General features: G+C 35.8%; 3 protein-coding genes across 4 annotated transcripts; 2 read left to right on the top strand and 1 right to left on the bottom strand.

The window, feature by feature from the left end:
* Window positions 1-1317: 1317 nt before the first annotated feature.
* LOC116164883 lies at window positions 1318-2178 on the top strand. Its single transcript, XM_031479131.1, has 3 exons — window positions 1318-1458; window positions 1510-1709; window positions 1766-2178. Exons 1-3 carry the CDS (start codon window positions 1362-1364, stop codon window positions 2084-2086), a joined length of 618 nt encoding a protein of 205 aa, XP_031334991.1. The 5' UTR covers window positions 1318-1361; the 3' UTR covers window positions 2087-2178.
* A 1489-nt stretch (window positions 2179-3667) lies between these two features.
* LOC116164882 (GILT-like protein 1) lies at window positions 3668-12763 on the top strand. Of its 2 annotated transcripts, none has more exons than XM_031479129.1 (4): window positions 3668-3845; window positions 11926-12072; window positions 12138-12314; window positions 12368-12763. In XM_031479129.1, exons 1-4 carry the CDS (start codon window positions 3801-3803, stop codon window positions 12677-12679), a joined length of 681 nt encoding a protein of 226 aa, XP_031334989.1. In that variant the 5' UTR covers window positions 3668-3800; the 3' UTR covers window positions 12680-12763. The 2 variants fall into 2 exon arrangements, with proteins under 2 accessions (XP_031334989.1, XP_031334988.1); XM_031479128.1 differs by lacking the exon at window positions 3668-3845 and adding an exon at window positions 11115-11275.
* A 6560-nt stretch (window positions 12764-19323) lies between these two features.
* LOC116164881 (spermatogenesis-associated protein 13-like) lies at window positions 19324-116154 on the bottom strand. Its single transcript, XM_031479127.1, has 13 exons — window positions 115865-116154; window positions 81301-81403; window positions 67601-67707; window positions 61631-61707; window positions 58096-58312; window positions 53872-53974; window positions 51870-52040; window positions 22354-22645; window positions 21114-22165; window positions 20932-21060; window positions 20789-20873; window positions 20504-20743; window positions 19324-19832 (listed from the first exon to the last, which is right to left on the bottom strand). The coding sequence occupies exons 1-13, from the start codon at window positions 116008-116010 to the stop codon at window positions 19681-19683; spliced, it is 2874 nt and encodes a 957-aa protein (XP_031334987.1). The 5' UTR covers window positions 116011-116154; the 3' UTR covers window positions 19324-19680.
* Window positions 116155-122924: the final 6770 nt, after the last annotated feature.

Here is a 122924-nt window from a genome sequence, read left to right as displayed (position 1 = left end):
GTTGTGTACATACTAAACGAGTTAAGGAACAAAACTGTCGAACAGTTTTTTAAAATAACTTTTCAAACAAAAGTTATACTCACTTGAATGTTGGTCCTTCGGGTCGCGAAGTGTCCCAAGCCTACTAGTAAGCCATAATTTCGCATGTGTTGGTTGACAATGTCGCAAAAACAAAAGATTAACGGTTTGAGTTGATATTTTGTTATTTGGAATTAATTCGGTCATTAAATGATTAAAAAATTCGATGTATCGATTAAAACACCTACCAAGGTATCTTAAAGCGCTGATCGATTATTTATTATCTAAATAAGGTAGGGGAAAAAGTCAAATCACTTTCCGTATGATACTTTTTCACTATGATCAAAAATTTTCATAATCTTAGGTTGAAAAATAACTTCCAAAAGAACACGCTCCTTTCACATGCGAAATTATGGCTTACTAGTAGGCTTGGGACACTTCGCGACCCGAAGGACCAACATTCAAATGAGTATAACTTTTGTTTGAAAAGTTATTTTAAAAAAACTGTTCGACAGTTTTGTTCCTTAACTCGTTTAGTATGTACACAACAAATTTCGTGGAATTATCTCTATTTTCGTTGTCCCGCCAAGAATTGCAGTGGAACTTTTTTTTTTGAATTTTCAAAAACTAATTTCAGATTCGTTATTTTCATGTTAAAAAACCCCCAGATACCAAATTTCGTCGAAATCAGAATTTTTTTTTGCACCCTAGTTTAGGGGTGCGCCCTTTAGGGGTAGGAATTAAAATTGCAAAATCGGAAAGAGCATACCCAAAAACCTATTCAAAGACATGTCACCCGACTTTGTAACTCTTATGGTTGCTGAGAAAAAAATTTAAGAAGAAATGCAGATTTCAACACTCTTTGGGGGGTGGCTCCCAAACGAAACACGTTGGACCCTCGGTTTATTTGGAAAAAGTGCTTGTTTTGATGCCCTCTACAACCCGATTTTTTTTTTTCGAACGGTCGTGTAACACCCTGTATAGGTCGTATCGACCTGATGGGACCTTTGCTATGCTATTATCTTTGTATACTCTAGATACCTATGTATCTACGAGTATTAAAAAATGATTTTGCGTCCGTCTCCGTCATTGTTCACGTCCAAAAAAATTGCGAGTTAAATTAGTAATAGAATTAGTTTTATAAAATATTACATTGTTCGCCTTGATTCCAATTTTATTAACAGAATTCTTCTATGTAGGACATATTTTGAATGATCTAATCTGTAATGATGGGGAATTCCTTAAAAGGTCAGTAATAATTGATAACACTATCCAATGATCATTTATAAATACCTAATACGTAGGTTTGTTGTTATAATCAATCTGTATAACCAGTAGTAAATATGAGATTGTTTTTAGTCTTTTTTGTCACTCTTCTTATAGAGGAAAAAGCAGCATTTAAAAACTGTAGCGACATTGATCGTGACAATGCCATTCCTGGTAAGCACATAATTATTATTAAAATAATGTGAATCAAGAATATTCCATTAGACTATTATTGGCGCGAGTACCTTGGTGTCATACCTTCTGATGCTATACCCGGAGGATTTGATAAAGCCAATCAACGTACATACATCGGACAAATGTATCACTCAAGATTTGGGCTGCTCCCATCAACAATATATAAAGGATCGAAGCACTTTTTGGCATCAGGTGGTGGCTCCTCATTTGTCACCGATACATTTGTGAAAGTAAAAAATTTAAGTATGAGATGCCTTTCTAATTGTTAAAATAAAAACTGTTTTAGGTTTTATGCAGCCCTCACCATAACAGATATAAATGGATTCCCACTGAAAACTCTAAAAGTCATCTATTAAGCGATTACCATTTAGTAATTGGAGGTAATGAAGCCGGGTATGTTTTAAATATTGGTAGAGTGAACCATGAATCGGAAATAATTCTGGGCAAGGTCTTCAATCATAACACTCCTCACCGAGGTCTGAGTATACCATACAAGTCTAAGGAAACTATATACCAAAGTTATGAGATTTTAATATATGACTACTGTGCTAATAGTACTGAGCGTGGACGAATCGACGTGAGGTTTCTTGAACCCAATGCTGTATAAAGCGAGGATGAAATTAAATTTCAACTATTTATGTTTCGTTTACGCAGTACGTAAAATACTCCTATATGAAAATAAAGAGAACATTTTCAATATTTCATCTATTTACCTTTTTTGTAGATCCCATAAATTCGCGACCAGCGATGATAATAAAGGTGGCGGTAACCTCCGATGCCCTCTCCCATGCACTGTCCTTGCCTGTTCTTTTTTAATCTCAGCTGCATCCATTATAATCTTGAGAAGAAGAGAAAGAAGTTAAAATGTAAGTTGTAAAAAATTGGGTAGTTTACTAAATTAGGGATTTTTGGAAATATACAGTGGCGATGTTTCCCGTGCCGGGAAAGGAGAGTAGTTTATCTGCAGAACTTTCCCTTCCTCTTCTCACACCGGATGGAAACGGTACAAGCCTGTGGAAGAATATTTCTGTTGTCTTGGCGGTCCTATTAGGGAATTATTTCGGACAGCAACTTTAGCGGTTAAAAAAATCTATCTACACCTGATCGACCGAGGCGATCGAAAGCGATTTTTTAACCGAAGCCATGGGAAAATACTTCCTATCTCTTTTAGCGCAGTAATTACGTTTTATTTGTTGAGAAGTGCGGTTAAGAAGAAATCGAAATGGGCTTGAGGGGAACACGGTAATAATTAGAGGAGAACTTTAGAAAAACTTAAAAATGATAAGAAGCCTTGACAAACTTGACAACACATTTCAGAACTTTGAGGTAGATTCTGGGAACAAGACTACATTATTGCCTATATGAGCTTTCTAAAAACTTTTAAACATAAATTTACAAAATACTAAAGTTAGATTTCCCTCATACACAGACGGAATCATCACCAATATGGAGTAACCGAAGTAAAACTAGGTAGGTATATTAATAAAATTAAACCCAACTCCCAATATGATTGTGGCTTGTGATTTTTCACCAACAGGCATCCTTTTTCACATTTAGATTTTGTGGAAAAGCCTGCATTCACATATGAACATAGTATTATTATATTATTGTATGATTGTAGACAATCGTGAATTAACTCACAATTTCAATGAAAATTCAAAACTTCCAGCTATGACTTCGTCCTAATTTTTTATATCAATCCATATTATTTAAGTAATTGACGAAAAAAAGTCCCTAGGAATCATTTCATCAATCGCACCATTTTCGATCTCTGACGCCTGGACTATAGACGAAGGTAAGAAAGATAGTAATTTGATGTTACTTATTCCATGCGAAATAGCAGGGGTATAACACGGCATTTAGAAAACACAAAGTGCCTTAATAGCATGTCTTAGCTTGTTTGGAACACGCACTTACATCGGTCCTTGTGGACCCAACATGCCGGACACTTTGGGGGTGTACAGAATTCCACTCTGCCACTCACACGCAATATTGGAGGGCCAGCCTGAGCTTGCTATTTTGAGATAGGGGGTGTATAAAATATTCGCAAATGGAACTGTTTCCCCATCTTTATGTAAAGAACATGAATCAACTAACAGTCAGAAAGCAAGATTTATGATGCCCGCGTGACATTTGCTTAATAAAGTATATCACAAAGACTTCCACAAAAAACATGGAGATGGAAAAAGTGAGATAAGATCCAATGTAGATACACCGACATGAAGTATTTAGTCTAGTAGAGTCTTCCAAAGCTGCACTATACCAAAGAGTATACAACGAAACTATACTAAGCATTCCATATTCAGATCAGCATTATAGCAATGAGGCTACTGCTGTTGTTAGTTACGTTACTGCAAGCAATACAAGTAAGTAATTATATCAATTATTCATAAATCTAAGTGATGCATGACGTAAAACTGATGATAACAGAGAGCGATCACATTATTTACATGACACAACACATGCGTGATAAGTTAATTTTAGACAGGATGCTTTTTTTGAATTAAATTGGAAGTAAAAGGTAGTCTTTAGATATCTACTTATTCGCTAAATTATAGTAGCAACCGTAGTTTACTGCGAATTGATCCAGACGGACCGGAATTGAGGTGGTTTTCTCAGATTGGCACAACTGTTCTGTACCTACTACTACTACGAAATAATTTCATGATAGGCCCAACATAGACAACGTCTGTCGGTGTACCTTCTCATGTGTGATTTAATGTTAAGTGTTTATTCCCATATCTACCTACAACACATCAAACATGTTAAAGCTTAGCAAAGCACTGGAAAGCTGTTGGAAAAGGATAGACGCTACAAGTAAAATGCCAATCAATAACAAAACCAAAACGTCTGAAATTGACCTTCCTCAACTGCAGTCCTCCGTGCTTATTTTTGCGCCCTAGTAGGTACCTATTTGTATTTCGTTCTTTGCTTTGTCTACAGCTTTGAATATACTGTGATTCGTTACCACAATTTTAATTCTAATCACTTTTGTCCTAAAAGTGGCCAATTTTACTTTGATTCGTGATTTAATTCTATATTTGGTACTTAAAATAAATCCAAAATTTGCAAAAGGAATTGTAATTCTGAATTGTAAACCACAAGAAAGGCTTAGTGTACATCTCACGACGGAATTTTGAAGGTTTATTAATTCCTTGCAGAGATGCTACAAGAGAAAACACTACCACTGCAAATTGCAGTCCATAATTAATTTTAGCACTTGCTGAATGCTATGATGGTTACTCTTTGCTATGAAGAAACAGTGGGTATATAAATTTGGATAGGATTCTAACTTTTCTGCTCCTATTAGGGATCTAACGTTCCATGTTTCTATTCTTAGTTTCCTTTTTGCACTTTTTGTAGGGTTCCTCAAATACTGTCTCCTCCGGAGATCCGAATGGGTTTTTACAACCCGTTGTTATGTAAGTACCTATATATTGTAACGGAAATGCTCCAGACATGACGTCGCCTTTGGCGCTCTGGAATTTTCTACGCGCGCGAATATTCGACAATGTACTGGACTTACATTGCTTGCGTGTATAAATGGTTGCGGACCGAACATCGCGGCAGTCTACTACCGAACGAGTACGTAAACATCGAGCGCGGAAATATAAATTGCGAAGTGTGAGTGATATAAATAATCGATATAAATTGTACGGATTTTATAGTGTTTTAGTTCTGTTTAATAAATATTGATATAAATCGAACCCGAATTTATAAATAACGTTACATTGGTGTCAGAAGTGGGATTAATTAAATTAATTAAAAGTAAGATTAAATTAAGTGCTTGTGCTTGTGTATGCCTGTAACAAGATCTGCTGCCGCTAAAATGGAAGAAACGATGCTCAATTTGCTCCAGCAAATCCAAAATGGCCAACAGGTGTTGCAACAAGAAATGAAAAGCAACCAAGAGAAGTTCGAGAAGATGGAAGAAAATTCTAGAAAGATTAATGAAGAAAATTCTAGAAATATTCAAGAGAAGTTCGAGAAGATTGAGGAAAATTCTAGAAAAATGGACGAGAAGTTCGAAAAGATGGAGGAAAATTCTAGAAAGATTATCGAAGAAGTCTCTAAATCAATTGAAGAAAAAGTTGAAGATAGAATTACGGAAGTTTCCAAAACATTTAAAGCAACATTCGTTGAGATTGAGCACAAGTATGAAGAGCTGCGCGAGCAATTCTTGCGACTGACTACGGAAGAGCGTACTAGTAGTGCCCCAGATGAAGTACTGATGGACCGTCTTCTTGAGGTGCCACAGTCTACTCATTACAAGAAGGTCGACCCAGAAACAAATACAAGAGTAGAAGGCGACGTTCAGCAAGCCCGAGTAAAGCCACCTACTTTTGATGGTAAGATTCCTTGGACCACGTACGTTCGACAGTTTGAGGCAGCGGCTGCGGCAAATAAATGGACTCTTCAAGACAAAACTACCGCCCTGATTCTTGCTCTGAGAGGAGATGCTCTGGATGTGTTGCGGACCATCCCCGAGGATCAACAGAACTTCCAACAAATAGTAGCGCGACTCGAAATGCTATATGGCGATAAACACCTTCAGCAAGTTTACTATGCCCAAGTCAAGAACCGAATGCAGAAACCTGGAGAAAGTTTGCAGGAACTTGAAGCGGACATCGCTAGACTGATTCGATTGGCATACCCTACGGCACCGGAGAGCTTTCTTGATCAACTGGCTGTACAAACATTTATCGATGCCGTTCGTGATGGAGATGCCCAGCAGGCTTTGAGACTGGCTAGGCACGACAAAATTGAGAAAGCTTTGGCCCATGCGTTAGAATTCGAAGCCGCCAAGAAAGCTAGTCATGGAAGTGCGCGAGTACGTATGGTGGAACCTCGCAGTGACAGCCGGGTAAGGACAATCGAAGAGGAAGGTGGCTCTGGAAGTTTTGAAGAAAAGGTCAGTAAAGTAGTGGAAGAAAAGATCAATAAAGCAATACAGTCACTGGCAAAGAAACGTGAACCACGGCGAGATTGGACACGTTCGCCGCAACTGCCAAAAACCATTGCAGCAGTCGGAAAACTAGGAAAGGTCGACAGGAAGGGGCTATCGTCGACCTGCAGAAACAAAGCCCCGATCTTCACTGAAAACATTTCGTCGTCTGGAAAAGTTCACAATAATGCAGACGCTTTGTCAAGAAGACCGTGCAAGGACAACTGCACACATTGTTCTAAAATAGAAGACAAGATTGGCCATCTGCGACGAACAACTGTAGAGAGTGAGGAGTGGAAGCCAAGCGAAATCAAAACGGCCCAAGAAAACGACACAAGTATAAAAACTGTTCTGAATTGGATGCGCCACGGACAAAGACCAGACTGGCAAGACATTAGTGCCACAAGTCCTGAAGTAAAGAGTTATTGGGCCAATGGAATAGCCTGACTCTGAAAGACAACCTGTTGTATAGGACCCTTGAAAGTGAAGATGGCACCGAATCGACGCTGCAATTAGTAGTACCTAGAAGCAAAGTGTCGGAAGTATTGCGAAAATTGCATGACGGCGCTTCCGGAGGACACTTTGGTATTACGAAAACGTTGCAAAGGGTACGTGAGCGATTCTATTGGGTCAACCGTAAAGAAGATGTCCGGCGATGGTGTCAAAAATGTGAGTTATGTGCTACTGGAAACGGACCAGTTTCCAAGAAGAAGGCACCCATGAGGCAGTATAACGTTGGTAGTCCGATGGAACGAGTTGCTATCGATATCGCAGGACCGTTTCCCGAGACAGATGGCGGAAATAAATATATCCTAGTCGCTATGGATTATTTCACAAAGTGGACTGAAGCTTACGCTATTCCAAACCAAGAGGCAGCAACAGTTGCAGAAGTGTTGGTAAAGGAGTTCTTTACACGTTTTGGTGTTCCTATAGAAATCCATTCAGACCAAGGAAGGAACTTTGAATCGGCTTTGTTCCAAGATGTTTGTCGATTGGTAGGAGCCAATAAAACAAGAACAACACCTTTGCATCCTCAGTCAGATGGAATGGTGGAGAGAATGAATCGAACGATGGGTAAATATCTTTCAAAAGTCGTGGCAGAACATCAGAAAAATTGGGACCAGTACCTCCACCTGTTCCTTATGGCATATCGATCAGCCGTCAACGAGACCACGGGTCAGACTCCTGCCTGCCTTATGTTGGGTCGTGAACTACGCCTTCCATGTGATCTCGAGTTTGGGCGTAAACCCCATGAAGAATATGTCGCAGGTGAAAATTATGTTGACCAACTAAAGGCGAAGATGAACGATATTCACGACTTGGCTAGAAGTCATATTCAGATTGTCAGCGATCGCATGAAAAATCAATACAACCTCCGCTCGGCCAATGAAACTTTTGAAGCTGGAGATCTGGTATGGCTGCACAATCCACAGAGACGAAGAGGTCTTTCTCCCAAGCTACAAAGACAATGGGAAGGTCCGTATGAGGTGATCAAGAAAATAAATGACGTGATATATCGTATCAGAATGAACCACCGGAAACCGAAAGTTGTCCACATTAATCGACTCGCACGATATGCCGGATCCAACAACAACGAAGAAGTTAGAGGTATTCGAGAAGAGGAACGCAGCTTTGGGATCGAGCCAAACTTTAACGATTTTATGTCAAATTACGCCCAGCGGAAGAAAGCTCGATTTGGCGTTACTCAGGAAATTTGTCAAAATATTTTTGAGCTTCCGGTTAACGTTTCCATCGCCCATTGTGTCGCCGAAGACCTTCGCATGGGTAGAGGTATAGCTTCCGTATTCCGGAAAAGATTTGGAAGAATGGACGAGTTGTTAAAGCAAAGACCACGAGTGGGTAAAGTACTGCGCTTGGAAGATAGTCAACGCTCTTTGTTCTACTTGGTTTCAAAGAAAACGTCAGAAGGCAAACCCACCTATGAAAACCTCTGGTCTGCTTTAAAAAGCTTAAAGAAACTCATGGCATACTATGACATAAATAGCTTGGCGATCCCGAAGATTGGATGTGGTTTAGATGGGTTGGACTGGAAAATAGTGCGAACCATGATCGAAGTGATTTTTAGAAACACTAGCGTTCGAATTACAGTATGCTGCTTCAACCCACAGGGGACGACCCTCCGCAAAACTGTGGACTGTTACTTTTTCAAGAAAGGTGTTTGTCGAGCAGGCTCTGACTGCAGATTCCGACACGAGGCATTAAAAAGTAATACTAACGCAGTTTCTGAACGAGACGTCCAGAATTAAGAAGGGGGCAGTGTAACGGAAATGCTCCAGACATGACGTCGCCTTTGGCGCTCTGGAATTTTCTACGCGCGCGATAGTAGGAATATTCGAGAATGTTCGGGACTTACATTGCTTGCGTGTATAAATGGTTGCGGACCGAACATCGCGGCAGTCTACTACCGAACGAGTACGTAAACATCGAGCGCGGAAATATAAATTGCGAAGTGTGAGTGATATAAATAATCGATATAAATTGTACGGATTTTATAGTGTTTTAGTTCTGTTTAATAAATATTGATATAAATCGAACCCGAATTTATAAATCACGTTACAATATTATATGTAGGTATGTAATACCTGTAAAATAAAAGTCGCATCAATCGGTAAAATTTGTCGCCTCCCCCCACCCCTTATCTACCTTTTTGTCACACCCTAACCATCTACCTGCTCTAAGACCCTCTGACCCTCTGTTGTTTAGTCCCCTTTTACGACACGCTGCAATGTCCCTGCTGTAGGGTTATGCTTTCCCGGCCCTTATCATTTTGACGCAACCAATTAAACTAAACGAATAAAGAGTACTTCAAAACAATCGAAATATACACAAATTCAAAACACTTCGAATTTGCAGCGCGCTTCCGTTGCGAAACGATTTTGAGTTTGTTTTTAGAATATTCAAGGCAGTCCGGAAATAGTTATTTACATAGTGTGTCAATCACTTTCTTCTCAAGTTTTACACATAATTTTTTCTGAAACTACAATCAAAATTAAAAAAATTATGGTATGGAATAATGTAGTTTGACACACAGCAATCTAGATACGCGCATGTTTCAATTTTAAATTCTTAAGATTAACACAGCAATTGTTTTTTACTTTCCTCACTAGAGAGGAAAATCACATTTTCCTCGCCGTTTTTAGAGACTAAAGTTGTTGTTTCTAAAGTAGGTACCTAGTTTCAGAAAAACAATATTTTCCAACCATTCAACCAGATTTATCTGATATTTTGTTATATTATTACCAATAGCTAAGTAGCTGTTCATCTGAGACATTGCAAAAGTAGGTGCAGGCCCGTAGCCAGAATGAAGTAGCAGGGATGGCCTGTATTTTTCTAGCGGGATTTAAGAAGATTTTGATATAAACTTCCCCTGTAATTTTTGTAAAGGAACCATCAACCATAATTTCCAGTGGGGGCAAGACCAGTTTCTATGGGAAACGGGCCTGAGTAGGTGAGCATAATTGGGATACTGCCGCCGAAGCCACGAACTACGAGTATATGGCACACAGTTTGACAAAACTTTTTTTACAATAATAGTATACATATATAGTAGGTAGATATATATAATAGTCCGGTCACACTTTAAAACCCAAAAATTGTTAATGTATTATACAGCTACTAAAGCTGATAAAGATATTTAGTTTTTTTGCATTCGGTAGTTAATAGCTTCAACCAAAAAAATCTTTACGATTAATGTGCGCATGCTCAGTCTGCTCGCAATGCCAACTTTCTATTTATGGAGATATTACTTTGAAATTTTACCCACAGATGGTTCTAGTAAAGGCAAGCATATTGCATATTCTAAAAATCAAATGTCCGCATACGCAAACTGCGCAATGTCAACTTTCTTATTTATTGAGACATTTTCTGGAAATTTTAACCAAAGATTCTTATAGTAAATTCAAACATATTCCATATTTTAAACATCAGGTGTGTACATGCGCGAACTTCGTTATTTTCTTATTTATAAGAATATTTACACCATATTTTGTAGACATAAATAATTCGTTAAATGACCTTTTGGGAAATACTACTGATCAATTCATGGATAATGCGCTAAAGTTACTAGGCGAAAACCTTTTTTTCATTTTTCATAATTTCGGCGTGAGTAAAACGCCTTCTCTAAATTGTGTCACCAGCTCTCGGACTGTTATATCAATAGTCAGTATCAATTCATGGAAACAATTGCTTAATTTTCAACTACGAGATGCAAATTCGACTTTGTCTCGCCAGCTCTGTCAGATGAGTATGAGTTAGGTAGTTCATATGAATTAAATATTCCATCTCAATTCATTTTTCGCCAAAGGGTGTCAAATTATAAATTCTTTATAGGTAGTGGTACCTCGTTATGCAATTGTATAATTAAATTAGCTTATTCATATTCAAATTAAATTAAATTAAATCCCTTTGAATTGAGATTCTGGCTCAAAGATAAAGGGAAAATTACCAATTCTCCATTGTATTTGAAAACAGAACAACGTGATTATATTGTATTTTGGGTGCATCTCCATAAAAACAATTTATTAGTACCTACCTATATAACCTCGTGAGAATTCGTACCTACTACTGGCAAAACAGAACTTTTAGCAGCATATCTACATAGTAAGTTATAAACAAAATAAAATGTAATTAATTTAATTATTCAACCTTGAGTGTAATTACAAAAATACATATAGAGATGGAGATGATGAATAGATAAGTTGAAACTTTATAATACGAGACGAAAAAAAATTAATTTATTGTAACAAAAGTTTTAACCGGAACACTATCCACTCACTTACGGTCATGAGACTAGTGTTATTAACGTCAATTACTGTGTTGCAAACAATACAAGTATGTACATATGTGTATTTTGTACTATATTTATATCATTGGGGTGTGACTATGAATGAAACATGCAAATCGCACAGTCATACAATTGCAATTACTGTTTAATTTACTTCAAATGTTTAAAATTGTTAATGATTATTGCAGAATAGATTACGAAATTTCATCGGCTGCTTACTGTTCTCCTATAATCAATACTGAAGTAGATATGACAGCAAAATCCAAACCGCAAATCAGAACAAAATAACATGTATATTTGTTTAGTACACGCATAATAATTATGGATATCCAGGCAGATGAAGCAAAAAATGTCTATTGCTTTTAACATATTAGAATGGCAGAGCGTCCATATTACTCGATGTCCGAAATTTGATAATAAACTAGTTATTCTTGACCTAGGTAAAAATTAACTAAAACAAAAGGTAAGTATTGCTATAGTGCTGGAAAATTAATGGCCACAGTGGCGCAATTTAAAAATTGGTTTTCTAACAATGCGCACATTGTTTAATGTAATTTTATATACGCATGAGAGCATAGGTAAAATGATTTTGCTTTTTTGTTAGTAAATAGCAAACGGTATAAGCAACTTATTTAAAAGAGTTGGAAAGTTCCTACTTACCTATATAACAACTATACCTACCTACCTTTCATTTTAGGTTTACTCAGAAGTGGTGAAAGTTTCAATTTACTATGAGGCCCTTTGTCCAGACAGCGTCAACTTTATAAATAATCAATTTTATCCAGCCTACCAAAAAATTAACTCGTTACTAACAGTGGATTTTGTACCTTATGGGCGTGCATCGGTAAGTTAATATTAATCGCCACTTGATATAGGTAGGTACCTACTTACTTAATCGTGAATTTACAGCACACTTGGAAAAATGGAGATTGGCAGTTTGAGTGCCAACATGGACCGGAGGAATGTCTCGGAAACAAACTTCATGCTTGCGGTATACATGAAAGTCAGGAACAAGCAAAAACCGTGGACTATGTGAATTGCCTGATGATGGCTTATCGTTCATCAGCAACTCACGCATTGGATATGGTTAGTTTATTAATTACCCTGCATTGAACTAAGCTCAACTTAATTGTTTTCAGTGTGTTACTTATCTAAATCTGACCAGTAAACAAATTCTCGATTGCGTTGAGAGTTCCAAAGGGTCAAACCTGTTGGCAAAGTATGGAAATGAAACCCGAGCGCTATATCCCCTAGACTTTATCCCTACAATTATTTTTGACGGCAAGTTTGACACGTTTGTTCAGAGTTCATCTTTGCATAATTTCCATGATGCGGTAATACAATATTTGTCGCATAGGAAATCGACAGATCAAGGTAGTACTGCTAATAGACAAAGTTCATATTTGCTAAGCTGTGTCATTTTCACGATGGCATTATGTCTTTACTTCTAAATTGAAATGTACATACATATGTGTAAGAACAAAACCGCTTTACTTTATTATAATAATTCTTGAGTAATAGAAATAAAATGGAAAACCATATAGAAGCGTGCATATTGTGAATAGGGGTTCTACTGGGCCTGTTTTTAATCGCCATAGCAGGTTTTCCAGTAGGTAGGTATAATAAGGCAATCGCCAACCCTCATTCAATACAAAGGTCGGTTTTCCTACCAGATCACCATAATTAAAAAAAGCTACTGAGATGCGGGATGCAATCTATTCTGTAGGTATCGTATTATTGATTTTAGGTACAAACTCTAAATCTTCGCCATCGCCAATGTTCTAATTCAATGGAATTGCTTTACTACAATCAACCTCGTATATCGGTCGATGCTTGTTAGTAAATATCAATTATTATATCTGATGGTGGACGTGGAAGTGGTCCCACTAAATCTAAGTGAATATTTCGAAAACTGATCATAGGTTTTGGAATATCAAACCTTTGAATGTTTCTATTAATTTATAATTGTGTCTGTTAATTTTACATTTTTCGTTTTAGATAATATTCTTGGTCCAGGTAATCTCTGACACCTTTCAGTTTGCTTGGCTATACCAAAGAATACTTAATAATTACTCTTTGGCTATAGGTACATATTTCACTGTTACCAGTTGGGTAGTTGCCCGAATCTTAGGATGGCAAATACACTGTAACTTTTTAAACATTTCTGGACTATCAGTTCAGCGGATTTTTGTGTGGAAGATCAACATTCTATTAGCCAAACCAGTAGGTACCCAGTTTCCCACTTACGTCCTGTGCACCCGCAATTCGCGTTTGATGTTTTAACTCCAGATCAATAAAATCATGTATGGGGCTACTACATTTCCTTTGTCGGTATATACCCCCTTCTGACCCATTTTGTGCATTTCGCTAAAACTCTCCACAAGATAGTAAGTAGGTATTCAATTTTTTCAGCACTTCTCATGGCTGGAGCTTCTATTGGCGACATGAAAAAGAAAGGCCGCGATTCGAATTTTATGAAACCTTAAACCGCGTGCCAAAATACGCAGCAGAAAGTATCTTTTGGGCACCCTAAGTTGACTATCTCTCGAAGACGCGCGACTTATAAAAAGTGGTTAATTTCGCCCCTAGGACAAAAAACAAAATTTTTTTGAGGCCCGAAAAAAAAAAATTGTCTCAGATCGATCCGGGAAAAAAATTTTCTTATAGATAATGTGGCCTGTAGAATTCATAATTTCAAACAGTTCCAAGATTGGGCTACTAGTTCAAAAGTTACAGCCCTTTGAATTTTCTTTCGAAATTGGTTTCTAGTCCTTAACTTTTGATTGAGCAGTCTGATCGAAAAAGTACGAATTGTTTTGGATTCTACGCACCAAAATTAAGAAGAAAAAGTGTTTTCCCGAGAAATTTTGGTGTAGTCGATTTTTGGTAAAAAAGGAAAGGTTATACACTGCCTTTTTTTGAGCCCCGAAAAAAAAATTGTCTCAGATCGACCCGGGAAAAAAATTTTCTTATAGAATGTGGCCTGTAGAATCCATAATTTCAAACAGTTCCAAGATTGGGCTACTAGTTCAAAAGTTACAGCCCTTTGAATTTTCTTTCGAAATTGGTTTCTAGTCTATAACTTTTGATTGAGAAGTCTGATCGAAAAAGTACGAATTGTTTTGGATTCTACGCACCAAAATTAATAAGAAAAAGTGTTTTCCCGAGAAATTTTGGTGTAGTCGATTTTTGGTAAAAAAGGAAGGTTATACACTGCCTTTTTTTGAGACCCGAAAAAAAAATTGTCTCAGATCGACCCGGAAAAAAATTTTCTTATAGAATGTGGCCTGTAGAATCCATAATTTCAAACAGTTCCAAGATTGGGCTACTAGTTCAAAAGTTACAGCCCTTTCAATTTTCTTTCGAAATTGACTTTTGATTGAGAAGTTTAATCGAAAAAGTACGAATTGTTTTGGATTCTACGCACCAAAATTAATAAGAAAAAGTGTTTTCCCGAGAAATTTTGGTGTAGTCGATTTTTGGTAAAAAAGGAAGGTTATACACTGCCTTTTTTTTGGCCCGAAAAAAAAATTGTCTCAGATCGACCCGGAAAAAAAATTTTCTTATAGAATGTGGCCTGTAGAATCCATAATTTTAAACAGTTCCAAGATTGGGCTACTAGTTCAAAAGTTACAGCCCTTTCAATTTTCTTTCGAAATTGATTTCTAGTAGGTACTTAACTTTTGATTGAGAAGTCTGATCGAAAAAGTACGAATTGTTTTGGATTCTACGCACCAAAATTAATAAGGAAAAGTGTTTTCCCGAGAAATTTTGGTGTAGTCGATTTTTGGTAAAAAAGGAAGGTTATACACTGCCTTTTTTTGAGTCTCGAAAAATATTCTCTCAGATCGACCCGGGAAAAAATTTCCTAATAGAATGTGGCCTGTAGAATCTATAATTTCAAACAGTTCCAAGATTGGGCTACTAGTTCAAAAGTTACAGCCCTTTGAATTTTCTTTCGAAATTGGTTTCTAGTCCATAACTTTTTATTGAGAAGTCTGATCGAAAAAGTACGAATTGTTTTGGATTCTACGCACCAAAATTAATAAGAAAAAGTGTTTTCCCGAGAAATTTTGGTGCAGTCGATTTTTGGTAAAAAAGGAAGGTTATACACTGCCTTTTTTTGAGACCCGAAAAAAAAATTGTCTCAGATGGACCCGGGAAAAAAATTTCCTAATAGAATGTGGCCTGTAGAATCCATAATTTCAAACAGTTCCAAGATTGGGCTACTAGTTCAAAAGTTACAGCTCTTTGAATTTTCTTTCGAAATTGGTTTCTAGTCCATAACTTTTGATTGAGAAGTCTGATCGAAAAAGTACGAATTGTTTTGGATTCAACGCACCAAAATTAATAAGAAAAAGATAGATTTTTTATAGAATGTGGCCTGTAGAATCTATAATTTCAAACAGTTTGAAGATCGGGCTACTAGATCAAAAGTTAAAGCCCTTTGAATTTTTTTTCGAAATTTGTTTTTTGTCAATAACTTTTTATTGAGAAGTCTAATCGAAAAAGTACGAATCGTTTTGGATTCTACGCACCAAAATTAATAAGAAAAAGTGTTTTGCCGAAAAATTTTGGAGTAGTCGATTTTTGGTAAAAAAGGAAGGTTAAGTACTATGCGAAGTATTCGAATACTTTACGAAGTATCCAAATACTTTGCGAAGTATTCGAATACTAAATATATCTGAAAGTATTTGAGTTACAAATACAAATACTGCTTCCATAAAAGTATTTAATTATAAAGTATTTGAATACTTTAAAGGAATTGAATACTAAAAAGTATTTACAAAATCGAATACTGCCCAGCTCTGTAAGAGAATGTTTCGTTCTGCCAAACTTATTACAAAAATACCACCCCTTTTATCCATACCAAACGCTTCTGGTGAATCCACGACAAATGAACGCATAGGTACATTAATTTGGACGCTGCGACAATCGGACATTTTAGAATTTTGTTTAATATTATTAATAGTTTTCGTATAGCAAAATTTAGCCAATAATCCAAGTGCATTCCACATTAATTAGCTATATGAACTGATGAATTGAAATGTGACATCCTGTAATTTGACGGTCATTAAATCTAACGTACCTACTTAGGTAGTTAAAGAGAAACTTACCTATCTATATGGACATAATTAATTAAAAACAATGAGATAAGATAAGCAGTATAAGAGAAAAAGCGGTGAAAAGGGTAAGCTTGTTCATTATGGCGGAATCCTTTTGGCTAGAGGACTCTACTCTAACCATGATCCCAAAAATTAGTGCGTGATGGGTTGTAGAATATGACAAAGTGGAGATGAAACTTTATGATTCACCTGCGCGATAAACTTAGGTATGGGGTTCGCGCACCAATGAAAATTAATGTGAAAGTAGCTGTTAGTAGTCGGCGGCGACCTGGATGTGATATCGACGGAACGGACGGACTCGAGCGTCACCAGAAGAAAAAAACCCTGTTCCTGACCAAAGTCGGTGGTTTCGGAACGATCACGAAGGTTTGTCACAATCGGTAACCACAGGCAGTCGGTTGAAGAAATAACGAGTTAATCCAGAATTTGGCGAGTGGTTAGGTCCAGGGAAGCAACTAAAACAGAATTACGACACACGGACGCGATTATCCTAACGGGAACGCAAGCAACAGAGCATGAATTAATTAGCGGTAGTTATAAGAAATCAATCGCAAGAAATGTAAAACAATACCCCCCTTATGATTAGCGGAAGTGGCAAAATGTAGGGAAAATTGTTAAAATGTGATCTTACTATACGCAGTTAAACACCGAAAGGCTAAAAGATTCCCTCTAAACAGCGGTCTTACCTTTATAAAATTCGGTCATTTCATGAAGGGATCGACGGTTTCCCAGCCGATACAGCGATTGTTTACATCCAAAAATTAAAATTTCCTTAATTATGTGACCTGCGATAAACATAAAATCTGTAATTGGACTTCAAATTTAGGGCTGTCGGATGCTACAAAAATAATTTAGATATCTCCACGCACTTGGGTATTTTATCTGTGCTCCACGGGAACAATTACAAGATTGTTCAATTATACAACGTAACAGGTTTCCTTACCAGCTGCTAAGACGACACTAGAAGTTAAAGCAGGTAGCAGGCACTTCTATCTTCTGGATCAAACTCCTAAAAGAAATAAAGTTCCGGAACGCCACTTCTTGTAACAAAGCGCCTATAAAATGTCATTATACCAACGAGATAACTTTGATAATTTCACGTGTGGTATTTCAGCGACAATTNATTTGGCACATTTCAACCAGTGAAATGTCTCGATTTCAAATTGCTGCGCCAATGGGAACGAATTATAGTGATAATTGCACGTGTGGTATTTCAGCGATAATTTCACGTGTGGTATTTCAGCGACAATTCAACTCATGTATAAAAAATCGCATAAGCCGCAGTGAAATTGTCACTTTGACAGCGGCAAAAGTTACCTGCAACTTTTCCAGCGACAAATGCACTAGTGGTTTTTTCACTTATTCATTTTCGAACCAATTATCGCATTATCCTTTCCCATATGACTAGTTTGACGTCTGTCAATAATTGATTAATATGGTGAATTTCTTGTTCGTTAAATTGTCCTGCCGAATTACACTCGAGGTTTGTATTTAAACCGAGTAAATTTGGGTTGTTGCAATTCAAATCTGTTTCCTTTTAGCAATTGAACTCGAAAAACTGTCAACCTAAAAATGCTCCACCTGCGGTGTCGCATTTTTATTAGTTGACAGTTTTTCTCGTCTAATTGCTAGGCAACAGATTTTCATTACCTAAACAACCCAAATTTACTCGGTAAAATACAAACCTCTTGTGCAATTATAAGTGATAATTTCACGTGTGGTATTTCAGCGACAATTCAATGCGATTATTCAATGACATTTGTCAAACTTCCACCAGTGAAATGACGCGAAATTTTGTCGTATTAACCGGAACATTCTTCTTAGTTTGTTAATCAATTTCGACAACCGCCTTATCACCACATCTTTTAATTTAATCACTCATAACGAATTAGCTTGGAGCACAAAAGTTCGAATAGAATCAATAGCAAAATGAAAAGCAACTTCCATAATTTATTTTGACGTTTATTGTTGTCATGGAAATACATTCGCGTGGGTAATTATGCTTAATTTTTCTTTTGATTCGTTGAATAGTCCTCCATAATACCATTCGTAGTCGCAGTATTTGTAGATTATTTTTGAGCTGCTGCTCCACTCATGCTAGTTACGCTTTTTAATACCACGAGCGCGCGTAACTAGCATTCGTGACAGCACCTCAAAAATATTCGACAATACTTCCGACTACTTATGGTATTATATATGAAAATTTCTATCAGATAACGCTAAACTTACTGCACCATGGCTGGTTCGTATTTGCAGCAATCGTTACGTTTCTTTCTTAATTCTGAAGTTGTTGTACATATTAGGGGATTAATTATTGCTCCTGTTGTATTTCAAATAACCCTAATAATGTACAGGAGAGCAGGATATTGCATTTAAATTCCTATGTTCCTACTTACCGTGCATCACCCAGTACCTAGGTGAAGTAATTGGAAACATAAATAAAAGAACAGTTAATATTGTAAAATGTATTTATACATCAACTATTACTTACTACTTTTACTGTTGTATCGAAAAAACAATAACAATAACATTCAATCGGGAATCAACATAGTATCAACAAATGCACTGAACGAGTGCAATGATCAGGGAATAATTTTATAAATGTGTGTAGGAAAAGCTTACAAAAATATGATTTAACTGAAAAAGACACTATAAAAATAACAGCAATACTCTACCATAACAATTATTTTTACTTAAGCCTTTATTGACAACATGAGTATTACTAGTACTACTATTATTAGGTAGATATAATTTAAAAAATATTGAGTACAGGTGAACTGTATTAAAGAAATTCTAAATGGCCAATATTGTGCAGTTTGTCATTATTCAATAGTGATAATTTGGTCCGTTAAAGTTAAAGGGTCATAACTGGATATTTTACTACAGGGATTTGTCCGTTTCGCTTTTTCTTAACAGTTTTTTTAATACCCTGTTCACATTCCAGATATTAGCTTAATCGTTTTGTGCGTAAATATACAAAGTGTAGAAATATACATAATAAAATAATAATTAACTATATAGTTCGGATCAGTCGAAATTTGACTTTCAATGAGAAAATGTAGGAAGAGTTAGGCCGTCTATGCCTCGTAATACTTAGATTAAGTGTTATGCACAGCACATTTGGCAGTAGCCTATTATCACGAGCAAGTCAATATCTACATACATTTTTATTGCGGTATTAAAAAATTAACTAAATACTTATTGGTTGACTACTGTAACAATATGTCATCGGATATTTTACACTTTTGGCACATAATATCACTAACAACCGTGCGCTCAACTTCAGGTAAGTAACTGACGTATTGTTACAGTAAAGTTGTTTTATCTCAGGAAACATCACGATGTTGATGTCTTGTTTTTCGATTGACACCAAATGTAAACCATGTACCTACTTTACGACCGAGTGAATTCGAGTTTTGAGAGTTCAGTTGTAGGGACGATCCCATGTAGGATGAATCTAGCTTGTAACTTTTATTTCCTGAAATGAATTCAAATATGGACAGGATTAGATCTGAAAGATAGGTAGGTAACTCAGGAGCAAAAGAATTTTGTGGATTGATAATGATTGAAATACTTCAATTAAATGCATGTTTAACGATAGCTATAAATTAATCAGCGTAAATATTCAGGCTTTTTATAAGTTTATTAATTATATGATTTATTAAATCGTGAAAAATGATTTTCCTAAGAAAAACTATAAGACTCCACTAGCGGAATTGTAATACACCATGAACTGGATTGACTTTGTGCGTGTCCTCAAGACAGGGAGTATTACGCCAACAGTTACTTGATATCTGATGGTTTGTGATCCTTGTACAAATCTCAGCAAACCACATAGGTATTATCCATTTCAACGAAATTAAAATCGATTTTCCATGGTGCAAATTAAACCTTCTTGTGGTTTGGTCCAAAAAATGCCAATGTCCATATGCTCAAAACTTCACAAACGGTTTCAGGATTTAAATGTCTCTCAAATAATAATTAAAAACCAGAGCAATTTCAAAGGCCTACGCGAGTTTGTACTATAGAGTTAATGTAGGAATCTGACATCCATCAGAGGGTGTGATACTTTAGTAACAGTAATTGAAACAGTGGTTCACAATTTTCAAATAAGGAAGATTGTGGATAACAACAATTGACGATACCTACCTCTTGGTTTGCGCGGAGGTCTCCTTTGCGATCGAGCCGCAATTCGTGCTAACTGTTTGGCAGCAGGTGGGAAGTCTAACCGATCAGATTTATCTTGAGCAACTAGTCGACGTTCATCAGAAAATGCTTGAAGCCAAGTTTGTTTCTCGAGCGATGACCGAAGACAAAACAAAATCCATTTGTCTCTTACACAGCTGTAAACCCTCAACGCATGTCTTACACTCACACCCGTTTGAACATCTATAAAATGAAGTTTTTACTTGTTATTTAGAACAAACGGTATACCTTTTCCATCTGAAACATCAATGACTTCACTTGTGTTCATGTCTATCCGTCCTTTGTATACATAAGTATTTCTTTTTAAAATGTCCTACAATAAAAATTTGCCATTTAATAATTAACGTGATGGACCAACAGAAAGTAGGTACCTTTTTACAATAAATAAGTTGATGATCAAACAGAAACAAAGTAATATTACTTGTCCACATTCCACTAGTAATTCTAACAGCTTCTCCTTGATGAATCAACTGAGAACTAAATTCAATCAAGTCTTCTCCCTAAAGAATAGCATTTTAAAAAGAATTTCACAACATAAAGAACTGTCCCTTACTTCCCACCCTTCGACCCTTTGCTGCCAAGCCGCCAACTTTTCTAAACTCTCCATTCTCCTTTTCCGTTCATTAATTAATACTGCAACACCTCTCATTGCCTTTAGAGCTTCCTTAATATTGTGATAGTCTGGATGATCAGCCTTAGTATACTTCAGCAATTCGGCTAATTGTAAAGGGTACTTGCAAATCCTCTGCACTGGGGTTAATAAGTAACCATCTAGGGGAATTTCAATGAGACCCCTCATCAATCTACAGGCTTCGAAAAACTTGCAATAATTATTAAATTGATACAATTCCTGCAATAAAGCTGTGGCTACTGGATGACTGTTGCAATAATCTGAGTACATCTCAAAACCTCCCTTACGTTTAATGAAACAGTTCCCGACGCAACTTTTGTAAGGTGCGTCCCAGTCTATACACGATTCTAAGTCTTTTAAAAATGCAGATTGAAATTCTAATATGTCCTCTAAATTGATAAATATAATGTCTATTTGCTCCGCGGTAAACATGTCCTTTCTCTTACGACATTCAGATATGTAACCCTCCGCAATGTCTTGGAGTACTTTAACAAATTCGCGTTCGGTGTGCACTAACTCACGCACTACACTAGTTCTAACTTGGTCGTTAGATAACAATGATATACTAGTCCTTCTACGTAATTGAGTAGGCATTGATTGTCCCGAAGCCATCGCAGCTAAACAGTCTTCTACAGTATCCTCTTGACTCACACGTAAACGTACAAAAGCCGCTGGAAACCAACCCTCCTTGCCCCCGGACGAACCCCACCACCAATCCCTATTAACAGTCTCTAACACTTCGATCACATCTCCAGCTCTGAATGCCAACTCTTCTGCCTCAATCGCAACATGATCAAACACCGCTTCAGCTAAGATAATCACGTCTTCGTCCATAGCCAATTCTAACGACTTTTTTCGTTCGGTCAATGAAGCAATTGAGGATTCAGAATCGGACATCATTTCATCTTCTGACGTTCCGATTCGTCCGTCGTGCTCATCTTCGCTTAAGATGTTGGCTCCACCCAGCCTTAAACCTAGCAATACACAAAAATAGTAAGTGCGATGTGGGTACGTGGAGTGGTTAGTATTAGAGTTGAAGACTAGTACATCACAACTGGGAAATAAAAGAATGAGTTACTAGGGATTACCTATTGCTCATTGAGTTTCAGAAAAAATACTACGATGGGGTGGAAACGAATGCCTTAATTAACATAAGACTTACCTGCTGTTTTTGTACGCATCAATGGCGACAATTTGTCTATATCCACAGGTTGACTAAGAGATCTTCTAAGTTGCCCACGACGTTGAGTTGCACGTAACTGAACGCCGCCCGGAGCATCAGGGGGTTTTTTCCGAGGACTCATTCTGTGAGGTCGCCCCTGTAAGGGTGCGGGAGAAGACATCATACGGCGATAAGAAGAACGCGAATCCCACTGAAATAACCGTTGTCCACCCAAGTCCGAATGCGTTCTTCTGATGTAGTGATGCCGGTGCGCTCGATTTTGTAATTCAGCCTGTAAACAAATACAAAAATAAATAAAAATGTCAAGGGTTAATAATACTTTCGTAGTTCCCTTACATGCGTCGTCCGCCTACCTACGATTTTCATTACTTTCAGCGCCGGCGTTCCGTGTCAGCGTCAATAAATAGTATATTAAGTATTAAGGTCAGTAGGTGTAGGTACTTTACTGGTTGAGGATAATAATTGCAAACCGAGAGCGCAGCTCGAGGTTTGCAATATTATCCGAAATCGGTTAAGCACCTACTGACCGTGGTGCTTACGCTATTTTTTGCACGATCAATTTATAATTGATATAAACTAAATTCGAATGTATCAATGTGGTAGCATCACAATGGGTTCAGTAATTTTTTGTGGGTTGCTACAGTTACGTTTCTGTTTTTGAAAACAAAACAACACGTGCGCGAAACGTGGTTTGGTTGAGACTAAGTGAACATACCTAAATGATTCAGAAGATTTCGAAATAGAAGATGCATGGAGTATTGGCTGCGCATCGATCATTCCCGAAAAATTTAAAAGTAGTTATGAAGCCGCATATGATTCTTTCCTTAAATGGTGTGAAAGTAAATGTCAAACTGACATAAGTGAAAAAATTGTGTTAGCATATTTTGTTCAACGTAGTGAAGGATTGAAATGGCTTATGGTGTGATTATTCCATGTTGAAAATATGATTTTTCTAAGAAGGTGTGTTGATATTTCTAAATACAGTACGCTGATAGCATTTTTGAAAAGAAAGAACGTTGGGTATCAGCCAAAAAAATCTAGCGTTTTTTCTAAAGCAGATTTCCATAAATTTCTTACGGAAGCACCCGATGACACGTACTTGGTGAGTCATTAACTAACAAGATTGAAACCGCTCAGAAGATTTTATGTGGAACTCCAGGGAACCCTTCATCATCTTCGTTGCCATCAACAGAACCTGCTATTTCATACCGTACTAATTCAAATCCTCTATCGACTGCTGAGTGTGAAGAATCTGTAAACACAGTGTTTTCCAATTGCCTGTCTAATTCCCGAACTAATTTTTGTAACTTGCAAATTGTACATTTAACTTCCACATTAATAAACAATAATTTGATTTTTGACACATATCCTACTTGTCGCATGTTACTGTAACTGTCACTTGGTTGCTAAGCACGTTGCTATGATACACTTACCGCCCTAGGTTGGTAAGTGCACCTTACCGCCTTGAAAATGAATTAGTAAGTAGCCGACTATAACCGATCGTGCAAAAATGATTCATACTCCTAGCAACAATGATTGTCTTTACACGCTAGATATATACGCAGGTAAGAACATACAAACAACGGAATGGATTATTTTGGCAAAAAAATAATTAGTTCCGTATAAGTAAACAATCCTATCACGAAAATAATACCAAAACAGAACGAATGTGCGCAACAGATCCGTCAATTTTGTTTTGTTCAATTCAATAAGTTTAGGTACCAAATAAGATTTATATATGACTTGTCCCGCTAATTACCACTGTATTTTAATTTACCTTTCAATATTAAACACACGCAATTATGTAATTTACCATTTCAGTTCAACTAGCAAGACTATAATACATTCCCTTAATGCATATTGTAGCAATTAATTGCTTTGCAATTATTTGAAATAGTTCGAGTAGAAATTATATTAATTTTCTCGAAAGGGTTAATATTCAATTATGTGTCTATTACATATTAATTAATTCTGGAGCACTGTGAAAGATTTCAAAAAATTCCAATTAACATAAGCTGTGTATTATAATGCACCCAAAGATGATTTAATCTGATTCTACCTAAAGTATAGTGTATATTCCCTCAAAAAATTATCCTCATAAATTTTTTATTGCTTAAAATTGATGGTTTTTTGGGTTGTTTCTAAAGCCAATGTTAATTTTGATTACTTCTACCGAAACTGAAAAATCGCGTATTGGCATACCATAGCAATTCGCAAACAATATCCTTCAATATTAAGGAATCTGAAATCATCATGGACAAAAAGATTTTGATAACGAAAGGGGCCAAGAGAAATCGCTGTTTTCAAGTTTCTAGGTTTTCCGCTAGAGGGCGTATGGTTAAGAAGGATCTCGCAAAATAAAACGCGGGATTGTTGGCGAGTCTCACAAAGTTCTAAGTAAGATAAACTTATACACCTGGAATAAGCGTACGTATAGAAAAAATTAAATTAACGTGTACGAACTCTTATGAGAATTGTCTTTATGTTTATGGTGATGTATCAGAATGTGATCAGATACGATAGGACGGGTGCTCTTTTCTGTAGGTACATGATACGACTGATACGAGGGCTTTCAAGCTTAGATCTGAACGGAACATTCCAAGTTGAGCTACACTGTTAGCGAAATAAATGTTTTAATCACCTCATATTTACAAAAATGACATCACAAATAGTAATCGATCCATTCGTTTACGAGATATCGTGCTAACGGACGCACAAACGGACAGACAGACGGACATGCACCGCAAAATAATAATAATAAAATAATTTGATTAATTTACATTTGGTAATGTCTCTAATAAAGTGAATGTGATGCTCAGAATTCAGAAAATTTTCAACTTAGTAGAAGGGGAATGCTAAGGAAAAGAGATAAAAATTGGATGGTTTTTTGGAATGGACTTTATAATGTACACCGGGCTGTAGCCTGTAGCCCCCCAAAAGTTGAAGTCTAGTTGCGCCTATGAGTGCAGCTGTGCAGCCAAACAAAACGAGAGCAATTTGTGTGCAATTTTGCACTAATTTTAATCTAGTATTCATTATTAGAGTTTGTTATTTTGAATACAAATAGAAATGTCACAACGTACCATTAAAAATTTCAATACAGTTCATTTAATTCAACAAATTTGATATTATTCTCCTTAATTGGAGTGGTCCTTCGAGACACAACAAACAATACATAATTTTGGCCATATTCGAGCCGGATATAGTGCGACACCAGCAAGATCATCAATCAGTACCTATCATCATTCGCAAGTGGATACAGTTTGGAATTCGTAAGAAATATTGCAGCAGTAACGCATGGAAAATCAATTTGCATGCCGTGGATAGAAGGTGACATTAACAATCTAAGAATCGACAGTGAGTTTCCAGTTGTGATCTGCTTCAATTGGATTCCGGTAAACGAGACATATCTCGATTTATTGTATGTTTATGTTCTCATATTATCATATTCTTTTTGCACATTTTAATTCATTCCAAATACGTAACATTTGATTTTTTTTAGATAGATTTATTATTTACGCAGAACAATTTCATTTGAATATATTCATGATGGAGCCAGGAAAAGAAATAACATCATTACGACATTCACGGGCTATTATAAAGGCATCATTAACACGATTTGTTACCTTTCTCAATAAACCAGAGAACAGGAAAGATATCACGCAGTTACAGTTACGATTGAATAAAATTCAATCCGATTTTCAGGAATATAATATCATTCAAAATCAGTTAGAATTGCTTGATCAAAACGAATCAGCTGATCGCGATCAGATTGAAAATTCGTTTTTCGAAAACATGTCGCTTGCGAAACGATTTAATAAGTAATGTTAAAATAGGCACGACTTCCTCACCAGAGGGTAGTAATCAATTTCTTCAAACAGGTGTACACGAAAACTGTCAAGTGGATTCAGTCACAAATCTCAAATTGCCTCGCTTGAGTTTGCCAGAATTCCATGGTTCGTATGATACATTTGTAAACTTTGAAAACACATTTTCATCATTGATTCACGAAAACAAAAATTTAAATAAAATACAGAAAATGTTCTATTTAAAAAGTTGTTTAAAGGGTGATGCACATCGTCTAGTACAATCATTAGAAATTACTTCAGATAACTATGACGTAGCTTGGGATATGCTCAAGAAACGATACGAAAACAAACGTGTTATTGTCAACAGTCACATAAAATCATTATTCGAATTGCCCACAGTCACAAAGGATTCTTATATTTTATTACGCAAGTTACTAGACAGTGTTTTCCAACACATGAGCTCATTAGAAAAACTAAATGTTAACACGAAGGAATGGGATCAATTAATCATTTATTTTATTTCAACCAAAATCGATCAAGCAATGAAGAAAGAATGGGAAAATTCGTTACCAACAAATTCTCTTCCCACATTGCAGGAATTCATAGAATTTTTAACAAAAAGATGTTTTACCCTCGAAACTTTGTATAATCATTCACAAACAAATATTCACAACACAAAATCAATCCCAAACAAACAATTACCCCAATTTTCAAAGCCTTTTAAGGATAGGGAACATTCATTTGCTATAACGAATACCATTTTATGCCCATATTGCAAAAATAATCATTATATTTACAATTGTTATGCATTTCTAAATTTGCCCACAGAGGAAAAATTCTCACAGATCAGAAAAATGAAATTATGTAGCAATTGCCTACGCTCAGGACATCTCAAAAACTCTTGTCACTCTAGTAAATGTAGAAAATGCAACAAATCTCACAATACGTTATTACATGATGACAATTTTAATGCCCATAAGTTCAACACATCTCACAATGCTCGCAACGATACAGCTGCAAACATCCATCAAGCACAATCATCAGTTATGCAGGTTATAAATAGTGAAACATCACAGCAACAACCAAGCGAATCACAAAATATTACTCGTACATATCATTCATTTACAGGCATTTGCCAAACCGAAGTTTTACTATCAACAGCAGAAGTCTTCATAGACGACCGTTTTGGACGGTCACACAAATGTCGCGCTTTATTAGACTCTGGAAGTCAAAGTCATTTAATCACGCAAAAACTATGCAATAAATTGCAATTAAATCTCGAAGAATTCAGTTTACATCTCAAAGGTATTAATCAAGCATCTACTAATATTACGCAAAAAGCAACCACAAATATCAAATCAAAATTTTATTCATTTCAAGCTAGAGTATCATTTTTAGTCGTACCAAACATAACTAAAAACTTGCCTCTAGTAAGTTTTGATTCTAGAAATGTTGTACTTCCACGCAATCTGAATTTAGCAGATCCAGAATTTAACATCTCCAAAAGTGTAGATATTTTATTAGGTGCTAATTTGTTCTATGATTTATTATGTCACGATCAAATAAAGTTAGGTAAGGATAAACCTACATTGCAAAAGACACAACTCGGGTGGATTTTGTCAGGGACGGTTAATCTCAACCACGCGATAGTACGTAGATCAATTTGTAATCTTAACACAGAAATTTCAAACGAAACACTTAATAAAAATTTGTTAAAGTTTTGGGAAGTGGAGGAATTGCCACAAAAACAAATACTAACATCAGAAGCGCAGTATTGTGAAACATATTTTAAAGAAACGACAACACGTAATGCAGAAGGTAGATTTATTGTAAGATTGCCATTTTCAGATAAGATAGATGAACTTGGTAATTCAATGTCAATAGCCTTAAAACGATTTCACGCAACCGAATCGCGATTAGAAAGGAATAAAAATCTCAAAAATGAGTACCACAAATTTATGCTGGAATATGAACAATTAGGTCATATGTCTCCTAACACAAATAACTCAAAAAGTATCGAAGAAATATCGCATTTTTTACCGCATCATGCAGTAATAAAAGAATCCAGTACTACGACTAAATGTAGGGTAGTATTTGATGCTTCAGTAAAAACTAGCAATAATATTTCACTCAACGACCGGTTGCTCATGGGACCGATCAGTCCGATTTATTCCATATTATCATTAGGTTAAGACTCAGAAAAATTGTGTTAAACGCCGATTGTAAAATGATGTTTAGGCAGATTTTAGTGCATCCACATGATCGAAAGTATCAGCAAATTTTATGGCGATATGAACGACAACAGCCTATCATGACATACACTCTTAACACATTAACTTTCGGAACAAAATGTGCGCCATACCTTAGTACACGTTGTTTACTGCAATTGGCAATTGATAATGAAGAAAGTTATCCAAAAACAGCTCAAATAATTAAAAATTCATTTTACATTGACGATTTGTTAGTTAGTGTAGATACCATCGAAGAAGCTTTGCAATTATATAAAGAGCTTACAGTCATTTTTAGTACTGCAGGTTTTCAATTAAGGAAATGGTCATCAAATATAATCAACGCATTCTTTATGATATTTTAGGAAATGGAAATAATGATGAAAAATTGGTTCAATTTTGCGAAGGCAAGGAGTTAAAAACCTTGGGTGTGGTCTGGAATTCGATTTCAGATACACTGCATTATTCGGTAAACATAAAATCTATTCCTACACTAATTAACAAACGACACGTACTTTCAATAATTAGTCAAATATTTGATCCGATGGGACTTATTGTTCCAGCCATTATAAAACAAAAAATATTAATACAAACATTATGGACATTAAAACTCGGTTGGGATGAACCATTGCCAGAAGAACTACGTTTTTCTTGGATCACATTTGTAGAACAACTAAAATCATTACACGATATAAAAATACGCAGACATGTAGTATGTGAAGAGGCAACACGCGTTGAAATTCACGGTTTTAGCGATGCTTCTGAAAAGGCATACGGTGCGTGCTTGTATTTAGTATCAATAGACAAATACGGTAATTATTACTCACATCTTTTATGTGCTAAATCCAGGGTTGCACCTATAAAAAAAGTTACATTACCAAGACTAGAATTATTAGCTGCAGTTTTATTAGCAAAACTTGCAAATAATGTAATCTCATCTCTGGGAATTAAAATTTCAAAAATAGTTTATTATTGCGATTCAACCATAGTACTCTCATGGATAAAAATAGATCCTAGCCAACTTAAACCATTTGTTAGTAGCACACAGGGTAATAAAAATTAACGAATTAACAGATAAGGATAATTGGAGACATGTAAAATCGGAGCATAACTCGGCCGATATTATTTCACGTGGTATCAATCCAGCACAACTCTCACAGTTGGAGATTTGGTGGCAGGGACCTTCTTTTATATTCAGCGGGGAATCTGAATCAGATATTTTTATTGAACAACCTATCTCATCATTACCAGACATCAAACTAACTCTATTAAATGTTCGGGATGATCAATTTAATCTCTTTACTAGATATTCAAAGTTAAGTAAATTGCAACGGGTAGTAGCATATTGCTTCAAATTCAAAAACATTACTTTGGGAAAAAACAAGACATTGACAAATACTTTATCAGTTTCAGAACTCGAAATATCACTTACAGCTTTAATTAAGATTGCTCAACACGAACAGTTTTCACAGGAAATCAGACTTCTCCAGAAATCACAGCCATTAAATAATAATAGTAAATTAATTTCTTTACATCCATTTTTAGATGAACATGGTGTTATTAGAGTAGGAGGGAGATTGACAAATTCTCTACTGAACTACGAAAACCAGTTTCCCATAATTTTATGCGGTAAACATAATTTTACAAAACTCATCATTAAACACGAACATCTGAAACATTTACATGCTGGGACACAAAATTTATTATCAATAATTCGTTTAAAATATTGGCCCATTCATGGAAAAAATGCAGTGAAGGGTGTAATCAGGTCCTGCGTACGATGTTTCAGGGCAAATCCAAAACCCACAAGTTTTCTAATGGGGAATTTACCAACTGCTAGAGTAATACCCAGTAGAACATTTTCCAAGTGTGGCATAGATTATGCCGGACCAATTTTTGTGAAAGATGGAATTTTACGCAAATTCAAATTGGTAAAAACATACATATGTATTTTTGTATGTTTCGCAACTCGCGCAGTTCATATTGAACTAGTAAACGATCTTTCCACTGATAGTTTTATAAATGCACTAAAGCGTTTTATATCGCGGAGAGGCAAGCCAAGTGATGTGTTCTCGGACAATGGATCCAATTTTGTAGGTGCTCATAATCATTTTCGTGAACTCTACGAATCAACTCAAAATTCGGATCATAATGAGAAGGTTTCAATTTTTTTATCACACGAAAAAATTACTTGGCATTTTATTCCTCCTAGATCGCCTCATATGGGAGGTCTATGGGAGTCTGCAGTTCGTTTGACTAAATTTCATTTAGTTCGAATATTAGGAAATGCAAATGTAACGTATGAGGAGATGATAACAGTTTTAACACAAATCGAGGCATGTCTTAATTCACGTCCATTGACTCCTCTTTCCGATGACCCTGACGATTATTTACCACTCACACCGGCTCACTTCATAATCGGTGAAACATTAGCTGCGATTTCACAAGCAGATCTTAAAGAAATCAAGATTACACGATTGTCACGATACCAACGGTTACAGCAGCTATTCCAGCATTATTGGAGTAGATGGTCGCATGAATATTTGACACAAAAGCAACAACGACGTAAATGGAAACACGACCAGCAGAGTCCAATTAAAATAGGAGCTCTCGTTATTCTAATGGAAGAAAATACTTCACCACTTCGATGGCCAATGGCACGTATAGTACAGCTTCATCCAGGAGCAGATAAGGTGGTGCGGGTAGTATCGGTAAAGGTACCAAGTGGCAGTGTATTCAAACGTACGTTAGCGAAAATTTGTGTGTTACCAGTAGAAGATACTTAACAACTTATTGTTTTTATAAAGCTTCCATTGGAAGAATTTGTATTACTTACCATAACATATTGTTTTTATATTGCTTTGAAAGCAGATCTTTCAAGGGGTTCGGCGTATGTGCAATTTTGCACTAATTTTAATCTAGTATTCATTATTAGAGTTTGTTATTTTAAATACAAATAGAAATGTCACAACGTACCATTAAAAATTTCAATACAGTTCATTTAATTCAACAAATTTGATATTATTCTCCTTAATTGGAGTGGTCCTTCGAGACACAACAAACAATACAATTTGGTTAATACAATCAAGAAATGCGGTCTATGTATTTCAGGATATTATGCCCTGTAGGTAGGGTTGCCATCTCAAAACTCTGCCAACTAGGACAGGAAGCGTGAAAATCCCGGATTTAGGTATCATAAACCCGGACATATCAACTGAATTTGATACAAAATATTGTCTAAAGAAATTGTCTTTGAAATTGTACTTTATTAAGGAGCTCCTAGCGAGTTTATAATTTTGCGGTGTCTGTCCGTCTGTCCGTCCGTTAGCACCATAACTCATAAAGGAATGGACCGATTACGATTAAATTTTGCAGGTGGATTCTTTATCAAATTTGTAGATCAGAGTTCGTGAATTGGCAATGTAGACCAAAAAATAAAGTAGGCCCTTTTGACATCTTCGTTAGTTATGAACCGAATTGCTTGAAATTCAATATGCGCATAGCATTAGCAATATAAAACACAATTCCAAAAGTTGTGCCTAATCGATCAGTATTCACAGTGCCCTTTGCGTATCTCGACCATTTACAGACCGAATTGCAACCTTTCTTATTTATGGAAGCAATTAAATGAAATTTCATACATATACACTTTAAATAAGAGCAAAACTGGCATCTGGTTTAAAATTTGGTATTGCACATGCTATAGCCACACCCAGGAGCTCGTTTGCTATATTTGTTTAATTTATTTTTATCACTGACTATACTGTATTCATTTTAAGAAGGTAGCGGTAAAAAACATAGAGAAGATTTGACCTTCAGTGTGATTGGTTAAAACACAAGTCAGTATTACGCTGAAACATAAAACGAGTGGCGAATTTTGCAAGCTGGTAGTTTCTGTTGGCATCTAAACTATTGAAGTGTCATTAACTGTTAATGTCAAAGATTGATTTCTGTTTGCAGTGCAAGATATTTCTACTTTACAATAATTTGGTGCCGTTTTATATTTTTCCTGTGTGTGCTTATCTTCAAACCCAGCGCCATCTACTACCTTCTTATAATGAATGAAGTATAGACTGTTTCAATATTCAATAAATTCCTTTTTTAGGCTATCATCACAAAAATGTTGATTTTGTGGTCGCTTTTGCGGCCATAAAGTTTCACTTTATTGTACGCTTCTGTCAAACTTTATTTTATTGTACACATCTGTCAAACTATACTTATTTGAAACTGATGTGTGAGAACCAGTAATCTGTTTGATAGAAAGCGTCTATCTGGTCTGTCCTCATCAAGGATTGGGTCCATCCACGTGCGTTTTTTTCACTTTCAGACTTGTAGGAATGTTTCACACTATTTTGCGTAATCACAATGTTCACATTTAAAATTATAGTTTGACGTTTCAATCTTTGCTACTTGCAGAGACCTTTTTGAAGTGTAGAACCAAAACATGAGGAAGATGTTATTGCTTACATTATTATACGAAGAATCACCAGCAATTAACCGAGAACACAAGTAGCTACCTATACCTACCATCAAAGTAGGTAATCAGGTTTCTAATAATTGTACCACGATACACTTACAACGGTATGCTCTTGCGCATCTAGCGTGACGTCACGTGCGAACAAAACCACAGAATATAGAGCAAAATTACGATGCTTAGATCGACAAATCACAAGGTTAGTTGACAAATCATACTGATTTGTGTAGAGATCCTCGCGTAAGTTATTTCTGGGATTTCGTGATCGTGTGAAATAAACTCTAACCAAAATTGATCCTAAACATGAAATGCGGCTGTTTCAGTAAAAATTATATAATTAATGCGTTATCAAAAGATCTAATCTCTCCTCCGTGTCCCTTTTATTTTGATTTTCATTATTACGCCGTAGTTTTAAAGTAGGTAAAGCATCAGGTTTCAAACATCCGCTGTTTTTAAAAGTAGGTCTAAGAAGTCGTTCCCTTAGCGGTGCTTCAAAACGGCTGGCTTCAAAATGTTCATAACAAATACAGGATATAGGATTAAACAGCAATGGAAAGACTTAAACACACCACTTAATAATATAATGTAACACCATTTTTCAAGGTAATTTTGTCCTTACGACGACTTGCAACAATCCATTTTAGAGAAAAGTCTTCAATTTTCGGAAATCGAAAGTACCTATTTTATTTCCACACACAACCTGGCATTTTGGAATTTTCACTAATGATTACTTAGCTATCAACAAATTAATGCTTAGCTATCAACAAATTAACGCTATAAAACTCGTAAATACAACTGAAAAGGTGCAAACTGTCACGCGCGACATCTGTACTGGATTTTTCCGTGCGTAAACATTTGAATTTTGGCGCCACACGTTCGCAGGTGACGTAATGCGCAGTAGAAAACGCGTTTGAGAAAAATAATGAGCATACCGTGTGTAAGTGTATCGTGTATTGTACGTTAACTATAAGGTCTTGGAAGCCACAGTTACGAAGGACCTATTGCATTTGACATTATTAAAATCTTGTGCAACCGAAGAAGTTGCGATTGTACTTTTACTCTCAAACGCCTGCTTTTATATCATATATGACTTAGGGTCGCAAGCGCAACGCTTGCAGCTTCCAAAATTTCATTTGGGGTATCTGAACTGTCGCTATCACCCATTTTGATACGCACAAAACACACGCAAAGATGCTAATTATAATTTATTACATATGACAGGAAATGCTTTGTTTTTAATTGTCTAAGATAACTATGATTTTCAGAAAAAATATGTTTATGAGCAAATTTTTGAATTCTTTTTTTATGATCGCCTAAAAAATGTTGTGTGCACCTTGGCCAAAAGTGGTTTGTTAGGCCTCATCTGAATTGCGGCCTCGGCTACCGCCTCGGCCACAAACAGCAGCTTCGGCCAAAAAAGATCACTTTTACGGCCTTGGTACACAAATAACTATTTTTGGTCCTCTGTTATGCCACTAGTGAAAATATTCTTTCAACGTTGGCATTATAAGCAGGAATGAAAAAAAATCACTAGGCAATTTTCAATAACTCCAAGTATAAATGAGGATTCGCTGTTTTAAAATATTGTAACCAAAGCTGACTGGCGCTTAAAAGTTTATCTTGTTGCCTTAAATTTTGACAGAAACTAGATGTTTCAGTAGCCTAAAACCCGGACTACCAATGAAACCCGGCCCGGACGCTCCCCGGGCGCCCCCTAAACTAGGACAAATCGGGGGAAACCCGGACGGATGGCAACCCTACCTGTAGGTATACTTATATAGATTAGTTTAATGTTAAACGTAACAAATAACTATACGCAAAGCAGTAAATCGCCGTAGTATGTAAATTTTTAGTAGGTAGGTAGGAGATTTCGCAAAAAAGGGCGTATGAAACCAGATGTGAGAAGCGTTGTGATGTGAGTGAATTTCATAATATTTATTGATAAAGCGTTAACTTGTCATAGCCCTAGTGTGGTTACGAAACATAAAAAGATTCGAAAAAAAATGTTAAAATCCGAAGCGGTGACTTTATTCCAGAAAGTCAAAAAACAAACAAAACCTTTACAACTTGACGAAAGATTATGGTCCATTGCCTACTGAAATAACAAACCCCGAAAACAACGACATGGATCCAGAGATATATATATATATCAATCCCAAAAAGCCTTATTCGTTCAAAAACAAAAGACAAATGCGGAAATAAGCGATATGGAATTCCGTAGTCGTGAGAAAAGTTCCAATATTGTGTGGAAACAAGAAAGATCAATAAGATTGACAACCTCAAACTTTGGAAAAATAGGTATGTAAAATGCGCTCTACTACATCATGTGTGATGTGTTACTGTGTTAGTAGTGTAAAAATGATACTATACTGCTTATAGACCGGGAGATGATGACACTTTTTGTGGTGTGATTTGCTACAAGTATGGCGACCATTCAAAGGTTTAATTAAGTACTCCTTGAAACGAAAATGGTGCTAACTCTCTGGGAGTGGGGCCGTTATTGCGTGACGATTGTTTAAACATGTAGGAAAATTGAATGATTTTGAACAATTTGCTACACAAAATTCTTTGGATTTTCTGGTAGTCGGTGACAAAACAAATGACGGAAACGAAATGCCATACTTTTCCGGTGGGCCTTATAGCCCGCCATACTCATTTGAAAGTGTCGATTGTTTGTATTTTTTTTTGGTGATTTGCTACAAGCTCATTTTTTTATGAGCATCAAGTCCTCAATCAGTCATTCACGAAAATCAACCTGCCATACCGCAGCGACGGGCCCGCATAGCCGCCATACCGGCACAAAGATGTCATTTTTGTTAATAATTTTGGGCGATACAATAACATTGAAATAACAAAACTATGTATAGTTTCTGAAAACTTAAAAAAATAGTAATCTTGGACAGGTTCGTAGCATAGGTACTCTAGTATACAATAGATGTAAGTAATGGTGGGTTTATACAATCATTATCATTAGTCGACAATAATTAGATCATTCAGAAATAGCCAATAGATGCCAGGGACGGACCTAGACAAAAAAATCGGGGGGGCAGACATGACATTTTGCCAACTCAACTGTAAAAATTTCCAACTCAAACGGGTAGTATCTATTAAGTATTAAGTGGTATTTCCAAGTCTAATAAATCATGTAGAAAATGTAAGATATCAGTATACGGTCTCTAATACTAATTAAAAGCATTACCAAAATACCAACCTTGTGTAGAAGAAGAAGGAAGTGACTTTCCTATTAAAGAGTCCTTTTTTATAGATTTTGCCGAAATTTCTTATTCCTTCAATAGTCGACTTATCACATTTACGATTTACCTACTTTCGCGGAATTCGCCAACTGGTAATGAAAATTACCAACTCTTGTCAAAATTACCAACTAGTTAAGTATTGGAGGGGCAGCCTGCCCCCCCTTGCCCCCCCCATAGGTCCGTCGCTGATAGATACAAGGGTATGGTTCCGTTGGTTAGCAACATACAATAAACCTTTGTTTCTATTGCCTATTTCTTAATGATCTGATGATAGTCAAGCAATGCTAATGATTGTATAAACCCAAGATTACCTTGGTCGATTCGGAATTTAACGTTACGAAATTATCGTTCTTCTAGAAAGTATAGATTCGCAGCTAAAAAAAACCCTTGGCAAAGAAAGAAACCTAGAGTTTTCTGTACAGATTCACGGGAAATGCAAATTTCCAATGCACCTGTGTAAAGCGTAGGTATATACAAATTATAACCATTGAAAGGTACAGTGATCGTCAACATGGAAATGCACATGCACACTCTATTAATGCTTATTATTTATAAACCAACATCTCAACACTCCACTCGTGAACGTGTTGTAAAGTCGTTAAGCCGCTTGTGAGCCAGAGGCAGAGTGCACTTTCAAATTTGTTTTTTGTCCCTTATGGACATTAATTCATGCCTTAACGGGAATACAAACATGAAATAATTTCTGATCGAATGACACCAATACCAAGTGTGTAAGTGCTGTAGTTCCGGAGCCGTTGTGACACAGACAGACAGACAGACAGGCATCAATAGCACAATTTTTTTATTTTTTTAAAGTGAAAGTGCAAAAATGTTGACCAATAAATGTCCAAATAAAATAATAAAATTCAAACCTCCCTCGTTTGTTCAACATGGCGATAACGTCCTATACGACACTTATATGAATATGGGTATGATAGACACTCTAAGAACATTTTTAATAAAATACGTCAGACAGATAGGACTAGGGGGTGTGTTGGTGTCGCATTGTTCTATGGTTCCAACGTATACCTTCACTTATTTGGACACCTATTCAGAAGGAATGCGTTTTACGAGTGTTAATTTCAATAAGAATCGATACATTTTGAGATGCATTTGTACACTATATACATGCATAGTGTTATTATATTCTAAACAAAAACTCTATGATAAATTTATTATGATACATGTTACAGTTGGACTGTTGAGGAAGTGAAATCATAAAATACATATTCGAAGACAACATGTGAAAATGTTTACAATAATTTCCACACTTACCTGGCTTGTAAACTAAATATGTTAGACACATATTGTGTTGTAAGGATTCCGCATTAGTGCAGATGTCTATGTAGCACTTTAAAGTGGAATATGCATAAAAAATACTGATCTTTCTGTTTCAAAATTGCACTGATATACACAGAAATCCGAAACATAAGGCAATAACCCAATGTAAGATAAACTCCTTATAACTGTAACTAAGTGTTCCTTAGGAAGATGTTTCCGTTCTTACTAATCTTGCGCCTTTCCGATTTTCCCAAAGATTGTTTATTTCCCCTCAACTCGATTTACCGGCCAACTAATCTACCAAATCACGATGGACCTCTCTCACAAACTTCCCTTCCTTTTACGAATCTTTTTTGTTTGCTCCTTATACGCTAAGTTTCCAAATTACGAAAGTGCTCTGTTCTCTTACGAAAAAACTTTACTAATTAATTTTTGTAACACTTCGGTCCCTATACATATAGGTAGGTGGTACAAAAACATTGCTTGTTTTCTTTACTTTCTTTTACGACTTCGGTACCGGTTTTCTATATTTTTAGATTACAATTTTAGTACGTCGTTAAAGGCTTAATTAGGTTAACTTTTTTTCGTGTATGTAGGAAAATATGTAGTTGAAGTTTTATAATTCTTGTTTCCAGTAATTAACAGAATATCTATAGCCTCCATTACAATATAACGAGATTTTAATTAGGTTCTTTTGTTTTATGTTAACACATTTTGCGAATGTAATCAACCCAGTCTTATGTTACAAATGAATTAATTATATTATTATTAATGAATTAAATTACTGCAACTTATATAGCAGTATAATCGTTTTCGTGTATCATCTCAAATGGTGGTAATCGGGCATCTCTATACACCGTATTTTGATACTTAGAAACTGCATAAAACCTGTCACCGTGGTTCTACCAACAAAAAAAATCAGTTTTCGTTTGTCACACAGGGGCTTTTTTACAGAGTAATCAGCACTCTCCCGAAGTTGCTTCAAACTAGCCACCACATAGTTACAACTTTCGCGTAAAGACTCCTCAATCAATGTTTTTTACAGGATAAATGAGAGGCAGAAAGATCATACCTTTGATAGAAACCAGCAAGAAATTTTGAAAAAATGTTGAAGCAACAGAGGATTCTTACAAAAATGAAGTCCGCAATTGATTACTTACGTTTACCTATACGCCCGAGAGCTTAAATTCGATTTACACAAAGACCAGCTACCTTTCTTCTAAATGGTCAAGTAGCTTAGTTCATTTTTTCCACAATAATGAGCAACTGTGAACGATGAAGTGAACAATGTCTCCAACAAAAATTTGCAATTTTTAATTCTTCCACTCTTCAAAAACTGTTTGGTTGTTGTTTATGGAGGTCTAAAACTGCCATTAAATTTGCAAAGGCGATAGGTAAATAATTGTAGTGTATTGTAGCATGAAGCCTTCATTGGCTGTTTTGTAAATAACCACACTGAACTATCAACTATCATACAAAATCGGTAAAGGCGGACAATAACGTGAAACTGTTAGTAATGCAGATTGTTATTAACCGGTTTTTGACAGACAACAAAACTGTTTGATAGTGATGAGATGATATAAATATTGTGCAGTCATTGAAACAGGTGTATTCATAACAAAGAAGAAGAATTATACTTACCACTAACTAGCGCCATAATGAAGTGGGCGCAAACTGTCCAGTAAAGTGAGGGGACATTTTCTCTAGCATCAACATTTTGTTCTTTAAGATGATATTCGGACGTTTTGTGCGCTACAAGCCTAGTGCTACATTCCACCAATGATTCCTATATTCACGATAGAAGCTAAAATTGTTAAATCGTGAAAATAAAAGATGCCAGACCTGTCGCAAATGTGTTTGCTAGATACGAAGGATTTTAGTAAGTATCAATAAAATAACGTCAAAAAGTGTGACATCTGTCCGTCCAGACGTTCGTACGATAACTCAAAAAAACTTTAAAACTTCGCCTCTCTCTATGACCCATAACAAAAAAGTGCGTTGACAGATTTAAAAATTATCAAAGTCGTGGGATATGGAAGAGACTTCAACGCATTTTTTTTGTGGCATCAGTATTTTATTAGACAGTTTTGACTTCACCATAAGATCTTGTCGGAGGCTACCACATTCCCTTTGTCGGTACCCACTTCCGACGCTCTGTTCGCTCATAAATGGCGTTTGAAGTTTTGACCCCACCATCAGTCAGATCTTGTCCGGATTAACCACATTCCCTTTTGCCGGTAGTCGATATCCACTCCTACAGTCATATAGATGGGCCATTTCGGTGGGTTTCGCTAAGGACCCTCCAAAAATAGTACTCAATTTTTGGGTCACTTCTCACGTCGCCAGTTGTTAATTACAGGGCCCAGTAGGTACACGTACACTCCTCGCCTTTCTACATGCGATCTTTTACGGGTCTTCTTTTGCTTTAAATGTATTGCTATGTAAACAATGTCAATATTAGACGTTGATGTATGGTCCAGACAATTTTCTTTTCTAAATTATCTAATTATGCTGTTGGATTCTTTACGTGCAACAAAACGATTATTGCATTTCTAGTTGTATCCAAGCGGTTTGTTATCAATTTTGATTTGTTAAATCATTTTTCTACAATCGATATCCAAAGTAGGCATTTGCGCTCGTATTTGACAACGCAAACGTCATCTTTTTCGAGGAATGTCACTTTGTCGCTTATAAGCGACAAAATAGAAAAAACGCTCGCTCTCCCAATTATTAACTATAAATCAAATATGCATTGCTCAGAGTATCCAATGACAACGAGTAAATGACATCTTTCATTTGGGCATAAGATTAAAATGATGTGAGTGAAAAATTTAAATTTGTGGAAATATGTGAACTGATCGATTGTAGAAAAAATCTTGTGTGTAATTCGAGCGCAAATTGATTGTCGATTTCAAGAGATTGCCGCGCTCCTTCGTCGCGCGTCAACTGTCTCTTTCAATCGACAATATATCATTTTGCGCTCTTAATACACAAATAGCTATTAAGTGTCATTCAGTTTGAATTAATGGGCATTTTTATTACTTTTGTTAAAAGGTTGATGTAATTTATTAGCGATAATGATGCGTTTTAATATGCATAGCTGCGTGTTTTTCCTAGCAAAATTTTACTCGAGATAAAAGAATTTCTCGGAAAATTCCGTGTAAAAATTTGAAACGTGACGCTAAGGAGGGGCAAGGAACGTAGGCGGGATTGGCTGTTGTTGTTCCTACGTGTCCGTTAATTGGATGAAGATTTTAGAATTTTGGAATTGGGAGAGGAAACGTAAATAATGAAGTTGATGTTAGAAGGGGGCCTTTTGTCAATTTCGAGGCCGGGGTGCTGTTCGTTGAAAGCTTAGAAGACGCGGGTGTTGCATTAAGTGTCGTGTTGTTCGTCCAGCAAAGTTCTTAACGCTTTAGTCAGGACATCAGCCGAGTTGGAGTGAAAGTTTTGAGAAGACGTGAAATTTTAGTGAAGGAGTTTCATTGAAGGTATTCGTCGATTGTTTCGCCATGGTTTCATCGGTCATGTGTTGGCTAGACAGTCCAATAAAATGCAGAAAAATTACGTTTCTTGATTCTCGAAGAGGAGATAAGTATAAAGACAAGAAAGTATAGTGCACCAAGATTGTGAGTGCGTTAGTTCTCTGACCGGATTTTTGGGATTCAGAAAACGGTTATGCGGGGTGTGTAAAACGAACTTTGTTATAGTCCACTTTGTTTGCTAGAATTTTTGTGGTTAATTTGCTTTGTGTTTTTAGAATAAATGTTGTCTGCGTTAATTCATGTAAATCGTGTGCGTATTCGAACCATTTAGCGATCCAGATTTATGTCTCATGCTTAATTATGATTAATTTTGTTGATCCTTGCCCAAGGTTTATTTCAGGTGTCTTCAAAATTTGTTTAAGTAATCCTTTTGGAATTTAAGGAATTTGATCGTGACCATTATTTGCCATAGAATTTAGAATTTGAAGTCGAAATTAAAATTTTTCATCACGCCGGGATTCGGGTGTGTCCTGGGAACATTTTAATAAGAGAGGACATCAACTAACTAGCACAATACACGTTGATGTTTTTGGAAAAAATATGACGTTCCTAGAATCTTGAAATTCGCTACCCGATTTTATTGTTACACAATTTAAAATGGATAAAATGGATTTTCTTTTGCTTTTGTTTTCTTTGTTAACTTAGTTCGTGTATTTGTGTGGGCTGTACCAGGGTTTTTGTCCCGAAAAAGGTTTCTCTGTGCGCTTTATATGTTCTCATCTTTTCTTACGCCCAAAATTATTAGTTTTTGTTCAATTTCCTTTCCCATTTGTGTATAAAAAGAACCGCCAGTTTTAACACAGACTGTTATTCAGATTCGAAAGTGTCGCGGAACGTCCATTGTTATGACATGAAAGTAACCACGGTGGCTCTACTCGTGAATATGTGGTAAATTAAGATTGCAGTCGCTTCTCAACTTTTGCTGCTAAGCACTGCAGGCATGGTATTATTATGAAAAACCTCGTGAAAAACCATTAAAATGATTTTTTTATTTTTTCCTTTACGTCCAAATAATAAAGTCCACCTTGTTAATAAAAGATCGCGACTAAGATGGCCTGTTACAAATAACTCCGGAAACATTTGTTTAGTAATTGATCAATGGAAGTCGTTGATATATTGGGTATCTTATCCACAATGCATTACTGTCTGTATGGCCGCCTATATACATATTCTCTTCCATTGATTGCATGATGCTATGTAAACATACTTGACATCATCATACACCGATGACGTGCGCGCAAACTTAGGAACATCCTACTTAACAGCACTAATTGTGTTTCTTTAACGGATTTTTATCAAAATAAGAAATATCATGACATATGTCCCACAAATTCTTTTTCATTAATCTGTAACGAAGCACCCGGAATATCTGCATTTAGTTTGCCGTTTACAAAGACCACCCTGTATAGTAACGATTGGTTTGGGCTTCGTTACGCAAGGAGACCGCGTAATTTTTGTAACCACCGAAGGATGTTGTCCTGGCGAAGATGAGGGACAATTAATATTATTTGGTTTCAGCGCCGTTAATTATTTATAAGATGTTTTAGATTCCCATAATAAGTAAAATCATTGTAAAATCAAGGATAGAACGAGTTCAAATCGAGTTGTTTACAAGTTTTGCAGTCCCATCCGTATGCCTGCATGTTGCGATAAGAATGTTAAAACGATAGCGCCGTTTGAGAAGAAAAGTCCAAAGGAGCTAGTTGCAGGTTGGATTGATAAGTATTTAGGTTTGATTACGCTTAATTAGGTAAGCGCTGTTAATTAATGCCATGTTAATGGGCAGTAGTAAACCCTGTCAAAAACCGTCGAGAGAGGTGTCCACAGAGGCGCTGTGATTTTTCTATTTGTTTGCAAGTTGTCCCAGATTTTTAAGATAACCACAGGAGCCACAATTAATTAAAAACCGAATTATTTTCTACACCGCTCGGTACGAGCACCACCCGGCTTTGGAAATTCCCTGTTCCACTTCTACCAAAATGGGTTTCCTTTAAAAGGAAAAGGCTCAATTTGGGAGGGATCTTTTCTGCTTCATACTTTCGAGTTGTAAGTACGCCTTTTGATTTTTCTAATTTGCGAAACCGTATCATACCGAATCCACCGAAACCCTTTTGTTTTACCCTTTTCCCTTTTTAGCGACCGTAAGTCAATCCGTTGTCCTTTCCGTTTAACTACCGTTTTGAGTTTCCCTTTTTTTTCACAACCGTAACCTTTTGCCACCGTTCCGCTAAACTTCATTATATTCTGTTCTTGCTTTTCCGCTTTTCTTTCTCCCATAGACACCGCTAAGTGATTTGTGCTTTATTGCTTTATTCCCTTTAGGAAATTTACCGTCAGGGCCGTTGGCCATATTTTGTTTTAGATAAGCCGGAAGTGACCGCCGCCATTTTGTGGTGAACTCTTACCGATCCCTGGTAGATTCCGTTCTCCACTAGAGGATACCCGGAGGCTTTCCAACCCGTCCGACAAGACCGCCCCTTTCCCAAGACTTAGGGGTGCAGTTTAAGTCTTGGTGGCGCCCGAGTGACCGACCGACCGTCTACGGTGTGAAAAATTGAATTGTACAATTATATTATTGTTCGACAATTAAAGGAACTTGAATTAATTGTACTTTCATCATTTAAGCTACCGTTCGTGCACGAGCTAAGGGGGAAGTTCGTCGCAAATCGATATAGAATTGTTCAAAATAATTGTAGAGTAAACAAAATCGACGATTCATACCTATATTGTCGTACAATATACCCACGCCCGACTATAAATGGAAGGTGTGGAATTCTGTACTCAATTAGTTATCATTAAAAGGAAAAGTTCTTCCAATTTATTCAAAGTTATAATAAAACAATAAATTGGAAACTTGAACTCGATTTTCAATCAACATGAGCCTACACTACACTTTATCAATTGAAACTATTCAACCTTAAAATCCGAAATAGATATAATACCAATCTTACAGCAAATAATTGGCCTAAGACTACTGTTATTTTAGGACGAAAGGTTGCCTTTACATTATAGATCTACGTGCAATTTTCTGGTAGGTAGCCGATCGGTCCCTCCCCATGTGTAAATATCACGATAATTTTCTGAGCGTGATTACAAATGATTTCTCTCTACCTTACAGTAGGATTGTTTATTCATTGCAAACAAGGGCAAGGTGTGTTTTGCTTCGGACATTATTATAATCTATAACTCAATTTACACACTCTGAAATAGTAAATGAATCGTTAAACTATGGGATGCATCACAAATAAAACACCTGCAGAATTCGCTTCAGAAAAGAATAGTTTGTTTTGTTATAATAAAAATGATTAATCCAACTTCTAAAAGGCGTGGTAGAAAATTCGAAAGCTAAATAATGTTCAGTAAAGTGAACGTTATAAAAATAAAATACATGCTTTTCTGGTGATTTTGATTTATTCCAAACACGTACGTTACACGGTTCATGTTCATTCGGTATAATTATACATTTCTGAGGTATTTCGCGATATATTTTAAAGTTTAAGATGGCCACAAAGAATGAAGAACGAGTAAAACAGAAATAGAACAATTTATGTAGTCGTCGTGCTCGTGGTGATAAAAGAAAACAAAACGGAAAACTGTAGCTATAAATGGACCATTAAGAGGACGATATTTGCTAATACTTTCAATAAAGGCCTGCGCGGACTAATAAAATTTTATTGAACCATTAGGCATACATGAATTTTATTGGATTGTTTGATCATTATAGCACGGTCTCGGGATTTAGGTGTGTAGCGATAACAAATGTCACCATTTAATTAAATGCAACGTTATTAACGGACAAAAAACGTTTGAAGGGTAGGTACCTACTAAATAAGTCCCATCCCGATGGCGTAGTTTGAATAACCATTAAACCGAAGGTGGACAAAGGTAAACTAGTACTTAAATAAAATAATAAAATGTCCAATTTCTTAAATATAGGAATAGCGTGGTAAAGATTAGACATCAATGGTAAAAAAGTTATACATTGAATAAAAGTTTCTGACATAATTATATTGTGAGATAACATTATTTAGGATTAGCAGGGCAAGCACTGGCATAAGTTTGAGTAAAGAAGGTATGCACTAGATACATATAAATAAAATTAAAATTGTGAGTTATTGATATTGATGATCTTTTTTGGAACTTCACTCTCTCAATCATCTCAATGACATTATAAGTCCGCCACTAGAGACATATCGAAATATTCCTTAGACTAAACCGCTTGAATAGTTACAGGTAATTAGAGCACTGATAAAATGATGAACCAACGGAAAGTGTCTAGGTAAATACTGTAAATAACAAGTACTTTCTAAGGAGTAAGGAGTTTTATTATTTGCCCTGGAATAGAGTGACAGTCCCAGGAGCCCAACCGGATAAAGGAACAATCACAAATTAAATCAAATACCAATACATTTCAATTTTAGCAAATCCCTATGACGCTGTTCCCATTCGATTATAATTTATGTTCTGTTATCTGCGGTGCCGTTTCCGCGATGTTAAATATTAACTTAACGAATGCGTTTTTCTAACTTACGTACCTACCCCGATCAATGTCAATAATCACACCATAATTATCCGATCCATTTTTGTGCAAAATCCTAGTCCAATTTAAGCCATTCCAATTGCACTATTATTATACAAATAAACGTCTCAGTAGTAACAAAACACACTAACACACTATTTAGTGAATGACGAAACGATGAAACATGTCAGTAATCCCCACCTTAACAATTTTAATTAACACACAAGCGTGAAATAATAGCTAGGTACGTATACAGTGGAGAACAATCCGTTATTACTATTGCACACCCACAGACAACGAACCTGCACGCATAATTAACGAAGACGACCTCTTTGGTTACTGCACATTTTTGCAGGTGAGGAGCGTAACGACGACCGCCGACGTTCGTCAATATCCTTTTTATCGCAATGAACGTTTATAACAAAAGAGCGAAGCCATTCACTCGATGTTTAATTTAGTTAACTTCCTGACAAACTTCCCGTTTTGGTAAGCGAATATGAAACTGAGGATGTTTTATCGGCTTTCAGTAGGAGCTGGTAGATAATTTTGTTTGAGCAAACAAACTCTTCCAATTTGACTATAAATAAAAACGTTTCTAATCTAAGATAGGCGATAACTAGTTAAGTATCTACGCAAGGTAAACGAGCAACCGAAAAAAGGTTACCTAATAATAGCAACATTTTACATTATGCAATAAACCACATTTACATATCTCCGCTGTCAAGGGTATAATTCCTAGCTCCAAGCCATAGCGCACGAAGAAGACTACATGAACGTACACTTGTATACAATTCAGTTTTTTTGTAACCTTCAGGCAGTGGAATGTGCATTGTAGTTTCTTTTATAAAAAATTAGTAATGTAACTTTAGTAGTTTGTTAACAGCAACAGAGAATATACAAAAGACCGTATTAAATACACCATTTTACCCCCAAAGCGCTTAGAATTTTCGTCTCATAGCGACAGCAGCGAAAAGTATAAGTCTCAAGGTGTTAATCAAGATACCAAAGATTTGATTTTTCATCGTTTGGAGCGAAAGTATTAATTTATGGCCCTAAAGCAATGTTAGGAACCAAGGACTCGCGGACTATGGGGAGATATTGATATGCAGTTGGATACTTCTGTAAACAAAATTTTATTTGGGGTTGCTATGGTAACTATAATGCTTTATAAATATACGCGGTTAAAGTTTTTGTGACTATTCACGAAAACAATGATTCAAGATTTGATTTTCCAAGATCGACGAATTGGATTAGGTTTAGCCAAACACATTGTTCACAACGATTTGGGATTTCGGCCAGATGGATTGAAGTAACCGGTAAATTTGTGTTCATTTTTATGATCTTTTTCTAGCGATGTTTGTTATTATTATTATTCACTTGTTTAAATTTCATCCCAGCTCGCGCTATTGCGATCACCCTTTTTTTGGACAGGTTATAATTTGATCAAAAGTCGACGTTTTAGATCATTTTAAGCTGTCGGTTAGTCTGTATGTATATGGCAATTTTCCGAAGTATCGACTCGACGGATTTTGCTCAAATTTGGGATATGTATATTAGGCATACGGAAACGAAAACTAACAGACCGCAATGGCAATTAACTTTTTTTTTCAAATAGCAACTTAACATTTTTATTTAGCTATTCGAAATAGCTTATTTCTCTGTGTACAACCTACAAAAATTGTGTTAAGTTTTATTACAAACAAACGGAGAAAGAAAATGTTTGAGTTGTTAACACCGTGACGTCATACAACTTTTTTTTCAAATTCTATCCCATATTTTTTAATAGATTATTTTAAAGCGATTATTTTTCGTTCTTTAACCTACAAAAATTAGGATAGGTATTATTATAAAAAACTTGGGAAAAAATATTGAGGTCAACCCTGTTTCATGTCGGACGCAAAGGTGCTGGACGAGGGACTGTGTTTGAATCGCCTCACGCTCGACGGAATTCTGGGAGTGAGGTGAAGCAATGAAATTCAGCTACATTTATATCAAACGGTTATGGAAAATTTCACGAAAAGAGTTCATGTGTGCCAGCAGAACCGTGGAGGTCACTTACACGATATTCTATTTCATAAATAATAGTGTATAATTTATGAATCAATTAAAAAATCGCCATTACCTGTGTTTTCTACTAAAATTACCTCTTGTGTGCATGTTACGACACCCTTTATATTAAAATTCCAAAACTCTTCAGTATTAAAACTGTGTTATTTCATATTATTTCTTTATAGTCGATCCGGCTATTTCGTATACCGCCTATTAGTCTGTTGTGTAGCTATTTTTTCTCGTTCCCGTGGTAATTTCGTGCTTTCAGAGAACATTTTTACGCGTTTCAAGAAACCTACGTTCTAAATGTGCAGCCTCTATCTTCGGCAGTGTCGACTGTAAAAAGTAAAATCCTGTTTTTTTTCCGTTCCCGCTTCCGTGGAAATTTCGTGAAGAGTTTTACTAAATTAGAAACCTTCGCGAGCATACGTACAACCATTCCCCAAAGTTTAATTGCAATCGGATGAATGGTTCAGGAAGGAATAGGAGACATACAGACAGATATTCATTTTCATTGTTGTAGAGAACAAACTATACCTATGCAAATAACAGAAATGCTAAATAATATATAAAATTTAAACTCTAGGTTCATATCCAGACGACGACAGCGTGTTTTTCATGAAATTGGTAAATCAAATTTTTCCCAAATTTGGGCATCATTCTAAAGTGATTTGAAAAAAAAGCGTCTCTTTTTGCACTAATGGGGGACGTATATCTACCAAAGGATACATAAAAAGGCGTCTACTTCAAGTGTCGAGATCTCGTCCCTCAAACGGACGGTCAACGCCCGTAATAGCGCATTCTAAAAAATGCGTTAACAATCCAGCACTAAAGAACTTTTTCTTGTCATTTGTCAATTATTAAGGTTACTCAGATCCTTTATAGTTTTGTATTGTGGTCTGTCGGTCCGTCCGTGTGCGCTCTAACGCTTTTTAAAAGTGGCCCATTGTGTTGAAATTTAAATTTCAATATAACTCTTCTCTGTGGTATAGGTCGAAAGTTTTAGAGCAAAATGTACTCAAAATTATTCTTTACACATGAATTTAGAGTTTTAAAAGCTTTCAAACGCATTATCTTGATGCTGAAATAGTACCTACAACACGTGCACATTTGATAATCGCATGTGTGTGATTCAAAGATGTTAATTTATTTTTCTGAGGTAACATGGATTTTGATCAAAACATGTCAAAATCGTTATTTATGCACCAAGAATATTTATGCCAAGAATTTGATGCATTTTTGGCGACTACGTGGATTTTGATCAAACATGTCAAAATCGTTATTTATTAACACAGCGAATAAACGCAAGTGAGTGTATTTTTTGGTGTTCGAATATTTCTTGCATAAACGTGAATTCGAACTTATCAAAATGAAAAACCTAAGTTATCCAGGTCTGAAAAAGAATTAACAAGTACCTAGAGACTTGGGGAAAATTAGTTATAGGTACTCCGTCCAGGACTTCGTCATTCTTGATTTATAAAGAACCCACGTAACGATTGGACACATCGAGGTATTGCGTATGCGGACAGCCGGACCAATAGGACGAAATTATATTTTAGAGGATTATTAGGGTCTTCCGACGTAGCAAACCGTATCATAAGTCAGCAGTGGACTAGATGTGACACATTTAATGCGATTCGTCGAGGTCTTTTTATGAAATGGCCCCAATATTCGGACATTTGCGTTCGTTTTGACCCAACTGACGAACACTTCTGGGTCATACCCTTTACCTTACGTTGGACTTTGACTACCCTCTTTCGACGACATTCCTTTCTCGAGATGTATGACGAATGATTGCCGATATCGTTCACCTAGGGTCAACGTATGATACACAATTCCATTCGTCGACACGATTAGCCTAAGCTCTAAGTACCTATGTTATTCCACTAGTCCATGACTTTGTGAGACATGCACGGGATAGGCTACAGTAGGCAAATGAATGAAAACTGTTCCTCGGCAAACCAAAATCCGATCCCACCATTCACTCACTATTCTGGAAAGTTTATCGTTAAAAACTTCCTCTCAAAAAGAAGTAAAATCAATGTTTGCTATTGCTCTTCCCAGATTGATTAACGATTTTTGACCTGTTACGAGTGTTCAACGAATTCTGGTTGTACTTAAAACCTGGTAAAAAAATCCATTGACTGGAAAGGGAAGAAACACAACACGTCCAATTGCGATTGTGGTTTGAAATATTTTGTCCTCTACTTTTCACGAATTCCACCAATGACAGAGAATAATATAATCTACCCTTATGATTGCCATGACGATAAGATAAGATCAAAGAAAAGTTAATAGATGCAATCCATTACACGCAACTACATACATCCGTTATGTTTTAACATGCACTCAATTATACAAAATCCTACTTTTATAATATTTCCAAATACGACTTAATTACCGCAATATTAAACCGAGATTACCTTGTGTTTTGTACATGCTTACGGTAATAAATAATTAAATGCAGTATAACATTAAAATTAATACCTGTAATGTATGTCCACGTACGAAGAAAATGGTAAGGAAGTAGAACTTTCTCTTGTCGTACGCCTATAATTTTCAAGTATAATAAAACTATTGATTGCCCTTTTGTCCCGCAGCATAATACATCCACTTAGATTTTGAAAGGTGGGCAGTAATGTTCTATAAGAAAGTTGCCTTTAGCAAAATTCCAGATTCGCGTGTTTACGATTTTCATACTTCGGTGTCGCATTTTTATTAGTTGACACTTTTTCTCGTCTAATTGCTAGGCAACAGATTTTCATTACCTTAACAACCTAAATTTATTTACTGGGTAAAATACAAACCTCTTGTGCAATAAGTGAAAAATGGACGCTATAAACGTTGTGGGATGTTCCACCGATACAATCCTGTCGAAATCTCATGAAGCAACCGAAAAGTTGGTTCCTAAGAAGTCGGCCGCAAGGTATGAAAAAGAGTACTAAGTGTTTTGCCAATGGAGGAAGGAACATGGGGCGAAACAAGTAGAGGAAAAAGTCATGTTGGCATACTTTTTGGATGCGGTAAGTTTTTGAATTGAGATTTTTCTGCCTGGGTTTCGGTGTTAAAGCGTCATGGGGCATGGAAAGCTCATCGACGGTAAAAAAATACATCGAAGACTCGGGCAGAAAGAAAAGTTAAGATTTCCCGTAAGACGCAAGGCGGCGAAAATTTCATTGAAGTTCTACAGTAGAAGGAAACAAACAGTACTAACTCGACATCCAGTAATAACCCAGACGTTAGTGGTGAGGGCAATACAAATTGTTTCATTATAAATGTTAATGTTTGAAATAAATAATTAACAGCCAAATTTATCTTGGGGTTATTAGATGTCAAATTTGATGGTTACAAATAACAGTCCGGTAAGTGTTGCTTAGCAAGACTTATCGGCTCTGATGCTGTAATAACTCGCCTACCGGACTCAAATTGATAGTCTAATGTGTAATCGAACATCTACTGGACAGTATGAAATAAAATTTCATTTAAATATTTTAACAAATAGAAAAATCAAAATGCGCATGCTAGAAACAAATTTTTTGACTAAGCATTACTTTTACTTTTACTCGAGGTGCCTACATACAAAATTTCATTTGAATAGGCATCTTAACAAATAAAAAAAATACAAAAGTTGAAATGCGCATCTGCATATGGTTGCTTGAGGTTTAAAGAATATTTACCGACAAAGAAAATCGGACATTTATTTGTTCTTTGTAACAAGAACTATAAATTATAACAGTTACCCTTTTTGGAAGATTCGGGTAGTTTTTAGGCTGTAACTGCAATGAAAAACAATAGCGACCTTTCTTATATCCTTAAGAACATGTGTACGAATTTTAAAAGCGATCGGACATTTCTAAACGAAGTTATCGTGCACACGGACAGACGGACGGACAGACAACAGTACAAAATTATAAACGATCCCAAGAATCGTTAATAAAACTATATTTTTAAGAAGAATGCAATAGAAATTGGGGATTATGTCTTATAAACCTTTATGCTTGGTTGCTATACTATCATTTTCGAAAGTATTTTCTAGTCACAATCGTTTAATTATAAGCGAGATTATAAGTGAAGGAACGTTTTATAAAATTATATTAATATCAAAGTCAAGTTTATATTGCTTTTTCCCACAAAGTAATAAACCAAAGGTAAACAAATAAAACGAACAAAGCAAATAATAATTAAGAGAACGACTTGAAACATGAATGAATTTGCACGTGAAAATTTATCAGTAGGCGAGTCAGTAGGTATAATAGTGAGTAGCGATCATAATAGGTACCCGTAATTCATACTACAATTCATACAACTTACTGAAAAATATTTAAGATAAACTTACCTTAAATTTATCGATAAGTATTTTATTAAGTAGATCAGAATGCGGCCTAGTCTTATTAGACGAAAGTGGTCTTCGGCGTACTGCTTGAGGACTATCCAAGTCGTCGCCTGGTGGATCGGTGTCGTGGGATTCCGAGCTGTCACCACCTGCACCCCCGGAACCAGACACAATCTGTAAGGGTGCATTGAAATTAAAACTCTATTATTCACCATTCAGTGGTAGGGGCAAATTGTACTGATTTGAGACTGGTTCAACGAACGACTGTCAATCATATGCTGGGGTAACAAAGAACCAGTAGAAACACTAGAAACCTCTTTATTTTTTAAGATGTTACAGTAGAAGTTGTATAAAATGGATTTAGTGTTATAAACCAGTCGTCTTGTTGCCGTTTTAAGTGTACGCCACTGAAGTAAATGATAATAACAAAAATGAGAGAATTAAACCGTAAAACTTTGGCGTTCAGTCAGTGCCACTAACATTTTATTATGGATTTGTAGAACTCCATTTTTGTTGTCATGGGTGTCAAGAAATGAATGAATCCAGTTATTCAGTCAAAAGTGTGCTTGAAATTGCGCTATAATTTGTAATAATAACTATTATGTATTGTCCTGTAATTGGAAGGTCTGTTCTGTTGGGCAATAAATCTCTATTATTATTATTATAACAGAAAGAAAGTTGTGAAATATGAAGTTATCAAAACTGTCGAGAAGGAGAGAAGGGAAGATGGGCAGGTTGATAATAAGGTGCTATTATTTTTACTATATTATAACACACTGGCAATACTGAGAGTTCAGGTCACACTGTACACAGTTAGTACTGTAAAAGAAAGTGGTATCTAACTGGGATTTTTAAGTTTAAGTTGGTGTTCCTTCCAATGTGCCAGTACAACTATTTCTACTGATGTATTGCCAATGGATTGTATAAAGTACATCTAAAACCTTTACATAATAATTAGTTTCTAAAACAATTCTATATTCGACAAGTTTAGTGCAATCTTTCGGCTTTATCTCTGGAGAGGGAAGCGTGAATCTTTGCGGTATAGATGATCTACAATCAACGTATATCAAGCTTAATTTGAGTAAAAAATTTCCAAATAAACAAATAAATTTTTGCCATCAACTAGTTGATGTTGCAAATATGTTAATTACTCGTTGATCATCAGCATCACTGTTACATCTATGTACCGTATCCCTAAGATCATAAACGTACAGTTATATATCGTGCTCTAAATGCTATACGTTATTGGTTATTCAACAAATGAAATTATACTAGTAGGATGTTTATTTCCTGGATACGTCACCGTATCCCTTCAATGTTGATATCAAAGTGACGTGTTAATAAATTCATCACATTAATTAAAGATAATAATAACCTACAAATCGTTTTAGAATCTGCAAACACCACAACACTAGTGGTTATTGCCGCCAATTTCTGTCGACCACGATCTCTCATAGTTGGAGGTAATAGCACAGTATTTCAAAATTTTTCAGTTACACTGTCTATAAATTTTACTTAAACGTTGATGTAAGGAAACTAACAATGAATTCTTCTACAACGTCGCATTAACTATTGGTTATATATCGAGCGCCACTCTCTTCAGCTACGGGAAAAAGTAACAGACACATAAATAATGACAGAATTTGCTCGAAACAGAAACTAATAAAGGTAAGATTACGTACGATCGAGTAAGAAAATAGAAACACCACAACCTACAAAAATCAACGTTAAAAAAAGAAAGGGAACACAAAATTAAAAAGCTACATAAACTAAACATAAAAATGTGTGTTCCAAAAATGTATGGAAAGTAGGAGTAATGAAAATGTATGTGTAACTTGAAATAGGTATGTTATATAATAAAACTCTTACCAAGCTATTCTAGCAGCAGCCTAGTAAAAATTTGACAAACATTAGTGTTAGCCATGTAAAAAAGTTTAATTGTGTACCTACTTATCAAAGTAATAAAACTATAAACAAATTAGGTGTGTCGTAAATGTTTACATACCTCAATCTGAATTCCGCTATCGCCGCTATTGCATTTTGTACTCCTCGCTGCTTTATTTGTTTTTTTCCTCTCTTTACTAGAGCGCCAAATTAAGGGACCAAACCTTTAAATTATAGTAATAACGTTAAGCATCTCATAAAATTGAACAATGGTAAAGATATACACGTAATATACATCTAATAACGCATGCATCTACCTTAGATGCCTGCCGATATGCACAAAAGAATTAAAAAAAATATTAGCACTCTATACGAAAAGCGGCATAAAATATGCATTAGGTTTAAAAAGATGATATACAAGGGTAGTTCTTGTGTCGAGCTTTAAAAATGATGAGAGAGGATTTGAAATTACTTTCAGTAAAAGATGATGCTTGTAAATGTGTACGTTTGGGAAAGTACTGACAAGAATTTGTAGCCTAAACAGGTAGCTTAACGCTTCATTCCGATTAACGAGCGTGTCAAGTATTATTAAAGAAAATGAAATTGAATAAATCCTACAGTTATTATACAATGTTTTCATACGATGTCGTTTTAAAAGCCTGGAAGCCGACCTCTCTGATTACATGCCTCTTTTATTGAAGACATCCTCAAAACCGAACGTCATATTACTCATATTCGGTTCAGTGGATGCCTCTCGCGGCATCTTGGTTAGCGTCGAGTTTTCTAGTCGAGGTCCCCCGCGCACTGGCCGGGCTTGTTCTTGGGTTGTTAGGGAGCGAACTCATAATTCGACACGCCAAGATTAACGAGCGGCAGTTTCCGCCCATTTTGGGAAAAGGACTCCCTAACCACCTTACGTTATAACTTATATTCATATGTTTTCTAGGCTTAAGTTTAGTTCAGTAAGCGTGGTTGGTAAATACAGTCCACTTAGTGTAAGAATTAGTGTAAAGTGCTACAATAAAGGAAACCGTGAAAGCACTTGTTCTTATTTCAAATCAACATCTACCACAACTGGGCTTGCTGGATTCACATGGGTAAAGACATCATTTGAATATGCGAACACTACAATTACTTTTATTCAAAGTGTCTCCATACAAAATTTCATTTAAATATCTTAACAAATTAAAAAATCACAAAAATAAATTTTTTGAATCGGCATTAGTTTTACTTTTATTCGATGTGAGTGTAGTACTTTGTCTGACGCTGTCAATAGCAACGAGGATGTATACAAAATTTCATTTAAATAACTTAACAAATAAAAAAGTTGAGTGCGAATGCGCAAAACAAATTTTTTGATTCGGTATTAGTTTTACTTTTATCCAGGCTTTTATCCGAGGTGCTTATACATACAAAATTTCATGCAATTCCGTTCATAACTAACGGAGATGTCAAAACCGTCTTCTTAATTTTTTGGCCTACATTGACAATTCACGAACTCGATCCACAAAATGCTCTATAAATAATTATTTTGTTTGTTTTTTTGCAACTTTTTACATTAAGTGACTGGGGATCGCGAGATGAAAGTAGTTAGATGAACTTAATATCATTAAAAACAAGATATTTATTTTTTTTTTTGAATATAAATTTTATTTAAACAAATGAAAAATTAAAAATTTCTAAAGATCAAACATTCATAATAAATAATAAATTTCTTCCATGGGGATCGCAGTTGTAAGCGTCCCCATTACACTTATATTATATTATTATATTATATTATATTATATTATATTATATTATATTATATTATACTATATTATATTATATTATATTATATTATTATATTTATTCATCCGTCGTGGCATAATTGCGATTTTTTGCAGTTAATTTCGAGAGCCGTTATGTTCATTTTAGGTCCATTTACGCGCAACAAAACCTAGTTAATAAACCGATACAATGAAATATCGAAGGATCCTCAGTATTACAATAACTTTTTTAACTCGTTTTTTAACGACCATTTATTTTAATCTTCCAAAATACATTTTATATACAAAAATGCATCAAATTCATGTCTTGCGCATTGCGATAATGCTCTTAATTTTGTTCCCAATGATCTTGGTGCGCATGAATAATGATTTTGACCTGTTTTGATCAACATCCGGGTGGTCGTCAAAAATGCATCAAATTTATGTCTTCGGCATTGAGATAATGCTCTTAGTTCTTTCCTAGGATCTTGGTGCCTGAATAACGATTTTGATACTGTTGTGATATTTTGTCTGGCAGGACGAAATTTTGGGATTCTTAACTAGAATGGACAAGGACGGTTTCAATGTAATTAATTTTCATAATTTAAATTTTTGTTTTGTATCGTTCGTTAAGTACTTCAACAGAAATTATTGTTACGAAAAAGAGGTCAAGGTTTTGCAGTGTTTACATTTTAATCTCATTTTTGATTTATTTAACGTAGATTTCTGAGAATTTTATATCGCTTTTATTCTGTTATCATTGTAAACGCTTAATTTAATTGACAGGTGGATGTTATTTATCGCCTTTTCTTTGTATTTAAAAGACAGAAAATTCTATTTTTCCTAGTATTTTAATTTTGTGTTATCTCTTAATGTCGGTTAAAAATTGATTATAAAAATAATTTCTACCTCTAGTTTAACTTACGTTAGTGGGAAAATTTTCTGTTGTCAACTGCTTATCATTGGCTATTATAATTTGTAATTTTGGAAGAAGGGTTTCCATCTTAAATAGAACGGACTGAGAAGAGGAAAGGCTTTTTGCCAGAGTCAACGCAGAACTACGTTTCTTTGTTTTGAAATCAGCGTCTTGAGAGTTTGAAAGCAGATCCACATTTACATGAAGTTTGAGGTTGTGTTTTGGAGTTTTGAAGTTTTTAATCGTCAGTTTGTTGCCAGTCAGGGCAGTTTTTGAGTTGAGTGAAGATTGTTTATTTCGCTTCGGCGAGTTACCGCAGTAGTTTGGATTGTGTAGAGGCCAGTCAGTTTTGGAAGTTGGTGGAGTTTCCGTTTTACGGAGTGGAAAACCGACTTGCGGCAGGTTTGTGTGGCGTCAGTTTTGGAAGTTTGGACCTTCAGTAAAGTGGGTCAATAAGGTGTGGTCGGCGCCGACTTGAGTGTTTTTTTTTGTGTAATTTTGAATTTTGTTGTTTTTTTTTGTGTACCGTATTTAGGATTAGCAGCTTTGGACATGTACCGAATGTAAGTAAGATTAAGTTTTAATTTTAGTTTTTTTCTTTGTAATAATTGTTTGTTTTTCTTGTTGTTTTTTTTTATTTGTGTAACCATTAAAACTGAAATTTGTAATTCTCACATTAATTTCTGTGTTTGTCTTTCGAACGATTTCATTTCCTTTCATTTACTCTTTTCTTTGGATACTTGCCCAAGGTCCATTTTATTTAATCAAAATTCTTAAGATCGATTTGGAATTTAACGAGGAATTTAAGGTATTTGGTCTAACCCACTATCTGGTAGAAGTTAATAATTTAACTTAGAAAAAAGTCGAATTCCTCCTCTGTGCTGGGGAGAAGTTTTGTTCCGAGGAAGATAAAGGTTTGAGCTAGCTAGGTTTGTTTAGGTGTTTTGTGTACGGTCTTTTTGTCCTACGGAACGATGCACACAGCAGTTTTATTTCTGTGCGTAATCACGATCTCGAGGATTAGTTTCAACAATTTTTAGCCGGTTTTTTGTGGGTTCGCGATTCATACGACACTTTCTTCCACCAAATTTTACATTCATCACAAAGATAACGTTACCGGGTGGTGCAGAAGGTCAAGTGCACCATCGAAACGATCCGTTTCCATATTTCTAAAGCAAGCGATAAGATCAATTTGTTACCAGAAAAGAATGTTACCCACGTAAAGAACTGTAAGTTATTTAACAAAATCTCATTTGTATAAAGTAGTGGTCGGTTTTTTCTAGAATTTGCACAAGCAATTTTGTTGGAAGTTATTTTAATATTTAATATTTTATGAACCACGCCACTAAGTCCAATAACTTGACAAGAAAAGTGAATTTTGATCGCTTTTGTTTTAATGAATATATTCGATCAAGGGGTATAAATACATTCTTATTACTGAGCCACTATAAAATAAGGGTATATTTTCCTACAAACATGTCATGTACTTTACGTTGTAAAGATATCCCTCATTGCTGGCACATTTCGGCAATCTTTCAGACGAGTAAAATTAAATTTAGTTTAGCATCAATAGGTACTCTCATTAATTGTTTTTGATTTAAACAAGCCCGAACAAGAACATAATTGTATATCTATTTCACTTTTCAAGACATCTTTAAGAGTGTTATAAATGGTGTGGGCTTACCTTTGTTTCTGTTCGGCATTTTCCTCTTTAACGTCTATCGAATCAGTAGCGATTAAAGACGGAACACGTTGTGGAGAATCTTCCTCCGAAGGCTCGCCCAAAATTTCTGGATACGGTTCGACCAAATCGATGCTGCCATCCTTGCTACACTTCTTTTGAAAACGTAACGAGAACGTCTTTTTAAACTTCTGCAAGACGCTCTCAGCCGTGCCGCCCCCTGCAAGAGAAAAACGAGGAAATCATTAATTACTCAAGGAAATGCGACGAAAACTTTCGGTTTCAGCACATGAACGACCGACGCTGCGCTTGTAAAGCTACTTTCAAAATTAAGTTTATTTATAACCGGCGTGGCTTTCAGTTAAATTGCGCATTTTGGTTTGAATTTACATTGAATAATAAATAAAACATGAGTTTGTTGGTGACGATATTATACGTTAATGCTTTCGTCTTCGTATCCAGCACATTGCACTGAGTTTTTGCGGCACGTCTGCTGCGCCAAGATTTGCTAAGGGTTGGGGTTAATTATCACATCATTTAAATGAAATATAAGTTTAATTTCCCTAGCGTTTCCTTTTATAGGATAATTTCGCAAACTAAACACCTAAAATCAAATCAGACTCAAAGATTTCTATACTATAATATAAGCCGTGAGGAAATGAGGCAAAGTATTATGCACGAGGCATGTATGGATTAGCTTATCCACCGTGGCTTATACACTCAACCCTTATGCGGTTAACACCCCAACTCCTTTACATTTCTGGAAATCGTATACTATGAGTGCAGTTGAAGTATTCACAAACAAAGGACAGATTACATCAATGTATGCAAATATAATGCAAAGCGTATATATCCTACATTTACATCAGGACCAATGCACTATGGAACTGACTCCCGGGAAACCGTATGAAACCGTTGCATACTTCCCTTTGAAGTTTTATATATGTATTTATTCATGAAATATCAGAAACTAAAAACGTCGCGTTGCGTTTACCCCCGTCAGATGAAACAGTACAGGGGGTACATTTGCCAACAAAACATGTAAAACAATCGCTGTACCTTCCTACCGTAAATTTTGGGGTTGTAATTTTGTCGTAGAAATTTCCGTTTCGGTTGTGAAAGGACATCTTGCTGTTTGCTATCGCAAAAGAATCTCGCGTTAGCTTTTCATGATGATTTTGTCGGCCCGTCCGTCCGATTGTCTATTTGTTCCTAATCTAACTATAGAACTAAAAGAGACAGCAACGTCGAACCTTTGGCCAATCGATTTCTACGAGTTAAAGGATCAATGCCAATCAATATGAGCCGGATTAAAGGTCGTGTTTCCGAATTTACATTGACTCAGTTTCATAACCATACATTATTGCACTTGATTAGTCACACTAAACTACTGATTTTTGCATTAAGAATTAACGGACTGTGTAACATCGTAAGTGTGTGAAATTCATAAAACACCGTTTTAGTAAGGAGTTTTTATTTTTGCCTGTGTGTTCTCTGATTATTGCATGGTGAACTCAAAATCAACAAGTAGACAGTCGGCTGTAGTTTTGATGGCGTTGTTATATGGGCTCCATTTGGATTCCTATATAATTCGTTCCAGGACAAAGACAAAGACGTTATTGACATCTTTTCTATTTTTCCACCCAATTTACAGATTTTAAGTCATTTAATGTTTACATTTCCTTCAAATATTCAACGATCTTGTGTTTGGTTGCCTTCAATATTATTTAGTTTAAATAAATATATCTCCTTTTGGGGTTTAGATGGAAGAGCAGGAGGGAGGTAATGCACCTTTCAACTGAATCTCGCCCCAGTTTTATGTAATCCATTATATTGTTTATTTCTTTGTAATTAAAGGCATTTATTATTATTATTATTATGGTCGGTGTTTCTTGTGAGAACTCAGGTCTAGCCTGGTTAACTAATCGCACGGATTAAAATCAAGTAACGATTAGTGTCTGTGTCTGTGTCTGGTGGTTATGTAGGGTCCTTAAAAAAAAAAAAAATCACACGTACATTGGACATCTAGGGATAGTATGTAATTCGTACTTACCAACATACCTATTGATGGGCACAATAGCCAACGCTATCAGGAAAGAGGAAAACAAAACAAAACAAAAATCATTATAATAATTCCTGTAATTTTATTAAATGGAGTTTATTGTGTAAGTGTTTTTATTATTATTATTATTATTATTATCGGTGTTTCTTGTGAGAACTCAGGTCTAGCCTGGTTAACTAATCGCACGGATAAAAATCAAGTAACGATTAGTGTCTGTGTCTGTGTCTGGTGAAGTTATGTAGGGTCCTTTAAAAAAAAAAAAAAAAAAAAAAAAAAAAAAAAAAAAAAAATCAAGTACATTGACATCTAGGGATAATGTAATTCGTACTTACCAACATACCTATTGATGGGCACAATAGCCAACGCTATCAGGAAAGAGGAAAACAAAACAAAAAAAAAATCATTATAATAATTCCTGTAATTTTATTAAATGGAGTTCATTGTGTAAGTGTTTCTTTGGCTTTGCTTATTATTATTAATTATTATTATTATTATTATTACTGGTTCATATGGAACTGTTTACATGTAAAGACTTTTTCATTAGCCCGACACTGCGTTGCCGAAAAAGTACTTCACTGCGAAAGAAAAGTGCCCAACGCCTGCGAAGTGTATTTGACATAAATCTGATGGCAGACTATCTCGAATACAGTACCGCCGCGCCGTGTAAAAGCGGTCTTATTTCCAGATTTCGAAAAAGTCTCAATTGCAGAAATGCAAAATATCTCATTCTTACTTCTAGTTCAAAATCGTTCAATGTAAAATCCTTACGGTCCCTAGAAACGCACAAACGAACACTATAGGTACATCCTCTCACTTGTATTACAACAATCACATCAGGCACTCTAGGAAAAGTGGATTTATTTATCATTATTTACTTTATAAACTGGCTTTTTTTTGTAAACCTCCCCGGGATCTGTATCAACATCCTCACAATACAATTGTCACGATAACATGTAAAGGAATAGAATTGAACCATCGATATGGGGATGATCCTGCTAACCACAATACGGTTTGGGTAAATATAATATTTATTAAGGTCATTTTGAATTAGAAATTAGGTCACCAGCGTCAACGCTCGAATATGGTAATTTAGTATAGAAACTACACTACCCTCCGGGGTTTACGGCATTGTCCTAATGGTTCATTAATTATACTGAAATATATGAATTGAGAAGCGCATGTAATGTCAAAATTCTAGGTGACGATACACTTGTTGTTCATCATGTGAATGAGCCGTTTACCTACACAAAATTGTGTTACGAGATAGACGTTGGTTTCAGTATGTGTGCTGCGTTTTGAACGTACACAATTTATGAACTGATAACAGGTCTCCATTGTTTGCATTACAATGGGCGTGGAAATGTAATCGCATTTCAAACTTGGTCGATTTCATCCCCTATCACTCCTTTTTAACTAATAAAATGAACAGGAGAGGAATTTGCAAGGTTTATAAATTGAGAAGTGGTAGGCACTTACCGGGTAAACTACGTTGAGAAACGAGATCTTTGGTCCCAACCTGACGTTGTCGAGCGTCACCCTTGCTGGACCATTTTCTGAAACCGTAATAAATTATTAAACGCCGCTTAAATCCGTTTCCGTGATAACATTAGTAAATTGAATTTCATATTTGATTAATTGAATTTCAAAATCCATCAATTAGTTCCAAACTACCTATAGCGTTAATGGACCTCGGTGTTCGACAACGATGAAATGATTTGTTCATTTTTCCATGCCTAATTATCGATCTGGACCTTATTGAAATTTAAAATGTATTTGAACGATCATCGCGGCTGTAGTATTTACTCGATTAGTAAAATAGTTCATTCTTTCAAAATTAGCGCAATATTTAAACTAATCTATTTCTTTTTCTATTGTGCTTGAATACCATGATCAGTGGACATTCAATAATTTTTCGCTGTTTACTCATTGTAATTCTTATCACTACTCGCGCCCCCTATAGTATTGTGGGGGGGGGGGGACAATTTTCAAATTTTCCCACTACCATTATGAATTTTAAATGAGCCGCATCAAAACATTACAAACTTTCGATCGCAAATGGCATGCACCAATGACACTCAAAATCTGTATATTTGGTACTTATTTTATTGAATTTTATCTCTGAACTAAATTACCAAAGGACGATTTAAGTCCTAGAATCGGTACGTACCTACATTTCTTAAATCTACGACGGAGTCATTATGACATATTTAGCATGGCCCGATTGGATAATAGCATTACTAGTGTTGTAAGTTCGATATGACGCGTTTCATGATGATATTCATATAAACCATTACCTAAATTTGCCACCAAAATCATTTCTGTCATTTGCTATTTCAGTTGTGTAAATTCCCTACAATAAATTAATGATGTTTAAAAGGATGCATAGGGAAATTCTTATGCATTCTCAAAAAAATATCCCTGTATGTATTCTTAGCCATTTCCATTTTTTGTTGAATACGTTTTAACATGGATGGCGGGCGTTTCCGAGCAAGCCACCTGGTTAACCCATTGTTATTTACTAAGATATATTTTACAGTTGTGAAATGTGAGCTAGTGGACATACTATAAAATGGATTTTCGCATGTCCAGAACAAACTTTCTTATTATATGGAACGATTTTTATAAAATTTTGATATCATGTCCTTCTGAAAAGCAATTACACACATTATCGAAAATCAAATACGACTTATGAAGCAGACGAACTTGTCGCTAGGACCAGGCATCAAATGTCTCGGGAGCGGAATGCCGGAAGTAGAGAAAGTGGTACATCTTGTTGAGATGCATACAATAGTACCACATTCGGCCTGTCGAATCACTAGTAACGGAATTATGGAATTTAGTTTATTTCATTTGAATTTGTGTCTTAGTGTTGATTTTCCATTATAGAATTATTGTTTGCGACAAGAACTTTCAATATCGGGCAAAAGTTAATTAATTTCAACGAAAATGCACATCTGGCGCAAATAAGATAACGCACGCACGTTCCGAATAATTGCGCGTCTCGTCAGAAGAAAAGAAAAGGGGACTTCACGCGCGTTGTTGACATCTGATTTAATTGTAATTGGTACATTAGTTGTAAATACCGGTTGTTTTGATAAATTAATGTTGGCGACAACAAAAAAGCTTGCTGGTTCGCGACGGTTGGAAAAGTGTGAACGTCTCTTTACACTATTTTTATTCGGGTAGTGCCTCCTATTTGATTAAGTGAAGACGTGGTTTGGTGTAATTATAAAATCTGTAGAGAAGAAAGTTAACTGAAGTTGTTTAAAAGTTGCAAAAAGCTTAAAGCGTGTTGTCGGCTTTACAGAAAAAAAGGTAGTCAAGTTGAATAATCGTATTCAATGTGTCAGTGTGTTTGTCACTAAGTTTGTGTGTTAAAGAAAAGTGAAGTTCTGAAGTTGTCAGCGTTTGTGTTAAGTGCACCTGTTTATCGCAAACCTGTTTACGACCGGATTATTTGGATTATTTAAAAAAAACTGTAAGCAATTTGAAGATTTCTTATTTTCACCATCGACCGCTTGCGTGCGGGGTAATAATTTAAAACAGGCTGTGTGTCGTTTCTTTCTTCCAGGAATTTTGTTTTAATTTCCTTTTTATGTGTGTCGGAATAAATTTTTGTCATTATCAATCAATTAATTGTGTGTTTATTCGAATCCGAGTCTTTATGTCAGATTTTTCTCTTCGTATCCAAGATTTATTTCAGGTGCTGATAAAAATTCTTAATAAATTATTTGGAATTTTGAAAGTTGATCGAGGTCACTGAGTCTCCCAATTTATTAATTTGTTAATATTAGGACCTTGCTTTATAGCAGATGCCTGATTGATCTGTATGAGCATAAATAATTTATTTTTTCGTGTAAAAGTTTGACATATTGTGTTATGTTGACATAGCTCTAGATAGCGTCAAAATTTTAAAACCTGGTACCACTCCCAAGTAGTGTGGAGAAACTTTTCCTACCTCTTCTGACCTAGTACCACTAAAATATTGTTGAATTAATTTTCTGCGTATTAATAATTTTTTTCTAGAGATATAATGTATAATGTTATCTCAACCAGCGAGCTAGACCGTTAAAAATTTTAAGTCATTTCATTCGCGGTAAAGGAGGGGTAACAAATCCCTACTTCATTTCAAATTTTAACATTTTAGAGGAAACAAGTGACACTCAAAGGCATTGGCTAATTTAACAATTTAGTGTTAGTGCCATTTTTAATGAACATAATATAAAGTTATATTGTTTAATGTAAGTTTTGCCAACCTTACCTTTTATTAATCGTATATTATATTATACTTTGATACTTGACAATAAATTATTGAGTGTATTTTTAGGAAATTTTTGCAAATTTATTTGCAAAGGTAGTTTTTGACCTCACTTTGATCGGCCGGCCGGAGCGCCCGTAGAAGCACAAAGATGAGGAGTGTACGTGTACGCACCGGGCCGTGTAATTAACAACTTTAGGGACGGGGTTACATTATGTGGGGTTCGCGACATCTGGGTGCCATCCCCAAGCGTAGTTTACCAACGTGGCGATTTTTCAGTTTTTTTCCTATCTTCTACTTCTGCGTAATTTTTTTCCCTAGGGGCGAAATTAACCATCTTTTGCAAGGCGCGTATCTTCGAGGGGTAGGCGACTTTGGGCGCCCAAAAGTTACCTTCCGCTGCGAATTTTGTCACGCGGTTTAAAGTTTCTTAAGGCTCTTTCTTTCCCGTGTCGTTAATAGAGCTATGAGAACTGCCCCAAAAATTGAGTACTATTTTGTGGAGGGTTTTAGCAAAATCCACCAAAATGGCGCATCGATATCGACAAAGGAAATGTGGTAACCCCGGACAAGATCTGATGGTGGAGTCAAAACTTCAATAAAATAGAATGGCAATAAATATTAAATACTGCCACAACCTAAGTAGGTGCAGGTACCTCGTCTTCATCAGACGACGACATTTTAACAAGTGATCCTTTAATTTTTATTACTGTGGTATGCGAGATATCACAAAGTGTACTCCCTGTTGCTTATTGCCTATTGCTAGTTGCTCATTGATAATTGCTCCGGTGTCCGAGCGTATTAAAGGGTATGAATAAAACTGTAAATAAATGCTTTTGCTTAGAAGTATGAAGCAAATGCTCATGAAGATATAAAAAGTTAGCCATTTGCTTTCAATTGCGTATTTACTTGTCGAAAAGTGATGTTGCTATTTAGTAGCATCAGAGCTGTCACTATTAGAGGTTCTTCACGTTTTTAATGCATTTTCCAAAAGGGAAATGGACGTTTTTATCCGCACTTTGTTCGTCTGTATCACTAGTAGTCTCTCAGTTTAAGCTTATTCGTTGTGGTTTCTTTTCTTTCTTATACTGTGTAGCACAGCCCGAGACCAGAACGGTAAAAGATTGTTTGGATTATTCACTTCTTCCCCAAGTTATTACTGGTTCTGTGCCGGGAACGAGCGCCTTCGTCGGTCGCAAGTGACCACGTTTTAAATTTGTTACACTGTTGTTTGGTTGAAAGTAAAAGGCTGAAATGATAAATCTCCGAAATGTAAAGTACTTAATACAAGAAACAGAGTACACCATCAACGAGTGATTTTAAAAATTTGGTCCAGTTTGAAGACGAATATTTGGCAAATCCAGGGTTTCAAAGCGGAATTGGTAAAGAGCTATATTGCAGTCCATTGTTTCTCGCACCGCAAAAAAAAAATTCTACAGACTAATCGTTGGATTCAGTTTCCTAAAAGTCACCATGCCATAATGGAAGCTAAAGAGCTGTGGGTAAGTCAGTTTAGATTTCCAACTGCTATTGGAGCACTGGACTATTCATATGTGAAATCAGAGAAACTTAAATTACACGGGGACGAATACGAAAATCGCAAAGGAGAACTAACTTTGAATGTACAAGCTACGTGCAATGGAAAATACATATTCACCAGCGTGGATGGGGGCTGGAAAAATGCCGACGTGAGAGAAGTAAAGCGATGCACAGCGAACGCCGTTCTCATTCCTGATCAGAGATATGGAATTGAACTTTGGCTTATGACTCTTCGAGAACCTGTCGACACAAACGTAAAGTATCCTTACAATAAACTGTTGTCAAAGAAAAGGGTAATAATCGAGCAGTGTTTTTGACAACTGAAACGGCGCTTTCCTAAATTGAAAAATGGTTGTGGCGTGAAATTGGCTCATGTCACAGATATAATTGTAGCTTGTATTTTTTGACATCGGTCTTTTTGAAACGCGTCTTCATGTTATTGGTTTTCTTCATTAGTTGTCCCCTAAGACTTCCATATCATTTTAATATTTTTGTAACCCACCTTGTTTCTTTTTTTTACATGCTGGCGTTTGCGACTTACTAAGGCCATTGAATAAACTTAATTTTTTATTCAATGCTAAGGACACTAGATATTTACTGACTGGACTTGCTATAAATTCCATTACCTGAACCTTACTATCACTTGCACATGCAACATTACCTTCGCGGATGACGACATTTTGAACACTGAATAACGGTATGTGCACAACAGGTCACTGGTAAACTACAGGTATAAAGATAAACACACAAAATTTTGTTATTCTTCAGCGTGAAATATGATCACTTGAGCAGTACCTCCAACTCCCAATATTTTAATCAATATCATAAGGTAATCATTATTTAGAATGAATGAAGTAATTACTTTTACTCCTACCTTTTGATATAATCAAGCAAATGGTTATATCAAAAGGTAGGAGTAAAAGCAATTGCTTATGTGATGGTTTTGTCCGTCTGTTCCGCCTAACTCGAGAACAAAAGGAGATAGCGCTGTCAAACCTTCGCCAATCGATTTCTACGAGTTCGCTATTGAATATGAGCCGGATTAAAAGTCTGGTTTCCGAATGCGAGCTGATTGGCAAACAATTTCCCTATTGAAAGTCGTATGCGATTCGTCGTATCTTGTTCTTCTTCCTTATGCTTATAATAAGCATTTACTTTATTTTTATTCGTATGGGCCAAGGGCTTTTTTGCAAAATCTATAATGGCGCTAGCTGAACTCAAAATGGCGCTAGCTATAGAGATTCTAGCGCAATCTTGCTTTTCCGGAAATTTAAAATTGTGATAAGTTAACGTTCATCGGCACTGGCTTTTCGCCTATAAGTGGAAATAATGCGAGTCATCCTGTATTTTTACTCACGCTATTTACTATACGAGTATATGATACATGCACTTTTGTAAACAACAATGCAATTAATAAAAAATTATAGGAAAGCACAAACATTTATCCTAAGTAGGTCTAGACGATGCGGAACGCTGAAATCTACAGGTGCAGGCAACTTTTCATATCGTATGCCATACGTATGTCCGTCCACTTATTTCATATGGATAAATCGTGAACGAAGAAGAATTTTCATAACAAGTGAGGTTAATATTATTCTGCGCACACCAAAACTCAATTTACATAAATTAAGTATCATTCTTAAACTCACCTTTTTCCAATTTCGCGAGAATCTACAAGTTGTGGCGTTGATGTGGCTTTTGTTCTTCTTTCGACACTTTCCACCGGGGATCGACGACGATTAGCTTCATGAGATGGCTGAAATCACAATAAACACAAATTTCAATACGTTTAATTACGGATAATAAACATTCAGTCTTGAGCATTACGCAATGCATAGATAGTACGAGTAAGCTCTAATAAAAGTAAATTAAAGTTCCATGCAATGTCTCTAAATAGCCAATTCGTTGCGAGATGAAATTGCTCTTTTGTATAAAAATCGTAACTGCGCTATTTCTTTTATTTTCTCAGATGTTCCAATTACGAAGTGCAGTTTTATGTCGACGTAAATAGTAGCGTAGTTTAATAAAACTAGGAATCTTTAATCTAACAAAGTTTAAAGTACAAAAATCCGATTTGATGGTGGAAGGATTGCTGAAAGGATTGTTTCCAACTAAAGTTACCACTCCATAAAATATACGGACCAACGCGCGAATTTCATTTATATTTTAGTAGGATGAATTGGAAAACAGAATTAGGTAGTCGAACTTTCTTATGGTGACACGCATAGTAGTGGAAATGTGGAAATACACAGTGTGAAATAGTTTTATAAACGCGACCAGAATGATAAGACCATAATGATGTTTTTGTTCAAATAACGAGCCTTTGTGTGCCAAACACAACATTATTCATAAAGGTTAAGTAATAGCATAGAGTAAAAAATATGTTTTTGTTAGCCAATTCAAAGTACTACAAGTGTTTGATCGGAATACCTGCAAGATTTTCATTAACTATACACCCTAAATTCATAATTTTGATAAGGGCGGAAAACATGCAAAAATATGTTGATTTCGTACCACTCCTGCACGTCCCACTTAACAATTATAATATTTGTGTTCCCCACAGACCGGCACTGTTGAGTGATTCTTTCTAGGATTCTTCACTAATAATTTTAAGGGCCAAAAAATTCTCTTTGCAAGACTGTCCAGAAAATGAAATTTGCATGGTCCAAGAATTGTTTAAAAATTTACTTCATTGCGTGTACAAAATTGCCTAACCAATAGTACATCAGTCTATGTTGAAATTTTGTTACTGTCTTATTTGTGAAGATCTCTTCGGATCTTTCAGTTTTTCGGACGTATGGGATTAATTAGATTCTTCAAACTATTCTCCAGTTTTCAGTTTCTTCAAGATTCTTAAAATTCCGGTTTTTCCAGATTGTTCGGATTCTTCAGACTCTTAAGATTCTTTAGTTTCTGTAGATGCATTGAACCCTTCAAATGCATTGTATTAATCAGGTTACCTGCATTCTCCAGGTTCTTTCGATTTCTGGTATACTTTCGGTATTGTTAGCATATTCAAATTCCCTCTGTCATTAAGATTCTTAAAAATATATTTCGATCCATTGGATGCTTGATATTCTTCAGGTTTAGATCCGTTATTCATTTTTCCGTTTCTTCAAGTTCTTTAGTTCCATCAGCTTTTATGATTCTCCAGAAACTTATGATTTATAAAATTTTTCAGATGCTGATGTTTGGAGATCCTTCGAATCTCAAGGTTCTTTTTTGCAGAAATCGATTTCAAGGCATCCTAAAAAATTACTTCATAGGCTTGGTATCAGATGAAGGCGTGTCTAATCCTGCGTTGTTTAGGTGAAACAAATGTATTCCACGGTTCTTTGAAATATTAAAAGGAACCACAAATGTTTATTGTTTCTATAAAGCAATCGATTTCGGGTTAACCACCCATCATCAGGCTATGCTGAAAAATATCACATGAATTTGAAGTTGAACACAGGATTAAAATTATTACCGTCATTTGATATATATAAAATGCAGCGACATTGAGTTGAATAAAATTGGATAAAAAGTATTAATAAAATTACATTAATGAAGACAGTAGGTACATCGGGAACATCTTGACTAGGGGTACATCTTATTTGGATGCAATTATAAAATTTAGTTCTTAAGAGCACAGTCATGTTGAAATTTGGTTATTACTTATGACGGTGTTTAAGTACTAATTTCTGAGCCCGTATACGTTATGCAGTGCGTTAAAGATAGCAAACGCAATCAGTAAGAAGCGAACACTAGTAGACCTGCCGACTCACTTTCAGATTTTGTTCATCTAGGCCTAAGATATCAATTGCGAAAAACGATATAGCAAACCTGTTTCCTCTATTGACTTTTCGTATTAGCAATCTTGGATGGACTGACAGACCGAACGTGGCATTTCATTAGAAGCTTTTCAAAGTAAAAACTTTCTTTTATAAAAATTAAATTACCTGATTAAAGCGCTTTACAGTCACATTGGGACTGACTGTAACAAATTACACCAGACAAGAAATTGCGTGATACTCATACACGATTTTTTCTAAACAAACATTCGGTCCAAAATGGTTCCAAAAAACCAAAAATTTGAATGTAAGCTTTAATTTTTTCTCGGCAACCAGACGATATAACGACTTTTATCTATATTTTTTGGTATGGATTTGTAATATTTCCAAAATATCTGCTCCAAGTTGGCGCATCGTTAAAGGCGGGAGAATTATTTGAGCGTAACAGTTTTGGTAGGCATCCTGTATATTGGTTATCGTCTTGAGAATATATTCGCATTAAACAAAGACAATAACACATTAGTGTTACCTCCGATTCCTTTCTGGGCTAATAAAAATCTTCAGCAGGTTATTAACAGCACAGAAGAAAAAAGTATAATTGAATTAAAAAAAAACTTGCTCCTTACACTTTACAGGATGAAGTTTCCACTTTGATCTAGTACAGAAATCAATTTAAAAATAACTAGATTACACTATTGGAGAACTGACATGTTCACAGCCTGATCATGTAACAAATTGGCAGTGTCTCAAACGTCTCCACTAATAAACGCAAATTGAATTTGCAGCCACAAAAAATCACTCGTCATCATTTCATGTTCCATTTCGTATAGCGGTTGGATAAGTATTGAGGTTTTAGAATTTGTATCGTCTTATATCAATTACACGAAACGTGCCGTTTCCATGTTATCCGACAGATCTTGTAAATTGTTTTGTCGTTTTCTACCGCTAAAATGTAGGGAGCTTGAGCCGTCTTCTCTGAAAATTAACTTCGCATTAGTGTGAACGAATGGAATAGCACACAAACCCTCATTGTTTCGATACAATACGTTAATTTGCATCTTTTAGTGGGCAATAAGGTAATTGATCGGATCAGATCAGGTACCGTCAATATATAGTTATTTATTATACAAGGGAAAAAGCATTAGATTTTAGCTGGAGAGCTAACATCTAACACTTTTCTCGTATAAGTATAATACCACAGGTGATAATACACTATTTTTTTTCTGTGACGGGGAAAACGATATATTGAAATCGTATCGATTTATAGAAATTTGACGTTTTAAACTGCAGATAAGCTGTTGTACTTCTCGCGGCAATATACGAACTGCGTTGCTAAGGGAACCTTTACTTGAGTATTTGAATATCTGTCAATTTATTTAAGATTGTTTAATAGTTATATTGAATGATATAAAGTTAAAAATCTAAATTGGGATCCATCTTGTAAGCTCAAAATGGGGTTTCAAACTTCTTCCAAATTTAATAAATATACCTTCCCCATGGAATTTATTGTGTAGAAAATAGTAAATGCGACTAGTTTCGTCAATAAGGCATCTTCAGGCGTTAATTATAAATGAGTTGTTTAAATTATGAAACAATTTCAGGGTCGGTTAAGCCGAAACTGAAACATTTTAAAACGGAATTGATGGGGAGGTATAAGTACTTAACCTATGAAACTTGTCGTGTTACAGAGGGAGTACATGGACGTTATGAATTGATTTTAGACATTAAAACAAAAGTTTACACATCAACAAATTTAAAGTTTCCAAATGCCAGTGTTTATCTACGATGCCAACTTAAAATTTGTCACCGTAAAAGGTCTTGCCAACCTAAGACATATCAATGTTTCCTGTAGTTTTTGATAGTAGTCGACTTTGGGCGCCCACAAGTTCTTGGAGCTCGAATCGCGATCTCGCTCTTTCGTGTCGCCAATAGAAGCTCGAGCTATGAGTTTTTTAGGGGGGATTTAGCGAAATCCACCAAAATGCGAATTGCAAGTGAATGGGACGTCAGAACTGTGTACCGACAAAGAGAATGTGGTAGCCCCCGATAACATCTTATTGATGGCGGAGTCAAAACTTCGAACTCGAAATGCAGATGAACGAGACATCGGAAGTGGGTACCGACAAAGGGAATATGGTGGCCCCCGACAAGATTTTACCGATGGTGGAGTCAAAACTTCAAACTCGAATTGCGGGTGAACGGGCCATCGGAAGTGGGTACCGACGAAGGGAATATGGTAGCCCCCGACAACATTTTAATGATGGTGGAGTCAAAAGTGGCTAATAAAACACTGATCTGCCACACAAAAATGCGCTGAAGTCCCTTCGATCTCACACGAAGACTTTGATAATGTTTTCTATAATAGATCGCGGAAAAAAAGGGAGCGAAGGATTGTGAGAGAGCAAGAAGTAGTCAATGTCAGAGCGGAGGCTTCCACGGTCAAAGCCCTTAAGATGCGGGCGACTTTCGGGATAGGACCGTGTCAGTATTGAAAGAAAAGTCAACGTTACTTCGTAATGATAAACAACTTCCTCCTGTCCCCTTTGGAAAGTGAACGAACTTTTCGACAACATTGACAATGACATGGTTATATCTCGGAAGTCGCTCACATATTAAAAATGTAATCACTTCTGTCGACACTGACCAAGTGGCGCTTTCGAATTTTCTTTAGGTTAAAATTTTTTCTTTCCAAACCTCATAATGACATTGAATACGTACACTTACGTATTTATAAAACACTACACTACTACTACTAATTATGCTCCACAAAATGCGACCTCTAGTAATAGATCTCTCTTTATTCACAAGTGTTCGCCAATATACCGTCGGGTCGATTGTATTAATGTACCTAACAGATGAGAAGGTCTCACAACACTCTGAATTCACTATAAATACTACTGTAACGTAAAAATCTTGAAATGAATTGATTTACAATAGTTAAACTATTATTTATCACTCATATATACACAATTTATAACAGCGCGAACTATTTATTACTTCGGCGTTGAAATTGGAACTGGCTGAAACACAATATGGTTTACTTATATAGCAAACGCCCCGCGCCCATCTTTCTCAAAAGTTCTCAAACGTTTCCAAACGCTCCCGAGTATTCTAGAAGTTCTCGAACAAACACGTCATATTTCTCGGAAAGAATGCTTTCATTAGGTACTTATTGCCGATGAATATCAGTTATGGCGCCTCGATGTTTATTGAGACTTCTATAATGTTCGCTACACTATCTAACCAATTATACTTCTCCAGAAATCTATAGAATGATATATAGAAAAGGATATAATTTGTTTCATTCATTTCTAAAATGATATCCACATGCACTTTTTACTGGTGTATAGGTAGATAGATAATGCTTTTGTGAGATAATGCTTTTGTGTGACCTATATAATATAAAATACGTGGAATTAGGAGGTCCATGCGATTTGATACTTAAAACTCCCGCCCGCTTTATTGCGCTAGAAAATCAAATCAGTTTGATTTTTGACGCGAGAGGACCGACACGGGCGACTTTAAAATATGGAGCAATTGATTTCAGAAGTGCAAAAGAGATTTGTTTTTCTCTAATTGCTTCAACACTATAATTAAACTTAGATATTGATATCCTTGTGAAGGAAACTGAGCCGTGTGTACTATCTTCTTTTGTGTACCTATTCTTGTACTTGACTTGCATTATCATATACCATATATGTCAAGATGCTAATAAATCACTTTATACTTTATACTTTATACTTATACTTGTATACTGCTGAAATAATCTCGGATCACAGAGTAGCTTTCTATATAAATGATGATTTATGGGATTGGTAGTAACAAAAGACATTAACCAATAAAAACTTGGACATCGCCATTTGAGAGATAATCCGCTGTGAGAAAAGAACCCAGTAATTAAAGAGAGGCTTCAGCTTTGAAAAAAATAACAGATGAAGTCTCTCAACTATCTGGTTTCTTCAAAGTTGTCAAATAAATACATATCTTTAAAATCAGATGTTACAAATTTTGTGCGTCATATTCCATCTTTTGTGAATGTGCAGTAACAAGCGCCGTGTTTACAAATTTCGTACATAAAAAAACTTTGGTAGATTAGTTAAAATAAAGCCGCACAGAGAGATTGAAAAGGATTGATGTCCCGCGGACTATCTGCTTTCAAACTGAACTTGTATTAATAAAACAAATTCGAATATGTCTAAATATGAAATTATTTGTACGGCAAACTTGCACACCACTATCAGCAAAACTCATCAGAATCTTCGATACAATTACTGGAATGTATCCCTTACTAAAATTTCAGCAGTGGAAAGTTTGAGAAACAGACGGATGTATAAGTTGGTGCCATTGGAGGATGAGTATTGAAAGCTTCATTTGATTAAAAAAAAGGTACTTTATTCTTAATTTCCTTTTTAATTAATTTAGGAGTGAGAAAATTTAATTTCGTAATCCACCATTTGAGAACCCTTTAAAGTTTTGTTGTTTGCTAGTTGTCGATTGGCCTACTACTATGCTAACATTTTTTAATTAAAATCCTTTTACCTTTCCAAAAAACCTCCCGGTAAGTTCTTTAATTGATAAGAAAGAAATAACTTACTTTCCGCATAACGCCGAAGAATAGATACGTGGCACAATTATTTATTGTCTGATTAATTCCTTTTCTGCTCGTGAAAGTTTCATCTCTTCTAACATTTTATATTTCTTTTCAATCCAATCTGTAAATGCTCAGTTTACGTATGGGATTAAGCGAAACTCATTAAACGTGGGCTGTTTCGAAATCTGAATGAACCCAGCCAGAATTCATTATTACTGACTTAATTCACTTGATGCATTGAAAATTGCGAGTTTTCAATTAAAGGCAGGTTCACTAATTTATAGGACTAAACAAAATTTAATAGGTACATAGGTAAAAGTGTGTGAAATGGAATCACGTTTCGATAGAAGCCAAATTGTATTTGCCATATAAAATATACGAAAACTCGCCATGTTGTATACGCGCTAATGGAACACTGAACTAAAGTTTTAAAGTGCACTTTATGTACTACTACACTTTGATCCCTCTCAGCTTAGACCCTTGTTTAACAGGTAAAATTGTAGGATTAAGTATAACCTGAAAAGAAATTATCGCTCTGAAGTTTCTTTTGTGACAGCTTTATTCGAAAAGCTGAATGGTTTATATTTATTTACTTTAAATGCTTCGCAAAACTTTTAGCGGCTAAACAAAAATCGGTCAACGAGGAAGTATTCATGATTCTGACACGAAAAATGGTATATACGAACTGACAGAAAAGCAATATTTTGTTAATGATTTAGTAGGAGGCCGTTCGCTTATTAAAAAGGCGATTTTGATGTAATTTTGCACGTAAAAATAAGGCACGTTTTCAAGTTATTCAATTCGGTATTTACCAAAACAGATCCTTATGGGCCGAATGCACAAAAGTTAATCAAAGCTTAAAGTAGATAGAGCGCCTAGGTTAAAGTAACAAGAAGTTGGTGAAAATTTGGTCACTTATTCTCTGAGAGACGCACTTTCTAATGGTCAAAAGAAAAAAGTGTTCCTATGTGCCGTTTCTGAGATATTTGACAGTAAAAACAGGGTATTTTAACATGGGCTCTTATGGACAGTTTTTCTGAGCTAGCGAAGGTTTTTGTATCAAGACTTAAATGAGATGGGTCTCATTAGAAGCGAAATTTTGTGACGAATCTAAATATGCACGGAAAAGTACATGTTCATGATGAATAAGGAAGATATTTACCGCCGAAGCGGCGTCTGCTCTGACGCGGCGGCACGCTATGCAACGCGTTTAAATCTGATGACTTTTCCACTAGGTCTAGTATATAGCTGAGCTAGGACAATCTTTTCCTTCTTCTGCTGAGCACTTTTCTTCACAAAAGGCATGGTATCTTTCAGAAAAACACCAAAACCAGCGATATTTATAAAGGCCTGCACACGTCTGTTGACACACTGATCGGATCGGGATCAAGATAGCGACTGGGGATCTCTGGCGCCAACATCGAAAAACCAAATCCACTACACCGACTTCACATAAAACGCCAAATTATTTAGTTTCCCGGCTTTTACATACGTCTCGCATACGTTTTGATCAAAAAGAAATATATTCGTTTAGGATTTACCGCTTACACTGTGAATATTTAGTCGCGGTGTGTCGTCAACATTTAGTGTGCAAAGGTTTGAAACAGGGTCGAAAAGTAGGGAGACTAGTCAAGTTGACTACTGTATCCTTTTTAAAAATCATGTAAGACGTTTGCATTGTGCTGATTTGAGCTTGTGTAAAAGGTAAGTACATTTTTAAGCCGAACGCGCTCTAACTACTTTAACGGAGCTGTTAACTCATTTGTTTCGATAAAAAAAATGACATTTGCTTTGATTAAACGGAACTGTTAAACCCCGATTAAGCTAGAATTCGTATGCACAAAAAAGAATTAGCATTAACGGCGCCGTCAAGCAGCCTCTAATCACGGTAAAATTTAACCGGTGCTCGTCGACTAATTAAACTGACAGTTCGTTCATAATTTTCGATTTGAGCTTGTGAAAAGTAATTTTTATAGAATAATTAGGCCTATTCTAATTCTAGATCTAAAAGTTTTTAACATCATTTTATTTAAATAGAAAATATATTCATTTCTTTGAATTGATTCGTGTAAACGCGGTTTCTAAAATTCTTCCCCATGAGGAGAGTGAAGTATTCCCAGTCGAGCATTCTTCCACTTTTGAAGGTGGTAGTTTTTTTAAATTGCTGAACTGACCTCTTAATTTTGGATTTGGGGTTTTAGAGCAATTATTCCACGTTTTGGAGTCCATTGAGGTGTGAAAGAAAATGAAAAGGATAGGTATTTTGAGCCACTTCAAGGATGATTGCTGGGGCGGAAGGTTCCAATAGCAATAAAGAATCGCTATCATTAAAACAATGTTTTTATTAAGCAATTTCAAATTTCTCTATCGAAAGCTTCTTTAATCGATACCGATACCTTTCTTTCTAAAAACGTACCAATAATTGAATACCCTAATGAATTTATAAACATTAAACATTGCTTACATTGCTCGATGCATCCGCTTTTCTCGCATTTCGTTTTATCATGTCATAATCTTCTGTGACGAACTCTCATGGGCTTGATGTTTCAGAAATGGCGGAAGTATCTGAGAGATCGTCACTTTGGATTCTAGTTTATATGTTCCTTACTAAATTGGAAAAAAATTAGTATTCGGAATTGATAAAAGACTGAAAGCATGCAGCATCGAGAGGTCTAAAGGTGAGAAACTTTATCAGGAAGCAGTGCTTAATTTATGATATTTTTGCTACTATGTAATAAACTATTCTAGCAATTAAAAATGAATGTTGGAATAAGCTCCACTTTCAATAAAATTAAGTACTCAATGGAAGAACCGTAACATTTATTGAATGAACTCAGGACAGTCACTATAAGTTACTATAATAAGAAGGAATCAATTATTTGTAGTAAGTATAGATTTTCGGCTACGGATGCTTTTTTCCATTGTTAATACAAACATATAAATAGACTATTAAATTACAGATAACAAAAAGAAAAGCCTTCTAAAAAAATCACACATTTCCATAAAACTACAACGTTGCCGGCGCCAATTTTTACCAAATATTTAATCAATGCTTAATCACCTTGGTTAGTTAATCAAGAAGATTTTTTGTTTTGTGCATACCAATCGAACTTAATCAAAGGTTTAATTTAATCATACTGATTAACTAACGGCCTGATTATTTATTGTTTGTGCATTCGGCCCAGTGTATTATTTATTAGTATTACACTACGGAATACCTTACATTCAATCCATGGTTTCTTGACAAACAAATTACAAATGTACTTAAATTGTTCACTATATATTTTATTTAAATGAATTCTGGCGAAGGAAAGAAACTATAGCATGGTATTGACTATACCTTACACTACGACTATACGTTCAAAGGCCGACGGACACTACACCGTCCGTGCCCACATTGTCGAAAGGTGTGCAAGGGACACAACGGACACAATGCCCACCTCGCCGACGGACACTACGCCGACCGTGCCCACTTCGCCGACACGTGTGCAAGGTACACTAAGCCGAACGTGCCCACAACTTTGACTCATACAGTACGGTATGCAACACCAAGCAGCTTTGGACGCAGGTTATTGTAGGCTTAGAGTACAAAAATTATTAATGAAACACAATGGAAGGAGTGTGATACCAAGCAGTTTTGGATATTAGGTTTAGGACATTTTTTTAACTTTTTTAAAAGCGCAAACTCATACAAAAATTCCTAATAAACCTGGGCAGAGTGCGGTTTTTACTTTCATATGTATTAAACTACTGTGGAACCATCTGCGAGCACGCAGCAGGTATGTATGTTCCAAAATAGAGCGTGTGTTCGGGAATGTTCTTGAAGTCTAACCATAATTGTTTCCTTTGCGCATTTCTTTCACCACTTGGTAAAGGAAACAACCTCACACCTTTACCATTACTTTCTTTTACAACCTGAAACACAATAACCCGCTATATATTTGATTTATTAGGAAATGAAAATTCAATTTTCAAATACTCTCCAAACAGGTGGAACAATCCCTAACATTAAAGTTACTAGAATCTGGTAACTTTCACCATTTTTGGGTAAAAATCATGCGTTCTCTCTCTAACACACGGGCCCAATGGATTGCGGTACTTTCTATATCTAATGAATTAATGGTTATGTTACACGTGCAGCATCTAGTGGACGCGATGCGAAGCTTCCAAAACGTTTGAAAGCCTCTTTGAAAAGGCATTTCTTGTTTCAGAGATATCGTCAGGTATTTTCGAGAATTTTCGTCGCAATATATACCGGGTGGGGCATAAAACGACACGTTTTTAAGTTAAAGCCACCTGCAACAAATCTTAAGAGCATAAATGAAAATTTGGATACAAGCTAAATATGGGGTTTATATTTATAAATTTTGTGTGCAAAATCGTGCCAATTTTCAGGAGTACTTATTGTTTTTTTTAAATGATTTTTACGAAAGCAAAAAATAGGTCAAGACCAAAAAGAAATAGATAAAAGTTCCCTTGCCTGCCCGGCCTATTTCATAGTTTTGGGCTACTTTGTGCTTATTTGAGCGCCAATGCCCGAGTTTTGTGTGCCGTCTGTTTCAAAGAATGGGGTGCTAACTTAACGCAGCATCCCTCGAAATTACTTGAAACCTATCGCATAGTTTTGTGCCATCCAATCATAAATAAACTACCTTATATGTATGTTTCAATCAAAACCATCTATCATAAAAACGATGAATTTATCACATCTGGAATTGTTGAAATTATCACGCCTTTTCTGTTACTCGCAAGTCGCAAGCAACAGTGGCACAAATTTATCGATAGAACAATATTCGTATATTTCAAGTTTATTACTTTTGCCATTGTACACTCGTTAATGAAGTGTTTCGGTACTGCAGGATGGTAATTGCATTTCAGGGAAAAAATTATGATATCTTAAATATGTCCTTGCACTCACTCTTCGACTGGCTTTAGTCTTTAAATATAAAATATGTTATATTCAAAGCTGTGGTATAAAATAGAAAAATATTGACTAGTTTTTACGTTGATCTGATCTGTCCATAACGATAAGTACACGCTGCCATTTGGCTTTAAACCAACCAGCATAGGACACGCGACCCACGGGTTTTAGGTTTGAATCTCAGGTACACATTTCCTGGAAATGGATAATTTGTGTGATTCTTATTCTCGGCTGATTATAGGACGTTGTGCGCGACACACCATCCTGTTGAAACCAACAGTTTCCAACTTTTGTTTTTTTTGTGTGATTCGTAGGTACCTACATCATTGTATTCGTAATAAAAAATTGCAAACGGTACCATGAAAAGCATAATAAAACATTGAACAATGTTTGAGCTCATACTTGTTCTGCCCACTTCAGGGACGTAATTTGGTTCTGTCCGTGTATAATGTGATCTCGGATCTCTGGCATTCAATACCTACAACTTTTTCATACTTATCCTGTACCTAGCGGTTTTTTTAACAGAATGCAATAAGTAGTGTTCCTAATAATTTGACGATATTGTTATTCAGTTTAAATGTAAATGCTGCGTTTCGTGGTGCTTCGGGGATGGTATGGGTATAATATACCTACCCTGTGACATGCTGTTATTGATGAACTATTATTTAAATTTTAAAGGATTGAAGGATGCTGAGGTCACAGTACTAGGTGTGTTCTATTTCATAAATTTCAATATTTATACAAACTCGCTTACTTATCTTATTGTGTATTGCTTAATATTACGTTTTTAAAGGTTATTGGAATGGACAAAAAAAGTGTATTTTGCATAGGCGACCGTGAGAATTTTTAATTAATCATGCTGGAAGGCACAAATTGATCGCATACGTGATTTTCAATCAATTATCGTTGAAACGTACAAAACAGATGTATCTCATTTCGCAATTACTCCATACATGGAATACCAACTGGCTTTGAATTATACAACACGCTTTTTAACTTCATTATTCGAGTTAACGTCTAAATTAAACTAACAATCGGTTTTCAATACAGGCACAAATCAAACTCAAAACATTCGATTAGACATTCGTAATGAGAATCTCATTTCATATGCCAAAGGTTCAATTGGTATAGTATCAATTCCATTTGGTTAAAATGGCATTTAATTTAAATAATCATTTTATGTATGGGTATAAAATTAAAGCTCCGAGTGCTCTGCTATGAACTAATTTATTGAATTGGTGGAGTATATCAGTTTATGTCCGTGCAATAATTTCCACTTTCCAGTGTTATAAATTTTGATTTACGTGCGCATTGTAGTGAAGCGTTAATATCTGTTGAAATGAAACTTTTGCCATCGTAACACTTTTATGACACAGTTATGACCCTTTTACAGATAGAAGTTTTTAAAATAGTTTCACGTTAGACGGAAAAAGTTACTTTTGTTCGACAAGTTAATCAATTAATAGATTGGTAGTTACACCAAAAAAGGGATTCGTTTTATTCATCTTTTTGCTACCAGAAAAAGTGCTTCATTGTAGTCCCTCGCCGCTCGTTGCGATCCACTAAATAACTAGACGGACATTGAGTGAGTTATTGCTAGAAAGGGTCATTGGAATAAAAACAAGAAAATCTTAGTACTATCTGGGAAACACTTTCGATACTTTAGTATGTTTGTACATGTCATCATTAATTGAACTTAAAACGTCGTGTTACGGACACCAAATTTTTGTTTCGCTGTTTCGCAAATTACCTGTGTTTTCGACTCAAGTCAATAGATACATTTATTATATTGGAGAAATTCAAGATTGTTTGATCTTAGTTTGAGTTGCTATCCACAATCAATGTGAATTGAGTTATTTTTATCCCAATAGAGCGAATTGGTAACAAGGTTTGTACACACACCTGACGGGTTTTAGTGTTTCTATTCTATTCAACTCCGACAGACAAACGTTTTCGGAATAACGAAAATTACACATGAACTGAAAAATGGTTGGTAGAGTGACCATATAACAAACAAACAATGCTTAATGGTAGTTATGAAATATAGTAAATGTATTTACTTACAGTAACAGGAGCTGTATGAGATGTTTCAGGTGTAGGTGTACGGCGATGCGATCCGGGGGATGATCGTAAACTTTCACTTTCGTGCTTGTGATGATCTTGTGTCCTGTAATATTAGTCTTGTATTAGTACGATACACAATTTTGAAAATTATTCTATATGCTTTAATTTAAGAGGACTATTCGAAAACTAATTTTTAAGTAGAATAATTACATTTCGGTTTTCATACTTTAAAAAGCCTAACGAGTAAATACCCATATCTACAATGCTTCAGTATGATCAGACGATACTAGAGCCAATGTGAGATTGTAGAAATCATCGCCCTTTGGGATCTCAGATCAGGCGTTTTACCATTTTGAGAATATGTGTCCTGGATGAGCGAGTCAAATATTTCCGACCCGTAGACTTGGTTTCACTACAACTAGATCCGGGGGGTTACAATTTCGCAATTTGCAGACTTCAAAACTTCAAAAAGGAAATGAATACAGTACTCGATGTTAAAGAAAAAGATACAATTTTGCTGCGTCGCGAATGGGCGTTCGTTTGCTGTCAAGCCACAATTGAAAATTTTCAAAATAAACAAAAGCAGCATTTTTGCATAGCAAACGACAACTGATCACTAACCAAAGCACTATATTGAAGGAGTCTCGTAACATTTTCCTAAAATAATGTTAACGATGAAGGTTGTTAGCATCTATGGTTTATTTTGGTTAGAATTCTAGTTGTGTTAAGATTTTGAAGTTGGCAAGAGAGTTACGACTGAGAAATTGGGGCGTGTAGTCATGTTTGACAGAACCTTTTATAGTTCAATATTAACAAGAAAAGAATAGAACAAAATTAAACGAAAAATGTTTACCCTGTAGCAAAAGCGAAGATATACCTAATATATGAATTATATTGTTACAGTCAATATCTTTTAAGATAGGTATCATCTTCTACATTCTAGTAAATAAATGCCATCCATAATCGTTATTTATGCATCAATTTTCATGGGGGAATGGCCAAACTCGATTGCTCGATGATCCATGTGTATTTTTGGTGACCAACATATTTTTGGCCAAACAATGGGAAATATGGGAGCGGGGTCGGTGAGTCAAATCGCCTGGCACTTAAGGGTCGACCAGGTCTTCGAGTCAAAGCTTTCTGTCTCACTTTTACAAACTTTTACCTTGCATTTTCCTAACTGGCATAATCTGGCAGCTGTACTGTCGCTATGGATTGGTAAAAAACTTCAAGCATGTCAAGGTCCACTAATAAAAAGCTACCTACTCTCAACAGTTCTCACAACTGTTTTCACAAAATCACAAATGTAGGTACCATTTATAAAAAATTAAAAACCAACAAAAACTACTGAAAAATAGAAACCGTTATGGTTTAGCCAATGTAACGTGAACCAGCTGTAGAAGAGCATTATTTGTGTTCAACTTTTTTTGTTGAATTTCTCTGAAATTGAATGGCAAGCCATATTAATTTAAGGGGAGGTTTGTATTTTTAATTTTTGGGAAGTACTGAATCATATTGCCCAAAAGTCAATTAATGGGGACGCAGAATAAAGAATGTGTCATATTAGCCGTTTCATAAATCATACGATAAAAATGGATCCGTTCCCGTGGAGATCACCAAGAGCAAGAGGTCAGTCATTTTTTTACAATGGGCCAATAGGAGGCGCAATCGTACTAACATCCAATTTCTTCGATTCGTTAGGTCCATACAATAGTTACACCATTACTGTATTACTAGGACTGTTGTTATTATTATAGAGAAGCAAATTAACCCTAAACATCTACAACATTCACTTTTAATGCACATCGACTGAAGAGAGAAGAGTAAAAATTTGTAAAACTTGTTCAATAATACCTCAATTTTCCAAGTAATGAAAATACGAACTCTCATAGTTCTATTGATCATTAAAAAAAAAACTCATTGTATTCACTAACAGCCAAGTTCGGGTGGTTATAAAATAACATACCTACTCGAAAAGCCCTGTATTCCTGAAATTTCAATGGCAAGATCTCATACAATTCCTCTTGAGTTTTTTTAGACTTTAAACGCTTTGTTAAAATACAACAAAGGATTTCCCGCTTGAGGTTGTCTATAATTTAAACATTTCGAACTGCGCTTGTTAATAAAGAAAAAAGTTTTCCATATTGCATTAAAAGTTAGAATAGCAAACTAATTGCGAGTACGCTCTAACAAAGCAGCGCAACGAAAAATTTTTAGGATAATGAGTGGATACTCTACACCATTCATTTAACCCAATCGATGAATGTTAAAATAATCCCATTAAGCACTCCAATTTAAGTGTTCGTTATGTTCATTTTTAACGCATTTCCACAATAAAAAAATGCGCTATTGTGGCCACTTTGTCCGTCCGTCCGCTCGTTTTGAGACGCTACTAGTTTTTTATCTTAAGAGCTATTGTTCTACTTTTTTCGCTGTTTGGTTCGTTATGGTGTCGAGTCTTTCACCTAGGAAGGAATTTTTTCTGTACCGCTTACAAAAAAAGTTATTGTAAAAAAAACAAAAAACCGTTTTTTACAAGTTCCACAATTTTACACTTTTGCCGTTTATTAACGATCCTAGAGATCGTTTATAATTTTGCATTGCTGTCTGTCGTCTGCCTGTTGGTCTGTCCGTCTGTTCTTTGTCTGTCTGTCCCTCTATCTGTCCGTGTGAACGATAACTTTGTTTAGAAATGTCCGATCGCTTTTACATCTCCGTTAGTTATGAACTGAATTGCATGAAATTCAATATGGGCATAACTTTAGCCATATAATACGCAATGCCAAAAGTTGAGTCGAATCGATTCAAAATTCACAGTGCCCTTATCGCATCTCAACCATTTGCAAACTTTTTTAATTATAAAAGTATTTAAATGAAATTTGATACATAGCCACTTGGAATAAAAGCAAATTTAACGCCAGTTTCAAAATTTGGTTTTGCGCATGCGCAGTGCCAACTTTTTTAGTTATGGAAGCATTTAGATGAAATTTTATACATAGGCACTTGGAATAAAGGAAAAGCTAATGCCAGTTTCAAAATTTAGGTTTGTGCATGCGGAGTTCCAACTTTCTTATTTAGAAAAGCATTGAAATGAAACTCTTCCCCGAACATTTTGTAGATAAAGGTCTAAATTTATAAAATAGTTCTTAAAAAAATTTTTTTTTTAAACAACTTGAGTTTTTATGGCGGGCGCTCTTATGGAAATTTACATTGGGTACAGTGGGTACACAAGACTCTTAATACATTTGATATTGCATATTGACAGCCTTTGCCAATAAAAATTTTTGAAAAATTACACAATATGCTACCAAGCGAATAGACAAAGAACAACGTCTGTCAATGTGTTAGCGCCCTATTATTTTTTCTCTCCGATGTTATTTTAAAATTGGTGGCAGATGTAGATTGAGCATAAAAAAGCAACCAAGAATGCAAAAAGCGCGGCCAATATCGATGCAATTAGAACATCGCCTAATCCAATTGGAACAATGTGGAATATTGTAAATTTGTATAGGTATTCACAAAAACGTGCCTGCTCTAGTCCTCTAGTTTATTAACAATCCTCGAGATCGTTTATAATTTTCTTTTGTTGTCTGTCTGTCCGTGTGCACGATAACTTTGTGTAGAAACGTCCGATCGCTTTGAAAATTGATAGACATTCTCTTCAGGATATAAGAAAGGTCGCTATTGTTTTTCGGCTACGTAGACGTAGACCACCGGGCCAAAAAGTTACAGCCCAAAAACTGCTCAAACCTTCAAAAAGGGTTTCTTTTATAACTCTTGTTACAAAGAACATATGAATGTCCGGTTTTCTGTGGAAATATTCCTTAACTTCAGGCAAATATGGAGATGTAAAAAAATATTGCGCAAGCACATTACAACTTTTGTATTTGCGCAATCCCATTTTTTTATTTGTAAAGATATTTAAGTGAAATTTCACATGTACGCACCTCGAATAAAAGTAAAACTAATGCCGATTAAAAAAATTGGTTTTACAAGCTATGCTGATTTGGTAGAACAAAATCAACCCCTTAAAGGGTATTGTAAAAATGACGTAGGTATGTATAAAGATATCGAGGAAGAAGACTCGCCTCTCTTAGGGTAGTATAAGATAGTTAGCGTAATGAGAATGATGTTTTGTGTGTACGTAATGAGATTCAATTAAATTCAGCATCACGCCGGTTACCTGTTTGTTTCATTGTCCATCAGCAACCTTCTCTTCACGTAGCCAAATTAGCTCGTCTACAGATCGGTTATTTACATTTATCCGAGCATTTACCCAAAATCGTCAACAAAACTTAATTTTCATGCCTACTTTTCCTCTGTCACTTTACCGGCCGCATCTGTCACTTTTCCGGTCGCACCTGTCATATTGCTAAATGTCTATGACTCCTGTCATTACTGACAGATTGACATTAGTCAAATGTTCTATATGAAAATTGGAATTTTGTAATATTAAAATATGATTTGGGGTAAATAAAACTTAATTCAAAACTGGTCAGTAAAATGATATTACTTGACCCGGAAATTAAAGTACCTACTCAGCCCCAAAGAAGCCTCGTGCTTTAATGTTTCCTCGCCTGTAGTGTGTCATATCCTCCCTTTTATGTAAATAACTTTTATTTGGCTCAGTTGATTGTATGTCATTTAAAAATTTTTCGTATATAGGACGAATAATAAATAAAGTCAATTTCTGCCTTTACGGTAACAACGAGGGTAACAATAAAAAAATTCTGCATCAGATCATCGAATAACATACACAGTGGTAAGTTTGAATAAATCAGCTTTTTCAACCTTGAAAATGATTGCACTGGTTATTACATTTGGCACACCCTGTGTGCTATCGATCAATTGTCATTGTCAATTAGCGGAAAATGAGCAAAAAATTATTGTTAAAGTTGCCCTTGATGTTAACACTACAGCTAAAGTATTTAAACAATGCTACAGGTGAAGTTGGAAAGTCATCAGAAAAATTGAATTACTCGTTATCGTGATGATCACCGAATTTCAAATTCGCAGCAAAAATGGGCACAATATGAGCCTAATCAGTAAAAAAATTTGAAAATATCAGTGTTGACATTACAGAGTAAGGTTAGAGTGTTATCAGAAAAAAATGAATTACTCATTAACGGGGTGAGCACAAATTAGCACAAAATAAGCACAAAGTTATAGTTAAAGAAACTGTTCAGAATATCAATTTTTACACTACACAGTGAAGTGAAGTTTCATCAGAAAAAGTTGTATAACTTCTTAACAGGATGAGCGCAAATGTTAAATTAACAGCACAAATTAGTACAAAATTATAGTGTCAGAAAATTTTGAAAATATCAATTTTGACACTACGCAGTGAAGTTTGAGTGTAATCAGAAAAAGTTGAATTACTCATTAACCTGATGAGCACAACCTAGAGCACAACACTTTAAATTAGCAGTACAAATTACAAAAGTATAGTGATGAACAATTTTCCAAATATCAATGCTGACACAACAGCGGGAAGTTAGAGTACCTATCATCAGAAAAAGTTAAATCCGATAAACACAAAATTTTAAATTAGTAGCGCACATTAGCACAAAATTATGAGATACTTGGAACTTAATTCCTTTCAGGTCGACACTTCAAGTTCACGGATCCATGCAAATTTATTTCAGAAATAAATGACAACCAGCCGAATTTGAAAAAAATCAATGAGCTATCAGCTAAGTAAAAAAACGCTCTAATTTCTACTAACAGTTGATGCAGCTACAATCAACGTATTTCTTATATTTTGTGCCGCTACATTTAGCTAATAAGTTTAAATAGAAGAAACCTGCCACAGTTTAATGGTGTGTGTGATCATCGCCCTTAAGCGATTAGTTCCCAATTATATTTCCGTTCCATTAACTACCACCCAGGATTTAGGTAAAATCAATAAATTTAGTATTCCATTGATATAAAGTATTTGCATCAATTAAGTACAGAATAACCCAAAATGCGTAGGAGAAACGGTCAAAAGCACTGCAGATAAAGGAATCTAAGCGAAATTAACTGAGGGCCAAGACGGTTGAAATCAGATTACAACTCAATTCATACTCTCCTCCAAAGTGCTTTTTTGTTAGGAAATTAATTTCATTTACCTCAAAGTAAGACATCACTTTAAAGAGACCGTGTAATTCGCCTCTTTTGGCTGAAAACAAGGCAGATAAGAACGTTGCTAGTGAGATACCTATTTATTTACAAGGAAGGCGATCGATAAAGTACTTAATGTAATATCTTACTGAAAGCAGGCATAAATATTCAAAGAAAAGCTTAACGACGTAAACGAGCAAGTTAGTAGGGCAAGTTTAAAGCTCTGAAATGCGAACGCAAACTTCCGTTAGGTGAAGATATACGATCGTCAGTTTGTATTTAAGTGATTTATTGGGTCATATCGTTAACCTTTTGCGGCAAATGAAGGCGTGCAAAAGTTAGAGAAGGTCTCAAACACTCGTAAATAGGTTAGAGTTATTCACAATTCAAAAATCGCGATCCTTTGCAGTGGAGGGGTCACATCTGCTTAAAAAGTCCTTACATTTCGAATTTATCTTTCGAAATGGCTCAATCAACAGAGACGCAAGATAAACATGACTAAAAATCAATTCAGAAAAGGAAATCAATAAAGTTAAGGTCCGACTCATAAACTTTAACGATGGTAGCAGATACATTATATTGCAACATTTTACGATATTCCTCCCTCTTATTGTCAACGAAAACCTAGTTTTATTTAATATTTTTTATCTAACTTTATGACCAATAAAAATAGAGGTAAGAACGGTTGCGTAATGAACCTTTGAGGTGAGATTGTAACAAATGACAACGTAAAATATACAGCACGAAGACCAAATTGTCACTTTAAGACGAGAGCAATTATACCAAAAATTTGGTGCAACTGTAATAAATAATTAGGTCTTTCGACAGGCAGAAAATCTGCTAAAAATTTAAAATTATTACGTCTAGAGACAGTATAGTATACCCCGTTTTTGTGCGATACACATATTCTAATCATTGAGTAATTACCTTCACTCAACGTTCTAATGGAAAAGGTATGAATAGCAAAACCGAGAGCATCGAAATTGCATTGACACCTCCAACGGTTCAAACAATGAAATTACCTTTTACCTAGACCACCTAGAACAGTACAAATATAGAATCACGCACAGCACGGGGGGCTCTTTTCCATTTACCTAATTCCCAACAGACTGCCATTTTCGTGTTTACTTTGCATGCGTTATGCCTATGAATAGACACTTTGTGAAATTTACTTAGTTAGATTTTACATGTTTATTTAGAGCGGTTCTGTTTTTGCGGGCGTTTAAATTGTATTGTTGGTGGTTTTCACCCCGACGCGTATATTAGAGAACTCATGCAACGGAGGAAGTAAAGTTACTGCTTTAATATAATAATATTGCGTATTAACCTCAAGGATTGGTTAAAATGAGATTTTTACGCGATAATGCGGAAAAGTGATTATTAGTCCTTAATAGTGTTACCTACTTTTGCGAAAAGGGAACGTGTTGGTTTCCACAGACAAATTGAGAGAAATGGTTGCCTCTGAAGTACGTGGGGTGGCCTACGATGAGCCGAGTTGATTATTACATTGAAAACTAAACAAGTTTTGAAAAATTGGTACATACGAAGGATAAAGATTGTGTAGGCTAAAATTTTTTTTTTCAATTTGGACCATTTCCGGTTTTACTGGAAGTTTGCCCTCGTTTCTATTATTTTAAATCCCTTATTCATTTTTAGCGCATTTCTATAAAAAATAAAAAAAAACGCGCTATTGTGACCCCTTTGTCCGTCTGTCCGCTCACTACTAGATCTTTATCTTAAGAGCTATCTACTTTTTTCGATATTTGGTTCGTTATGGCGTCGAGGCTTGCACCAAGGAAGGAATTTTTTCTGCGTTTTATTACTAAAAAATTATCAAAGTCCTCGTGTGAGATCGAAGGGACTTCAGCGCATTTTTGTGTGGCAGATCAGTGTTTTAATAGCCACTTTCGACTCAACCATCAATAAAAGATCTACCATATTTCCTTTGACGGTACCCACTTTCGACGTCCCGTTCATCCGCAATTCGCGTTTTAAGATTTGACTCCACCATCAGGAAGATCGTGTCGAGGGCTACCACATTTCCTTTTTCGGTGCATACTTCTCGTATTACACCCACATTGTGGTGGATTTCGCTAAAAACCTTCCACAAGATAGTAATTAATTTTTGGGGCACTTCTGATTGCTCGAGCTTCTATTGGCGACACGAGAAAGAGAGACAACGATTCGAGATTTACGAAACGTTCAACCGCGTGACAAAATTCGCAACGGAACGTAAAAGGCCCCTAAGTAGACTACCTCTCGAAGACGAGCGCGCACCTTGCAAAAGGTCGTTAATTTCGTCCCTAGGACAAAAAACAAAATTCCGCCACGCAGGAGTTGTGCGCGTTTACATCTTTCCGACGACACCAATTTGAAAAGAATCGGACCAAAACTGTAGTAGAAGATAGGAAAAAACTGAAAAACCTTCACGTTAGTAAACTATGCTCGAGGATGACGCCCAGAAGTTGCCAACTCCACATCATGTAGCCCTGTCCCTAAGGTTGACAAATTACACGGCCTTGTAGATACACGTACACCCGTTACCTTTCTACAAGAGATTAAAAGCTACTTTTTACAAATAAATTTGCAAAAATGCGCTAAAAAGCTATAATAAAAATGAACTTTTTCATGTACCATAGTTTTACAAATCTGCCCTTTATTAACGATCCTCGAGATCATTTCTAATTTTGTATTATCTGTCTGTTGTCTGTTTGTTCGTTTGTCTGTCTGTTCGTCTGTCTGTTTGTCTGTTCGTCTGTCTGTTTGTCCGTTTGTCTGACCGTGTGCACAATAACTTCGTTTAGAAACGTCCGATCACTTTGAAAATTGGTACAAATGTTCTTAAGGATATAAGAAAGGCTTTCAGCTACGTAGACTAACGGGCAAAAAATGATTACATAGTACTGGCGTCAAATTAACAATTTTCTGCTTCTACATCCCTCTACGTATTCGTTCTGTAAAGTTTAGAGTTTCGAAAAAGATCGAAATGTTACAGTTTCAGAACCAAAGGCAATTTTCAAAAAGTTTCAGAAAGGATCATAAGTTTTCGGCAATGGTAAAGGATTTAAAGTATTTCGGGAAGCGTCAAGTTGTTTCTGAAACTTTAAAGTTTCTTGAACACTTTAGAGTTTAGGCAACTGCGCATGGATGAACGAACTTCTGCAAGAATTAGAGTTTTTTAGCCAGATTCAGAAAACGTAGAGAAAAATTTCAAACAGTTTCAGAGTTACACAAATATTCAAAAAGTTTGAGATAGTGTCGGAACGTTTTGAAGTGTTTGAGCATATACTATTGTGTTTAAAAAATCTTCAACAGATTTTGGTGCAACTGACGATAGTGCAAAGATGGTAGTATTATCTTTGGATAGTACAAACGCGTTTTCCTCTTGTTTACGTCCGTATGTCCCTAATACACCTAGGTTGGGGATTTGTAACTTTTTTTTTTACTGTAGTTGAACACATCATTAATTTGTGGTTTGCTTTTTAACATACCTAACAGCATTAGTTTCTGGATGGTAGTCTTTAATCAAAGCAAACCAAATACAATTTTAGATTCCACTTCCTACAAAAACCTTTCATTTTAGTTATAAAGATGTAATTACCATCTGCCCTCATTTTTTTTAGCTCAATTCATTCTTGAAGGGGCTAGGGCATCCGACAAATTGTTAAGTATATGGATATGGAGGTTACAAAAAATGCTGTACAAAATTAAACGAACAATTTATTGTAAGGCCTCGCATCACAAAAATATACTAACAAAAGTTGTTTTAGATAATTGTTATAGGGATGAATGATGAAAGGATAAATGTTCCAAGCAATTTGCAATAAATAAAGACCATAAATAAATGTAGCAAGAATTACATTTCTGTCCTTCGCTTTTGTGGCCCACAAGCGCGATCTCAGAACGAAGTCGACAATGCAGAGGAGGATAGAAGATAAAAATTCGTTAAGCAAGAGCCGAAGGGTGCACTTTCAAATTGGTTTTTTTCGATTTTAATAGCCCTGGACATTTCATGCCTTAAGGTGAATACAAACATGAAATAATTTTTAATTTCTGATCGAATGCCACCAATACCAAGTCTGTAAGTGGTGTAGTTCCGGAGCTTTTATGACTCAGGCAGACAGACAGACATCAAGAACGAAACAGTGCACTTTTTATTTTTTGAAAGTTACAGTACACAAAAAAGAAGAGGTTAAAGGGACACAACAAACGAGAGAGTAGGACACGTAGACTGCTTCTTCTTACTTCTTAACCACAGATCTTGGCGTTGGTTTTCCGAATATTGTATACAGCAGTGGCTCGAGATTCCCAGAAAACATACAATGAAAGCCCTAAAAGTGAGACGAAAACGTAAACACGCAAACAGGAATAAGGTTCTTGATCATTGAGAGCTCAGAATACGGCTGGCATACAAAATAATTAATTCTTGCGGCTTCAGCAATCTCAAACTGAGTAAAAACACCAAAATAATTTAGGAATGACGTTAATAAAATCTTTCGTAGCTCATTTACGCACGATGGATCGAGAATTACAGAATGGCGGAAAACAAAAATGTAGGAAAATAAATATAGATTACTACAACAAATTAGATGAACCCTACTCTAGACTCTACTAAAATTTCAGGAATTTTCACCGACGCGACGTTTGCGGAAGAGCAACCACGCAAATATGTCAGTAGGGCCCTTTGTTATAATTTTAACCCTTTTTGCTTTTACTTTAACCACCTTAACCTAGTTTATTTTGATGGAAATTACCTTTTGTGTACGTAACAGTACATTCAGCGCATATCACGAGCTGCTGAATAACCAGCACACTTTTCTGTAAAATAATTTTCACACAAATTACAACTTATGGACGGACTTTTTTGAAATTGTCGAAAGAGATCTAGACGAGGTGTATCCAGGGGTGGGGTCAAAACTTTAAATATCTCTAGAACGTATATTGTCGGAAGAGGGTATTTACAAAGTGAAAGTTAAGGTCTGGAAACCGAAGGATATGTCGGTGATTGGTTGATCCAACTTACAACACCTACGAGGTTTTATTGATTTTATTAATACTTGCTACTATAATCAAAGCAGCGCGTTGGGAAATTAGTAGGGAAAATTAAAACGACTAAACTACAAGAGCATAAATTGTAAATCAAGCACCTAAAAATGTATGACTTCGACAGATTACAAATTGCTTAACATTGTAGCAAAATGGTGTAATTAAGAAGTAATAACTGTATCTGTCGTTTTCTTAAGTGAAGCTGCCCATTGTTGACCATAATTACATAAAAGTAATGCCGAGAGCAAGGTAGATATCTGTTATCAAGAAATGATAATAAATTGCATTTTAAGCTTAAAATCCTTCTCCTTCGTAAAAAAAATGGCGTATATCACTTTCAGAAACGTCACATATTTAGAAAGATATGCAAAAACGAAAGTTTGAAATCTGAATAATATATACAGCATAATTCTCTCATCTATATCATAAGTTTTGAATGAGTCGCAAAATCTGTAATCCTGAAACTTCTCCCCTTTCAGTTCATTTGTGTATATGGTTTACAGGTTTTATCTATGCGTTTTACTATCTTTCCAGTTTCCACCATTTCATGTCATTTCGTTAAGTTTCTTTCTTTGGTGAAACAATACACATCGACTACGTTCTACGCGAGGTATATGGGAAGAAGCACAACTCTACGAAAATTAGAATGATCCTAATGTAAAGTAGGTGTGCTAATTTGTAAAACTCTCACTAGGAAATAATAGGGATGTATTGCGTTATACTACGGACCCCAAGCTACTATCATTACAATTAATAAAAATTGTTAGAGGGTATCTTAATTAAGCGGCTTCGACAAAAAAAATTGCGAAAGAAGCCCTAAATTTTCCACAATCTTAATAAGAAGTTCGCTTATTCTCATAAAAATGTGAGAATATGTTAGTTCATATTTCCATTTAACTGTATAACTAGTCTGTCTCGGACTCTGTTACGAGTTCAATGCACATTTTCTTCAAATTCGTAACGGGTTATTATTCTTAACTTGGCATAACTGAAAAACGTAATTTCAGAAGTGAGAAGTGACAGCTTAATTTTTTTATAAGAAGTTATGTTAACTTCTTCGTCTAATGAATTGAAATAGGTAAATAAATATAGCAAACGAGCTCCTGAGTATGTCTTGGTCCTTTCTGTAGCGACCATATACACTCGAAAGGGAAAGAGGCACCCTCGAGGGCAATTCTCGCATTTTCCATGGGCAGCTTTTTTTCGCATCAAACGCTTTTTTCGTATGAACCGCCTCGATCGCCTTGCATATCAAAGACATAACATTTCGACGAAAAGGGCTAAGCTTCTTAAGATTGTGGAAAATTTCGGGGGTCTTCCGCAAATTTTTTTGTTGAAAACGCTTAAGGAAGGTACCCTCTAACAGTTTTTATTAATTTCATGCGCATAGCTCGAGGTCCGTATAACGCTATGTAACTCAATAATAGTTTACGCAGCGTTTTTGCGTTGGTTTCTATTTTTAAGACGGATTTTAGCACGGATTTACATTATCAGCACCTCGATCAGCACTGTATCCTAGTTGATTCTAAGAGTTCTAAAGGATGATAGTTGATAGATGCACCTTTTCTGTTGGTCAACACACAGCCGTCTATGCGGCCGTTGGAGTCAACATCACAGACAAAAAATTCGACATCTGAGTGACAGTTGGCACCTCTGATCGGCACCGCAGCAACACGATTCCATTCTTTTCAAAACAACACAAGTATAAATCGTGCACAACTCTTGTGCAGATAAAGCGCATTTGTCGAATACATTTTAACACGTTTCAAAGAAGAGAATGACATCTCGCTAGTTTTTTAATATTTGCTTTGAGCCAGGAAACTGTACTGTCATGAATTTGACAACTTTACATAAAATTTTGTATACTCGTATTATTCAACTGCGCCATAAACATGCGATGCTATTTCTCGCGTTAAACTCCTGTAATTAGTACAGTGAGAAACTACACTTGCGGTAAAGCTTTAAATGTTATACCTGAACTATGTTTAACTTTGTGGTATATTCAAATGAGGAAAATAGGTACGTACGTTACAGATGAATGTTCAAGGTATAATGTAACCGCAACATTAAAATCTATTTTCCTAGCGTGAGGTTTAGATAGCAAGAATAAAACACATAAATAAGTATAATCAAGGAAGAACATTTTCAAATTTTACTTCATGGGTCGCTTTCTATTTTGCGTTAAATCTTATATAAGAATTTCAGATTGTAAAGGTTCTGTATGCGCTTCTGCCAAAATAATTAAATTAAATAACTATTGAATTTAGGACAAAAATTTACCCACAACTAGATTTTCCACCGCGACCTCGTACGCTAGATATTGACGAATATATGAAACAAAGAGAATGTAAATGTAAACACATCGGCCCGGAACGATGCAAGTGATTAAGGAATATATCGATCGTTAAGCAAAATAGCAGAGTGCGACATCAACGAAAAAAGAAGTTTTAAAAAATGTCCTATACTCCGATCGGGCTCAATTATGACTCTAAACCATCCGGGGACACATAGAGACACAAACAAATTTCAACATCCGCCCAGCCGTTCCAGAGTTCGGTCACAAAAACACGCACAGAAGAATTTTATGTATATGTATAAAGAAGAATTATTAATTAATACAAATCTTTGGACGGGCAGTATATACAACCCAAATTTTTTTTAATGATTGCAATGGCTATCATCGAAAATCTTACGGAAAGTAAAGTTTTCAGACCCGCGAGAGGCATTTGCAGAGATAGACTAGTAGACGATTTCATGCGGTCTACTCTATTAAGCTATGTACATCTTAAATTATTAATTATTATTATATACATTGTTTTCCTCTAGTCCTTAATCTTGTATTACTGTCGGTTCCAAGCCTACATAAATGGATAAAGTGTCAGGAAGAGCGCCGAGTGGTAAAAATAGCGCCAAATGCAAAATAGAAAAACAAAAAATATAATCTTTAAAAGAAAAAGCGAAAGACGAGATGAGCAAAAGATAAATTGGTGGTAGTCGAAACTCGAAAGATCAGAACCTCAAGGCCATTTTCAAGGGGAAGATAAAACTGCAAGGTAAGACTAATCGCTATAGATAGACCGTACCTTAAAAGATCAAGTGTACAATACCGAACAGAAGTAAGTGTTACTACTTGAGCATCTTCTTCGAAGAAATAGGGATCCTAGATACCAAAAAGTCTGCAATAGCGCAGCACACGTTCACTCAAAGGCTATGGAGTGGTTGTTGGTGTAGATTCCGAGGGGATACTACGCAGAATGTCGCGGCACAACTTTAAGTGTACTCTTGCCTAGACTCTTGCACTGCCTGCATCTTGTATGGGTACAATTTAAAGTCGCTGTTCACTATTCAGTATTCTGCGGACACTACTGACATATAATCCATATGAAGCGACATGCTTCCGAACAGAACGTCGAGACGATTGTTGAACTGAAGCCCGCAATTCTATCCACGTTTGCCGCCCAATTCCGCATTCTGGTTTTCCTTTTAATGTCGATGATGTCGCTCTAAAATTTGATACCCAATTTCTAATTACTGGTGCAGTGGGAATGAGATCATGACGACTAATAGCAAAATCAATACGAAACGCATGCTGTGTTGTGATCACGGGTCCGCTATTTTGAATACTCTTCAACTACGAAAGCACGATGTTGTCCCGACCCAGCTATTGCTCACATTGAAAATTGCATGTCATGGTGCGTCTAGAGACGCCATCCCCAGCCCTCTACTCCATTCTGCGTTCGGGCAAGAACCTTATGCAATCGGAAAGTTCAATCTGAATCATTTTATATGAACAGAACATTCTTCAACTCTTTGGTATTTTTTTAAATTCCTCTTTTTTTCGGATTCTTCAAAACGTTAAGATTCTATCCGTTGATCTCCTTCTATTCTTCATATGCTTCGGATTTGAACGTCACCATTTTAAGCTCTCTAGATTTTTCAAACTCAATATTCTTCTGGAAAAATTCTATTTGTTTGAGTTCATTCGACTCTTTGCGTTCTTCGGGTTCTTCAAAATCTTTCATTTCTTCAGATGCTTTCGATTCTTTACTTTTATATTCTTTGGATTGTTCTAATTTTTATACATCTTCCGCGATTTTTAAGGATACTTCTGGAATTCTTTCTCGTGAAAAAAAATCTTCCCACAGGCACCCATTCCAGGCCATTTATAAAATATTTGGTCTTATATCCAATAGAAACATGTCTACTTTACTGTGAAATAAAATACTACCACTAACTCAAAAAACATTTTGTTCAAATGTTATGCTCAAACTAAAACCTCTATTAACGCGAAAATAGTAGTTTCCAGGATTCAGAAATTGGCTTTCATGGGGAATGTACCCAATAATCTTATCAATTTTCGAGCATGCGCTTGTAGTATTTGGATGGAATGTCAAAACACTTGAAAGAATAAAATAAGTAAATATACTATCGTCTTACTTGCACTTTTTTATGAGGAGTGATGGAAATAACATGCTTTACATACTTTTTGGGAACAAAGTACCAGTTGCAACACTAATTTCTAACAGTCTTCAGTTACGGAACGTAAAGATAGTTTGTCAACTGTACAAATGGATCATTGGATCACGTCTGACACTTAAACTAGGGCTCCACCTGCAGTTTTGGAATCGGTCGCATTTGGAATGAACCTTGTTTGGACCCCTTAGGAGGTAACCATACTCAAAGTCCCCAGGATTCCGACTGGAGCCTTCCCGGGGAGAGGGGCGCAAAGGATATCTTGAAAACGGTGCGTCTAGGAAAAAATTGTTTAAGAGCAAAATAAGCTCATAAAATTGTCTACAATTTTGATTGTATACACTTTTTCGAAATTCCCAACCGTTTCCGCGATATAAGCTCCAGAAGGCCGGAAATTTTTGAAAAATTGTTTTTACCCACGCGTTTCGTCAAACATTCCTTATATCCTGTGAACCGATTATCTGAAAAAAAAGCCGCCGACGAAAAAGTTGTAAAACATTAAATTTCCTTTCCGAAAATATGGCTCCTTTCCAAATTGTCGTAACCAGTCAAAAGTTACAGCAGTTTTAAGATTTCCTGAAATGTTTCATCATCTTCTATATGCAACAATTTCAATGATTTGTCACCTACACTCTTGCTATTTTCCATTTTAACTTCTATTTATGATATAAGGACAATAAATGGGCATCCAAGTGGGTAATATATCCAGGAAAAATTATTAATATTATTACGTGATAAAATTTAAATAATAGAATGGATTATTCGCTGTCATTAGCAGTGGATGTGCAAGGTTAGTACATTGTGGACGTGGACCTTTTGAGTCTCTTCGGGCAGGATGGGGCGGGCTGTTCTTCCTCGAGTGGAGCGTCTTCCGGTGAAATATCCACAATTTCGACATCGTATATGTCCTCTTCGCCCTCTTCCTCTTCCTGGAGAGGTATCCCATTCAAACAATTTCCGTGGCAATTGTGGCAGATGGTTGAGCATCGCATGGAGGCCTTTTTGCACCCACATCTCACAGAACTGCAGTCTGTCGTGCATCTGCAGAAAATACAGTTGAGTATTTCTTCCGGTGCAGCTGGATTTTAAAACTGCTGTAACTTTTGACCGGTTAAACGATAATTTGGGAAGGAGCGATATTTTCGGAAAGGAAATTTAATGCTCTACAACTTTTTCGAAGGCGGATTTTTTCTCAGATCATCGGTTCGCAGGATATAAAGGAATGTTTGATGAAAAACGTGAGGTAAAAACCGATTTTTCAAAAATTTCCGACCTTCCGGAGCGTATATCGCGGAAACGGTTGGGAATTTCGAAAAAGTGTATACAATCAAAATTGTAATTTTATGGGCTTTGATTTTGCTCTTAAACAATTTTTTCCAGGACGCACCGTTTTCAAGATATCAGCGAAAAACAGAAAATGTTGACCTTTGCGCCCCTCTCCCCGGGAAGGCTCCAGTAGGAATCCTGGGGACTTTGAGTATGGTTACCTCCTAAGGGGTCCAAACAAGGTCCTGAAGTCAAACCTTCCGCTTCCAGCCATACCGCGCACACCCCCCTTTTAGCACTCGTTGCCTGGACTACAAGTACAAGTAGGAATTTGGTACGATGCCAAAAACAATATAACTTTAAGGTAAAGGATGAAGGAGAGGGGGGGATTTAATAAAAACGGTACCATAAAATCAAAAATTTCTAGGTATTATTTTATAAAGCAGGATTAATTAATATACGCAAACAAGCAAAAAATTTCAAATTTATATGAAACCCGCTTATTGCAAGGAAAATTCAATACTGTATAGGGGATACTATTAAATATAATTAAATATTACAATTTTTAATTTTGTAATAAAGCTCTAAACTCAAACATTCCTTCCAAATATCGGATTGGAACTATGCTGCGAATTTCACAATGCAGTACAGGATTTTTCGAGACTGTTTGTCTTTTGATGAAATAATGCAACACAAGCATTGTATAACGATTCCGTTACACTATCGATTGAAAATGTTTGCGAGTATTTGGCTAGAAAACTCATGACATCATAATATTTATTTCATGATATGCAAAATAAATATGCTGCCCGGTTGAAAAGCTCAACGTTCGGCCGTTCGGCGTTGTTATGCATTAAAAAGTTTTATTTATTTTTACTCCCCCAGGTCGATTTAACCATTACGTTTCTTTTTAATTCCCATGTTCCTAACAACATCAAAATCATTAAATCTCCCATCCGCACGAGCTGCTTGCGCAAGCTCGAATTTCCTAAATGCTCGAAAAAGTTTTGTTAAATAACGTTCCCATAAATTTTTATTATTTGCGAACTCGTTCCCGAACACATGCCTCGGAAATAGAGGGGATGTTTCTCTTATCATTACCATTTTTCGCTTCGCTTTCTTATCAATATACTCTCGTGCAATGGGTGCAATGATCGGGTTATTTTGGAGAGACGCCGCCGTCGACTCAATAGTTCGAGCGAAGGACTCCAGTTCGTTGCACTTGCAGTTCATATTCGAAATTCTGCATGGCGCAGTATTGCGAATTGCATTATAGTAATTTAATCAATTTCGCCGTATCGTATTACGTAGAAGGTAATCAATTCGTTTTTTCGTCACAAAAAATTTGAGTACCTAATTATTAATAAGTTTGAAGTATTCGTTGCTTCTATTCGATTTAATTTCCTTTGTCCGTTTTGTTTGCTTTCATTAAACTCATTTGCATTTTGTAAAATTCAAATAGTTTGCTGGTTGGATTTAAATTTCAAATTTTGGGAAATGTTACACTGTACATTGTGAAAGTATCGGTGCTTTTATAAGGTGGATAGCATTTGTAGCGACACGAAACCTAACAAGATACGAAGAATCGCATACGATTTTCAGTATAGGGGAATTTTTTGTCACTCCGCTCGCATTCGGAAACCAGACTTTTGATCCGGCCCATATTCAATGGCACTGATCCTTGAACTCGATTGTCGAAGGTTTGACATCGCTATCTCTTTTCGTTCTCGAGTTAGAGAGGAACAGACAGACGGACAAAACCATCACATAAGGGGAATTTTTTTCTTTCGAAAAATTCCCATAAAAAGCACTTTACGATTGTACTTTACAAAAGAAATTCTGAAAATAACTTTTTAAACTCTTTACAATGGATTTGATCATCAATTGTATGAAAACTCGTGTTTTTATATAAAGGTAGGTACCGGCTTTTGTCTCCAATATTCTCTAACAACCGGGGCTAAAATCTCACTTTTTTACCTTTTGTGATAGCCCACCCTATACAGGGTGTTTTTTTGGGAGCTTTAGTTAAACGTTTCTGGGAAAGTAAAATAGGCAGGTTTTTGAAAATTTGTTCTTAGGAGTTACGCTGAAGGCCGAATCGATGTAAAATATTTTCAAAATGGCCTCACTTCCGGAAACACCGGAAGTAGATAGTAACTTCGTTATTTTAAATAGCAACCCCAATTTTTTATTGGGTTTTTGGATTCTACGTGAAATTTCAGTTCTTTTGATACACATATGTCGATATCTGCCATTTTATGGTTTTTAAGTTATTTTGACTTTAAGAAAAAAAATGGCGGATGCAGATGGTACCTTGATAATTGATTACTTGAAAACGGTTGTAGTCATGGCAACCTATTTTTATCAGTGCATATAGAATGAATACAGCTTTCTTTTAGTGTACTTAAAAAAAAAGTTAAGTTGCGTAAGACCGCCCCTATGAAGATCCAAATTTATGAAACTTCAAAGACTAAACACTCAGTTTTTTTTAAATGGAATCACCATTTTCTTAATATTGCATGAGATACAGAATGGAAATGGGCATATTTTGACAATACATGTTCCTATAGCTATCTTTAACAGTTTCTGACTTATTCCCATTTTATTGAATTGACACTATTTTTTTCGAATTTTCTTTTTAGTAGTCGGCCATGATTTTATAACAATTGAATTTTAAACAATTCTAGTGACACTAATCCGTCACCTACTGTTATAGGTTAACATAAGTTTTTCAAAAATCGAAAAATGACGCAGTGGTTTCACCTATTTTGGAATTTAATTGTTATTTATGGTGAAATGGACAGAATCGCGGCACATGCTTGCCGTACATTCATTCGAACACTGGAACGAAATTGTATGAATTTTGGAAATGTTGTATCCTCAAATTCACCCGTTGAAGCACAAGTGATACAAAGCTTTACAAGAGAATATTTAAGAAAACGAATTGAATTGCAAATGCAAGATTAACAAAATAAATTCAATGTAAAATATAAAAAACTTCGTTGAAACATTTTTTGTATGGAATTGTTGCTAGAACAGATATCGCACTACCTCTCTGAATTTTTAGACTTATACGTTGTTTAAGAAGTTCAGTTGAACGACTCTGTCTAGATTTCTCAAAAATTTTCCGTCCTATATCCTTAATAAATGACTTATTTATTAATGAATTATTTAGACTAGAATCAATGATATTAAAGAATCCTTTTCTTGATTTGTTTAAAATTCGATTGTTATAAAATCATGGCCAACTACTAAAATGAAAATGCAAAAAAATGGCATCAATTCAATGAAATGGGAATAAATCAGAAAATGTTAAAGATAGCTATAGGAACATGTAATATCAAAATATTCCAATTTCGATTCTCTATCTCATGCAATTGGTCATTCCATTTAAAAAACTGAGTTTTTGGACTTTGAAGTTTCTTAAATTTGGATCTTCATAGTTTGCGGTTGTATGCAACTTAATTTTTTTTAAGTACACTAAAAGAAAGCCCTATTCATTCTCTATGCACTGATAAAAATAGATTGCCATGACTGTAACCGTTTTCAAGTAAGCAATTATCAAGGTACCATCTGCATCCGCCATTTTTTTTCATAAAGTCAAAATAACTTAAAAACCATAAATGGCAGATATGGATATGTGGGTATCAAAAGAACTGAAATTTGACGTAGAATCCAAACATGCAATAAAAAATAGGGGTTACCATTTAATATAACGAAGTTACTAGCTACTTCCGGTGTTTCCGGAAGTGTGGCCATTTTGAAAATATTTTACATCGATTCGGTCTTCAGAGTAACTCCTAAGTACAAATTTTCAAAAACCTACCTATTTTACTTTCCCAGAAACGTTTAACTAAAGCTCCCCAAAAAAAACCCTGTATAAACAATTGATACTTACATGTATAATTAATTCAGCTGGGATTGGAAGGAGCAAATATTATTTCAAATGATGAAAGTATTGACTGGTCACTTCTATTTCTCTATTTTTGTTTTTCTTCTTTCTTTCTTTTTTAATGTTTATTTTCGCCAAAGTGCAAGAGAAAAAGTTTATTGTCAAAATTCTTTGCCGAAAAAAGCAACGCGATAATAAACTTACTTAGAAAAGATACTGCAGCAATAGTTGAAACATAAAACTTCCCATTAGGAAATTGAACATTGGAATAATCCAGCGCTTTGTTTTCTCACGCCTACGACGTATTATAACCAGCTTGCGTTGATTTTACGGGACGGCTTTAAATTTGTCTTTTTGGAGAAATTCTACCAAGAGTATATCCAGAAAAATTGAGGGAAAGCAGTATACGCATCCCAGGATCCAAAACCACTAAGTGAAGTCTTCCAGAGAGCAGACCTGTGAAATCCGCCTGAGGTTAACGGCTTGCTGCGATTGCCACAATTAAAAAAGTACCTTTTGTCTCATTTAATTGCGTTTGATTGCGAAATAGAGTGAACTAAATTAACTTATCTGTTTGTGTGCGTAATATCGAACGTTTATTAGATTTAGATTTGTTCATTTAAATTTAACAATAGGTTTCCTCTAGTTGTTTATCTCAATTAGAATTAGGGAACCGCTCTTTTAGAGTGGTTGTCAGAGTTTTGTTTTCATTATTTCAACATTTAATAATAATAAATGTATTTAAGTCTTTATTAACTTGCTGGATTATAGGAGTGTAGGTAACAAGAAATCCAATTTGGAGTTATGCTTATATTTTCATTGTTTTCAATATAAGCATAACCTCAAATTGCATTTCTTATTACCTACTCCTATAATAAAAAAAGAAATTAAAAAAAATATGGAAAACTTTTTAAACGTAACTTTCTGGAATTTTGCTAATCTACAAGGGAAAGTAAAAAGAGTTTGGTCAAAGAGAGGCCTAAATGCGAATTACATCAGCTCTCCAAAACATATTGGAGTGTAAATTTCTAAATCAGTATCTTTCCAAATTTTGATTACAAATTATTGACAATTTCATCAGTGAAATAGAAATGAACTAAATTCTTTCCTACTCTTAAACTATTTTTACCTGAGCTAGCTTGAAGTAAAGTACAAAAGATAAGTTCCAAAAGTACTTCAATATTCAAGACGAAGAAACAACGATACGAATTTACATCACGAACCTGAGAAATCTTCAGAATTACTGATCCACTCTTCCATTCCATCTGTAACCCAATCGGTATACAGTGTGGCAACAATTATTGCCAACAATGCCAACTATCTGAACTTTTAATTAAATGGCATCTGTCCTTACTGTAGACATAATCCGTTTTATGTTGGCATATTAATTATTATTTATGTAGCAGACTAGGATTAGCAACTAGCACCTAGATACATTATTTTAATTATGTGATAAGGCATGACCTTGCAAATACTCAATCGCTAACCACGGAATGTCAACAGAAAAACAGTTTATAAAGTTTAAGTTATAATTCAGCTTCCATCTCGCGCATATACAGACTCCAGCACAAAAGATAATTCATTTTCATGCTTAAAATATGCACAAAGGGTAGTTTTACTACTAAACTGCACATAAAATCATATACAGGGTGATTCCTATAGTACCTGCCACCGTTTGGGAGCGTATAGGGGGTGCCTAGGGAAAGTCTTTTCATATAGGACACTTGGGTTCGGAAATCCAAAATAAGGGCGCCAGAACCAAATTTATCTTCTGGAATTTCACGCCTGTATGTAGGCAACCCAACCGACCGACGTTTCGCGCGGAGCGATGCAGAGCGAGTTAGCGCGAGGAAGCGACATGGGAGGGAAGGAGGGAAAACGACAGTCAAAAGCAATAACGTTTACAAGTGTTCAACGTGGCCACCGTTGTTCTCAATGCACTTCCTACATCTAGCCAACCACTCCCCTCGAACTCGCGTGAAGACTCCTATGTCCTGGCGAACAGCCTCTCCGGCCATGACGACGCGCGCAATTAAGTCCTCTTCGGATTCGACGGGAGTCTCGTAGACGTGCGCTTCCATCACACCCCACAAGTAAAAATCTAATGGGGTGATGTCGGGCGAGCGGGCAGGCCACTCCACCGCACCTCCACGGCCGATCCATCTGTCCGGATAGGTTTGGTCCAAGTGTTCCCTCACCTGCCGCCCGTAGTGAGCAGGGCACCCATCGTGCTGGAACCAGTGGTCCCAGTACAAGTTCACTGGAACATCCATTAAAAGTTCTGGTAGCACCTCGCGCAGGAAAATCAGGTAATTATGGGCATTTAGACGCGGAGGGAGGATGTAAGGCCCCAGTAGGTTGTCCCCCAGGATGCCAGCCCAAACGTTTAAAGAAAACTTGTCCTGGTATCCTCGCGTAAACGTTTCATGAGGATTGTGCTCCGCCCAGTAGTGGCTGTTACGAGGATTGAAGGTCCCCTCTCTTGAGAATCCTTTCTCGTCAGTAACTAGCACGCTCCTCAGAAAGTTCGGATTAGCTTCTTCCTCCTGGACGACTAAGTTGCAGAATTCCAGCCTCCTTTCATGGTCACCCGGCCGTAACTCTTGCACTTTCTTAAACTTATAGGGGTGTAAGTTGTTGTTGTTGGCGATGTTCCACACTGTGTGTTGACTACAACCCACCTGATCTGCTACAAGTCGAGTGCTAGTACGCGGGTTTGCCTCGAAACGTTCCAACACATCCTCCTCTAAGGCATTTACCAACGGGCGATCGCGATCACGGGCGCTAGTGGGCTGCGAAATAGGAGGAGGTCGGTGTAAACAAACAAACTTTTCGAAATGGGTGCTTAAATGACCCAAGTATCGATGTGCATCACGAATCTGTGTGTAAAGTTAAGCCTCCGTCAGCTTACCTGCAATTGCCCTGTCTCGCACAGTCGGAAGTGAACTTCTTGAAAGACCTGTCTGCAGGGTAACTGACGGTTTGGATACCGCTCAGCGTACGCTCGTCGTGCAGCTCGTGCGTTACCATTTGCCAATCCGTACATGAAGTGCATGTCCGCGTATTCCGTGTTAGTAAAACGTGCCATAGTGTTTATTCACTTGATACGCGTCGTTGCAGACGGGATTTCGTGGGTTTAAACAAAATTCTGATCAAGTGTCAGCCACACATCGCCGCCTGAGATCGCTCCGTGTGCACCGCCGGCCGGTTGGGTTGCCTACCTACAGGCGCGAAATTCCAGAAGGTAAATTTGGCTCTGGCACCCTTATTTTAGATTTCCGACCCCAAGTGTCCTATATCAAAATACTCCCCTACGCACCACCTACACGCTCCCAAACGGTGGCAGGTACTATAGGAATCACCCTGTATAACTAAGATATAACATCGTATCCCAAAATGGTTTTTATTCAATGGTAACATGAAATAGAAATTGTGTTGATAAAGCAAGATACTTCTTTCGTATATTCGTTGAACGGAATTATTTATGTACGTTTAACGACATCGCCTCCGAGTTAAGGTTTCTACTATTGAAAAAGAGAGGTAAAAGGAACTTACTTTCATTATATTACATACCTGGGTACAACTTACCAGTCGTATTGACATTTAGTAGATAACGGCATGGACATGGACTTACCTGCAACAAAAAAAAACATATATTAGTGAGTGCGGGATAAGTTTGGTTTTTGAGTTTTTTTCACATTTTTATGGCAGTTTGAGAAACTGCAGTTTTTTTTACAAATGAAATACCCTGAGTGAGTAAGTATGTGTAAAGTTGACTCATAAGTATATGGTAACTGTCAGTAACTTGCTCGAATTTTCCGATTAATTACATATGATTAAGCGTAGCAGAATTGTATTATATGTTTTTGGTGATGCCTTCGGCTATCTGAAATGAACGTACAAGTTTTAGTTGGCAGCCATCTCCAATTTAAGGGATTGTTGCGACCTGTCTAAGTGCTTACATCATTCTGGATGAAACGAGAGTGTTTACAACACTTAACGTGATTTTGCTTTTATTAGAGAAACAAGTAGAATTTCAGTTTAGGAAACATGAAATTAATTTCCTTTAAGGGAGACATGGAAGTACTTAAAACCATCATTTGTACAGGCTAGTCATTTTCGGTTTAACCATTAATTAACTACCTATACGATAATCCATGGTTTAACGAAACGAAATGAGTATTTAGACTGGACCTAAATTTTTAAAATGGGTTACACCATGCAACTCGAGCCACTGCAACTGTGTCGTCACCTATAGGTATGTGAAGGTTTTGTCCGTCTGTCTGTCTGTCTGTCCCTCGTCGAACTCGAAAAGGAAAAAAGACAGCGATGTCAAACCCTTCACCAATCGATTTCTACGAGTTCAAGAATCAGGTCTGGTTTCCGAATGTTGAATGGCAAAAATTCCCCTAATACTGAAAATCGTATACTATTCTTCGTATCTTGTTAATTTTTACTCCCGAGGAATATGTTTCGTGGTTATTAGAAATTTTATAGACCTCTTGCTACCACTAGATAGTCGGCTAGAGGTTGTTAAAGGATCGGTGTCTATAATATCGTCAACAAATTGGACGAAGTTAAATAACATTTATATCTATTTCGGTGTAAATGATTTGATGTTGTTTACGTTATCCTTTTACGAATTAGGAGTTATAACGGAAATGAATCGAGAAAATCTGTAAGAAGATTATTTCCGCTTATACCGCCGATCGAATCCAAATCCCTCGAGAATTAACCTACTTTTAGGATGGAAAGTATTAAAAAAAACTGCAAAAATAAATTTTATAAAATAACGTTATTAATTTATTATTAAACGCTCGCGAGCAAACGTAAATTCCAATTAAAGCTCTCGCCGACATTTCTATTGAATTTCGTAAGTCGCACCGAAAATCTCATTTTTAAAATTTATGCCTTTACTACAAGTGCGCAAACAGTCTGAACTAATTTGCATTTAATTGAATTTTCAAGCAATTAATCCATAAGCTCATAATTTTGGAGCGCACTTTTTTATGACGCACTTTACACGTTTCTACCCTTGAAAACACATTGCGAATGGCAAACTAAAACGAATTAGTGATGTTCTGGCGAAATCTCATGGTTTTCGTTTTTAATTGCATCGGTATGATAAGAAGAGGGCGACGGATTATGTTAATTTAATTCATGATGTCAAGAAGTTGTGACAAATGCTTGTAGAATGTTATTCGTCGACACTCATTTTCATACATAATGCTTGAAGTTTGGGATGTATTTATTCATACACCAAAGAGGTTAGTTAGTTAGTTAGGACTTATCCCTCCCTGTCATAATTACACTTTCGTAGTCGTAGTGCAGGCTCATGTGTGATACGTCGTTGGGTAGCTCTGAAAAAATGCTTTCCAACCATACCAAATAGCATTACATTTAGGTTAGTAATTATCGTGCAAATCAAAAAATAAACTAATATGACGATGAAATATGTTGATTTCTATTATATTGAGCCCGCAGTTTTTCCTGTTCACTCGAAGTCCTACAACTTTTGTTCCTGATGTTGAACCAGCTTCCTGAAAATCAATAACGTGTCCAAAGTACCCGTACATCAAATTTCAACACAATCGGCCACTGCGCATTTTTATACTTATCTAATCTAGGTAATGTGGTTTTGCGTTTCTCCAACGAAATTGGTACGTATATAATACCTTCTTTGAATGCTGCTACCGGGACCCTATTTTCGACTCTGTCCGATGTAACGCAATTTCAACATTTCTACGAGGACCTGCTAGGATCTTACGATTTTATTCATAAATTAAATCACAATATTACACACATTTTTTGTTGACAGCCAAACCTTATATATAGGTATAGGTCTTGGTTCAGTTTGAATAAATTTCATACGGATACGGTATCCGTATGAAATTTATTCAAACTGAACCAAGACCTATACCTATATATACATCACGACCCTAACTAGCGAAAATAGTCGTAGGTTACACGATTGTTCAGTATTACTGAAAAGGAACACAGCATACATTTAAAACCCCTGCACGTGTATTAAGGGAAGAGCGTGTTTACAATTTCATTTCTCTTCGTTTGTAGTGAATAAGTAAATATAATATCCACGAAATTACATTCAAAAGAGAAGGAACTTTCAGTTTGATACTAAAACCAATAATGTCAAACGCGATTTCAAAAAGTATCTCAACATTAATCATGTGAATAAACCCAAAAGTTTGCCTTTCGTTGTTACAGTTATATAGACTTCGAAACAAGAAACTTTTATGCAAATTTTCGATAAGAAATCCTTTCCTGCAGTCACAGCCAATTTCGTATCGGAAGTTTGATCGGTTTCCAGGTTGAAAATGAATCGAAAATAACCCACTTTACGTTAGGTTGAATGAAGGTCTTTTTATAAGTTTCTGAAAGAACTTCTATACATTTTAAGGTAGATTCATAACATAGTGGCCTAAGTGGATGGGGAAATAGTATATCAACAAATAATATTGCAGTGCCTTCACAATGAAAGGGACAAATTCTCTTATAATATCGGTTATACTATAGTTTTTTGCATTAACGATTTTATATACAGGATGTCTCAAGTGCGAGGTATGACCTCGGAATTAAATGGAACATCCTGTATATTGTGAAAATTTACAATAGTACGATACATTTCGTTTACCATATACTGTAACGTACTTTTGATTATTGATTTATTTACAATTAACTAACAATAAATTTATAACAGTCTCGAAATGGATTAATAACAATAATTGTAATTTATCAATACACCCATCGATGTTGCAACTGACTCGAAATAGAATTCGATTTGCTTATATAGCAAAGAACATTTTTTCTAGAATGTTCTCGAGCGCTCAAGAACGCTTTCGAAAGGTTTAGGACAAAAACGCCGACGACTAATCTTTCATGGAGCTTCGATGGCTATTGGGATTTCCAGAATCTTCACTACACTGCCTCCCTCTTAAAACTGTTGCGTCTCGCAACATGAGACGACGGTTGTAGCGAAGACACCGACCATCTTGATAGCGTTAAAATGGCTTCAAGTTGGCCGTTATTTCCCTGATAAAATCGACATATAGGTATTGCGCCCAATTGAAATTGATATCTTCGCACGGGAACCCCCCTTGAAGTCTTAACATCCTCGAGTTGGGTTGGTATTATTTAGCGAGGGGTACCCGGAACCGTCTTTAAAAACCAAATCGCACCTACCTCAAAGTTAGATGAGAGGGCGTAGAAACCAATTAATACGAATAAAGATACTAACAATTATTAAATTACGTCGACTCAACCGTCGGATATTGGATGTCTAAAAAGAAAAGGCACCAAGATAACGAATGAGTTAGCAAAATGGCGTTATCACTTACTTGTCGAAATCTACAAATCCTCCCAACAGTGGAAATAAGTGCTTCAGCTTGCTTTAACTACCGCAAATACTGAGCACAACGAAAAAGGTCGATTACAAAAGTCACTAATAAATAATTTATGCAATTAGATCATTAGAATTATGACACTTCCGCTTCACCGGCATGTTGAAAGAAACAGTCTCTTTCGGCCAACGTGAAAATATTCCTACTCGCAACTTGCGCGCGCTTACGCAAAAGCTAAACTTGAGAATAAATCATTACAAATATTATCTGAATAGGGTCCTTGTACCCAAAAGTGATTGGTTATTATTTATTTTTATATATTTTCCCTTTTAAGTTGCGATTTAATTTAGTCAGTTAGAACTTTCTTAGGACTTGGGATTCTAATTTATTAGTCGTAAGGTGTAGTTGCGAAAAAAGGAAAATGTATTTTTTAATTCAGCAAACAGTAGTGTAGTAATAGGGAAATGGGTGATCACGATTTCAAATTTATTGATCAAACTTCAAAGTAAACGTAATCCCAGTTATGAATATACTATCAAGGAAATTAAAAGTATGATTTTCAAGAGAAAAGGGAAAAGTGAATCTTCCTTAAACCATTGAAACCATGGTGAGGATAATTAAATAAATGATAAAAGAGCTAGCCGTCGGATAAATAACTTAATTAGAAATCAGTAAAATGTTATAGTAAAGGTTTCATTCAAACGAAAACGTTAGGGGTGTTAACCTCTATCAGTAACACTAGTTGCAGCGACCCTCTGTCATAAAATTGATGGAAGCACTTCTATGGGATTGCGTATGTATGAGAACAAACTGAAAAAAATACTTAGAGTATATCATTTTCCAAAAAATGGTACGTTCTTTGTTTCCTAATCGACTAGATTCATTTTTGGTCACCTTCATAATACTATTAAACCCACTGCACCGATAATGATCAGCCTTCAATCATTAATGCTTATGAATCACGGCCAAAATGACATTACATCTAAAACTGAAACATTGGGCTCGTTCATAAGACACAACAGTTACCGCTACGCTACCTCGTAGCGTATCGGTAACAGTTGGGGTCTTATGTCACGTTCCCTACTTTGACATATGTAGCCCTACTAAAAATGGCCGACTGCTCCGTAAAGAGCGTAAAAGTAGCGACGTAATTATAAGACGTATCGATAACTGTTCCACAACAGTTGTGTCTTATGAACGCGCCCATGATATAATTGCACCACAGAACATAGTTTGCTTAGTCACCGAAACCTATAAAAATATCAATACACAATTCAGTTCGACAAAAAAATAATTTTAGTTAGCCATGTATCAACCAAAGTAAGAAAATTCTTGTTGAACAATTTCCGAGACAATTTCATTAATCATTCCTACCTTATACGATACCATTGTTTAATATACATTGATCAGTATGGTAACAACTTAATCCATTAAAGTGGTTGATCGAATTATTTCTAGTTCTGCTCCTGAAAGCTCGTCTGGAATTGTACAACTTATAATTAATGGCTCTAATTAAATCGCAACTAATCCTCTCCTTTTGCACTTAATGCCTTCTTCCTGTGTGCCATTGTGTATAAATAGAACGGGAGGCGAAGGCAACATAAATTGAGTTGCGACTGGACGCGATTCTGCTAATGACAAAATGAATTCGGATTGGTATCACATTGAATTTGTAATTGCCCTGAAATTTCGATAAATACCACGGAACCATACGTTATCATTAGAGGCCCATAATTTCATTATAAGCTCATGACCAGTAACGTATATATTCACAAATACGCTCGATTCATATTTAAAGTGCAATGTGTAAACTGTAAAGTATAGAACAATATTATTCTTGTAGAATTATTAAGGTCTTTTGTGAGGCAACAACCTTCCATAAAACCAACTTGTATAAGTATGAATTGCACTGCATTATACCTACTTTGAGTCAAAGGAGTTAGGTGGACTGGAAATTTGCAGATTATTATTATTTCCCTTTTGATTAAAAAATAATAAACCGAATTCGTGTGTTCAAAATGTAAATCTCAAGAACCACTTTCTGCTTTAGTTCGAAAAATCCAATATTGTACACAAAAATTTAAACTTACGATCTAAATTGATGTTGTCGGCGAAAGCATTCCAACATGTTTTCCACTTATCCAAACATGCTTTAAAGTTGTCTCCTTTACAGAATTCGTAGCGCAGGAGTCAAAGTAGTGTCCACAAAGCAGAAATTTTAGCCGTAATCCCAATAATCTGATCCTTTTAAACTGCCGAACAGCAACGTTTGCAGTATAATACGCGTTTTCTTGCAAAGTCGATTAACGTCTTTTAGTTCACTCTTCGACATCGTATCGCTTGAAAACATGCCTTCGGAAGAATTGGCGGTGTCTCTTATTGGTTAAATACATTTTTAGCAGGAAAAACTTACTTGTAATTCGGCAACCATTTTTTTCGAATTGAGTAAGAGCCATTGCTCAGTGACAAAAGTTAGGGGCAATTAAATCTGTATTTATTCTTTTAGTAGCTCGTGGTGGTTACATTGATCATGGCCCGCCTCGTGGCCCGCAGTACTAGATGCGTGCTTAATTCAAGCGAATAAAAAGGTTTAAACCCTTGGGTTTTAACCTCGGGTTTAACCCACAAAATACTACTTTATGTATCTCTCACATTCAAACTTTCCTTTTTAATAAATAAACAAAACAGCGAACTAACTGAAATTCAAATTTATAAAGCACTAAGAGTTTTAAAACTTATGTCCACAGGATTTAAGAATGTAAATATTAAAATTATACAGCGTGTTGATTCGACAGGCGGGACATATATGAAATCCCATGTAAATTTAAAGGAGATTAATTATTGGCTTCCCTAATTCTTTTAGAGTTTAGGTTATTTGAAGACGAGTTTGAAGAGCTTTAAAATCCGCATCTAAAAGAATAACTTTCGATGTTTTTGATTAACCCCATAACGAGATCTTGCCAAAATTATTTTGTAATGTCTGATACTGGTCGATAACTATTCCCTTGATAATTCTATTTAATCATCAATATTTTCTCTTCAGTCGTGTAATCCATGACTAATAATAGAAATAAAGCATTAAATTTCAGTATGACAACTTCATTTGACAATCAACCTTTACCGCAATTGTTCCCTATACATACGGGGCGATAGGAAAGGAGAAATTACAAAATATATTTTTGGCAATATCTCGTTAAGGCGTTAACCAAAAACATCGAAAGCTATTCTTTTAGATGGGAATTTTAATGCTCTTCAAACAACCTAAATACATTTTTCCTCTAAAATAGTTAGGGTAACCCTCGGGGAAACCAATAGTTAACCTCCTTCAAATTTACATGGGATTTCTCGAGGGATTTCTTATGTCCCGCCTGTCGATGCAACACGCTGTATACTTACAGTACCCGCTCTATTATCTACATTACATACAGTGAAAATACTAGAACAGTTCTAGTGAAATTATAAAATAGCGGCAACGTAAGCCGTCTGTATACGTGATAACTCACAAACGGTTTTAAATTTTAAAATTCTGTTTTCACTTTTCACTAATAGTTAGACAATGGACAAGAGCCTAACTGATTAAATTTTGGTAATTTAAACTTTCTGTTCGTCCGTCTGCGTTTGTCGCTCGTTGTCTATATTTGTTTGAAACAGTTTATTTCATATACGGATGGGTGAATTGGGAAGGTTTGTCGTATAAGAGCAGATCAAATTTCATTTACCAGTAATAACTAAGTAGTTTGGGAACGAACGGACTCGTGCTAACAAGATAAACAGAAGGACACCGTTTCAAAAACCGCTTTCTGTCCATTTTCCCAAAAACTCTTTTTAATAATAACTGTTTTCGAATTTTTTCGTAAACCAATACAGTTTCATTGCAAAAAAAATAATAACAAGTTGTAAATCAGCATATGCATGATGAAATCGCATTTTTAGTCATACAGATCAGTATTTTATTAACAAAGCTTAAAATTATCGATCTCACGAGTAATCTAACTCAAAATAGACTAGAGCCTGCACATCTACACTATATCCCTCTCAGCACTAGGTAACTAATATTAGGTGGTTAAGAGATGGGGGTCCAGTCGGCATAAAAGGTAGTAAGCCAAGATGAAAGAGCGTTATTTTATAAATTTAATATATTTCGGTTGACGTCGCAAGTTTGCAACCTTCATCAGAAACTAAAAATGGTAATGAGATTATTCCATACTATGGATAACGAGAACTTACAATTTATATATTGGTCGGAGTACTGGTGATCACAACATTAATTAGACTAGATTTATAAACCATTACTGTTAAATTAAAACGTTGACAAAGATGTTAAAAGATTACAAAATACAGAACACAGACATGTCCAAAAAGGCAAAAATTAAATGTAAAAAAGAAAAGTAAATTTCTTAGTTCCTGTGGTTCGGTACAAATTCACAATGTTTGTACAAAATTGAAGGTAAACTGATGGTTGCAGGAAGATTCGTTCTGGAAAATTCGCCCCAAGGATACCCTGGAAAATTCTTTTCTGCGAAATAGTCTTTACGAGAGTGAGGGACGAGTTTTCTTAGAGCCAAATCTTCCTGGGGCGAGTATGGTTGAATTTACTCCACACGATTTCAGATATTATTAACTGGCGCTTATGACTATTGCATCGTCACAAAAAAACAAGTATATTACAGTTTTCTTGTTAACATGGTACTTATTTGTAGGGGGTACCTCGCGAGAGCACGTCGCTCCGTGGAGGGGGAGGGCTTGTTTTTTGCCCTAAGGAAGGCGGCCATGTGGATGACAGTCCCTCCATATTTGCGGTTCTTGACCCTATAGTCGCGGTTTTTCGATAAATGAACAGGTTAAATATTATCTCAGGGCAGAGAGAAATGCAACGTCCAGAGTAATCTATCTAATCCAATTATGAACGACCAATCGGTTGATATGTCTGAAATTCTGAACCTTTACAAACATGCTCCATGTTTTCTGTTTGTGCGTCGCACACGCCCAACCGAAGCTTTTACAATACGTTTTGTAGAGAATTCATTAATTTTTTAATCCTCGTTTTAATCCTTTATTTATTTTGGGCTTTATTTTTGAGTGGGCGGGGTTTCAGCCAAGGCTGCTCTACCAACGCTCCCAGTTGTAGCACCATCCCTAAAGGTAGCCAGCCAAAGTGAGATTAAAAGTTACATTTTTACAAATAAATTTCCAAAACTTAATAAAATAAATATTGTCACAAATTTCCAGTACTAACGAAATAAACGTGACAAACTAAAATCGATCAGTGCAAATTCATTTAGTGACATGCGATATAATGGGAGTGTAGGTACCCTCCCCTATTTATTTTCTTAATTTCTTTTTTAGGGAGGTGAAATCGAATGAAATAGGGGGGGGGGGGCTAACTTCACGCGGGTGTTACATCTTCAATCTGCAATGATTTCTTGAAATGAAAAAAAATTAGTGGATTCGCAGTGAGAATAACAGCAAACTCTAGTGAACAGGTATTTGATTTTCATGCTCTAGCTAGAATTCTTTCATTTTGCTCTCTTCACACAAATAAAAAAAAGGTTCCAGAGAATTGACAATTGACGAATTCATCCTGCTAGGTATTCGCATTGAATAATAAATCTGAATCTTTATTCAATGGTTCAACGTTATAGTTATTTTACATACCACTACGCTAATTACGACTTTTCACTCTCATTATTATTAATGCGAAAACGATACTTTTCGATTGGGAATGAAAAATAAAAACATAAAATGAGCAGAATTATTTCAATACAACCCTCGTAAATGTACAGTTACAAGATACCAGTTACACACCATATACTGTGTGATAAAACCTATCACGTTATTACAATAACTTGCCGATTCATAAGTGCTTTTACAATGAGGAAGGAACGATTTTTTCACTAAAATAATGTCGACATCGACATTCTTTGTTTTATTATTACACTATGAATTTCCCAACAAACGATTATCGACACCATTAACTACATGTTTTAAAATTAAAATTCCACAACTTGACCTTTCTCTATAATCAAAGCAAGAACAATTATATGTTCAGTTCACTGTAATTGTCACTAATAGAATTTCATTAATAAATTAGGTAATGAAGATGTAAGTAAAATGACTCGCTCCAGTACCTACAGCAATATTGTTTAAATGAAGTTCCGGGAAAACGTAGCATTGGGCTTTATTGTGGAATGGAAAGTAGTTTGCTCATCATTTTAAATAAACCTATGGATTACATTACACCGTGTAGACCTTGCATTTTATAGCATTTGCGTGTCTGATAAGTATTAAGTAATAACAACCACAGCACGTTGACACAGAAACATGTAAAACTTTTTAGGTAGGTAGGTAGGTAAGGTACTCAACCAATACCGTTTCTACTCCACCAGTTCATTTATTCATGAATAGAATCGATTGCTGCATAACTTACAGTATTTTGGAATTGTGACTGTTTCGAAAATCCTCGAGGCATGCATAGGACGTATCCCAAGAAGTTGTTGGTATACAAATCTCTGTTGATAAACAATCCATTGACGAAAAGTGCCATGTATGCCTAACTCTATCCTTCGAAAGCATTCTGGTCTACATTTTAATTAATGACAATTCGATTGAACAATCAAATTCACGTTATTTTTACGTAATCGTTCAACACTTCAACGAACGCGGAACGGCGTGGAACAACACGAGAAAACAGAATTCAGCACGCAAGACGAGTGCCCGAGCCAGCAGCCGACTAATATTGGCAATTTCAGTAGCAGCAGCTGGTAGTTCATCGGCCTAAACAACTCTTTCATAAAGCTCAATGTTCTGCGCACATCGTCGACTGAATAAAAGGTGGGTATTCACCGGGATGCCATGCTAAGCGTGGACTTTATCGTTACCTGCTACAGTTTTTTTTTTGCTTCATCTTAAATTGCTTTTTTGTCTTTGTATAACGTTTTTGTATTTAATATTCTTGGAGGCTACCAAGAATACGAAACGTAGAGCAGATAATGGGACGTATGTTGTTGAATTTTGATAAACGCGCTTTACGTGACCTTTTTCAGATTGCTAAAGCTACACCAACCAATCACACTAATTATTTTATAATCCAATTTTTTTATTTATAACAGGAAATGCGAATAACGGTTCGGCCGGGATAGGTATGCAATTATAATGAAAGTAACGATAATTTGCAGATAATGACATTTCAATTAGACTGACGCAATTTATGCATATTGCAAGAAAATTTTAAACTTTCATTCTCTGGAGTATTATACGTTTTCGAATCGGAAAAATTCAGCGTAATTTTGCGCCCTTCTTGCAGAATGAATAAAACAATTTTTTCCACGACCCAGTTCTTTTAGTTACAGACCCGTGAGGTTGGCAAAACATTAAAAGCGCCAAGCCAATAACGGATTGGTGAACCCTAGACCATGCGAATGTATGTGACCCTCCTCCTCCACCTAGGTCTTTATATTTATTACAATTTCTGATATATTTTCTTATTTGAGACAAATCGCATGCATTCTTGTTTTCTAGGCGATTTAATCACGACCTGCTCTCAAGCTCAAGTACATCTCAAATCCTTTTGCAGTTCTCAAATTCCTTGATTTTCCCCTAAAGCATACTTCAATTTTCTTAAATAGATACGAATTATACGTATCTCAAGTTCTTCCGAATTTTTCGTCAAATTCTTTTCAATTTTCTCTCAATTTTTTTCACTTTTATATTTATTTCTCATTTTCGTCTTCCTTTTATTTCAAGCTCTTAAATTTCTTCTCAACTTGCCATAAAGTTGGTCTCAAGTTCTCAGGTTCGTCAACCTTATTTAGGTGGTAATGATTAAGTTCATCTCGCTGTGTTTTGCGTAATTTGTGTGCTTGAATGATGGAAATGGACAGTGATGCGAGTTTTTCATGCACCCCCGAAGAAATTGTGAACGCGGCAGGTATCGCCACCTCCAATCTGTTACCCGAAAAGTCCAAGGACCAATATTTGAAGGAATATGATTTATTTAAGAAATGGAGAACCGAAAAACACGTTGGAAGTTTTAGTGAAAGGGTGTTATTATGTTATTTTGAAGAAAAATCAAAACAATGGAAGCCGCCAACACTTTGGTCGACCTATTCTAAACTAGAGGCTACACTGTCAATCAATAATAATGTGGATATACGGAAATACTCAAAGCTAATTGCTTATTTGAAGAACAAGTCCGTTGGCCACAAACCTAAGAAATCAAGGACATTTTCTCGAGATGAAATGTACAAGTTCCTTCACAATGCTCCTGATGAACAGTTTCTTATGCACAAGGTATTAACAATTTGATCATTTTACGCTTCATGATGTATTGTCGTTTACAGCTTGCTCTCATTTTTGGAATCGCGGGTGCCCTCCGCCGTGAAGAACTATACAAGATGACTGTGGAAGATATTAACGATACCGGACATGTGCTTATCATTACTATTCCGGATTCAAAAACACATATTCAACGTCGATTTACCGTAATTGGCGAAACAACTCAGAAAAATCTCAATTTAATCGATATTTACCGGAAGTATAAATCTCAAAGACCAAAACATATAAAAACTAAACACTTTTTCTTACAATATCGAAACGGCAATTGCAAAACCCAAGTTGTCGGTATAAATACCTTTTCTAAAATTCCATCAATTATTGCTAAGTGCCCTCAATTTACCAAATCCCGACAATTATACCGGACACACATTTAGACGATCGTCTGCGTGTTTATTAGTTGATTCTGGAGGAGACCTAATTCAACTAAAGAAACACGGCGGTTGGAAGTCGACCGCCGTTGCAGAAGGATACGTCTATGAATCTTTTCAAACTAAAATGGACAGCGCGAGTAAAATTTTTACAAATTAAACTTACCGAAATATTTCCAACCCAATAATCTCCACTGCGCATAATGATGATATTCTTAAAGAGGTTGACGAATCTGTCAGTGTCACTCATTTAATGGATGTAAATCCAGCATCAGCTTCCAAGATTCAAATTGTTAATCCCACTAATTGCACATTAAATATTAATATTTATAAATAAAACCCATCAGTGTTTTGTTATTCTTATGCTTTAATTTTTTTAGGTACGAACGTGAAAAAAGTTTTGTATGCAATTCGTGAGTAAAGTATGTTTTTTCACTCGGCGGAAAAAAGATATACTTTACTCACCTGTTGCATAAATAACTATTTTGATTGATTTGTGGTACCTGCTTCATTAAGAAACCCTCAAAAAGTGGTGAAATTTGCATTTCCTCTTTAATTTTCATTCATAAGAGTTGCAAAGACTGGTGGGACGTCTTTGAATAGGTTTGGGGTATGTCCTTTCCGATTTTTTTTAGGGTGGCTTCCAACCGAAAAACGTTGGAGCCTCGGTTTATTTGGAAGAAGTGCTTGTTTTGGTACCCTCTATCACCCAATTTTTTTGCACCCTGTATATGTTACGGTGAAAGTAATCAATGCGGCGATTAATCTGTAATATGATCAATTTGGGGTGCATTTCCTTTTAAAAGTTTAGGGGTAGGAAAACTACTGCTATTTATGTAACTAAAAAGATATCGCATTTAAAAAAATTATTCGGGGGGCTGTTCAATAAATGTCTCTTCCCTCAATTAATAAATTCACATTGACCGGTATATTATGAATAATCGCCGTATTAATTACTTTGACCGTAGCATATTCAAATACTTTTCCGTAGAAAGTAAAACAAATGTCCACAAGCAGATAATTATGTGGGTAAGAGAAACAAACATTTCACAAAGGGTAATGTAGTACTAATCAATAATTATAGGTAGCAAAGGGCACGTTGCATTAAAAATAGGACTGAGAGAAAAATTGTTCGAAACACGTCCAGATATAAGACAACATTCCTAAAAGATAAATTCCGAGTTAGAAAAACCCCGAACCGGCTAAAGTATAAATAGTGACATTATTTTCTAAAACAGGAAGAAAAGCAATATGTAATGGGTATTATTAGGTACTTATATTATTGTAATGCAGTTATGTACAGCGCATGATGGGCGCGCTATTGAGCAGAAGCACTATTCAATTTTGTAAATGACATTATGGTATTCGGGTACGTGCTAATAAAGATAAATCATTGGGTTGTTGTTATTCTGGCATAACATACGTAACTACCCACCTTTATAAAAGCGTTGTCAAGTTCCCAAATTTTCATCGCATTCCTCTCAATGGTCTTTCAATTTCTGCATAGGTGACCCTCTCGGGTTTGCACCATAGCATAGTTTTTCAACCCATTCCCAATTTATTCTTATGTCAAGTTCCACTTTTCCACGAGCACCTTTCAAGCCCTTTCATGTTCAAGCTTTCCTTAATTTATTCTTTTCAGTACATCTGAGGTTCTCTCTGCAAACATCGAATAACGACTAATTTTTCACTCAACGCTGCAAGTCACCCTAGACTCTTTGCTTCAAGTTCCATTTCCGTGCCCTTCAGGCTGATAACAAATTCCTAATTCAAGTTTTTGAAAATTCGTTTTTCCTCTCCAATGTGTCTTTACGTTTTCTCCCAGTTCCTCTTGGTGTTGCAAATTTTCCTTGAATTGCTTTGGATTTGGGTTCCTCTCACGATCTTCCCTTCTCTGTATTAACTCTTGCGTTAGGTATGAAAAGTTTTGAAACCTCTCAGATCTGCAATGTACTCAAATCTGACCGACCGACTAACGAATTATAGTAAGTCAAAAATGGAAAGGGGAAGCAACTCATTTCCGCACTGAATTGAATCATAGGAGGTGAAAATATGGAGAAGAAAGTGAATATAGAGAACGAGCGAGAAACTCACTTCCGGTTGATGAGTATTGACCAAAATATAATCAGTAACATAAGTAGTAAATATGAAAAAAAGGTTTCCGCCTTAAGGCGAGCAAAGATGATCTTTGAGGCCAGTAACTTTAGCGCATTTTCCATGAACTGATCAGTACTTCCTGAAAACTCACACAACGGACTATTTATGTGTACAAAGGAAAATAAGTTACGGCGTAAATATTCTTATAAATAAGAAAATATCGCAGTCGGCGCATGCACACACCTGATGGTTAAAATATGCGATATGTTTGCCTTTACTACAAAAATCTTTGATTAAAATTTCAAAAAAAGCAAAAAGAACGAACTAAATATGTATGTTGAAAACTGTAGTAGTTAAGGCCTCGGACGGACGGACAGAGAAAATGGCCATAATAGGCCCTTCAAACACGAGTTCGAAAAAAGTTGATTTTTGAAAGGATTTAGAAGCAATTCCGCACATTTAAAATAGACAACTCAATTGATAGAAACGTTAATTTGTTCTGTCGTAGATAATTTTTGGGGATACTTATAACTGTAGGCGTTTTTAAGAGATAACACACAATTAGAACTAGGCCGGGCGCTAAAGGGTTTGAGCATGCATTGAAAGTCTAACGCAGTTTTACTTTTGATTATTGTTGGGAGCATATAGTAGATGAAAAAAATCGATGTCGTCGCATTTCCGCGGTGGGCATCACATGAGGAGGAGGGGGCAAAGTAGCGCGTGTGGCGATTCACTTTATCGTTTCTAACTCAAAGACGGTAATAGTTAGAGCAATGCTTGAAGCGGCTATTTACAGCTACTTATATTGCCTACAAAAAAGGCCCTAAGGATAAAAGTCGTACCTCTAACCGTTTTGTTACAAATAAATTATTTTAAAATATATCTAAATTCGATGGAAAATCATATTTGATGTACATTTTTTATATGTGTAAGATAAATTTAATAATGTATGTTACTACATAAATATATACAGGGTGTCCCTAAAAGGTCTGTACAACGCGCTACCAGGTGTTCTTGGTATGAAAATAGGACGATTTAACCCAACTTACCTCTATCCAAAAGTGCTTCGGTAAGGCGCTATCGACCGCCAAAGATTCAAAAAACAAATCGTTATTTTTATTTTATCGGAAAATGGTTTTGCCGATTAAAATGAAAGTCGGGATGTGAATGTCTAATGTAAAAAGGGTCTTTGTGATATCATCGTTTTGATTGTAGTTGCTATGTAGGTGGTAAAATACTGACCATCCACATCTGAAGAGGTCTAAAACTTTTTAACTACTATTTTGACGGTTCTGAATTTTTAGACACTGATAGACAGTTTACTTGCAAGCATTTTTTGTCTCTTGATGAATATCGCTATCTGTGATGGTTTACGAAAAAAAAATAATTTAGGCATGATGAATGGCATGCACCATACATGCGATTGTTCCTCAAAAAATCGGAAGATGGCTGTTAAACCTTAGAGTGGCGTAACGTTTGTTTGTTGTTTCTTAAACTTTAACAATTTACGTTTTGCTTGAAGACTTAAAACTTTAAAAAATAACGTACCAATGTTGCAAAGGGCACAGTTTAATTTATTACGTCGTATAATGCTTTGTATGCGTGAAAATGGTGGTTACTTTGAACATTTAGTACGTTTAAATTAATACATTACATTGACTTACTCTGATGTGTTCGTTTATTCTACATTACTTGCTTGCACTACGGTTTCATAGCCTACTTCTTGCTTGCACTTATGGTTTTTGAGGAACAATCGCATGTATGGTGCATGCCATTCATCATGCCTAAATTTATTTTTTTTTCGTAAACCATCACAGATAGCGATATTCATCAAGAGACAAAAAATGCTTGCAAGTAAACTGTCTATCAGTGTCTAAAAATTCAGAACCGTCAAAATAGTAGTTAAAAAGTTTTAGACCTCTTCAGATGTGGATGGTCAGTATTTTACCACCTACATAGCAACTACAATCAAAACGATGATATCACAAAGACCCTTTTTACATTAGACATTCACATCCCAACTTTCATTTTAATCGGCAAAACCATTTTCCGATAAAATAAAAATATCGATTTGTTTTTTGAATCTTTGGCGGTAGACAGCGCCTTAACGAAGCACTTTTGGATAGAGGTAAGTAGGGTTAAATCGTCCTATTTTGATACCAAGAACCCCTGGTAGCGCGTTGTACAGACCTTTTAGGGACACCCTGTATAGTTTTATATAGTCAATTTTACAATTTTCCAGCACGTACTTGGGCACCCAGTCACAAATCTTTTTCGCCTTCGCTCTCTTCGTCAGACTCTTTAGTTTGTAATGGGTTTCTGCATTTATCAACACATTTGCAATAAGAACAATAAGAAGAATTATTTGATAAACAGCTATATGTTTTTTGGAGCAGTTTTTGCATTTGCAGGGCTGAACTGCTTCGAGATTTGCATAACATCAATGCTGACGAGCATTGCATGAGTACCATTTTTACCCTTTACGTTCATAAATTGTTCGGAATACGCCAGGTGTAGATACATCAAAAATTGATGAATCATTATTCATCACTCTGAAGATTACCAAAATTACTTCCCGATGGATATGCAGACATTTAATGTTGGAACTAATTCGAGGGGACATTACCAAAACTGATGCCATTATGTGAGAAGTAATTTCTGCGGAATAACGTTTGACTCTATTACTTA

Source organism: Photinus pyralis, unplaced genomic scaffold (genome assembly GCF_008802855.1).
Source record: "Photinus pyralis isolate 1611_PpyrPB1 unplaced genomic scaffold, Ppyr1.3 Ppyr1.4_LG2, whole genome shotgun sequence".
NCBI lineage: Eukaryota > Metazoa > Arthropoda > Insecta > Coleoptera > Lampyridae > Photinus > Photinus pyralis.
Note: the sequence above shows the minus strand (reverse complement) of the source record. Positions and strands in the feature narration are given on the sequence as shown.

Bases quoted from the DNA above. Each gene is read 5' to 3' on its own strand.
- LOC116164881 (XM_031479127.1), bottom strand. From the start codon at position 116,010: ATGCTTTCGAAGGATAGAGTTAGGCATACATGGCACTTTTCGTCAATG. The intron at 22,646-51,869 runs GTAAGTTTATCT...ATTTGTTTACAG, and splicing joins TACTTATCGATAAATTTAAG to GCTGAATTACAAAATCGAGC. The intron at 22,166-22,353 runs GTAAGTCTTATG...GTGTATTGCTAG, and splicing joins GATGCGTACAAAAACAGCAG to GTTTAAGGCTGGGTGGAGCC.
- LOC116164883 (XM_031479131.1), top strand. From the start codon at position 1,362: ATGAGATTGTTTTTAGTCTTTTTTGTCACTCTTCTTATAGAGGAAAAA. The intron at 1,459-1,509 runs GTAAGCACATAA...ATATTCCATTAG, and splicing joins TCGTGACAATGCCATTCCTG to ACTATTATTGGCGCGAGTAC. The intron at 1,710-1,765 runs GTAAAAAATTTA...AAACTGTTTTAG, and splicing joins TCACCGATACATTTGTGAAA to GTTTTATGCAGCCCTCACCA.
- LOC116164882 (XM_031479128.1), top strand. From the start codon at position 11,228: ATGAGACTAGTGTTATTAACGTCAATTACTGTGTTGCAAACAATACAA. The intron at 11,276-11,925 runs GTATGTACATAT...CTTTCATTTTAG, and splicing joins CTGTGTTGCAAACAATACAA to GTTTACTCAGAAGTGGTGAA. The intron at 12,315-12,367 runs GTTAGTTTATTA...AATTGTTTTCAG, and splicing joins CAACTCACGCATTGGATATG to TGTGTTACTTATCTAAATCT.